The following is a 119,775-nucleotide window of genomic DNA, read 5'->3' as shown; positions in this document are numbered from 1 at the left end:
TGCTAACACCTTCGTCAGTATTCCCGCAGACCCACAAAACCAAGACCAGATTGCCTTCAGCTGGAACAGAGAACACTGGATGTTTCAGGTGTTACCACCAGGCTACCTGCATAACCCCACTATCTGCCATGGTTTAGTAGCAAAAGAAGTATCTGTGTGGAAAAGTGAGGTAGGGGTAGCCTTGCATCGTTATATTGATAGTATTATGCTAACTGGTAATTACCTAGCTACTTTACACAAGGTAGCAGAGAGTCTTCTGGAGCACCTAGAAGGAACAGGATGGGCTGTAAACCACAAAAAGAGCCTGGGCCCTTTGTCAAATTCTTAAGAATTGTCTGGTCTGGAAAGACAAAAGTCATTCCAGTTGCTGTGTTGGATAAAATTCAAAATTATCCTCTGCCAGAATCGGTTAAACATTCTTGGGTTTGCTTGGATATTGGAGGCCTTTCATTCCCCATCTAGTGCAGTTGTTACAGCCCTTGTACAGATTAGTGAAAAAAAGGAGCCATTTGGAATTGGAGACAAGAGCATACTGATGCATGTACCAGTGCAAAGATGGCAGAAAAACAAACTCAAGGATTGGGGGTGGAGGATGCAACCAATACCGTGAATTAGATGTTTTGGTCTATCTGGAGGGCTTTGGGTGGGGCTTATGGCAAAGACAGGATGGGAGAAAGGTGTCCCTAGGTTTGTGGTCCCATTATGGAAGGTAGCTACAGAGGTATAGCCCTATGGAGAAACAACTTTTGACAGCATACCTTAGTTCACAGCATGTAGAGAATCACAAAAGCCCAGCCAGTGACATTAAAGACACAATACCCCATTACTGGATGGATCCAGGAGTTGACCAAACCCCAATTGGGAGTGGCCCAGTCTACTACCCTGCACAAGTGGTATTCTTACCTGCAGCAATGATGCGCTCTGTCAACTAGTCCACTCAGTGCTGAGCTGCATGACATTCTGGACCATTCACATATGTTAGTGAAATGCCTGAAGACACGGATGTGGACTTATGGACACAGATGTCATTAGAATCATGTTAAGGAAAGTCAAGTACCAATCCCCATGATTGCATAGTACACCAATGGGTCTGTTAAGGGCAATTGGTCCCATTGGACCGCAGTGCCAATACAGCCAAGTACTAATACTATATGGCTGGGTGGAGGAGGCCAGCAAAGCGGTCAATGGGCTGAGCTGTGAGCACTTTGGATGGTATGGATGCATGAACCAAGCCCTATTGCTCTGGTGACTGACAGTTGGGCTGTCTACAAAGGCCTCACCTTGTGGATGGAACAAAGGAAAAAAGACAACTGGGAAATTCAGCACTTTAGCACTTCAGAATGAGATCTGGGAAAGGACAAGAGGCTTGGAGGTCACAGTGTACCATGTACCGGCCCACAGTGTTATGTGCCCTCTGGGGAATCAGGAAGCGTATCAGTTGGCCCAGGTATGACACATAGAAGAAAGCAATGACCCTCAAAGTGTGGCCCACTGGCTACACAGAAAGAATGGGCACAAGTGGGTGCATACCCTTTGGGAAATTGCCAAACAAATGGGCATGAACCTCGCCCATGCGCGTATTAAAGAGGCATGCCAGGAGTATTCCCCTTGTTTACCTGAATGCAAGAGATAGTTACCATGGCACCTCAGACAGAGAGCAGGGGCAGAAGCACCTCCGTGAGATGGCAGGTGGGTTACATTGGGCCCTTACCGCTGTCTCAGAACTTACATACTCTTTGATGTGCGTTGACATGGCCACTGCTCTGTTACAAGCATTCCCTAGCTAGAAAGCAATGCAGGCTACCATACAGGGACTTAGGCATTGTGTGCTATGTACAGACAACGCGTGGACATCAACAGTGACCAAGGGACTCATTTCACCGGTCAGCAGGTGCAGGAGTGGGCCAAAAACAACAATATAATCCTATAATCCTAAAACCACTGGATTGATTGAGAGAATGAATGGACTTTTGAAACCGGCTCTGCAGAGAGAAACCCATTCTTTATAGGAATGGACCCATATAGGTTGCCAGAAGCTCTGATGGAACTCAACAGCTACAGTGGACAAGCATTAGCTACTCATACTGCCCAAGCCTTTAATAGTTGTAAGTATGCCACAGCTCTTTTAGAGCAAGAAACTAGGCAAATGAGAAGAAAAGTCGTGTTACCAGACCTCATGACTTTAGGTACACTTGCAGATGCTCAGGGAGGAACTTGTGCCCTTATACATGCTGATTGTTGTGTGTATGTTCCTGATGATCATCGTAATAAATCCCTTGCTCCGACACAAATGATTTATCAAATCTCGAGTATTCAGCAGGTAGGAATTGATCTTGTGTCCACTTGGTTTCAGTCTTTGTCTCTACCTTGGAAGGGGGCTCTACTGGGCATTACTGTTACCTGTTTGTCAAATTGTACTGGGAATCTGTGGACATACTGTTGCTGTGCCCTCAGACTCCAAACCATTATCGTGAAAAGTCCAAGGGATTTGGAGAAAATTAACACACAGAATGGAAGCACCCATATCACATCTGTGGTAGAATGCCGGGGAACTCATTTTAGAAATGCAATATGGCTCCAGCATCAGAGGCACCTGGGAGATGTTGAACTCTCTGTAACCTCACCCGTGGCTGACTACCCCAAAAACCAGAATATCGGCCCAAAGATGAACATCATGCCCCCAGAAAGGAGGTAAATGAATGTATAGAGTGTAGTAACTGCCAATGTTATCTTTTAACTTTTCTTTTGATGCAGTGATTCGTCATTCTCTTGGGAGGTCTTTCTGCCAACTGATTTTCCTATTAACCCCTGCTATTAATCCCTCTTAAAAAGAAATTCTGTCCTGAGAGGAGTGTGGATTTTTCCTGGCCCACCACCACTGGAAGCAGCTGCTTTGCACATGTATTCAATATGCAAGTTTCTTCTATTAAAGCTCTTATGAATTTGAATAAGGCTATGTGTCAGTTCTTCAGAATCAATCCTGAATTTAGACTTTTGGGGCTTTCCCCAACATATATACATATACACACACACACATACATACATACAATCCCATGGTGGTGTCGATGGAAATTAGGCTCTTCCACAAGATCACAAGCAAAGCACACCAAGACCCACACGTGGGAGACCGTGGTGTGGTGTGGTTTATTTGTGTGGAAATAGAAGCTGTGCCGTGGGTTTCCAGTGTCCCATCTTCCTCTGTTCTACGGTACAAAAAGTCCAACTGTGTCCTCAGCAAGGCCAAGACAGAAGCCAGTGTCCAGAGTTTTTTTTTCATATTAAATCTTAGTCCTTTGGAGCCTGTGTTGGCTGCTAAGCAGTCTCAGTCCCTGTCCAGGCAGCTTAGCTTGTTCCCTGCTGCTCAGGTGGCAGAGGTCACCTGGCTGCTGGCCATGAGGCTGCTATGGCCACATGGCTACAGAGAGACAGCACATGATCATATGGGGTGAGCACATTACCAGGTGGGTGAGTAAGAGAGAGGGTTTCTTTGTTTCCCTGGGATTGTATCAGTTTGGGCGTGGGGTGGACCAAGTACTTCTTCGAAATGACCAGTCAATTTCCCAAACTTTCATAGGCTTTGGATGGATTTATATCCCCTCGTTAGACTGACAGGCCTCTATGGTCCAGTACCTCCCCCTACGCCCCTCAACAATCTGGTACTGGAGGCAGGGGAAGGGTAGAGTATTAATCCCCTTGGTGGAGCATAATGCTGTTGTCTCCTGGAGTGTGAAAAGCTGTAGCTTTCTGGCTAGCAAGCAGGCTTATGTTCCCCATTGTATTTTTTTTTTTAAAGATTTTACTTATTTATTTTTAGACAGAGGGGAGGGGAGAGAAAAAGAGAGGGAGAGAAACATTAATGTGAGATTGTCTCTCACACACCCACCACTGTGGACCTGGCCCGCAACCCAGGCGTGTACCCTGACTGGGAATAGAACCAGTGACCCTGTGGTTCACAAGCTGGTGCTCAATCCCCTGAGCCACACCAGCCAGGTTGTGTTCCCCATTTTATTAAGCTCAAGGTCTGGTTGCTTTTGTACCCTCTTCTAGCTCATTATCAATGGTAACAATGGGAAACAAAGTTATTTGTTAGTTTGATTTTGCAAGATTTGTAGATTTTACAAAAATGAATAATGTTCTGAAACTTGGTTTTTTTTTTCCATTTAACATTATGTCTTAGGAACGGTTCCATATTAACATTATTTGTTTTAGTAATTAGATAGTATTTTGTGGTATGAGTCTACCACAGTTTATTTCTCTACCTTCATTGGCTTGTGTCTCATTTTTGCATTTACAAAAAATGCTGAAGCGAACATCTTTGTACATGCCTTTGTGTGCACCTCTATTGCTATTTCTTTGTGGTAAATATGGAGAAGTAGAATTGCTGAGTTGCAGAGTGTGTATGTTTTAAAATTTTAACACCTTACTGCCAAATCACCCTCCAAAATGATTGCAATTTAAACTACTAGCAATGAGACAATTTCTTTTTTCTAACCTTTAACCACCCATGATATTTTCAAATTCTTTCAATTTTGCAAATCTCTACAAAGAAAATGCTATCTCACTTATAATTTGCATTTTTATGTTTCCTAGTTAAATTCAGTGTCTTCTCACACCTTTATGGCTATTTATATTTCTTTTGTGAGTTGTCTGTTTACATCTTTTACACCTTTTCTATATGGGTGGTCTTTTTCTCACCACTAATGTCTTTGATGAAAAGAGTTTTCAATGTTGATAAAGTCAACTTAGGACTTTATCTTTTTTTAATTGGGGTAAAATTCACATAAAACATTACCCTTTTAGACATTTTAAAGTATGTGAATATTCCAATGATTTTAATGTAGTCACAATGTTATGCAGCCCTCACCACTACATAATTCTAGAACTTTGAGGGGGACCAGAGTTTGCCACCCCAAAATATGCTTTTTGGGATATTGAATTTAAGCTGTCAAATAAAAGCCTCAGGAAGAACCTTTGATGCTCCACCTTAACTACCTAAAGAAATTCAGCAAGAAAAACCTGTTTATTTAGAAAAACCCGATGCAAGGAAGGGAGCATCACCTTAGAATCATAAAAGAAGCTAAGTGTGGCTGTCAGGAAGAAATCTAGCCATGCCTGTTTGTTGGACTCCCTTCTGTGCCCCATTGTTTCAAGGTGGCTGGGCGGGAATTGCTTTACCACCTGTTTGCTCTTTCTCATCCACCTGTGAATGGCCTACTTTCCCTTCTCTACCCAAGATCCCTGTCTCCCTCTCCGTAGTTCAAAATGGCATATGAGCCTCAATATCTCAATGTGTTCTTGGGTTTCATATTCTTATGTAACTCCCATATGTACATGTGGAATAAAACTTGGATGTTTTTGCTTATCAATCTTTCTCACATTAATTTTATTATTAGTCTAGCCAGAAGAATTAGAAAGTTGGGAGGAAAATTATGTTTGGTGCCCCACAAAATCATCCTCTAAGAGATTAGGTATCGATTAGGTATCCACCCTACATCCCCCTCCCCAACCAAGCCCCTGGACAAACAAACACTAATCAGCTTATATCTCTGTGGACTTGCCTATACTGAACATTTCATACAAATGGAATCATAATCTGTGGTTTTTTGTGTGTCTGGCTTCTTTCACTTAGCATAATGTTTTCAAGGATCATTCATGTTGTATCAGTACTTTATTCATTTTTATTACCAAACAATATTCCATTATGTGGTTATGTTACATTTTACTTACTCATTCATCAGTCATGGGCATTTTGGGTTGTTTTCAATTTTTGGCTATTCTGGATAATGCTGCTATGAACAGTCCTGTGCAAGTTTTTGTCTGATCAACTGTTTTCAATCTCTTGTGTATATACCCAGGAGTAGAATCACTGAGTCTAGTAGGAAATCTATGTTTAATATTTTGAAAAACTGCTAAATTATTTTCCAAAACAGCTACACCATTTTACATTCCTACTAGCAACTTATGAGAGTTCCAAATCACTCCATATCCTTGCCAACACTTACTATTTTCTTATTTCTAAACTATAATCACCCTAGTGGTTGTGAACTGATATGCCATTTTGGTTTTGTATTGCATTTCCCTAAATATCAATGTTATGAACATCTTTTCATATGCTTATTGGACATTCATATACCTTTTAAAAAGAGATATTTCAATTTAAATTCTTTCCTCATTTTTAAATTAGAGTTTTGTTGAGTTGTAATGGTTTTTTTAACTCTATATCCTGGATACTAGATCCATATCAGATATGAGTTGTAAATATTTACTCTCATTCTATGGGTTGTCTTTCAACTTTCTTGATAGTGTTCTTTAATGTACATGAGTTTTTAATTTTAATCAAGTCCGACATCCATTTTTCTTTTCTATTTTGTATATATATACAACTATATACATAGTTGTATATATATGTATATATGTATATTGTATATGTATATATACAACATATATATATACACCAATGTGTATATACAAATATATACAAATATAAATATAAGTATATATATATTTGCTTATGTTTTTGATATCATATCTATGAATCCATTGCCAAATTCAAGAAATGGAAATTTGTTCCTATATTTTCCTGTAAGAATTTTACCTCTTTAGCTTTTATATTTTGATTTTGATCCATTTTTTAGTTAATTTTTGTATACGATGTAAGGTAATGTCATTATTTCTACATATGGATATTCAGTTGTCCCAGCAACATTGGTTGAAAAGACTATTCTTGTCCCATTGAATGGTGTTGGCACTCTTGTTGAAAATCAATTGACCATGCAAAGGTTTCTTTCTAGACCCTCAATTCTATTCCATTGATCTGTATGTCTTTATGCCAATACCACCATGTTTTTATTACTGTGACTTTGCAGTAAGTTGTGAAGTTTAGAATGGTGAGTCCTCCAACTTTGTTATTTTTCAAGATTATTTTAGTTATTCTGGGTCCCTTGTTATTCCATCTGAATTTTAGGGTCAGAAGGAATGTTAGCCCTTCTGATACCTTGATTTTAGACTTCCGACCTCCAGAACTGTAAAAGGATAAATTTATGTTGTTTTAAGCCACTGGCCTTGTGGTAATTTTTTAAGTAGCAATAGAAAAATAATACAGATTTCTTAATTCAATTTTTTGCCAAAGGAATATCAAATTATACCCAATGACAAGTACTGAAAATGTATCCTTTTCTCTCTGATTGGAAATTCAGGGATGGAGTGTTAGGTGAGAGAGTTGTGCAAGAGTAATATGTTTTTAAAAGATCATTATGACTGTTGTCTCAACAATAGGCTATGTGGGAAGGTGGAAGTATAAGTGAAGGAAGATAAGTGAGAAGTTTTAACTAATCCAGTTGAAAGCCATGGTGGCTGGGACCAGAGTAATCGAAGTTGTGATAAGAAGTGGTCAAATTATAGTGTATTTTATTTTTTAAATCAGACTTTTTAAATAAAGATTTTATTTATTTATTTTTAGAGAGAGGGGAAGGGAAGGAGAAAGAGAGGGAGAGAAACATCAATGTGTGGTTGCCTCTCGCATGCCCCCTACTGGGGACCTGGCCGACAACCCAGGCATGTGTCCTGACTGGGAATCGAACCAGCAACCCTTTGGTTCAAAGGCCCATGATCCATCCACTGGACTACACCAGCCAGTGCTCAAGTTATATTTTAAAGATAGAAAATATAAGATATCCAGAGGTTTTAGATGTGAGATAGGAGAATAAGAGGAATCCAGGATGACATTTTGGTCTGAGCAACTGATAGAATGGAGATGTCATTTATTAAAATAAGATAAACTGCCATGACTGGGTAGCTCAGTTGGTTAGAGCATTGTTACAATAAACCAAGGTTGTAGATTCCATCCCTGGTCAGGGCACATACAAGAAGCAACCAATGAACACGTAAATAAGTGGAGCAACAAAGCAATGTTTCTCTTTCTCTCTCTCTCTCTCTCCCCGCTTCTTCTCTCTCCAAAATCAATAAATACAAATTTAAATATATATAGATGTTAAGAAAAACTATGTGAGGCATAGGTTTAGGGGAAGAAAAACATTATTGAACACTCTCCAAATGGAGTTACCAAGTAGGGACTAGAGAAAATTACTGACTTGGGACTGGGTTGAGAGGTCAGGGCTAAAGATAAGAATTTTGTGAGTCATCAGCAAATAGATGCCATGAGACTGGATGAAATAATCTGAAGGAAAGGTAGATAGAACAGAGGGCTGAGCATTAATCTTTGATGGACTCCAATAGATATTGAGGAAGAGGAATCAACAATGGAACCTCGGAAGGAGTGGTGTATGAGGTAGAAGGAAAATCATATGGATACGATGTTCTGGAAGCTAAGTGAAGAACTTTTTTAAGAAAAAGGAAGTGGTCAGCTCTGTCAACACTGCTAAGAGGTTAACAATATGAAACTGAGAAATAACCATTGGATTTGGAAACATGAAGTTTGATACCTTTGCCAAAGTTGTTGGTTCAAAGCCTGATTGATGTGGATTTAAGAGGAGAATAGGAAATAGAATAGACAACGCTTTTGTGGAGTCTTGCTGTAAAGTGGAATTGAGAAATAAAGCAGCATCTACAAGGGGAAGTGAGGGTCATGAAGCATTTTTTAAAAAAGATGGAACATACTAAATTATACAGCTCTGAGCACCCTCTAGTTATCTGACCCAGTAATCTTCCCTAATTCACTCTGCCCTTTGGAAGTGTTGGTCTTAAGCCAAATGTCCTACTCCCTCCACCTGTCCTCTGAACCTTCTCCCCTTTACATGGATGAGCCTCATGTACATCAGGCTGGGCTGGGAGTAGAGCAGGCCAAATCCCAACCACAGGTATTCCCTGTTCCTTCTCCTTAATGGGAATTTACTACTAGACATATTCTGATTTTGCTGATGCCCTTCCAAAGGATTCTCAAATTAGAATCATTTTGCTAATGATGCAAATACCTTGGTTTTATTCAAGACCTAGAAATCAGAATGTCTTTAAGCACACCCAAGTTTGAAAACTACTACTACTTCCTATTTGCTGAATCTTCTCACTTTTTTTTATCCTCACCCATGGACATGACTTTAGAGAAAGGGGAAGGAAGGTGCCAGGGCTCTTCTCACTTCTGTAGCTCTGCACTTAGGCTCTTAATATCTGCCTCTGACATTCCTGACTAAATAAGACCCGTTTTATATGTAACATCCTATCCCAATCTCAGATACGAATTTATTATACACCATTTTGCCCTAAGATCTTAGACAGCAAATAAAAGATACTCTGTTTTTAGCCTCACAGCCTCACAGTTCAAGGAATCAGACAGCAGCCCCAACTCGATTGGAAGAGAGTCAGATAAAAAACTTTGTGATATTCAAAGGTGTGATAATGCTAAAGAAATTGAGTTAAACCTGCCATTTAAACTTTGAATATGTAAGAAGTGTTACAGTGGTGTCATCCAAGGAAGTCATTTATTAAGGAAAGAAAGACACAAATATTTGTAAAATGGCAGAATTACAAAGGAACTTTAAGATAGAATTGGAGTTCATCAAATATTTAACAAAATAGTTTATGAATGTAAGTGTAATAAGTTGTTTTCATAAGCAATATATAAGCATTATGTAGTCATGATCTGAAGTGACGCAAGAGAAAAATAGTGTTAAGACTAAACAGGTCAGAATTAGATTTTTATCTCTGCCTCCTAGCCATTGGGTGGACCTCAGGCAGCAGGTTACTCAACTGAGAATTGCATTTTTATCTCAATTGAAAAGTAGAAGTAATGGCACTTCCTACGGTGATCTGTTGTGTGGGTTGAATATAAAGTATTAGGTATAATGCCTAGAACACAATGTATATTCGATAAACGGTAGGTTTTCTCATTCCATTCTCCCATGGGAATCTAAAGCTTAAATATGGGCAACTTGATCAAATTTGATTTGGGGGACTTGTTTTAAACTTATGTTTTCAGCAGAAGTGTCAAGCTTACCAAGTTCTCCACTAAGTGCTGGATTTCATTTTTATCTCACCTGAAAAGGGCCCAGCACTCAGGCCCCTGTACGATGGTGACTAAGAAGTAAAGCAATTTGGTGATTTGGAAAGGAGACCCCTCAGATTCAGTCAAACAACAGTCCTCACGAACTTTGTCTATAGCACTGCAAGGCCCCTTCTCCCTGCCCCAGAGGTAAAATTAGCAAATTTCTAAAGCTGTTTTTAAAATATATTTTATTGATTGTGCTATTACATTACTACTACAATGTATGTAACAAAGGTGCCAAGTACAGTGGGGCGGAGGGGTGAAGGGTGCTCATGTATGTTCATCCTGCACTTGGTCAATCAGCCCTGTCATGGTCAGCATCACAGTCTTGATGAGATTGAGTCCACAGTTAGCACAGTGTGGATCCTTGTCAGCTGCAGGAGGCTGGCTTGGGGATGTTACCTAGAAGCTGGGAAACCGAGGCTTACGTTTTCTGTTCAGGAGGACTTGCCCTTGGAAGCCCTCCAGGCCCCCCTCAAGGCCAGCCTGTCAGCCGGGGTGGTCATAGACCCAAAGGTAACTACTGCTGGGGGACCAACCCCAGAGTCAGACCCTAGTGCTTCCTCAGGGACCTTGGCCACCCTTGGACACCATGTGGCATTCGGCACAAGAAACCAAAGCAAGCGAGTGTGTGTGTGAGAACATGTTCTAGCCATGCCAGAGCTTCTGGGGAGACTGGCAGCCCAGTAGAGCATGGTGTGACAGGGATGGGTCCCTGGCCCTGCCTCAAGAGATGGGCAGTCAGGAGCTGAGGGGTAACATTACCGGTAGCCTGGCAAATGGGCTGAGAGGCCATCAGGACAGCTCTTCAGCCAGTCCATTCACAAGGTGTTGTGGTAATGCTCACAGGACATCTGGTTCCTCCACCTCAGAAAGAGCTAGAAAGATCAGGGGGAGAAAGAAGCGATGGTGTTCAGATTCCTCAATAAGGCACAGAGATTTGTCACATCTTGTTTCCTCCTAAAAGGCTGTTCTCCTAAGAAATGACACCTACTTCTGCATATCCAGAAAATGGCAGTACAGATCATGGCCTAATTAGTGGCTGGCCCAGCACTCAGGCCTCAGTACGATGGTGACCTCAAGGCTATATGCACTCTGTGAGATGCACCTGTTTTCCTGTTTCCTGTATCTCTACCTGGGTGAGAAATCAATACCTTCCCTCAGAGGATTCTGTTCCAGATTTCAGATCTAGATGGACATCCTGCCAAGGTTCTTGGCTTGAGTACAACCAGCCCAGAGGTAGGATCTGCAGGAGAAATTGGTACTCTTCTTATGCAGCTGAAATGTGTCCAGCCTAGGAATCAGTGAGGGTAAAGGTGTTGGCCCAGCTGCTGTCAGACCTCAACCAGGCAAGGCAGCAGAGCAGTGACATCAACTCCTTGTGCCCAGTACTGACCTGTGAGTGCGATGAGAACATGGCTTCTGCTTCACTTTCTCCTTCCCAATCTCACACAATTGTCTCCCGTGACCTGGCTAACCCAGAACTATGCAGGGAAGGGACTTCTGGACACAGTTCCAGCTAAACTGAACTGATGCAATGTCCATTCACCACACGGTTGCAAAAGGACAAAATATACAATGATAAGAGCAAAATGAAGTATTAAGAGAATTATCTACCACAGCTAAATCAGGTTTACTCCAGGGATGCGAGGATAGTTTCATGTCAGAAAAATCTATTAATGCAAAGACATCAGTTCAACTACCTCAGTAAGGAAAACTGTATGATAATCTCAATAGGTGACAAAAAATATTCAGATAAATTCAATATTTTTGTCTGACTTAAAAGTATTTTTTCATAGAAATATAGGAATAGGAAGATACTCCCTGTAACATATAACATCTTATACTGACAGCCTGTATCATCCTTAACGTCAAAATACGAGAAATGTTCCCATTAAATCAGGAAGAGGCAGAGATGTTAGCTGTCTTCATTACTATGTAGCACTCTTCTGGAAATTCTATCTGATGCAGTAAGATACCGGACAGGAACAAAAGGTAAAATTATTGAAAAGGAAGAGTCAACATTACTGTTAAGTGCAAACAATATAATTACATATCTTTAAAAAACTGCAAAAGGATCAGCTGAAAGCTCTTAACATTAATTCACAATAAGTAAAATGGGGGCATACAGAAAAGTGTACAAAACCCAGTAGCTTCCTCTAAGCCACCCATGCCACACAGATAACAGCATAATGGCGTATTGGTGAGTGGAAGCCAATCCAATAGAAACCAGGGAACATTAAAAGCCCCATGACATTGACATTTTTGAAGAATACTGATCATTTATTTTGTCAAATGTTTCTCAGTTTGGGTTTATCTGATGTTTCCCGTGATTAGATTTAAGTTACGCATTTTTGGCAGGAATATCTCAGAGGTGATATTGTATCCTTGATGCATCCTATTATGAGGAACATGATGTCAATTTGTCCCATTATTAATGATTCTCATTTTGATCTATATCAATGTGGTATCTATACTTTCTCTCCTATGAAGTTGTTATTTTTCTCTTTGCAGTTATTGTGTACCTTGTGGGAATTTATTATGAGACCATGTAAATAATCCTATTTCTCATCAAACTTTCACCCATTTTATATGATAACCTTAAAAAAGTTTACGAAGATATGAAAAATTTAATATATTTCATTGATTATGCTATTACAGTTGTCCTGATTTTTCCCCTTTGCCCCCCTCCACCTGGTACCCCCCTTCCCTCCAGTAATGTGACCCCCATGGTTCATGTCCATGGGTCATGCATTAAGTTCTTTGGCTTCTCCATTTCCTATACTGTTCTTAACATCCCCCTTCTATTCTGTACCTACCAATTTGTACTTCTTAATCCATGCACCTTTTATCCCATTCTCTCCCTTCCTACTCCCAACTGATAACCCTCCAAGTGATCTCCATATCTATGATTCTGTTTCTGTTCTGCTTGTTTTCTTAGTTTGTTACTTTGATTCAATTGTTGATAGTTGAGATTTTTTTTGCCATTTTAACGTTCATAGTTTTGATATTCTTCTTTTTCTTAAATAAGTCCCTTTAACATTGCATATAATAATGACTTGGTGATGATGAACTCCTTTAGCTTTACCTTGTCTGGGAAGCACTTTATCTGCCCTGCCATTCTAAATGATAGTTTTGCTGGATAGAATAATCTAGGATGTAGATCTCTGCTTTTCATGACTTTGAATATTTCTTGCCAGTCCCTTCTAGCTTGCAAAGTTTCTTTTGAGAAATCAGCTGACAATCTTATGGGAACTACTTTGTAGATAAGTGTCTGCTTTTCTCTTGCTGCTTTTAAGAGCCTCTCTTTATCTTTAACATTTGGCATTTTAATTATGATGTGTCTTGGTGTTGTCCTCTTTGTGTCCATTTTGTTTGGGACTCTCTGTGCTTCCTGGACATGCGTGTTTATTTCCTTCACAAATTAGGGAAGGGTTCTTTCATTATTTTTACAAATAAATCTTCAATTTCTTGTTCTTTCTCTTCTCCTTCTGGCACCCCTATGATTCATATGTTGGTATGTTTGAAATTGTCCCAGAGGCTTCTTATCCTACATTCATTTTGGGGGGGTCAGGGGGGGTTCTTTTTACTTCTTGCTGTTCTGATTGAATTTTTTCTTCCTTGGGTTCCAAATCATTGATTTAATTCTCAACTTCATCCTCTCCAGTGCTGGTTCTCTGTAAATTTTTCTTTATTTTACTTAGTGTATCCTTCATTTCTGCCTGGATCTTTTTTATCCTGTACCCAATGAGTTCCTTAAGCATACTAATAACCAGTGTTTTAAACACTGCATCTGATAGATTGCTTATTTCCATTTTGTTTAGTCCTTTTTCTGGAGTTTTGTCCCATTCTTTCATTTGGGTCATATTTCTTTGTCTCCTCATTTTGGCAGCCTCCCTGTATTTGTTCCTGTGTATTAGGTAGAGATGTTTTGGCTCCCTGTCTCATTAGCATGGCCTTATGTAGAAAAGCACACCCATAAACTGGATGGGGTGAAGCCCTGGGTAATAGTTTGGGTGGGCAACCCATATGAAGCAGGTTGATGGAGTCTCAGATATGTAGCTCTGTGTGAAGGAGGACCCAGAAAAGGAACAATGGCCACTGCCTGGCCTCTAGAGTTTTGTTCAGGATGAAGCTGTTCCCTGGCAGTCGCACTGATGCCAGGTACTTCAGTTTCTCCTCATATGCTGTAGATGCACTTCAAGCTGCTGCCCTGGTGCTGGAGCCCAGAGGGAGTGAGTCTGCATAAGTCCTTAGTCCTAAGTCCTAAGTCCATTGTACAGTGTCTTCCGCCATCCCAACTCCCACTGGTTTTTGTAGCCAGAAGTTATGGGGACTTATCTTCCTGGCACTGGAACTCTGGGCTGAGTGATCTGGTGTGGGGGGCTGGGATCCCTCACTCCTGAGATGTCCCTCCCAATTTTTATCCACCACATGTTGGTGTGGGACCACCCATTTCGTGTCTTATGTCTCCAACCCCTTCTTCCCATCTGAATGAATGTGATTTCTTTAATTCTTTGGTTGTTAGACTTCCATACAGCTCAATTTTCTGGTGATTCTGGGTGGTAGTTGTTTCACAGTTTAGTTGCAATTTTTGTCATGATTGGGCGAGGAGGCTAGCTGTGTTTATGTATGCCTCTATCTTGACCAGAAGTCTAAACCTCTTTTAAAAAGTGAGAATTCTTCTCAAAAGTGGAGGTGGTGTCAGATAAATAAGGCAGTATTTCAAGAAAGGTACTTCAGACATATAATAATAATTAGACAAAGATTTTTTTTTAATGAAACAAAATAAGTAAAACCTCCATAAAACCAAAAATGCTCCTGAAGATGGAGGTAAAAGGAAAGGAACTTCAAAATCTTTTCAATCTTTCGACATTTGTCTATTAACTTGTTATCTGTTCAAGCTTAAAAACAAACCAAACAAAAAAAAAATAAAATAAAATAAAACTAAAGTAAAAGCAAAATAACATCCTGCTGAATGTGGTTCTAAGCCAGAGGTTTCCAGATAGGAATTTGTCTTACTTGCTTCTTTCTTCTTTACCTGCACAAAGGAAATTCAAAGGACTAAATAAAGGGGTACATTTCTACTGCTATACAATCATTCACCACACTCCTACCAACTGACCAACCACCTCTATTTAGTGGGCTTCCTCTCTTACCTGTTCTGGTCTGGTCTTTGGACACTTGCTCTTCCTCCAGTGCAGCCTGTGATGAATACACTGGGCAACCTGTCTATTCAGGTTGCCGAACACCAACCAGTGGAAGCAGGAATACTAATAAGGAACTTGGTTGCTTTTTGCACCACTGTTTGTGGAAGACTGGGTGGGGTTTTATGGAAGAACAACCAGCTCTGTGTTCTCTGTGTTTTTTCCACCACGCTCCTTGTTGTGGTTGGAACTTACTTGTAATGATGTTGGAAGACATTTGCCATGTCCCCAGCACTATTCATGGTCCATGCCGACCTAGTAACCCTGTTTTCTATCATGTGACCACCTCATACCATAGTCAATTGTCATAGCTAACAGAGTGAACTGACTAAAGAACAACCAAAACATAGGCTGGCCTATATACTGTACAGTGGGATGGCATAAAGTCTTTTCCTTTTATTTTTTTTGAAGATTTATTTATTTATTTTTAGAGAGAGGGGAAGGGAGGGAGAAAGAGAAGGAGACAAACATCAATGTGTGGTTTCCTGTTACATGCCCCCTACTGGGGACCTGGCCTGCAACCAAGGCATGTGCCCTGATTGGGAGTTGAAACAGCAATCGTTTGGTTTGCAGGCTGGCACTCAATCCACTGAGCCACACCAGCCAGGGCTAAAGTCTTTTCCTTAACTGAGGTAGGGGTTTGCTCACTGAAGACTGAACCTAGGACTTCTGGTCAAAATGGCAGTGTAGGTAGATGTGGCTCAGCACTTCACACAATCATATCAAAATTACAACTAAAACATAGAAAAACATTACTCAGAACAGTCAGAAATTGAGTTGAATGGAAGTCTGACAACTGTGTAATTAAAGAAACCACATTCATCGAGACTGGTAGGAGGGGCAGAGATGCAGAATGGGCTGGTCCCTCACCCACATATGGTGGATAAAAATTCAGGAGGGGTATTTTGAGAGCAAGAAGTTCCAACCCTACTATAGGCCTCACAGCCCAGGGTTCCAGTGCCAGGAAGATAAATCCCCAGAACTTCTGGCTGCAAAAACCAGTGGGGATTGAGAGGGTAGAAGAAAGTGCTGGAGCCCCGAGCAGTTTCCCTTAAAGAACCCACACATGGACTCATCTACTCAGGCTCGCTCCATCTGACTTCCAGCACTAGGGTAGCAGCTTGAAAGGTGCCAGTGTTTCTCCCTTCCTATACAGGGAGAAACTGAAGTGTCTCACATCAAGGCCAGCAGAAGCCATTGTCCCTTTTCTAAACCCTTCGCCGACAGAGCTGGCAAGCTGGCTAACATTGTTTGACTGACCTTGGAGATCCCCAGAGACTCTGCCCCACCAACTTACAGGCCCACCCAAGCCACTTTTCCGTACGAATGGCTGGTATTGGCTCAACTTCACAACTTTGTAAATCATAGCAAATAAGCAACAGCTGGCCTCAGTCAGCCCCAGGCCCAGCACTAGCAGCAGCCAACCTAGATGTACAGCTTGTCTTGCCTGAGAATCTCCAAGCTCAGCACAAGTAGCAGCCATTTCAGATTGCTTTACACCTCACGTAGCTTGGCCCCAGGCAAAACACAGGTAAGGGATGACCTTGGCTTACACCACCATGGAAACCCCAGAGCCTGTGCTCCTAGTGGACAGCTACAGACCACATTGGAGTTCCACCACACCACCTTGCCCCTGCACAGCTGATCCTCCATGGAGGGTAGAGGTTTTTGGTCAGTGGTCACAGCCAGACCTCTAAGCTGACTGGCATGTATAAATTCCTCCCATTGGTCTGCCAATAGCAACCAAGTCTCAACTACAAGAGGAGGGTGTACTCAGCCCACATAAAGGGCACACTTTGAGTACCAGCTTCGGTGATAAAGGAGGCTGTGCCCCTGGACCCTACAGGACACCATAGGCCACACTACCAAAGCCACTACATTAGGCCACACTACCAATATGCAGAGTAAAAGCATCTCAACTTAGTACATAAAAACAAACACAAGGAGGCTGCCAAAACAAGGAGACAAAAAAACATAGCCCTAATGAAAGAACAGATTAAAACTCCAGAAAAAGGGCTAAACGAAATGGAGATGAGCAATCTATCAGATGCAGATAGTTATAAGGATGTTCAAGGAACTTAGTGAGGACCTCAACAGCATAAGAAAGATCCAACCAGATATGAAGGATACCAATTGATATAAAGAACAATTTACACAGGAACAACAGTAGAGTGGATGAAGCTGAGAATTAAATCAATGATTTGGAACATATAAAAGCAAAAACAATCAATCAGAACAAGAAGAAAAAAGAACCCACATAAAATGAGGATAATATAAGCAGCCTCTGGGACAACTTCAAACATCCCAACCATCACATGATAGGTGTGCCAGAAGGAGAAGAGGAAGAGCAAGAAATTGAAAATCTATTTGAAAAAATAATGAAAGAACCCTTCCCTAATTTGGTGAAGGAAATAGACATGCAAGTCCAGGAAGCAGAGTCCCAAACAAGATGGATACAAAGAGGTCCACTTCAAGACACATCATAATTAAAATGCCAAAGGTTAAAGACAAAGAGAGAATATTAAAAACAGCAATAGAAAAGCAGACAGTTACCTACAGAGAAGGTCCCATAAGACTGTCAGCTGTTTTCTCAAAAGAAACTTTGCAGGCTTTTGGCAAGAAATATTCGAAGTCATGAAAAGCAGGGACCTACAAGCAAGATTGCTGTACCCATCAAACCTATCATTTATAATCAAAGGGCAGATAAAGAGCTTCCTGACAAGAAAAAACTAAAGGAGTTCATCATTACCAAAGCATTATTATATGAAATATGAAGAAAAAGAAGGTCAAAACAGTAAAATGGTAAAAAATATATAAATCTATCAACAGTTGAGTCTAAAAAACAAACTAGGCAAACAAGAGGAACAGAGACAGAATCATGGATACAGAGAGCATTTTGATGGTAACCAGATGGGAGGGAGGTATAGGGGAGTGGGTGAAGAGGTGAGGGATTAAGAAGTACAAATAGACAGTTACAGAATAGCCATGGGGTTATAAAGTACAGTATAGGAAATGGAGCAGCCAAAGAACTTATATGCATGACCCATGGACATGAGCAACATTAGGTGGATTACTTCAGGGTGTTGGGGGTACTGTGTGCAGGAGGGACAAAGAGGAAAAATCAGGACACCTATAATAGCATAATCAATAAAATATAATTTAAAAAACAGACTGAACCTTACAAAAATGTAGAGGTATAAAGATTTTCAATTTATATTGGGTTGCCAAAAAGTTCATTTAGTTTTTCCATACAATGGTCCTAGTAGTGCTTAGTTGTCTTTAAGTTAATTTGAAACAATTTTATTAGATTGTAATGTGACAGCAAAAACAAATTGTGCAGTGTATGGAGAAAGTTCTGTGGCTGATCAAATGTGTCAATAGTAATTGATGAAGTTTCTTGGTACTATTGACATTTTGGCCAAATAATTATTTGCTGTCATGCTGTCTTATGCATTGGAAGATGTTTAGCTCCGGCCTCTACCCACTGGAATCCAATAGTAAGAGATAGCTGACATACTCAAAATATCCAAATCAATGAAGTTATTGGTGAAAAGGAAAAATGTGTCCTTTATTTTATGGAAAAAACCAAAATGGATATTTGACCAACCCAACATATTATAAGCACTTTCTGCCACCCAAGATGGAAAAACAGCTTGTTTTGGGGAGCAGATGCTCCCTCTGTTCCGAGAAGTATTATTTTTGCATGACTTTTTAGTTATATGGATATAAATTAAGTGTCTATGTAAACTTTTCTTCGGCAATTCAATGAAGATGCCCATATATAGAATATGTATGTTGAAAATTTGTGTCCTATCTAGAAAAGTAAACTGGAATACCTTTCAGCAGAACCACATCCTTGACGATGATATTAAAGACATTTCCCCTAATCTGGTATTAGAATAGCCTATACCTAAAAATTGCTGTTTTGGAGAAATAAGTGTGATTTTGTCCAAGTAAGTAAAAATAGGAAATGAGAACCAAAGACAAACCACAATTATCCAAAACAAACTTTACTGTTTGGTTGTAAGCCTAGTTGGGATGTTATTAAAAACTGAACTATTCATATTTTGGAAAAGGTACTGCTCATTATTTTCGGAGGCACGCTTTGGTGAGAGCCTACACTACAGAAAGGTTGGGGGATGAAGAGAAGAATGTGTGCTTCTGCCTTTACTCTTTCATTATCCTGGGAAGAGGAAATCCTGGAGCATAAAATGAGGATTCTGTGGGAAGATAAACAACTTCCCCACTCTGAGCCTTGGAAATTTGAGAAATGGACTTTACAGAGGAGCAATTTGCTCAAGGGTGCTCTAGCAAGAGTTAGGCCCTCACATGAAAATAGGAGAAGGCATAGTTTCAAAACGCTGCGCTGCGGCGGTTCCGGCTAGCACTAGGGTGAGGCAAGAAGATGCCCTCACCCCAGTGCAACATTTCAAGAAGTACTTTCTTTCAGGGTTGTGCAAGTGCCGGGTGGGCATTGCAAGCAAGAAAAGTACCTTATGAAATTTTATGCCCTGAGCATCTTGCTTGCTTTAGCCTACTTCTGGCCCTGTGTGGCAATCTGCTGTATTGGAGAATGAGCTGTGGCAAACAGATTCTCGCTCATAGTTTAACTGCTGAATTCAGTAAGTAAAGATGAGAGCAGCGGGTCAGAAGTGAGATCCCTGAGGGGACTGGGACCTGCCAGCCCCCAAATGAAATGCTGTGGCATATTTATTTGAGCTGACAGTTCTGGAGAAACATGCAGGAAGGGCTCTCTGACCTCCCTCTTTCTGCCTAAGAACAGATCACAAAATTTCCTATGAGAAAGTTGCCCTACTTGTATAGGAAGAGAAGAACATTCTTTTTTTTTTTTTTTTTTTTAAGATTTTTAAATTTACTTATTTATTTTTTAGAGAAGGGGAAAGGAGGGAGAGAGGGAGAAAAACAGTGATTGGTTGCTTCTCTCATGCCCCCAACTGGGGACTTGGCCTGCAACCCAGGCATGTGCCCTGACCGAGAATTGAACCGGCAACATTTTGGTGTGCAGGCCGGCACTCAATCTGCTGAGCCATACCAGCCAGGGTGAGAAGAACATTCTTATCATCAGAGGGGAGTGAATGCCAAAATACATCTGTACAAACAAAACTATGAGAACAACCATTATTTTCTGTTAGTTTACTCCATATATTTCCTAGTCCCTTCCTCACAATTTATGGCTTTTTAAACTCTTAAACTCTTAAGTAGCTTAAACTCTTTGCCTTGTCACTTTGCCACAAATTTATCATTCTTTGCATTAAAAACAGTAGATAAGCTCTTAGTCATAATTGCTTCTTCAGGTCTTCAGTTTTGCTATGAATATGTCTCATGTCAGTTTAATTCTTAAGCCTGGTCTCAGACTCTAAGTAGGTAGGAAATTCATCTTTCCTCTTCTACAGGGGCTACGAGCATGTGGAAGGGAATAACTGAAAGTTTGAGTACACAGCCACTGTGAGCCGGACAAAAGACAAAGATGAGGAAGTCAATTGGTTGCAGGGAGAAAAGCAGATGCCAGAGAGTAAAAGATAGGCAGAGAGTCGTTGATCATGTCACACTCAAGAGTTCCTTTTTTTAAACTTCTAAACAATGTATTTTATTTATTTTTAAAATTATTTTATTGTTGTTCAATTACAGTTGTCTGCATTTCCCCCCCACCACTCCCCCCCACCCCAATCAAACCCACCTCCCTCCCTTGCTTCCACCCTCCCCCCTTAGTTTATCCATGTGTCCTTTATAGTAGTTCCTGAAAACCCTTTCCCCCATTGTCCCCTCCCCCCTCCCCTCTGGCTATTGTTAGATTGTTTAAAAATTTTTTTTTTAGAAAAAGGGAAGAGGGGAAGAAAAGGAGGGAGAGAAACACCTATGTGTAAGAGAAACATCAGTTTGTTTATGTGAGAGAAACATCAGTCAGTTGCCTCTTGCCCACCCCCAGCTGGAAACCTGGCCCTGCAATCCAGGCATGTGCCTCGACCAGGAGTCAAAATGACCAGGAATCAAACTGGTGACCTTCAGTTTGCAGGGCCAAAGCTCAATGCATCAAGCCACAACAGCCAGGGTGAGAGATTGTTTTTGCATTTCTGCTGCTAAGGGCTCTGGGAAGACTAAGAAAGTTTCTGTCTACTCTTAGTTCACTGAATGTTTTTATCAGAAATATTGCGATGATGACATGGCTTTTAACTTTATCCGGTTAATGTAGTGTACTCTACTGATTGACTTTGTATGTTGAACCAACCTTGCGTTCTTGGGGTAAGTCCCACTTGTTCATAGTGTGTGATGCTTTCTATGTGCTGCTGTATTTGGTTTGCAAATGCACAAATATGCAGCTATTATTTTGCCGAAGTTTTTGTGACTATATGCACAAGGAGTAGTGGTCTGTAATTTTGTTTTTTTCTTCGTGATGTCTGTCTGGTTTTGGTATTAGGGTAATACTGACTTCATAGAATGAGTTAGGAAGTGTTCCCTCCTCTTCTATTTTTTTCCAAAGAACTTAGAAAGGCCTTAGTAATGCTCTAAAGCCAAGAAAATTAAAGACTACTTTGTGCTGAATAATTCTACGCATCTGGGTTATAAGAATATAAAGTATTAGAAAGGTAGACTTATGAACAAGTTACTTAATATTTAAAAAATAAAAATCAAGCTAAATTTTTTCCCAGATAAAGTTTATCTTCTCTAAACTTTCCAGAGATAATTTACTTAAGCTGTACCATGAATTTATATTTAGACTGATTATGTTTGTTAATATAAAAATATAGCATATTCTTTGTAAAAGGTGAGTTATATGATCTGAAGAGAAACCAGAGTATATATTCTTTGAAAAACATTCAAATAACACAGAAGCATATTAATAAGAAAGTTAAAAAATACTTAAAGTTGTATCACCCACAAAAAATCATCACAAATATTTAGTGAACACCACTTTAGACCACGCTATATATCACAGCTATTTAATTCCATATTTAATGTATTCATTGTTTACCACTAATATTTTTATTTTATCTTCTCTTTTCTTAAATCCCATGGGTGTATACATTTTATTAAAAAGTGTTTTTGTGCCCCAGCTGGTGTGGCTCAGTGGATTGAGTGCTGGCCTGCAAACCAAAGGGTCACCCACCGGTTCGATTTCTGGTTAGGGCACATTTCTGGGTGTAGGGTGGGTCTCCAGTTGGGGGCGTGCAGGAGGAAACCACACATCAGTGTTTCTCTCCCTCTTTCTCCCTCCCTTCCCCTCTCTCTAAAAATTTATTTTTATTTTATTTATTTATTTTATTTTATTTTATCTTTATTTTATTTTATTCATTTTTTAAATATATTTTATTGATTATGCTATTACAGGTTTCCCAATTTTCCCCCTTTTATCCCCCCTCCACTCTGCACCCCCGAACCCTCCAGCATTTCCCTGCCCTTAGTTCACATCCATTGGCTGTACATACAAGTTGTTTGAGTTCTCTGTTTCCTATACCATTTTTGACCTCTCCCCATCTATTTTATACCTACCAGTTATGCTTCTTCTTCCCTGTAGCTTTCCCCCCCATTCCTCCCTTCCCCCTCCCCACTGAAAACCCTCCATGTGATTTCCATTTCTCCGATTCTGTTCCTATTCTAGTTGTTTGCTTAGTTTTTGTTTTTGTTGTGTTCTTTCTTTTACTTTTTTAGGTTCATTTGTTGGTAGTTGTGAGTTTGTTATCATTTTACTGTCCATATGTTTTATCTTCCTTTTCTTAGATAAGTCCCTTTAACATTTCATATAATAAGGGCTTGGTGATGATGAACTCCTTTAACTTGACCTTATCTGGGAAGCACTTTATCTGCCCTTCCATTCTAAATGATAGCTTTGCTGGATAGAGTAATCTTGGATGTAGGTCCTTGCCTTTCATGACTTCAAATACTTCTTTCCAGCCCCTTCTTGCCTGTAAGGTTTCTTTTGAGAAATTGGCTGATAGTCTTACAGGAACTCCTTTGTAGGTAAATCTTTCCTTTCCTCTTGCAGCTTTTAAGATTCTCGCTTTGTCTTTAATCTTGGGTAATGTAATGATGATGTGCCTTGGTGTGTTCCTCTTTGGGTCCAACTTCTTTGGGACTCTCTGGGCTCCTGGACTTCCTGGAAGTCCATTTCCTTTGCCAGATTGGGGAAGTTTTCCTTCATTATTTGTTCACATAAGTTTTCAATTTCTTGCTGTTGTTCTTCTCCTTCTGGCACCCCCTATAATTTGGATATTGGAATGTTTCAAGTTGTCAAAAAAGTTCAAAAGTCTCTTCATTTTTGCGAATTCTTGTTTCTTCATTCTGTTCCAGTTGGATGTTTATTTCTTCCTTTTCTTCCAAATAGTTAATTTGAGTCCTAGTTTCCTTCCTGTCACTGTTGGTTCCCTGAATATTTTGCTTGATTTCATTTTGGGTATCTTTCATTTGTTCTTTCATTTTTCAGCCAAGCTCAATCAGTTCTGTGAGCATTTTGATTACCAGGGCTTTAAATTCTCCACCAGCTAGGTTGGCTATCTCCTCATTGCTTAGCTCTCTTTTTGAAGATTTGCTCTGTCCTTTCGTTTTGGCCCTATTTCTTTGTTTGGGGCCCCTGTTAAGTTATAAGGGGGAGGGGCCTTAGGTATTCGCCTGGCAAGAGCAACCCTCATTGCTGTGCTGCAGTGCTGCTTGTGGGGGAGGGGCTGGAGAGGGAGGAACAATGCAGCTCCCCCTGCTCATCTCTAGCCCACTATTCACTGAACTCTCATGTGAGACTGGGAGTTTCTCCCACTGCAGCAACTGTAGTCCACAAGCCAGCTCTGAGTCTCAGTTTCGCCTCCAGCCAGCCCTGCCCACACGATCTGCTGCCTTACCGGTCTGGATGTTCTGGTTGATTTTTTCTTTAATTCCTTGGTTGTCAGAGATCCATGCAGTTTGATCTTCTGGCACTTATGGTTGTTTATTGATTTTAGATTGGTTGTTACTCTCCTTTTGGTTGTTCAAGGAAGTGAAGGGTTTCTACCTACGCCTCCATCTTGGCTAGAACTCTAAAACCTTTTTTTTTTTTAAGTAGTTTTTTTCTAGTATTCCTGGATAATGTGATTCCTGAGTTTCTTTATACTTAGGAATGTAAACATGCTTCCTTAAATGCAAACAACTGAACTATTAATAGTCTTGTCCCACATTTTAATTTTCTAGATATTGCCGTGCTGTCTTTTGGCATTGAATATTGCTGTGGAAGAGTCACTATAATTTGATGTTCCCCTCTTATAGACGACTTTTCTTTTGTGTATAAAGAACATTCTTTAGTCCTTGAAATTCAACTGAATTTGGCATTTTCCATCTCAGGTTGATAATTTTTTTTAAATTTATTTTTCAATTGCAATTGACACACAATATTATATTAGTTTTAGGAGTGCAGTATAGTGATTAGATATTTATATACCTGACAATGTGGTCATCCAGGTAAGTCTAGTAACTCATCTGACATCAGATCAATCACTTCATATCACTTTTTTCTAGAACAAGATGGGGTTTTTTCATTTGTAGATTCGCTTTCCTTTAATACTTTTTTTTAATGCTGCAGTTTTTAAGCTTACTCTTTTAGGAAAAATTAATCTTATGTTAGATAATGTTTGTCCTCTGCAATGATTACCTTCCCTCTAACTGCTTTAACCTTTGTTTTCTTCTCCTCTACCATTATAGTGATTAACCAGGCTTTCTTATGTGAAATCTCATTTCAGTGGTTTCCATTTTGTTTCTTGCTGTTTCATATTAATCTGTTAGCTAACAGCTGGTGTTATTTGGCCCTTGGATTTTCTTTTTAATTCTGTAATTTCCCTTTCCATCTCCTGTTATTGCTTTATCTGGTATTCAAACTCTTTATTGAATTAATGGTTTTATTAATTTTTTTAGGTGTAAAGCACTCATGAATATTTTTATTCTGTTTCTTTGAATATGCATAGTATTTAAATAGTTACATATGTTTCTTCTTAAACATCTCACACACCTTTAAACTTTCACCATTTGGGTATTTGCAGGGACAGGGAGAATGTTTCATGTGACTTCCTATTTCTATTATATTTTAATCCTAAAAGTTAGGATGCTTTGGGTTGCAAATAATAGAATCTTTAGCAATGTTTAAGCAATAAAGACATTCTATTACCTCGTATAACTACTCTTTAGAAGTAGTCAGTCCCAATGTTGGTTCCATAGTTTTTTTAAATCAATCAGTTGCCTCCCACATGCCCCCAACTGGGACCCAGCCAGCAACCTTGGCATGTGCCCTGACCCAGAATCGAAGCTGTGACCTTTTGGTTTGTAGGCCAGTGCTCAATCCACCAAGCCACACCAGGTTTGGTTCCACAGTTTAACTATGTCATCAAGGATCTAGTTTCTTCCCATCTTTCTGCTCTGCCATACCTCAAAATGACAAGATGGCTGCCATAATCCCAAGATTCAAGTCCATACACACCAGGATCCCAGGTAGCAAATATGGAGAAGGAACTAAAAGGGCCTTATCATTTTTTAGTTTTCTCTTTTTTTTCATAACAGAAAATCTTACTCAGAACCTCTCTTCCTTGCACCCCCAAACCCTAAAGAGACTTTTCGTTCCATTTTGTCAGAACTGGATCATATGCCCTTCCCAAAATAAATCCCTGATAAAGGAGAACTGGATTGTCATGATTGGCCTAAGAGAGCGATCCTCAAAAATCCCTGCAGGGGACTTTTGGCAATATCTAGAAAGATTTTTGGTTGTCAGAACTTCAAACCAAAATCAGGGTTCTATTGGCAAGAATGATGGGGAGAATGGCAGTTGAGTATATATACTACCTATCTATATACTATTGTATAAAGGGAGGAAACCCATTTTCAGCTAGCATATGAGTCAATAATTTATTTTTCTTACCAAAAGGATTGTTAACTGTCCTTTCTTTGACATGCAAAGATCAAAATAGAACTCAGAGAGAATGTAGATTTCTCATATACAGAGAGGGAAATGCTTCAGAATCATGCAATCAGAAAAAAAGAAAAGGAATTGGTGTTTAACGAGTGAAAAATACTTTTGCAGAGTACTAAAGGAATAAACCTATGAAAAATAAACTAATCAATATAGTCCTTCAAATGATCTTTGCTAATAAGTTTGTAAATAAAAGGATTAAGTAAAACAGAGAATAATTATTATAGAAAAAAGGACATCTGTGATAGCAAGAATAATGAGTCTTCAAAGATACTACGTTCCAATCCCTGAAATCTGTGAATGTTACTTTACATAAAAAAGGGTTTTTTTAAAGATGTGATTACGTTTCCATGAGATTATTTTTGGACTATCCTGGTAGGCCCAATGTAATCACAAAAGTTATTATAAAAGGGTGGTGGGAAGATAAGAATCAGAATCAGAAATTTGACAATGAAAGTAGAAGTTGAAATGACAAAAGAAGGGCCATTAGCCAAGGAGTTCAGATGACTTCTGCAAACTAAGAAGGACAGGGGAAGAGATTCTTCTCCAAAACCCCGGAAGGAATGTAGCCCTGCTGACACCCATTTTTAGTCAATTTCCAGTACTGTAAGAGAACAAATTTGTGTTGTTTTAAGCAATTAAGTTTGTGTTAATTTGTTACAGCAGCAGCACCACATCCAAATGCAGACTGACATAAAATAAGAACAGCATGAGTCATAGCAATGACAATCAGCTGCACTTGAATGAAGCAAAGATAAGAGGAATCAAAACTGAACCAAACAGAGGCAATACCTGGCTAAATACTAAGTAAGAGTTTTCATCATTTTTCATAGTGAGAAGGAAACTGGACATTTCTATGGAAATTTACTGTGCATTTGTTACAGTTTGATAAATGTCTTAGTCAAGGTTTTCCACAGAAACAGAAACAATAAGAGATTGTGTGTCTATTTTAAAGAGATTGTCTCATGCAATGGGGGCGGGGGCAGGGCTGGCAAGTCTGAAATCTGTAGGGCAGGCAGGCAGTTCAAGTAAGAACTGATGTTGCAGTCTTGAGAATTCTTTCTACCTCAGGAAACCTCTGTCTTTCCTCATAAGCCTTTCAACTGGTTGAATGAGGCTTACTCATATTATGGAGGGTAATATGCTCTACTCAAAGTCTACTGATTTCAATGTTAATCACTTACAAAAAATATCCTTACAGAACATCTAGAATGATGCTTTGACCAAACAACTGGATATCATATCCTAGCCAAGTTGACACATAAAATTACCCATTGTAATACACATATGTGCATTTAACTCTATAGTAAAATACACTCATTAATTATCAACAAGTCCTTAGTTGTGTTTCATCCACCTGCCTTAGTGTTTAGATCAAGATTCTTCATGTGGGATTTATTGACCTCTAGAGGACCTCCCATCTTCTGGAGAGGTGGCACACAGAGGGTTCAGGAACCTTTCCAATTATATATAGTATTTTGAGTGGATGTATGTTCATACATTTTTCTGGGCAAAAGGGCTATAGCTTTTTACCATATTCTCAAAAGAGTCTAGAAGGATCTGAAAGTGGCCAAGAAAGGTTAAGGAGTCACTATAGACAGATATCCTATAGTGAACCATTTTTGACATTTCAAGGCGGGGTTCTGATGTCTGAACAAACAGGACCCTTACAGGATGCTCTGGGAGTTACTCATTACACAAATACCTAGGCTTCAGTAACTGTAAATAATACATTAAACATACATCTTTGCTTTCCAGCAAAGTTTTTTTTTAATTTTATCTATTTATTTTTTAGAGAGAGAGTAAGGGAGAGAGAAAGAGAGGGAGGGAAACATCGATGTGTGGTTGCCTCTCATGCGCCTCCAAATGGGGACCTGGCCCACAACACAGGCATGTGCCCTGATTGGGAATCAAACCTGCGACCTCTTGGTTTGCAGGCCAGTGTTCAATCCACTGAGCCACACCAGTCAGGACCCAGAAAAGTTTTTCATGTCTTACTCTGACAGGATATGATGAAGGAGATGGAACAGTCCCATAATGCTGTCCTCAATGAATCTTTCAGACACACGTTTTTGGTCATTATACTTTTGTGGGCAAGCTATTTAGTTACTATGTGGCAATGAAGTGAGCAGCAGTGAAGAGCCTTCCAAAACCTTAGAAATGAGAAAGAATGCTGCCCTCTGAAGCTAAACTTAACAGCTCAGCACATATGAGAAGCCAGCAAAATGTCTCCTAAAGACCTAGGTCCTAGAACAGCTATAGTTAAAGTGAATGAATCAATTTTTAGGGGGGAACTAGTATTTTAAAGGAGTTCAGACTATAAAGGGGCTGGACAGAGTAATTGCTAGAGTGATAAAAATATTCTGTGTGAGGCTTGTTAAAACTCAGATTTATGCATCACAAATAATGAACTTTTCTGCATGCAAATTTAAAAAATAACAACCAAGATGTTCCCAGGATGGAATGCAGACAGTGACAGATGAATTTAATTATATTACAAATGTATGATATAAATTCACTAAAGGAAGTGGGGAAAACAGGAGTTAACCTAAGTAACTGTGGAAAACCATATTTGGACTGGATACTTTAAGGTTAAAGACAAAAAACAACATATATATACTTTATACTCTACTTGGTATGAGTGAGAATTTTTGAAACTGCTTCACTGTCAGAGAATAAAGTTAAAAACTAATCAAGGAGAGAAGGCTAGAAGAAATCCTAATAAGGGACAAAGGAGTTAACCTGAAAGAGGCCTCAAAGCTGGAAAAATTTGACCAAAGCTGAAGTAATTTGAAAAACAAATATTATAACCCAAAGAATAAAATAAATATCCATGAGCCCATACTGATATAAACAATTGAATAAATAAGTAGACAGATGTGCCATTAAGGGGCACATATGAGATCGTGGCCACTTAATTTGGAGGTTCAGATTTGCAAACAATAAAAACCCCAAGTCAAAGGTGAATAGTAAAGCACTTTATTAAGCAAGAGCAAAGAGAAAGCAAGAATTAAGACCATACATCACCAGATAGAAAATCACCAACACCCGAACACGGACCCTGGGGAATCCCAGAGGCAGCCAGATCCAGGGTTCGTCTGGGAACAGTTCCGAGTGAAGCGTCCTTCCCTCGGGTGGGATTCCAAAGTCCCACTTTGGGGTTCTGCTTAAATATGTTTTAGACAAAAGTGGCTACACGCCAAGGGCCTTTTGTGACTCGATTGATTAACCATTCCTTCTGGGAGACAGCACACCTATATTTCATTCTTACAATAAAAGGTCACAGCTCGGGCATAAACAGGGAAGATTCTCAACATTTCTTTAACCTGTCAGCAGATAATTGCTGGGAAAGAACAAATTTTTCCTATGGAATAATTCAGAACAAGATTTATAGATACTTCCCACTCCAGGAGGTAGAGCTTAATTCCCCTCTCCTTGAGTGCGGGCTGTATTTAGTAACTTGCTTCCAAAGAACAGCGTATGGGAAAGAAAAATAGGGGAGAACTGGCAGGCGCTCCCTTAGCCAAATGGCTAAGGTTGACATCACCAGTGATAAGTCGTGTTGGTATCATATACCCTCTGATAATATGTGAGGAAAAGGCAATTCGCCTTTGCAGCGAGTGCCCCCCAAACCAGTCACTTTGGTGTAACCCTGAGAACAACCCAAACAGAAGGACAATCTAAACAATATCTGACCGGCACTCAAAAATATCTGACCATTCCTCAAAACTGTCAAAGTCGTGAAAAACAAGGAGGGACTAAGAAATTGTCGAAGGCTGGACAGGAGTAAGGAACCCTGATGACTAAATGCAATACGGTGCCCTAGGTTGGATCCTTGAATAGAAAAGGACATTAGTGGAAAAGTTGGTATTAATATGAATACCGGTTTCAAAAGTGATACTCCTTCAGCCCCCTTGATGTTTTTATTTAGTAAAAGTTGTGGCCGTGTTCTGGAAAAATAGGGCACAATACCAATAAACAAAGACTCCAGAATCCAGCTTCTACCAGGTTTTTACTGTGTTGACAGAAAAGAACTTGATTCTCTCCTTCCTGCTACACTAATTTTTCTTTAACCTTTGTGTACATTCCTTATCATTCAATGCTTGAAGCCTGTGTAACCTGAATTGCCACTTTTCTTTTTAGAGAGAGAAAAGAAATAGAGAGAGAAATATTTGTGTCATTTGCATTTTAAGTCTTGGGTCCTTCCCCTTTCTCACTTTTTATAGTTTCTAACACTTTGGTTTGAACTTCAAGTTCTTCCGGCCAACATGACTCTAACCTGGTTGTCAATAATTCTTAGTAACTTTTGTAACTGACAGCCTTCCTTTACCACTCCAAGTTCACCAAACCGTATATTGAAAACGACAATGGCTTAGTGAGTCAAGCATAATGCATGCGGAGCATGTTCTTCTAAGCCAGAAAGAAAACTAAGGTTGCTGAATATTTGTTCCCTCTTCATTGTTCAAACATTACTAACATAATTTTAATTTTTGGTGGTTGCTATAGTAAATAAACACTTGACTTAAAAGAAATTTTGACTTAAAATTTTTGTCTTACTGCTACAGAGAAGTCTGGACTTAGTGCTTGCTTTACAGGGCGCTGTTCGGGGGTACACAATGAAAATGCACATTTTCAATGTTGCTACAAACTGCCAAATTGCTTTTCAAAATGTAATGTACTAATTTACAAGCAATTTACGAAGCAGTTCATGTTTCTTCACACCCTTTCCTAAACTTGACAGCAGCAGACTTTGTATCTCTCTGTTTGTGGGCTGACCTCTCCCCTAGGGATCAGATTCCTGCTCTAACTGGCTATCTTATTAGATGAGGAACCACCACTCACCTTGGCACAAGAGTTTTGACCTTTGAAGTCCCCTGAGAATAAGATACAATTCCACAGAAGTAAAATAAAAGTTTTATTAGTGGGCCTATAATTAAATATAGATTTATTCACTTATTCGTTTCTAATCCCTAGTAAATGTTTTAAACATAATCATATAATGTTAAGACATTGTTGCCAGAAGTCCATTAAGCACTACTATCTACTACCTGGCACATAAGTAGGCCTCCAATAAATATTTGTTTAACAGAAAGACATGTCACTATTAGACATATACAAATACATCTGGGTGCGTTTCTTAATCACTCTCTTTGCTTGCCCAACATAAGTTGCCAGGTTTAATCAGTTCTGCTGTACTGAGATATCTTTTGCGGCCCTTGCCTCTTCTGAATTCACACTACCATTGACCAAATTATGGCCATCGAAATCTCCTGTCTTGGTTTCCTATTTTCCCATCCCAAGTCTTTTTCCTACTTCCAGTCCAACCTCCATATGGCCACTAGAGTTACCTATCTAAAGCTCAAATAAAATAACAGTCCTCTTTATCAAAAATTTCAATAGTACATGGCTTGCAAAGCTTTTCATAATCTTTCTTCAATGTGTTTTCCGACTTTATCTCTTACTACTTCTCATCACGTACCCTGGCCCTCTTTGACTTGAGAAGAGTCAAACTATCACATTTCAACTTGTTGGTTAGTTTTTCATGTTTAGTGACACATTCTACATGCTCATCGTCTGGCTGGAAAATACTCACCTGACAATGTTCTTACTCATTTTTGAGGATTCAAATATTTCCTCCTCTGTGAAGCCTTTTTGGACTCCCATATGAGTTTGTCCTCTGTGCTCCCATGAAATGTTCTATTGACTTTTCTCATAGCACTTATATTCTATTGCATTCATCTTTTTGCCATCTTGACCAATACTGTCCAACAGAAATACAAGCTACATGTAATTTTGACTTTTGGTAGCCACATTTAATAAAGTAACATGAAACAGATAAAAAGAGTTTTAATACTTTTATTTAACACAATATATCCCAAATATTGTCATTTCAACATGTAACTAATATAACATTTATTTTTTGTAAGTTTTCAAAATCCTATGTATTTTTTTATACTTACAGTACATTCCAATATGCCACATATCAAGGACTCAACTGCCACATGTGGTGAGTGGCTTTCATATTGGACAGCTCGTGTAAGCTTCAGAAGGGCTCGTATCTTGTTCATTTTTGTATTCCCAGGTGCCAAACTTGTAAACAATGCCCAGTAAATGAATGTTAAGTGAAGGAGTTAATAAATGAACAATGATAAAAATAGCTAGGATTGGTTACTGATCATGTGAAAGGCACTGTGATAAGCAATATACATAACTGTTGATTTCTTTCCCTACCCTCAAATGGTTGGTTGGCATTCAGTAGCAACTGAACAGTCATTGAGCAGTTATGTAGTCTTCAGAAAGTCACTTAACTTCTAATGATCTCAGTTTACCTATTTGTGAAAGGACAGAGGGGTTGGCAAAGTGACATTTTTTTCCAGCCAGAAGCTTTATTCTTTTTCTATCTTTTATCCTTATTTCATTTTTTACTTACTTTTATTTAAGTATAGTTGGTATATAATTTTATATTGGTTATAGTAATTTCAGGTATACGATATAGTGATTCAACATTTTTATATCTTACAATGTGATCACTGCACTAATTATAGTAATCATCTGTCACTGTGTATACTTATCACTATATTACCATATTTTGCTGTGTAGAATGCACACTTTTTAGCCCAAATTTCTGAGGGAAAAATAAGGATGCATATTATACATGGGTATAGTGATTACATGCCATGGGTGTAACAATGGGCATAGTAATCCCGTGTCTAATGCACACAAAACATGGGCATGCATTATACATGGCAAAATACAGTATTGACTACATTTCTCTTTTGTTTTTCACCCATCCCTGCCCCTGCCTTCTGGTAACTATTTCTTCCATCTCTGTTTCTATGAGTCTGCTTTTGTTTTATTTTTGTTAAATTAAAAAAAATATTTAACTACAGCTGACTATAAATATTATATCCATTTCAGCTATACAGCATAGTGGTTATATTACAGAATAGCCAGTGCTGTTTCAGAACAGTTAGTGGGGTTCTTCTGCTCGCTGCCTAATAGACAAAGTCTGGACACAGAAGTTTGGTGGAAAAGGAAAGGGGTTGTTTATTTAAAGGCTACACAGTTTTAGAATAATGGCAAGTTTCTGCCTCAGAGCCATGCTTCCCTTAAAACACCCAACAGCAGATAACCCTGCCACCCTCAGCCAGACCAGATCAGTCCAAGGAAGCACCCGGAATCCTTTCTCTCAATTAAAAGTACCATCCTCCAAGAAACACAGATGTTTGCAGTATGATCATTCAGGTGGCTCAGGTGGGTCCCAGTCAAGGTCTGGTCTCAGGTATCTTTCACACGTCTGCGTGTACCTGGCCAAGCTGGGCCATGCAGCACAGCCAGCACTGCCATGCTTTCTGTGAGGGAGGGGCTCCAGGAATGCTCCCAGACCATGTGGCCTCCAGGGCCCACTGGCCCATGAACTTGGGCTCTGAGGCTGACCAGCTAGCGAGGGGAGTGGAAAGAGCACATTTTCCCGTGCATTTTGTCTTTAAAAGCTCAACCCAGAAACTCATGCATGACAGAGAGTCTGGTTTTTCGACCAATGTGGGCTAATGTCTGCCACGTTTGTCAGCCACACAGTTTTGCCCGTGCTCCAGCTGTCATTTTCCAGAAGTGGGCAGGAGTTTCCCAGCCACACACAGGGGCACAAGCCTCTCAGCCCAAGGTGAGGCATCTGCCCCCACAGCCTGCACAGGCTCTGTGCAGCCTGTGTCAAGAGCTACTCAGCCATGTTGGCTTTGTTTACAGTTGCCTGGGTGCATGGCAGACTATTACACCCCAGCTCCAGTGTCTATCCCTGCCTTCGGTGATTCCTGCAGTGCCCTCCCTTCTGGGGGTCAGGTGCTGATTCTTGTGCCACTTCTGGGGTCCCTCTCCTCTGCTCCCCAGTGATCTGGCCAAACCCACCCTGTTACAGTTAGATATCTATATAACTTTTAAAAAAGATTTTATTTATTATTTTTAGAGAGAGGGGAGTAGAAGGGAAGGAGAAAGAGAGGGAGAGAAACATCAATGTGTGGCTGCCCCTTGCACGCCCCCCAGTGGGGACCTGGCCTACAACCCAGGCACATGCCGTGAATGGGAATTGAACCAGTAACCCTTCCACTGAGGGTGACCCTTCAACCGGTGGCACTCAATCCACTGAACCACACTAGCCAGGGTGATATCTACATAACTTATGAAGTGATTCCTCCCCCATAAGTCTAGTACCCATAATAGTTATTATATCATACATAGTTATTACAATATTTTTGACTATATTCCTTATGTTTTACATCGCCACGACTACTTTGTAACTTCCAATTTGTACTTTTTAATCCATTCAGCATTTTCACTTAGCCTCCATCCACCCTTCCATCTGGCAACTTTGAACAGTTTGCATCTGCATCTATGAGTTTCTGTTTTGTTCATTTAGATTCCGCGTGTAAATGAAATCATTTGGTATTTGTCTTTGTCTGACTTATTTCATTTAGCATCATACCCTCTAGGTCTGTCCATGAACACACTGTCCTTGCACAGCAGCACTGAGAGGAACAGATACTACATGTGATCTTAGCCCAAAGGCCAAGAAGTGATGCCAAATGATTCTTAAGTCCTGTTGTAAAGTAGTGTGGATATAAACATAGAAAATCAATAAGAAGATTTAGGAAATAACGTTGCACGGTAGAAGTGCATGTTTTGGAATTAGACACACTGGGTTAGAATTCCCAACTCCATTACTCAGTCATGTGTTCTTAGGCAATTTAATTAAATTCAACATCTTTCACTTCCTCATCTGTAAAATGGAGACATTAATATCCATCTTGTTGTCAGGTTTGGAAATAATTTCTATAAAGTGTTTGGCATATTAGTATATCTTCAAAATTAGAAGGTAGGTATTATTATTGGTTCTGGGAAGTCTTTAACTTTATTATTATTTTTCCTTAAGATTTAACAACCTTAGAGGTTAGCCTTTAAGATAGGGACTACCATGGGCCAGAAATTATGCTAAGTGCTTTAAAGTATTAACTCTTTAAGGTTCACTGCACCTTTGTGAGGTAGGTGGTATTATGGACATTTCCATTTTAACCCTGGGAAACTGAGGCACAAGGATAAATAACTTGCCCTAGGTCACAGAGACAATAGTGGTAGTTCTTAAATTTGTGGACAGAAAGGGGCCACATACTAAATCTGACAAGTTCAGGGGAGGCCTGTACGGCAGCCTTATAAACTTAGAGACCTACAGTAACCACATACGATGGGCTGAAATTAAAAACTTTCTCACTAAGAGCAGGTCATGGTGGGCAGTCTTGTCCTAGGTTGGAATCTTCCCTGACAACAGTCAATCTTTACCTTAACTGAGCATGTTTATTGTCTTTTTGCATCTATGGTAACATATATTTGTACCAAATTTCCTTTTTCCTGACCTCTCAAAGCGCACAAATCTCCTCGTTGTTATTGTTATCATGTTAATTGTTGACCATTAACTATCCTTTATCCACCTGTGTAAAAGTAGTATGTGTCTATCATTTTATTTTTTATCCCATCTCAGAGGTTTCTATGCTTTGCCGTCTCCCACCTCCCTGATGTATCACTGATGGCTTTCACGGAACCCACTTATGCCTCCTCTTTTGATTGTAATGTATAATACATGGTGAAAAGCTGCCATTTTCCAGAGCATTTTCCCAATCCTTTGAGGTTTTGCTTCCTGGCAATCGTTGTCAGTTTGACTCACACAAACCCATAAAAATTCTTACAGGTTTGGATGTTTCTCACATTGACAGATTCTACACCCTGTTCAGCTTTAGAGTCAGAACTTTTAGTCACTATACTCTTTTTCTCAGGCCAAACATTGCCTAATTCATTTTTAAAAAACCTCCTACAATTAGTAAATATTGTTACAGTAATTAAATGGCTTTGTTTATGGAGAAACTCTAATTTGTGTCCTGTTCTCTGCTCTAGAAAATAAGAGATTAGGGACTGAGTCAAGTATAAGTTTCACTTCCTTAAAGAATCATACTTTTGCATATGCTGACAATTTTATACATACGGTGTGGTTTGCTGCCTGAAGTTCTCTCCCTTCAGGGCCTTTGTTTGCAAATATTTCCAGGATGCAGCCTTTCCCTCAAAGTTCAAAGGCGTGATGACACTGATCTTAGAGACTTTAGGCACAGTTCTCAAACAACACCACCCAAAGAGCAGGAAGTCGGTGGGTCAGTGTCTGTGGCTTACACCTTCAACATGCTGTGATATTGAATACAGGTGACACACTAGCAATTCCTGCTTCTGGGCATCTGCATCAATCCTGTTCTCACTCCTGTACAAAGAGAGTAAATTCCTAAAAAGAAAGAAAAAGGAAAGGAGACAAGAAAAAGAAAAGAATAACCTCTAGCTCTCAGGGTTCTGTTGAGTTACTATTGCCTAACAATGATGTGTAAACAATAACAATACCATTCAAAAAAGACAGGCGAAATGACCGTCTAATCAGACGTGGGAAGAAATTGGCCAGCAAGATGGTTTCTTCTTTTCACAATGTTGCTTGGGAAATAAACAACAGATGGTATTTAAAGAAATGTTACAAATGCTGTTCATCTTCCTCTTGACACCTGTGAGCTACGTAACACCAGGACACTTTTATCTATAAACAGGTTCTAAAGGAGACAGTCGAGAATGTAGGGGAGGCAAAATTTTACCTCTATCTTCTTAGGCTTTTCGAGCTGGGCCTGAAAATTAAACTGATATAAGACAGGAGAGGAGTATACAAATTACATGTTTTACACGACACAAGAGCTCTCATAAGAAAATGAAGCCCTAAAAATAGCAAAATCTACAGGCTTTTACATTAGATTGAACAAAGAGAGGCAACTGGGGAAAAGTCATTAAACTTTATGAGGACACTAAAGGAAAAGAAGAATTACCTTAACAAGGTCTATTTAATACAAGATTCTGTTGGCTTTGATACCCCACTGAAGAGTGTGTTAAACAAAAGCCTTTGAAACCAAAAGTTTTCCTGAAAGAAAGGATGTATTGAGCCATATGCTAGCCAGAAAAAGGACCAGGTCCGGGGATACGCAGTCTAAACTGCCCAGGGCGGAGCTGGGTGGAGGAGACAAACATGTCTGACACCCTGAGGTCGATGGGGCTCTTTTATGCAATGAGTTTGGGGAAGAAAGATGTAAGTTCTTTTGAAAGAATGTACATTGTCTACAGATAGAGGGGGCATGAAAAAGCAAAGCAGAACTAGTTCTGGGATAGGTGTACAGTCTGTAAGGAAGTATTTGACCTTTCAGAATTGGTTGTGGACAACAGTCTGGAAAGTTCATGCCTTGGTTCGTCTATCTGAAGAACCTTTGAAACAGCCACCTGGAAATTAATTCAAAATTTCAACATACATTTAGGAAAATAAGCAGTCTTGTTGCTTTCTCCTTGAGGTTTTTAACCTTTCTAGTCTCTTCCTCCTACCCTCTGGCCTGCCATAATTTAATTCAGGACATCTCAGAATTTTTTTCTTGTCAAATGTTTCTCCTAGTATAAGGAGGGCATCTTTACATGGGAGTTTTTATCTCCTCTTTTCAGGAAGAAAAATGGGGATTAGAATACCCTTTTTGCACTTGCTGTTTTTTAAGTGTTTTTAGCGCTAAATAATCCTTGTGCCAAATTGGCATATTTTGAGGTGGCATATTCTGCCACCCTTCAAGAACCAGAAAGACAATGGCTAGGACACAAGGAATGATTTAGATCAGCCAAGAAAACCATATCAGCTCCATTTTTGTGCCACATAGATTAAAGCTATTGAATAACTGAGGGTCAGATTCTTCACTTTCAGGTGAAAATCAAACTTGTTTCACAAATCTCTGAAGCGCTCAGATCAGATACTGGGCATTAAGTTTCCCCTTCCTTTTAGAGATGAGGAAATTAAGCCACAGGGGCCTGTGAGTGCTTGCTCAGACTGTCAACTCTTCTATCAGTAGAAATGTTAGAAACTTGGCAGAATTTTGTTTTCTAATAACAAGCTTTAAAAATATGTTTAAAGCAGACCAGTTCTGGATGTCATAATTGAGTACAGGGCAAGATAGAGATCACCAAATGAATTGCAGAATGTAACTGCCCTTACTAGAAATTTGGCTCTCTTGAGTTGCCTGAAACTCTTTTTTTGAATTGAATTTATTGGGGTAACACTGGTTAATAAAATTATATAGGTTTCATGTGTACAGTTCTGCACTACATCCTCTGTATATTGTATTGTGCATTCACCACCCTAAGTCTCCTTCCATCACCATTTATCCCTTCTACCCCCTCTTTTGAAACTCTGTATATGCTATGAAAGTGAGCATCTTTGATGCATTCTCCAGAGCTCTGATGGGTTCTCTACTACCACTTCAAAGAAAGTTGTGTTCCCTTTAGTTTTGTCAAAACAAACATTTTTAATGCAAAATGGTCACTTTTTATAGTTTACACTCTCCACTGTCATGAAAACAGTAAATATAAAGAAAAGTATGTTGAAAATAATTAATTCTGTGAGTTCCCTGACACATAGGTGAGATTTGTTGTCGGGAATCCAAAGATGTAAAAGGACCAGTCAAAATGACTTGATCTTGTTCTAGAGCAGGGAGATGTGCCATAGGAGAAAGATTATGGAGTTTGCCATCAAAGAGAACTAGGTTTCAATTATACTTCTGCCATCTAACAGTTGTGTGACTTTGGGCAGGTTTTCTCTTCTATGAAATTCAGATACATAGATAAATACTTGCATTGTGTTGTTGTTGTGAAGATAGATCTGTTAAAAAATTCAACTTAGTAAATTTAAAATCTAATTAGCATTATCCAATGATACAGGCAACATCCCATCTAGCAAAGCTCCAAGAAGGAGCTCCAAGAACCTATACCAAATGAAAGGCTTTTTATAGGGAGAAAGGGGCAGGAAAATGAAGTTTCTAGCAAAGAGTGCATCATTTCAGGCAAGGCACTTTCCTTTGGGGTGTCTCAGACGGATTACCTCACTAGTGCTGACAAGGAAATTACAGTTTTACTGGTCAAAATAACATTCCTGGGAAAGCTGAGATTACATTTAGGTTAGGTATTAAATATTAGTTGGGTGATGAGGGCTTAGCAAAAGTGACTCCATCATGGGCCTGTTTTCTCTTTTTTAACAGAGTGAAGAACCTCATCAGGACTGTGTTTAATAAGACATTAATAGAAAAATATGAGTTAGAAAATGATACATGTTACAAGAAAAGTGTTTTCTCAGACCTGGAAGAGGTAGTATTTCTGTTTTTTAAAGATGTTATAAAATTCTGAGGGATTCAGGAACTTTCCAGAACACTCGGTGAGAGGCTGAGGAGTGGGGCCTCTCAAGCTACACACAGCGACGATCTCTTTGCCGCTCCTCCATACCTGCCTCTGCCCACTCACTGGCTGTCAAAAATGGTGAAAGAAAACACTTACTATGATGTTTTGGGGGTCAAACCCAATGCCACCCAAGAAGAATTGAATAAAAGGCTTATAGGAAGCTGGTCTTGAAGCATCGCCCTGATAAGTATCCAAATGAAGGAAAGAAGTTTAAACAGATTTCTCAGGAAGTGCTCTCTGATGCAAAGAAAAGGGAATTAGATGACAAAGAGGAGAACAGGCAATTAAAGAAAGCGGAGCAGGTGGTGGTTTTGGCTCCCCCATGGACATCTTTGATATGCTTTTTGGAGGAGGAGGAAGGGTATAGAGAGAAAGGGGAGGTAAAAATATTGTTCATCAGCTCTCAGTAACCTTAGAAGATTCGTATGTATAATGGTGCAACAAGAAAACTAACTCTGCAAAAGAATGTGATTTGTGACAAATGTGAAGGCTGAGGTGGTAAGAAAGGAGCAGTAGAGTGCAGTCCCAGTTGCCAAGGTACTGGGATGCAAATAAGAATTCATCAGATAGGACCTGGAATAGTTCAGCAAATTCAGTCTGTGTGCATGGAGTACCAGGGCCACGGGGAGTGGATCAGTCCTAAAGATAGATGCAAAAGTTGCAATGGAAGGAAGATGGTTTGAGAGAAGAAGATTGTAGAAGTTCATTTGACAAAGGCATGAAAGATGGCCAGAAGATAACATTCCATATTAAAAGGAGACCAAGAACCAGGACTGGGACAGGAGATATTATCATTGTTTTAGATCAGAAGGACCATACTGTTTATACTACTTACACTTGATGAGAAGACCTTTTCATGTGTATGGATACACAGCTGGTTGAAGCACTGTGTGGCTTCCAAAGGCCAATAGCTACGTTTGACAACCAAACCATCGTAATCACCTATCATCCAGGTCAGATTGTCAAACATGGAGATATCAAGTGTGTGCTAAATGAAGGCATGCCAATTTATAGTAGACCGTATGAAAAGGCTCGCCTAATCATCGAATTTAAGGCAAACTTTCCTGAGGATAGCTTTCTCTCTCCTGATAAACTTTCTTTGCTGGAAAAACTACCTGAGAGAAAGGAAGTACTGTAGCAGAGACTGGTGAAATGGAGCAGGTACAACCGGTGGACTTTGATCCAAATCAGGACAGACAGTGCCATTACAATGGAGAGGCATATAAGGATGATGAACATCATCCCGTTCAGGGTCAGATCTCTTAATGGTGTCAGTGAATAACACTTACTGCTGGCATTTCATATACAGTACTGAATGAGTGAAGGAGGATAATCATAATATGCTCACTACTTGCTATTGTTTTTGTTTTAATATTCAACTAGTGTTTTAAAAGTTAAATGAAGAATAAACTCAAAATCTAAAAAAATTCTGAGGGATTCATATATAGTTACAACTACATTATATGTAGTATATATGTTTTGGTGCTTATTCCTATGCATTTTCTCAGTAATATATATCTCTCCTTAGGGAGTAAACTGTAATAGCACATTTTTGGTTCAGTGTAATTTACCTTTACTTATAGAACTGTGTTTCCATAGCAAAGATCAAAATCATATACAAGTGCTTTAGAGTTGAATAAAATTACAATGAAATTGAATCCCATATATGGCTGCCCAATTTTTAGGGCTCTTATTTAAGAAAAATGGGAAAAGTATTCGAATGAATGATTACTTTTTTGGTATTACTAACATTTTATAGGTTAGACTCTGGGCAAAATTCTTCATTGCCTTTTGTAAAGACTTCATTATTCATGTTTTGTAGATATATGAATGCTTTGAATTCAGGTAAGAATGATGGTGCATTATGAGGGACATTGGCCATACCACCTGCCCTCCCCAAGAGACTGGACCATCATCAGGAATGAACCATTAAGTCCTCCTCTAGACAGTGTGCCCGATGGACTAGAAGCTGTCCATCTGTGAGGGTCTCTGCTGGGGGCCCATGCTACATACACAATGATGAATCAAATGAGATGACTTTATGCTCTCAACTCTGAAGTTTTTTTTTAAAATCACAATGTATTTACTACACAATTATTTAACTTAATGTGGTGTCTTCAGAACTATTCATTTGTTTTTGTATTTATAGCCATTGAAAAAATCAAGATATCTGCACAAAAAATTAAAAAATTGTAATGAAAGTATTCTCCAAAAATAGTGCCTAGTTACACATTATGCTGATTAACCTTATAAGTATATTCTAAGAAGATGCCCTAACATTCCCTAAGCTGGACTAAATACTTTTTGTATGTAGTGCCTCATCCTGCATTGTGTTGGAATTATCTGTCTCCCTATTACACCCTTTGCTTTATGGAAAATACTGTTCTAATTTTATGTGCCTAGTTCAGGGACAAGTACTTTAAACAAAGGTATTTATCTGAATTGAACAATTTAATGACAAAATTACTAAATACGAATCCCATCGTCTTGAACTTTTGTTGCTGGTGTCCTATTAGAATTTGGTTCAGAGTTCTTATGTCTGTTTTGGGAAGAATATTACTTAGAATCTATTTCTAAGAGTGTTTCACCTGACCCTGGCTATTTCAGAATAGCTACTGGACTGGTTTCCAGGCACACACATCTTGCCTAACTAAGTGGTGCTTTGTTTCTGTGCTCTCCTCCTGGAATAACTATACTTGGTACTGGACTGTGAGTTCCGGCAGGGCAGCCATGGTATTAGAATGAAAGTTTCTGGTGTTCAGACTTACGTAGCCACAAACTAGGGAGCTCAGTAAACTTTATGTAGTTTCCAATTAGGCGCAACACTCTGGATGCTTCTGTGATGCTAACAGAGCCACAACTAAAACTACAAAAAATCACTTTGAATCATCTTAGCTCATCCTTAAAGTACCAACCTGTGTGTGTTATTCAACGTGCCAAGAGCCTTCACTCATTTTAAATTCTCACAATTCTTTCTTCCTCGTTTGTCGTTTTGGAATGATACCTAAATCCTAGAGGGATTGTTTATACCATGGGAGTGCCATGGAGGCTAAGGTTATGGTAATGTTATTTTCACAATCCCTTTATTATTTAAAAAATTGAGATATACACAAAGTGCGTTGCGTGCACTAATATTAAGTGTAAGGCTCGACGAATTTTTACGTATGTATACACCTCTGTAACTACCGCTGAGACCAAGACAGCTTTTTAAGCTCTCATCAGTTTCCCTTGTGCCCCTTTCAAACCTCCCTCCCCGAGGTAATCATTATTCTAAATTCTTACACCACACACAACTTTTGTACGAAATTATTCTGGAGGAAGTGGAAAGTGGAATGATTTGGCCCACAGTTCCAAAGGGGTGGACGAGACGCACGTTCGACTCCCTCCCTGAAGGGCATCCTGCGGAGGTTCGAAGGGATCCACCGTGCGACGGCTCCGCTCTCGCGGACCGGAACCAGCCCCACCAGAAGGCGCTTCGGGACCCATGTTAAGTAAGGTCGGAGCACGCCACAATAGCCTCCCTCGTCTCCCAAGCCTGCCTCTCCGCAGGTTCTCCACCATTCCAGTGGGCGCCCCTCCCGTGCGCCAGGGAGCCGGGTGTGGCCCTGGGCGCGACCCGCCGGAACACGAGTGGCCTGGGGAGGCGCTCCGGAGCCGGTGATGTGGAAGCTCGCCCATTGGTTGAACTCTCCCCGCGGGCACGCGGGCCGCAGCGCCAACCCCCGCCCCCAGGCCCTCTTTCGGCGCTCCCATTGGCTGTTGGAGTTCTACACGCGCCTGCTCCGTCCCCCTCCCTGCAGGATAAAAGAGGGGTTGGGGGTGGGAGGCCGGAGCTGTGAGGCGGATGAGCGGTCTCCTCGGTAAGGGGGCGCGGGACGGCCAATCAGGACCAGACGTGGAAAAGAGGCGCCGCGCTAGCCAGTCAGACCTGCGGTCCGGGTAGGGGCCGGCTGACGCTAGCGCGGATCGCAGCCAATGGGCGTGGCGCTACCCGTCCGCTCCTCGGCAGCCGGTCGGGGGCGGTGGAGGAGCCCGTGAGGGGAGCGCGACGGCGGCGGAGCCATCGCTGGACGGCCCCGGGGAAAGCGAGGCCCGAGCCTTTGCGTCTAGGTGAGAGGCTGGACGCTGGGTGGGAGAGGCCCGCTGCAGGCCCTTACTTGCCTGGTCTGGCCCGCAGCTGCGGGCACCGGGACGGCGGGCCGAGCCGAGGCGGGTGTTACACCCGCCATCCCGCCCACGCCCTCGGCCCCGGACTCCTAGAGCTCCGGGCGCCTGGTCTGTTCGTAGGGGCTGGGGTCGCGTTGGCCGCGCCGTCGCCCTCCGGAGGGCGGGGACCGCTAGCAGGGATGTAGGGAGGGGCCCGGGTGGCTGCTGCGGAGCCTGGGATGGGGAGGCCGCGAAGAGGTGGCGAAGGCGGTGTGGGTTAGTTACCGGAGGAGCTGGTGTGCTTGAGAGTAGCGGTGAAAGGAGGCCTGTGATTGAAGGCTTCCCGGTCTGCGGAGGAGGAAAGTGATGGGAAAAGGGTGATGCTCAGAAAAAGGTGCCCGAGGAGACGGTGGAGTGTTGGCCTTTGGAAGTAGGCATCGATAGAGGGTGGGGAAAATTAGCTGGCGCTGAGGGGAGGGCAGGCTTGGGCTTTGAAGGTTAACAGATCTGAACAAATGGGGACACGTGGGTCTGGAGTAAGAAGCACCTAGTGAAACCGGAAGGTGACTGAGAGGAGAAGGTTTTCTGTGAGATGTGGATGGAGGCTGTTTAACTAGAAGGCGTCAGGTGACCAGTTAAGGGGAAAGTGTACGGGGAGCGAGCAAGATAGATTTATGGCTGGTAGCTGAAGGGTGTGGATCTTTTATGAGTGAGTAATAATAACTGTCGGTTTGGGCAGAGGCAAGAGAACCAGACACATCAGGAAGGAGTCAGACAGGTTCACAGGTTCGTTCACTGTGTGCGTCGAGGGCTTAAATATTGAGACTTCGCAACTCTCGCTGCTGAGGCTGATCGACCTTCCTTCCCCCGAAGAGTTCATCTCTCAGAAGTAATGGCACCAGTGTTGTTTGCTTGTGATTGGATGGCAGTGAAGAATCGCTGAATTCTTCATATTAAAAAGAAGTATGAAGGCAGTGTCAATAGATATACTCTTAGAAAATCTGCCCTGTAGGGGAATTTCTCAACTCTCTTGTTACGCGTGTGTCATACAGCATAAAAATTATCTAAGATCTCTTACAGTACCACAAGTGAACGTTAGCATATGAGTACACTCCTGTTATTGTATCGGATCAACTATTTTGTTGTAGAATTTGGTTGTGTATCATGCTTGCTGGGAAAACTTTCAGCCTTGGGAAATTTTATAACTCAAGTTAAAATTTCTTTTCGTGTGGAGGAAAGACAGATACGGTATGTGGGTATCCCTGTTGCTACCTTTCTGTTTCAAGCTTTTGGAATTTTCATTGGTGGGGCGGAGACAGAGCTTGGGGGCAGAGAAGAGGTAGTAGAAAAGAAAGTGGCCCACTACCAAATTTGTGGTGGGTTTAAATGGGATGAGGTGATAGGTACTGAAGTATAATTTCTGCTTGAGGATAAGACAGAAAGATTGTGAAGTGTTCATCACTTTTGACAAATATAAAATAGTATAGGGTCAAGGACAGAAACCAAAGAGGACATTTATTGTATAGAATGCTTCCTTATTAACTAGATCAACAAGGCGTTATAGCCAATGAACTATTCTTTAAGTTGTAGAAATAATTTTGTAGAAATAATTTCTTGGTAATGCTACTCACTGATCACATTTTACTCTTAGTATAACACCTGAGGTGCTGAGGCGACTCAGGACAGAGAAGTAATTCAAGTGGTGTGGAGTTAATCAGGGAAGGTTTCTGGGAAGAGGTGAGTTATGAGTCATTTTTTGAATTGGGAGTTGGGATATGGACTGTTGGAAGACATGAGGATTATAAGGAGTGACAGATTAAAAAGTGGCTTTAAAGGAGGACTGAAGGTTTGAATGAAGGTTTACGGGTGTGGCCATCAACTAAGTCAGTTGCAGCTTAGTTGATAAATGATGATTCTGTATGGTGACTATGAGAGATTTAGAGTAGTTTATGATGAATTGGAGATAGGTAGTAAGGGAAAGAGCACAAAAAATATTTTTGATAGTTACAAGGGAATATGGTGAAGTAAGTTGGGTTGTTGAGAGGTAGATTTGGTGTTCAAACATTTTGTGTCCTGTGCGAGATATTGATAATAGTAGTATAATTTACTGGATGCTGCTTTGTGCTAGACACTGTTTTGAGCTTATCTCTAAGCATCATCTTTTGATTATCCCTATTTTATAGATGAGGGAACTGAGATTTAGAGAGATTTCGTTTGCTCAAGGTCACACGGCTAATAAGGTCAGGATTGGCAAAGTCAGTCAGTAAACATTAATTGAGTATCTGTTGCATGCCAGGCACTGTGTTAAGTGCTGGAGATTCAAAGTTGAGAGCAAATCAGTAGATGAAGTCTGAGCCTTTTTTTTAGAGATTGTCACAAGTTAACAGAAGAGTGCCAGTGAAGAAAGAGAAAAATATTAGTTGGAAGGATTTTTGTAGACACTGAGGAATATAAAACTAAGAATAGAAAGACTAAGGAAAGAGGAAGTGGTCAGCAGCAAAATATATAGCTGAGAGACTCAGAAGAATAAAGTTTGAGAAGAAACCATTATGTTAAGTAAGGAAAAAAGTTAATGGGAAATTAGTCTCAAGAAAGCCAGAATGAAGATATTAAAATACAGGACAATAGTTAATCATGTTTAGTGGCAAGTGCTCTATACAAATTAAAAATTTGGTATGATCACAGTTATGGTTAAATTCATAGAAAAAGATGTTGGCATGTCCCTCTGTAATATTTTAGTCTGTGACTGGTAAGATCATGGGTGGTTTTAAAAGTACTTGTACTTTTTATATTTTTTTAAATTAAAAAAAGCAAGCTTTGTTACTATTTTTTAAAATATTTTATTTATTTATTTTTAGGGGGGACAGCAGGGAGAAAGAGAGGGAGAGAAACATCAATGTGTGATTGCCTCTCGTGCTCCCCGCACGGGGGGCCTGGTGGGCAACCCAGGCATATGTCCTGACTGGGGATTGAACCAGCGACCCTTTGCTTCGCATCCAGCACTCAATCCACTGAGCCACACCAGCTAGGGCCAAGCCTTATTACTTTTATAATTAGTGAGGAAAAAAGTCATTCAACTGAAATGAGCTAACAGGAAATAGGTGAGTAGATTAATGCTAATCTGAGGTATGTTTGGGATCAGAGAAAGGATGGTCTTGCTACCGTGCCTGCTGTGTATGAGCCACTTTGGTAGGTACACGTTCTCATCTTGGAATGCCTGGGTTGTTATGGGTAGAAACATCGTGAAACTACATGTTAAAAGATGACATATGCTAAATCTGAGGGATCAGGTTACTAAAGCACCCTGAGTCATGAAAATACAGTCTTGGCTATTCTGAACACTGTTTTCTTTTCATTTAATAAATGAATTTAAGGTTAAAAAGAAGCCAAGCCACCCATACAGTTGAGTCATTTTAACTTTGTCTTTTGGTCTTATACTCTTCCCTCTTCCCACACATTGGTTTTATGGTTCCTCTCTTCATTGAGTTGTTAATGGACTTAGAGTCTCACAGTTTAGTAAGGTGATATGAAAGTGCTGATTTTACATAAAACTAACAGAAACACTTAGAATTTGTCATTGTTTTCTGTTCCCAATTTGAAGAAGAAAAGAGACAAATTTCAAGAAAGTAAGCTTTTCTTACCAAAATTTTCCAAAGGAGACTAGTAGGATTTGCCCTTAGGATATAGTATGGATTTATTCCAATCTCTGAAGGAGAGGAAGAGGAATCTTACAAATCAAGAGTAGGTTCTAGTTTTTAGGTTAATTTCATTTGGCTTGTAGGAATTATGAGAAAATATTTCATGTTGGTACTGTACTTTTTTCCTTAAATTATCACATTTAAGTTTCATACTGTTCTCTAAAGTGGCTCTCCATTTTATAGATGAAGAGAATGAGCCTCAGAGTAGTAACTTTGCAAAAAGGTTGAAGAGCTAAGGAACAGAGCTGAGATTCAAACCTTGTTTTGTCAAATTTCAAAACTCATGCATATAAGACAAATGGCAAGAAGAACTTGTTTATATGAATGCCCACAATTGAAAGAAATGCTACATAGCCTTAGGTATTTAGTAACTTTGTTACCTTAGAGCAGGGGTGTCACACTCATTCTCACCGGGGCCACATCAGCCTAGTGGTTGCCTTCAAAGGGCTGAATGTAATTTAAGGCTGTATAAATGTATCCTTAACAGTTAAGCGAGAGATCTGCGCTGCCCTGCGCTGCCTGGTAGAAGCAAGGAACAATGTGCCTGCTGGATAAAACAAGGTGGAGGGCTGGAACCGGCCATTGGGCCTTCTGTTTGCCACCTGTGCCTTAGAAGATGGGATTCTTGCCTTGCGTTTTTGTGCCTTGTGATACTGGCTCTTAAATGATAGTGATTTTTGTGTCTCCCATAGTGCATTATATTAATGGGTTGGCCAAAAAGTCCATTTTTTTCCCGTAAAATAAAGGACACATTTTTCATTTTCACCAATAACTTTATTGATTTGGATATTTTGAGTATGTCAGCTGTCTCCCACTATTGGCTTCCAAGTGTGTAGAGGCCAGGCTACTACTAAGTGTGTAGAGGCTAAACATCTTCCAATGCATACGACAGCCCCACAGCAAACAATTATTTGCCCAAAATGTCAATAGTACCAAGAAACTTCACAAACCACTTTTGACATGTTCCATTAGCCACAGCACTTTCTTCATACACTGCACAAATCTTTTTTTTGCATTTTAGTTGCGTTTTTACCTTTCTTGAAATAAAAAAGCATAATACACTGAAAATGTTTACCTTCTTTCATCTTTAACATTAAAATAGCTGCACAAAAATTCACCAATTTTGCTAAGTTTTTTTTAAATGCGTGCTGATGTGACAGCTGTCATAATACAATCTAACAAAATTGTTTCGAATGAAGTTAAAGACAGCTAAGCATTACTAGAGCCATCATGCAAAAAAAAAACCCTAAATGAACTTTCTGGACAACCCAGTACATTTAAAGATGTGTTTACATATTTTAGTGTTTTTTGAAATGAAAATGTATCTACAGTGCTATATTTATTTTAAAATGTTTATGAAATGGATACGATATCTTAAAGTTTAATGTGTCTCAGAATTGAGGTAGTGTGGTTTAGGCATATAGTTTTGTATAACTGCCCAAGCAATTTGTTGTGTGCATTTCCCGGCCCCCTCCCCCGCCTCTGCCTTTACTTAGCTAAATACTTTTTTAGCATGGTATAATAGAGAACTGAAGTATATATTAATAATAAAAGGGTTATTTTCTTTAGCTACTGAATATTATAGTGTAGAAGAAAATACTTTAATGTAGAAAATTCACATTACACTGTGAATCAGCAGATCTGAGTTTTAATGTTGGTTTTGCTAGCAACTTGATGTGTGACTTGAGGCAAGTCACTTCCCGTCTCAGAACTTTAGTTTCCTCATCTGTAAAATGGAGTGGGGAGGGGAAACTTTTAGACCTGTCTAGCTTGAACAAATTGTATGCCCTCTTTCTAATGAAAAAATGTGCCTGCCATAGATCACTTTCTTAAAAATTGTATTTATTGCTTTTTAGTATGTTTTTTCTTTCTCTTCATCTCCCTGTCTTCCCTCCTTGCCCCTTTTATCCATGGATCCTTGAGGGTACTATTAGATTTTTAATTTATTAGAATGGTGAATTATTTTTGATATCCTACATTTATTAGGACAGGATACCTGAGAAAGTAGGTACCTAATAAATAGTTAATGAATGAATAAATATGTTTTATCTGAATTAACAAAAGAATCTACAAATAGAGTACCATCCAAAAAGCAGTGAACTTTCATTGAAAGGTAATTCTGCCTGAACAATGAAATGTGTTTTGTAAAGTAAATTTATCTGCTCTCTACAGGTGTACACAGAAGAAAACTACTGGGCCTGTCTATAAGTTCTTTGTTCTGGTAGAAGAGGCAAATTTCCTTAAACTTTGTATTATGGGAAAATACCAACATAAAAATATAATATACATAATATTAATATCACCAACTTTATTTATTTTAAAGATTTTATTTATTTATTTTTACAGAGAGGAGAAGGGAGGGAGAAAGAGAGAAACAGACATGAGAGAAACATTGATTGGTTGCCTCTCATATGCGCCCTGACTGGGGACTGAACCTGCAACCCAGGCATGTGCGCTGACTGGGAATCCAACCTGCGACCCTTTACTTTGCAGGACGACACCCAACCAACTGAGCCACACCACTCAGGGCTATATCATCAACTTTAACAGCTACTAACCTGTGGTCAGTTTGGTTTCATCTGTACCTCCACCTACTTCCCCATTATTTTATTTTGAAGCAAAGCCCTAGACATTTTTGCCAATTATTACCAGATAGCTTGGTAAATGTGACAATAGACATGCTAATCTAAGTGAAGTGGAAATTTTTAAATAAAATATATATTAAACAATATGGGTTATACTCTGCTGGGCAAGAGAAATTAGATATCATAATCTGTAGGGTGGGATAATGTAGTTGGAGAGACTGAATGTATATATATATAAAATAGAATGTAGTGAGATCATATGCCAGAATTGGTTATAGAGATTCCAGGTGGAAATGACATTATTTTTGAATGAAAGTAGGATTTAGACAGGGAAAAAGAACATTTAAGGGGAGAGGTGAGGGTGAGCACATGGAGAAAGCAAGTAGAAAAATCTAATTTTAGTTTTATAGAATAAGTTATATCTAAATCTGTATTTCTCTGTATCTTTTAGACCCTTGCAAGATGTTATTGACATACTGTAGATCTTACATCAATACTTGAAAGGAGCCAGTTGCTGTGAAAGAAGTCAATTGTTGTATTACAAATTAGGACACACTATTTTGTGACTGTATGTGTCACTGTCCATGGTGAATTATCTGACATACACCATTAAAAAGCCTTCTAAATATCTTAGTACCACATGTATTAATGGATTCGTTTTGTCTAGAATGCTTGTGTGTGTGTGTCATCAGCTTTCAGTATGTCATTTTGAGATTTTTAAATGGTGATGTGTGTATTTAATTTAAATGTTAACCATTTGACAGTTTTAGAATTACTTTGAAATATCTAGTTTATATTATTATCTTTTATGGAAATCTTGCTAGTCACGTGAACCATCCTTCTTGAATTTAAGGAATTCTTACTATTATATCTTATTATTTTGGAGTATTGACTTAAATACTTTGAAATATTAACTGGACATAAAATCTTAAAGTATATGCATAATGCAGAGATTCTTAGTCAGAGGTCATGAACCTGTTTTGAGTATCTCCTCAAAGCTTTGTGCTATCTCCTCAGAATACACTTAGTTTTTCATTTCATTTCAGGGGATTAATAAGACTCTTAGAACCTACTCAAATATCTTTGAGGGCGTATGGATTCTGGTTTAATAAGCCATTCTTTAATGTATAGACAGAAAGCCTACTGCTAAAATTCAACTCAAATTTATTTCTGAGTGTATTGCTCACCTTTTACAGATTTTTTTTATTATTGAGCCATAAAATTCTAAAACTCATTTATGCAAATGCTTAATTAAAAAAACATACCACTTTTTTTAAAAAGAAGATTTTATTTATTTTTAAAGAGAGGGGAAGGGAGGGAGAAAGGGAGAGAAACATCAGTGTGTGGTTGCCTCTCACACACTCCCTACTGGGCACCTGGCCTGTGACCCAGGCATGTGTCCTGACTGCGAATTGAACCAGTGACTCTTTGGTTTGCAGACCAGCACTCAATCCACTGAGCCACACCAGCCAGGGCAAAAAATAGACCACTTCTTAATTGGATTCTTACGGAAAACACACTCTAGCCAGTTTAATAAGTATGTTGGAATGATTTTACCAAAGATTTTGGAGTTAGTGAATGGTACTTTATATATTGGCTGCCATTTATTGTGAATTAACAGAAAGTAGAATACGTGACATAAGAATGAATAAATACATAAATACCATTTGTTCAAAGGTAAAGGGAAAAACTTCTTGACCTGTCTTGCCCTTACATAGTTAAGATCTGTGGAGGAAAGGATCTGTTAAAATATTTTGAGGTTCACATTTGCATTAAAATAACCCCTGGGTGTGATACAGGGGTTTAGAAACATGTATTGGGGGCCAACAAAGGATTGTTTCTCAGTGGAGCCCAGAGAGCTTGAGTGTTTAACATCCTTCTAGTTTCAAGGATGGTCCCAAATAAGTTTCCTGGAAATATGTTGTTTTAAAAACTTGTGGATTATACCTAAAATGTAAGCAAAATAATGGTTATTAGCATATGCAGAATCCTCAGGAGATAGGAACAAGTGAATTAGCTGCTATTGGGGCATTTGACTCTGCAGAGCGGTGCTATTTGAAGATCAGTGAATATTAGATGTATTACTTTAAAGTGATAACCCTTGTGACCTATTAGAGTTAATAATTCTCTGAGTAGTGTACTATTAGGAACAAACTTATTATATCTAATAAGTAATAGATATATAGACTTTAAGAGCTAGAAGAGGACAGACATAACCATGAGTGATTTGTTCTCCCTTTGAATGAATTTTACAAATGATCAGAGCAGTTAATGGACTTGTCCAAGGTCAGGTGATTGGTGGCATTCCCAATAGTGTAGTTAATTCATTACCCTACCTGATTTTTTCAAGTCTGTTGTGGTTATATATTTTGGCTGTCTTTTCATTTTGGATCTCAGTTTCTGGACAACTAAGTATCTTAACTCTAGGGTTTTTAGCATGGTGACTTTGATTCTCAATTGCTAAATTGACAAAGAATTTCCTGAATGTTTATACTGTAATGTTTTTACTTTGTTATGCATGTTCTCATCCCACGGTTAGCACAATAACCCATGATTACAAGACTTACTGGGGTAGGCTTCTTAGGGAGCCTAAGTAAGTTTTACAGCTGGAAACGGATACTAAGAAAGCAAAAAGTCATCAAACACTTTCCTTACATTTTCTATACTTTTCTGGGCTGATGATCCCTGCCTGGCAGCATTTTGTTGAAAGCTGTATCTATGAACCTGGCAAAGTTTTAAAGATAAGCCAGGAAATGATTTTTGACGAGAGGGTTTATTATAAGATTTAGTCATTTAAAGACATTTCTGGAAGCTTTTCACTCAGAACTAGAGACTGGAGGGCTTGTTACAAGTGTAGAGAAGTTAGTACTTCTATGAAAGGCCCTGATTCCAAGTCCTTATGTCACATTTAGTTGGTATAGTCCTGGTGGTCAGGGGGAATACCTGCCCCTACAATAATGACCCCATAGCCAGGGTAAGGACCCTTAAAACACTGACTCTCAAGGTGTTTTAACCTGGTCCTTTTTCTGGGTCATTCTTTAGCTCAATAATTCCAACTTTCTAGTGGAATATTAACAACTAATTGTCAAGGTACAAGTATTTTGGGGGGAGAGGGATTTTCTTCAGCAGTTAGGGATATGGATGGCTCCGAATTGAATCACATGAAAAATATACTACCTCTCTTAAAGTCTAGACTAGTTAGAAAACTAGGCCTAAAATCCTAGTGATATAATTGTGTCATTCTGCAGTTTGAATAAAACAACTAAAATGTTCAAGTAATGGTAATTTTTAAATAAAAAGTAAGAGTAATGGTAATTGAAAATCATGACCTGCTAAAGACAATACAACTGGCAGTGAGTGTCCCTTTTGAAAATTAAAGAATTCAAGCTTTTAAGGGTACATATGAGGGGTAGGAGCATTGTGGGTTGCAGCAGCTCGTTAATTGTATATAAATTAAAGTCTTTGGTATATCTGATAACATGTTCATTTTTGTAACCTGACTTAAGTTTATTCATAGGAGCTTTATGGATCAAAGGAAGGTCATGCTTTCTACAATAAATAATTTGTAGTCCATGTGTGGTCTGCTCCATTTTTGGATCATTACCTTAGGAGGTAATCCAATGTATTTTGGAATATTATATTTCAGTGTTCTGAGTCTGAAAGTATTAGGATAAAAATTTCATGTCTTATCATGAAAACATTTTTATTACATTTTTATTTGTAAACATTTTTATAGTATAATAGTTTGTCTAAAAAAGGATGATGTGTGACTTATGGAAATTACTTGTAAAAAATTGTTTTCTTTTAAAGTGGCATTGTATGTGTTTTGCAAGCAGTGGAACAGGTTATTACCTAACTGTGTTAACAAGAGCACAGCCCTTCTGTAGGCTTTAAAGTAGAGAAGCTACCTTACTGGTACAGGCCTTGAGGACAGAAACAAAGAAAAATGGATGTTTCTGAAAAATTTGTTTTCTTGTCAGCAGATAATTTTAATGCTGCAGAATCGACATTTTCCTCTTTGATGGAGAACTTGACTTCTTAAAATGTCTTTGTGCTTGATTTTTGTATCACTCACAGGAATTCTGAGTGTCTAATATTTTCCAGAATAATGAGACCATAGAGGTATTTTTAACTCGTGCCGAAGTGCCATTTTTATGGAGCAATATCAATGTACAAAATACTTGTATAGTGCCCAAAGAACTAATGAACCTATTGATAATTCCTTCTTATCAAGAAGGTCCTCGACATTGAGGAAAATAGGATACAGAGAGTTAAATACTGGCATCAGGGTCTGTGTAGGCAAACAGAGTGGCCATTATATGTACTTCAATGAGTGCTCACAACAGGGTTGACACTAGCATCTTTTATTGAGAAAGAAATGTTAACTAAGATTCTACAGCTATTCTTTTGTGGAAAAATGCTTTATAAGCCTTAACTTTTGAAAAAGGAACAGTTCTATTCTTATTAGACTGACAGCAGTAGTTAGTTTGTACATTTTGTGTTTGCATTTTGGCCCTTTATTTGCTGCTTACAACTTACTTGCAGAGGATGTTTTCTTTTATGTTAAGTCATAATCAAAATACTAAAGCTTCCAGAGTTATTAGAAACACTGGACCAGTGGTTCCCAATATGCCTCCAGATGGGAGTCTATCAAAAATCTTAAAAAGAAAATATATATAGCCCTGGCTGGTGTGGCTCAGTGGATTGAGCATGGGCCTGTGAACCAAAGGGTCACCGATTCAATTCCCAGTCAGGGCACATGCCTGGGTTGCAGGCCAGGTCCCCAGTGGGGGTTTGCAAGATGCAATCACACATTGTTTCTCTCCGTCTCTTTCTCCCTCCCTTCCCCTCTCTCAAAATAAATACATAAAATCTTAAAAAAAAAAAAAGTATATACTTACCTACAAAGTGAGAACTCTTCATAGTCTAAAATGAGTTGGTTTTCTTTTGTCTAGAAGTGTGTCAATTCCAAGTGGTAACTTACTGGTTAGAAGCTCATAATTAAGTGAACATGAGAAAATTACATTTTTATTTAGTAAATGAGGTTATTTGGTAGGCAAAATATTTCCAGGTGTGAGACCCATGGGTCCTTATTTTTGAAAGACGTTTTTGGTGACTAAAAATATGTGGTCAGGAAGAACTCATTCCCTAGACCCATGGATTAAATAGTTGACAGTTTCAAGACTAATACTTCACCATGCCTTTAGTGGCAGCTAAAGATGGCTGTAACAATATCTCCCATCTCACATGTTCTTTCAGGGTGCCCTTGACTCTCCTCTCACCCTGAGATGAGGGTTATGTCCCCTTTCCTTGAATTTGGGTGGTCTTTTGAATCATTTGTAACCAATAGAATGAGGCAGAAGTTATACTGTGTGACTTTCAAAGTGGGGTCAGAAAAGAAAAGACTTTCATAGCGACTACATAGCTCACTGGAATACTGGTCTTGAAACTTAGCAGCTTGTAAGCAGTGTAGCTTGAGATCATCATTCTCTAGGGAAACCCAAAAAACGACCTCATGTGGATCTAGGATCAGGAGCTAGAAACTTCAGCTACAACTGCTTAGTCAAGTCCTTCCCAAATTCTAATTTACAGATATTGTGAGAGAGAATAAAATGATTACTGTTGTTTTAAGACACTGAATTTTAGAGTGATTTTTGGTACATGGCAATAGATAATCAGAACCCCCTGCCTTTTCTCCTGAATCTGTAACTATTGAGATTTGACAATATACAGATACACAGTCAGGAATACACCCCAATGATCTGTTCTGGGATCTGAACATTAACCTTATTTTGATCTTCTACCTTTATATATCAACTTTTTTTCCACCATTTTTTTCTTGCATTCATTGGAAAAGCCATTCCATCTTAGATATTTAGTAAGAGGGCCTTTTGGTAACTGAAACTGTGTCATGTGTATTGGAAAGTGTCCGAGATACATTTGCTATGGCACAAGAGCATATGCATCATATTTAGAAGGCCTTTTGCTCAGTGCCTTACTTTTAGTTACTGTGCTATTTGGCCCTCTATTAGTTCCTTAGGGCTGCTGTAGCAAAGCACCACAAAATGGATAGCTAAAAACAACAGAAATACATTGTTTCACAGTTCTGGAGGCTAGAAGTAAAAAACCCATGCTCCCTCTGAAACCTGTAAGGGAATCCTTCCTTGTTTTTTCCTACCTTTTTTTGTAGGCAAACTTGGCATTCCTTGGCCTCTAGCTGCATAACTCCAATATCTGCTTCCAATGTGTGCTTTTGTTGTGACATGGAGTTCTCCTTGTGTATCTCTGTGTCTTCATGTGGCCCTCTTATAAGGACACCTACTCTACTGTGACATCATTTACCTTAACTAATTACATCTTCAAAAACCTCACATTCTGAGGTGCAGGGGGTTAGGATTTCAATATATCTTTTTAAGGGGACAACAGTTCAATCCATAACAGGCCTCAAGGGAAATGGGTATACTTAAGTTTTAACCATTTACACATTTTTACTCCAGATTAGATGCGAATGGGGTTTTTAATTAGTGCCCATGATGCGCTGTTCTCTTCTTGTTGTCCCCCCTTCCCTCCAGCATACACACACAATAAAAATTTAATAGTAGTTTTAAAGTGTTTAGGCTCATTGACACCTTTGAGAATCTGATAAAAGCAGTGAATTCTTTCTGTAGAATAAGGGTGAAATGCAAGTATGGGTAGGACTCTGGTACATACAGATTATAAATATTTACATGGAAACTCTCTCAATAATTTTTTGAGTGGATCTTTAACATGTTCTTAAGACACACCCCACCTGTTCATGAACTTCTAGATTAGACAGTTATTACTTGCCATGGGTTTGAGATACCTAATCCCCATTTGCCTTGCAGTGGAAAAACATACAAAAGAGGGGGGAGTAAGGAGGAAGGAGAGGTATATATATGAGGTCAGTCTGGAAAAGGTCCAGCCATTATTCAACATCGATGTAACCTGGCAACCAAGGAGAGCGGACTGGAATGGACATGCATAAACAATGATGACTTCACTGTACTAGTCAGCGGGGGTGGTAGATGCCATTGAGTGACATGTGTACTGTGTGCCTGTCACATTCAAAATGACAGAGCGAGGAGAGTGAGTCTGCATCAAATTTTGCATTAAGCTTGGATATTCCTCTGTGGAAACTATTCAGGTGATTCAGAAGGCCATAGCTATAGGCAACTGGTGATTGGCCATTTCACCACGACAACACGCCCACTTTTGCATCATGTCTTGTGCACAGTTTTTCGGCCAAACATCAAATCACCCAGGTGACTCAGCCCCCCAGATTTGGCACCCTGCAACTTCTGGCTTTTCCCAAAACTAAAATCACCTTTGAAAGGGAAGAGATTTCAGACTGTACATGAGATTGAGGAAAATTTGAAGGGGCAGTTTATGGCAGTTGGGAGAACTGTGTGAGGTCCCAAGGTGCCTACTTTGAAGGGAACTGAGGCGTCATTGTCCTATGCCCAGTGTTGTATCTTTTACCTTCTTCCATAAATGTCTCTGTTTTTCATATTACATAGCTGGATACCTTCTGGACAGACCTTATACATAGAATTCCTTCATGGTCGCTATAATTCAATTCAGTTTTCTTGGGGATTTTCATATTTATGTGATATTTACTGTGTGCTTATCTCTATTCCCACTCTATGTGCTTATCTCTATTTCCCCATTCCTCATATATACTCTTTGTAAATATAAATTTATAATTTGCAAAATTGTAAATAACATACTTTTCAGTAGAGAAGAATAGTGTAGTAGGTTCTTTTAGACCTGTATGCAGTATATAAACAGACCTTTATAAATTGACCTCTTTAAATTCTGTTCTTTTTTGATTATTGTATCAAGATTTTTTTTGGACGGGGTGAGTGGTCCAGGGTTTCTGAGTCTGTGAGAGGGTTATATTCTGTGCTCTTCCTCACGTGTAGCCTTTTCTCCAGAATATTTTCCAAGCCTTACTCCTGAACATCTTAATGGGCTTTTCTTTGAAAACACAATTTTTTTACACACCTTGAAAAGGCTGTGTATCTAGTCTGTGGTATATCTATATTTCTGAAGCCTGGAATTCATTTGTTGGCTTGTTTTTAAAGCTTTTCATTCAAATAAGTATTTACTGTCCATTTTATAATGGTATGCACAGTGACTCTAGTAATACTGAAATCATAGGCAACGAAATTTTAGGTCATACTGGTTTCCCATTGATGCCTTTCTCATTTGTAGTTCATTTTCTGAATGACAATATTAGGAATAATTATTTAGAAAAGGGAGGCAAATTATGTCCTGCAAATTATCTTACTATTATGAATAAAGTTTTGTTGAAACAGAACCATTCCCATTCAGTTACTTACTATCTATGGCTGATTGTGTGCCTCAAATAGGCAGAACAGAATGTGGCCCATAAAGTTTAAAGTATTTAACTACCTGACCCTTTACAGAAATTTTTTGCCAAATTTTGGTTTAGAAGATGTTGAAATTCTTCCCTTTTAATAATATTTGAAGTTTTTAAAGATCTTTTCAGACATAGAATCTAAGGAATATAAAAGACCATTTATCTCAACTTGAGTTTGGGTTTGTTTACACACTGAAAGCACAGAGGAACCTGTTATTAATAGGAAGACAATTAAATGAACCTGTAGCTGTAGGTGGTAGAAATTTTGTAGCAACTAAAACAAGGAACTAAGATTCCTTAGAAACGCCATTAGTTCGGTTTTACTGTTTGTGTTCAATGTATACTGGCACAGAAGGAAACACAGGTAGAGCAAGTCTAGACTTCACTACAGAATGTATTTGATAATTCTGTGTACTTGACTGCTTGGTGAACATAGCTGACCTCTCAGGAAGGAAGGGCGTCTGTCTGATCTCAAGAGCAACATTATCTTGAGGGGAGGCGGGGATGAATTTCTCACATTCCATTGAGGAAATCCAGCCCTTAGCATCCTGTTCATCAACAATTTCATAGTTAAGTAATCATCTGGTTTTTAATCAAATAGATTTTCCATCTAATAAAGAAATGGAATGAAAATTTGCATAATAAAGATTAGCATCCTTAACACAATGCTAGTCTTATTTTCACTTTAAAAAAGATATCTTTTTTCCTTTCCCTAATAACAGATGAAAATGAGTTTGTAAATTGTTAGAAGACAAAAGATAATGGAGACTGGCTAATGGAGGGGAACATTTGTCCTTTTAAATAATCTTTTGGTACCTCTGATTTTTGTATTTTACAAACATAGTGATTTAAAAAAATGTATAAAACATGCATATACTATATAATTTAAAAATGTACAAAAGGATGTATAATGAAGAATACATGCCCCTTCATCTTTGTTCCTTCGTTATTCATTTCTCCCTTCTAGAGGCAACCACATTACCAAATTTTTGGCTTTTTTTTTGGCCAGAAATAATCAATGTATTTATAAGCATACTTATTTTTCTTACGTCTTCTTTATTACTTTTCCATAAAAGGGGGTATTATCAGATATTATATCTTGCTTTTAAAAATTTATCATGAATGTGTGCTGGTGTGGCTTAGTGGATTGAGCGCAGGCCTGTGAACCAATGGGTCACTAGTTCGATTCCCAGTCAGGGCACATGCCTGGGTTGCAGGCCAGGTCCCCAGTAGGGGGGTGCACGAGAGGCAGCCACACATTGATGTTTTTCTCCTTCTCTTTCTCCCTCTCTTCCCTTCTGTCTAAAAAGAAAATAATTAAATCTTTAAAAAAATCTTACCATGAATGCTATTCCATAACAATATATGTTAAACCACCTCATTCTTCTTTTTTTTAAGAAGCAGAGTTTGTTTGCCCTGTCTCCTGTTGGTGGACATTTAGGTTTTCAGTGTTTTTTTTTATCAGTGTCACAATGAACACATCATTTTGCACATGTGAAAGGTTATCTTCAGGATAAATTTTTAGAAATAGAATTGCATGGTCAAATGTAATGGGCATTTAAAATTTGATAGCTGTTGCCAGATCCTTTCTACCCCATCCCCGTAGATGTTGTACTGATTTATAGCCCTACCAGCAATATGAGTCTTTATTCCCTATGTATATTTATCAATTGTTTTTTAGTCTTTGTCTCATAAGTGAAGAAAAGGAATCTTGGGAATTTAATTTGCATTTTTTTGCACAAGGCAGGTTGATCATCTTTACCAATGATTAAGAGCTATTTGTAATTTTTCTGTTTAATTTCCATTTATATCTTTTGCCCTTCTAATTAATTGTTGGTCTTTTTTAAAAAATTAGATTGCAGATACTATTTATATATTAATAGGAGTTGGCCCTTTCCCTTTGATATGATATAGTTTAATTTCTGGTCAATTGTAGTATTTTAGAACATTGCATTTTATGTTAGGAAGCATTCAAAGGCTTGTCAACCCTTCTTTCAGCTAGTTAGTAGGTATCGCTCATCAGTTGTTTTGTCAAGCACTCAGAAGTTTGGTTTAAGCCTGCTGCTACTAAAATCATTAATTTACCCCCCAAATTAAAAAATGAGTATATATCCATGTAAACATAGCAATATATCCTGAGATAAAATAGTTATTAGTCTTTGGTAATACATTTTTTTTTCTGGTCTAAAAATTATAAATAAATTATTCTAGATGAAAAAAGGACAATTACAGATTTTTAGATTGAAATATTACAAACTAGACTGACTGCCTAGGGATCATACCGATAATCACTGTCAAAGATGTAAGAGGAAGAAGAATAAGGAAATGTAATTGTGTGCCCATTCTTGTGTGTGTTATTACATTTAGTCCTCACACAAATGCTATTAAAGCGTGGGGAGCAGGTGGGTATGCTACTCATCTGTTACAGATGAGGAAACCACAGAACCCAATAGGTAAGTAAGCTCAACCCAAGATAGATGTTTTTTGTCAACAGTGCTACTATAAGTATTACGTACATATACTTATTTGAGTACCTGTTTGCAGTTCTTTTGGGGTATGAACCTAGGTGTAGAATTGCAGGGTCATATGATAATTGTGTTTAACTTTTTAAGAAACCACCAAACTCCCACAGCAGCTGAACCATTTTATATTCACTTCCACCAGCAATGTCCATGGGTTCCAATTTTCCTACATCCTTATCAATACTTGCTATTTTTCATAATTTCTTGATGTTTTGGATAGGTGGTATATTGTTTTTGGGGCTTTTTTACTTTGTTTTCTGTGTGTTGCTGGAGTACAGAAATACGTTTTCTTCCTATGTAAAGCTTGTATCTAGTGACTTCAGATTCACTTGACAATTCTAATAATTTGTGTATTTATTGAATTTTCTATGTAAATCTGAATTTCTGATTTCCAAGTGCTTACTATTTTTTTTTCTTTTTCATAGTAGTTGGTTATTTTATGAATACAATATTCTTGTGAATGGGTTGGAAATTATTTATTAGAATTTAAATTCTCTTTAAATTTTTTATTACCTTAGTTTCCTTTTTGGTTGATTCTATTGCTTTTCGCTTTGGTCCCTCTTATTTGGTAAGTATTTCTTAGATATCTGGTGATCTTTGGTTATCTATTCATGTTTACAAAGAACTAAGATGGTGTGGTTTTGGTAGCTGACTTTGGCTTCCTCTCAGTGTTTTGAGGTCTGTTTTTCCAAAGAACTTTCCTCCAAATGGGATTACTGATTGAGAGCTCTGCATGAGTTTAAGGGTCAGTAGCAGCCAGTTAGGCTGGGAACCTAAAACTTACTCTGGGGCTCCAGTGCTGTGAAGACTTTGTTCTTTTAGTTATTTTTGTTTCCTTTCTCCTGACCCCTCACTTCTGGTACCTCCATTTGTTTATGTTTGGAACATCCTCAGGCTCAGCCCTACTTCTCTTTTATACCTAGCACACCCCCATGCTGAATGCTCTTCTCCGCAGATCTGGATACTAAGCGTGGGGAACCAAAGTTTATACAGGAAGTAAGACTGTCGTTGGTGGCTCTCCTCTTCTGTAAGCAGTCCTTTAATTACCTTGTTTTCCCTTAGTTTACCTTATTTTCCTGGGTTTGGTGTTTTCTATTTAGGAGGTTGGGACAGCTCTTGCCTCCTTATAGTCCTTGCCTATGCTTGTTTTGATTGGATTGTTACTTCTTCTGCTGTGGCTTTTTTATCCAATTAGTCTCATCTGTGTCTTTTAGAAATTCTTCCCTCTCCTCCCCTCCCTACTTGATGATGGGCTATTTCTTATTTTTCAATTGTCATGAATTTATTAAATTTGGACATAAAACACATGTATCTACTCCACAGCTTAAATAAAACAAATATAATTGAAGCTCCTTATTCCTTTCTCTGATTGTATTGCACTCCCTTTTATGCATCTATTGATAATTGTGTATATTTCTAAACAATAGAGAGCATTGTTTTGAACGTGTTGGAGCTTTGCATAGTGACATACTGCATGAATCTTTCTGCATCTTGTTTTTTTCCACTTGTGGTTCGTTTGTTTGTTCATTCTCTTAGCATACTATCTTTTCTGTTATTGCAGTGGAATTTGGGTAAGGAGGAGAAGTCAGCCCATGTATTTATAGTATGGCTTTTTTAAAAGGGAGATTGAAGCACCTTTTGGATATGTCACTATTAACATGTAGGAGAAGGGACGTGGTGTTACCTCTTCTTGTTTCAACTGATGATGATAGGTGAATATGACACCTTGCCGTGTCATACAAGCTAGGCAATTGAGTCTTGCTGCTGACCTCTATTTGGTGTTAATAAATCCTTTTGGAGACAGAAAGACACCATTCATTCGTTTTAGGGTTTAACTGAGGTTTAAATGAGGATTTGAGTTCTTATTCCTGGGAGGGCTGTTTATGGGCCATTTAGTACAAACTGTACTGGAGAAACCCAGGCCCAGAGAAGGTGAGTGACTTGTCTGAGGTGATCCAGGGGAAAACACACGGATTGGAAGCTGTTGTTACAGTTCCTTATTTTCCACTCTACTGCAGCAAACCAAAGGTTAAAGTCTTCTTTTTTGTTAACATTGAACTTTGATTTTTGCCTGTTCTTTAAAATATTTATTTGAATACCAAGAGATTTTATACATAAGAATGAGTGTAAATCTTTGAATTGATGTTTACTTGTTGTGTTTTCCTTAGGATCAGAATGGTTTCAATCCCAGAATACTATGAAGGCAAGAATGTTCTCCTTACTGGAGCTACCGGTTTCCTAGGGAAAGTACTTCTGGAAAAGTTGCTGAGGTCGTGTCCGAAGGTGAATTTAGTGTATGTTTTGGTGAGGCAGAAAGCTGGACAGACATCCCAAGAGCGAGTAGAAGAAGTCATTAGTGGCAAGGTAAGTGTGGAAAATAATCATTTGGAGGAGAGAAAAAGTGTGGCGTTTGTGTGTATATTTCTTCAGTATCCTGAAAAAAAATTAATAAAAGGTACCCTATAGAATGTCAGTGATCTGGATATGACTTATGATCAATAAGAGAAAAAAACTTTTCTCTGTGATGGGCAAAATTTTATAACAAGTTCCAAATTGCTTTTATGTTGGATATGTACTATGTTTTTAGAAAATTTGGGGCAAGTTATTTGTGATTACTAAGTATTTCAAGTAGACTTCAGAATATAATAATTAAGAGGTAGTTTCTAGTGACCTCCTGTGCTGTGAGACATTGCTTTCATAACACTTAAAAATTTGTAAGCAATGATTGCTCCCTAGAACAGTATTAGAGGGTAGCAAAGTCACCTATTCCCATTTAACAAATAAGAACACTATGACAGAGGGGTCAAATATGATACAAGAATATGTCATACATTTTGAAACTTGAGAAAATACAGGGGTGGGCAAAAGTAGGTTTACATTAGCGAGTATGTGAAACAGTTTATTCTTGCACTATTAATTTATTTATTGTATTATTTTCCATACAAATAACTGCAAACCTACTTTTGTTTATCCCTATAGTGCTAAGAAAAAATGGAAGTGAGCTGTTGTAAAGTTATTTTACAATCATAAGCTTTTGAATTCTCTCAAAATGAATTAATTTATCTGACATTGATTCATAGTAAGTTTAGTGTAGTTATGTAATTTTTTAGTTATTGGGTAGATATGTGGTACCTTTTAACATTCAATGACTTATGTTTAAAAAACAAACAATATCAAAGACATCTGAATCAATGAAAGATTACTGAAAAGTGTCAAAGATATGATAATTAATTATAGATTAACTCTATAGTTAATAAATAATTTAGTAGACAAGATTTGTTTTTCAGTATGTTTTGATCTTTTAGTAGGAAGCTGTAAAGTAGTTAATAGTGACTAACTATTGAATACTTGTGTCAGGACCTGTGTGCAAAGCACCTCATATGTATTTAAGTATCACAATTAACTCTAAGGTGAGTCTGGTGTTATTCCCATTTATAAGGTCATACATATAGTTAGTGTTTGAGCCAATGTCTGAAGTCTGGCAGATGTTGATAGATCCCATTTTACAAATATGGACAATGAGTCTCAGAGGTTATAATTTTATTTGAAGTTACGTAGCTTATAGATGTTAGAGATAACACAGATTACTTGGTAACAAATCCCTATTACTTTTCCATTTTATAACATTACTTCCCCAAAAGATAAAGTAAGGGAAAGCTGATGGAAGGCTTTGTGGTACAATGGGAGAAGTAGTCTTTAGAGTTGCATAGCTTACTAGTTGCAAGAGTAGTTGGTACACTGAGTGTTAATTGCTTCATTTCCCGAAGTTAATGGCAGTTGATGTCCAAGTTGACAAAAATTAGAAGAAGAGAAGATGACAAATGAAGAAAAGAGTGTGAAGGGCAGAGGATAACAGAGGTATAACACACAGCAGGAAGAAGAGTCAAGTTTGGGTTAGGGCATTAATGGGAAGCATATCTCCTAAGAGTGATAAAGTATGATAATGGGAGAACAGTTATGAGAAAAAAGGAAGAAAAAAAATCAGACCTGTATAGAAGTTTAGGGGTGTTTAAATACAACTTTTTAATCTTAATATCACAGCATTATAATAAAATATAAAAAATACTAACATGGTGACTTGGAATGAATTAAAAGACTAAACTATATTTAGAATGTTTACTGAGGTGTTTATTGTTTGGGAATCATTTCCATTCAAATATAACTTTGGTTCAGACAGGTAAACTTCACTTATGTTTAGAGCATCTGTTTTTCTTGCTTATATTTTTCCCCTCATAAAGAGGTAATCTTAGACCCACATGGTTTTAACAGTGAAGTATAAAAATAAATTATTTGATACTATTAATATGGAATTAACAAATAAAAAATTTACCTTTGTCTCCACTCTTTATTAATTCAGTTTGTCCCCACATGAAAACTTTAAATCTTACTTCTGGAAAAACGAATTTTCTCTGGATTATTTTTTTTTAAATGATCTACTTTTTTGAGAGTTACTCACTCAAATAGCTACTAGCACATTTGTAATATTCTTCCCCATTGCCCTACACTCTCATGCACTTGTGTTCCTCCCTCCTGCCACAAAGATATGTGGAGTCCTGCTATGTACCAGGGGCTGTTCAGGTTACCAGAGCTATAGCAGTGAACGAAATAAAGTCCCAGGATTCGGGGAATTTACATCCTAGTTTGGGAGACAGGTGAACAAATACATAACATGTCGAATATAGTGATATGTACTATGCAGAAAAGGAAAGCAGATAAAGGGGATAGAAAGTGATAGAGGTGCTACTTTAGATTTGATGACCAGAAAAGTTCTCTGAAGTGACATTTGAGCCGAGACCTGAATGAAGTGAGGAAGAATCCTTGTGGGAATATGGAGGAAGATTGTTTAAGGCAGAGGAAATGGCAGGGGCAAAGGCTCTGAGATGGGAACTGCTTGATAGGTGGGAAGAGCATCAGGACAAACACTGATTTTTATTTTACTGGGAGTGTATAAATCATGTAAAGTAACTATTAAGTACTAAGGTATTCCCTACCAACACTCCTCTCCAGGTGAGCTTTCTGCCTCCTGAAATACAATAAAATCGCTAGTTTATTATTATTTTAAAATTTTTGCTTGTTTGACTTGAGAAAGAGAGCTTCAGACAAATCTTTATACTTACACATGAGAAAAGTGTAGCTGATATTAACTTTAAACTCAAAGAATTATCACATGAAGTTTTTAGGTACTTATTTTTAAAAGTCAGATGGGAGTTAATATTTCAGTGTTTACCAACATAAACAAAATAACTGTGTTTGAAGAATTTGCCATCTTAAAGTATGGTAAGTGCAGAGTTCATTTTCAGTTTTTTTTCCAAGTGAGAAGATGGACTGTTCTCTGTTCCCTATGATTTCAAAATGAAAACTATTTGGTAAAGTAGTGTAAGGACATGTTTTAAAAACATGATATAATTTCTAGCTTATTTTCCAGGGACTTTTAATTATAACTCTTGAGAAAATTATTTGAATTGGTAGATTGACCACAGCTTAATGCAGATTGATATCATTACCTTATGGCTACTTTTTTATATTGGCCAAATAGGTTAAAAGGTTCTGTTTGTTTATTGAAGGCAGTGTGATTCTCAAACCTTAGGTTTCTGGACCCCTTAGCACTCTTAAAAAAATTATTGGGGACTTCAAAGAGGTTTTGTTTTGTGAAGTTTTGCTTCAGATATCTTATTGATACTTATCATAGTAGAAATTAAAACAAAATTTTAAGGAATATACAAGCACACATTCCATTAGCCATCAGAGTGAGGCTGTCATGCCACATGTAGCCTTTGGAAAATTACTGTCTGCACTTGCGAGAGAATGAAAGTGAAAACAATGCTGATAATGCCTTAGTGTTAGTGTGAAAATAGTTTTGACCTTATGAATTACCTAAAGTAGTCCTAGGGACTCTTAGGATCCTTAGACCACACTTGAGAACTGCTATTGAGTAAGAGTGTACAGTGGTGTTTAGACCATTTGGGGACTGCCTGATGGTACATTTTTATGGATATACCTCATAGGCTCAAATGTTCATATTTTCAGGAGAGAGTTGACTTCTACGGACATCCAAAATTAATTTGAACCAGAGCTTGGCAGTAAAGATTCAGAGAATGAAGTTGGGGTTAGAAACAAAACTTACTAGAATGCTTTAAGCTCAAATTTGGTACATGTAAGGTATCTTACTCTGAAGGCATATCCCCAAAAAGAATTTTGATTATAGTACTTATTTTTACTCATTTTTTATTTTTCAGAAAACATTTATTGTGTCTACTTAGTTCTAGGCACTTGATGCAGGGGTTTGGCTTTGGGGAAAAATAAGATAGAGTCCCTACTTTAATGGAGCCTATAGTCTAGAGAGTTTTTAAGAGGGTAAGTACAGGTGTCAAGTGTGATTGGATGGGAGCAGTTATTGAAGCTGATGTCTTGGTTGAAATTGAGGGCCTGAGTATAATCTGAAATATTTAGGCCTCCACTCTCGGTTCTCCACGGCAGTGCTTCTAAAACTTTGTCTCCACAGTGATTTGTAAAGAAGATAAGTATCTTCTACTTAAAGCTTGAAATTTCTTGGAACTTTTTTAGTTTAGCCTAAACATATGGCCATTATATTCAATATAAAAATACATTGTCCCAAAATATTTGTCTAAATAAATATTTCACTAGAATAGTCCATAAATTATATTATTTTTCTTATGTGTTTAATTCCTGTCTACCACATCCTGCCATTTAATCCTAGGGCCACTCATTCTCCATTATGTATTGTATTGCTGGTGAATCATTAAAATGTGTCCTTTTTATGTCAAGTAGCAAGGAATATACACTTAAAGTTAGTAAGAAACTTCTAGGGAAGCCTGCAATGACTTTGACCCAGGAATAAAGAGCGTAGGCAAAGAGTATATACCATAGTGGGACATTGTCTTATGGTAGAGTTTCTCAATTTCAGCACTAGTGACATTTTGAGCCAGATAATTCTTTGTTATGGGAAGCTGTCCTATGCTTTGTAGGGTGACAACAGTGTTCCTGGCATCTACCCACTACATGCCAGCTCTTCCTTCCCTAACCCTCCCAGTTGTGACCACCAAAAATGTCTCCAGACATCACCAAATGTTCCCTGGAAGCAAAAATTACACCAAGTTGAGAGCTACTGATTCATAGGAATGTCTCTGGGAAAAGAAACTACATTGGATAGTGAGGATTAAATTAAAATAGTTGACAAATAAATTCTGGAAGGGGAATACAGTGTATAAATGAGGGCATCAGTGAACTTTATAAAGTAGGGACTAATTGGGGTACCAGTGGGGGAAAATGGTATTGAATAAAGAGAGGCTGGCTAGGAAAGGGAAGAGTATCAAGTTTGTGATGTAACTTGTGAAGCAGCATGATTATGTCTTGGTGGAGATACCTGATAGGAAGGGGAATTTAAGGTCATTGACAGTCTGGGAGAATGAAAAAAATGAAATAAAGTGTGTATTCAAGGTGTGAAAAGTACTTTTCTGGTCATTTCTCAGGTTCTTTTTTCTCTGCTTGCCCCTTAAATATTGATATTCTTCAAAGTTTGGTTCTAGGCCTTGATTTCTTCAGCGTATGTCGAGTTCAGTGATTACTGAGCACTGTTTTATGTTAGATGAATGGTTGTGTTTTAAATTAGATTTGGAAAAAGCTTTATATAGTCTGGACCTTAGGTACCTATCACTGCTACTCCCATAGCTACCCATGTGTGGTTAGTAAAATCTGTATCAGTCTGACTCTCTCCTACCTGAACTCCAGACTGACAGAGCCAGTTACCTGTACTAGACCTGTCTTCCAGGGTGTCATATAGCCATTTCACATTCAACATTCACAAAACGGTTTTTGAAAAACCTTTGAAAACTTGAATCTTTGTAAGTACTTCGTTTACTTCCAGTGTTTTCCACCTAGTGAATTTATTTCCTTAACAAATATCTGTGTCTTGCCAAGCACTATGATATTTAGGGCCTGCTTGCTAAGCAAGTAGATACTGTCCCAGTCCTCATGGAGTTTGCATTCCTTATCCTTCATACCCAGTCATTGGCCAGGCCTACTGAATGGTTTTTAATTTCTCAAATATATCAATCCTTTCTCACTTCTAAGTGGTTGTACATGGTACTTTCTCTGCCAGGAACACTAATCTTCTACTTCATAATCTCAGGTCTTGACCAAGTTGGGTTAGTGCTGTCTCCTAGGCAGTCCCATAGCACTGTAATATTTACCCCTATTTTACTATTTATAAATTGTATTTAATTGTTCATATACTTGTTTAGCTTTACCTTGTAAAGTCTGGATTTTAGAAATCTGAATGAGCATTTCTAACAGGGCATTTCTGACAGTACAAACACTGTTCTGATGTTTGTACTGCTTAAGTCTGTTCCGAGGGATAATATAATCACAAAGGTATGGACAGTTCAAATTTATCTTTGCAAACTACCAGCTCTGTGTCTTGAGCAAGTTACTTAACCTCTCTGATGCCTCAGATCCCTCATCTATGAAATGAGGGTAATAACATGGGCCTCATAGGATGTTTTCAATACAGAATGATAACAGTTAAAAATAGGAACCTTAGGGTTTGCATAATTGAAGTTTTAAAACTAGTGATACTCAGTGGGGAGAAGGAAGATGATAATGGGTTTTAGAAGGTTCAAAAATGCTGCCCTAAACTGTTTTTTCCCCTTTGATAGCTCTTTGACAGATTGAGAGATGAAAATCCAGATTTCAGGGAGAAAATTGTAGCAATCAACAGTGAACTTACGCAACCTAAACTGGCTCTTAGTGAAGAAGATAAAGAGGTCATCATAGAGTCTACTAATATTATATTCCACTGTGCAGCTACAGTAAGGTTTAATGAAAATTTAAGGTAAGTAAAGGTATTTCTCTGATATTTGAACCTCAGCATGGTTAAAAGATTTAATTTGAATTCTATTTTTCAGTCAAGTTGTTTTGATAATGATTTGAAACTGTCACTTGTAACTTGCAGTGTCCTGCATGGTGTGAAAAGAATTTCCTTTCTCTTGTTATCAGTTTAAAAATATTGGATAGCTAGTGTATATTTATTAGAAGTTATGCATATAATTATGGGACAGGGGAAAGGCAAGAAATGGGACTTATGGAGTAGAAGAAAGAAAAGTTCCACTTGGATAGGAATGTTAGTCTTAACGGCTAATAGTGTTTGTTTCCTCTTCCCTCCATTCTTTCAACAGCTTTATTTTTCCACTCCATGTATGTCCATCTGAAAATTTTTAAAACTTAGGCTCAGGTTTGCAGAGTAAGATAAGACAGCTTATAAATTTAACTCATACCTTGTTTTTGTTTTAAAACTCTGTCAGCAGTGTTAGGTACAAGGTAAATTGAACGTAATTTAAAAAATAATTTGGACTTCCTTCGAGATATCTGTTTCAAGAAAAAAACATCTAAATGTTTACATTTTTGAAAACATTTAACAAATATGCATTTCAAATAGTGGTGTTTAATTCAGAGCATTCTTTTTGATGCTGTGTTCAAAAATACAGTGTTATAATGTTAATCTAATTGTATGATCTTACACCAGTTAAATTAGTGCAGACTTCTTTAGGGTTCACAATTACTTCAAGGCCTTTTTATTAAAATGCTTTTCAATTAAATTCTGATTAGTTAAATTGAGATTATCCTCTACATTGTCTTTAATATAGAAGTATAAACCTTAATTGACATTATATAATGTGACAGTTTTGCCTATATTCCATGTGAGGGTACTGTAAAATAGTCCCTTACATTTCTGTAATAGTGCTTTATAATTTTTAGGGTATTTGGTATTTTCTCATCCATCATTTTATTACATGCTAATGTTACCAGCTTTAATAGTATAGGCAAATCTATATTATGCTTAAGGAAGCTGAAGCAGCATTGTATAATGGAAAGGTGGTGAGCTTTGAAATCACATACCTTAATTCTGATCTTGACTTTATTATTTAGTAATCTTTGTTATTTATTTTTTAGTTCTTTTTATGCAGCTATTATATATTCATGATTGAAAAGTGACAAAAGAATCTTATAAGAACAATTGTGTAATCACATTTTCATAAAGAGAGTGTGCGTGTATATATGTGTATTTATAGACATGTCTTTCTATATTTGCCAATTATCTTTGGATAGTGTAATTCCAGGTAGGTTTTTAGTATGAAATAGTCAATCTAACAGACGTTTTTCCCCCACAGTTCTAGCTATTATGATTTTTAATTTTTTTTATAACCAAAAGAAACAGTTCACACAGCCTTTAGAAACTGTTTCAAGAAAAAAAGTATATAGATACTAGAAAGTTGTGGAATGTATAGTCTTCATTGGAATAGACAACATTAATTAGTGTGAAACTCATCAAACTAGCCTTTATGAGGAGGACCAAAGTACAGTACTTTCAGGGTACCTTCTTTCTCTCTTTCTGTTCCCCTGGGGTAAGCAAGACTACAATTAATGAAAGGGAAATCTTTTCATGATTATTCTATCTTCTTTTACTAGAGATACCATAGAAGATGGGGTATACAAGTAAACAAGAAAATTTATTATTCTTTCTTGTCAAGGCATGTATGTTTGCTGACCAAAGCCTCATCATTGAAATTACTGTTTTCTATGAAGCAATTTTAATGGTGATACTACAGCATTAGAGTTGGGCTAGACACTCTAAAATACTGTAGATTGGCATGTAATAACTACTTATAAAACAGTTACTCTTTATAATCACTTTTTTGTTAACCCATGAATAAAAAATGGCCCATTATACCCAATATTTTGGGAAAAATCAAGATAAAATGCCCACAGATTCTATTTGCAATTCCATACAGTCTAATAGAGGAAATATAATATGTTTAAATAACCATAATATAGAATAGAAAATAAGGAATTACTGAAAAGTAACTTTTTTAGCAAGAGCTTTGAGAATGGCTTAAATTACAGGTGTGTGAGTCCCCTATCCTAAGATTAATTGGTCCCTACGCATCTGTGTTTGTACCTTTGTTAAGTTTTTAAAAATCAGCAATTATTGATGAAGTCTCATGTAGATCTCTGAGGTAGGGAAGAGGGGAAGGAGAGATCAGAATGGCCTGGGGAACTTAACTGAAGATGCAGTTTCACAGGCTTCACCTCAGACTTTAAAAAGTGTCTGAGGATGAGGTCCAACAGTCTGCATTTTTAATAAACTCTCAGGTGTGTGTTGTGCGAAGCATGAGATCTCTGATTTAAAAGTCTTAGAAGTATTATCAACATAGATTTCGAACAACCCAGCATGTCTGTAGAAGACAGGTGAACAAGAAAAGTTACTGGCAGTTCAAGTTTTCCTTCCTTTCCCTTCTTCCCTCCCCTCCCCTCCCCTCCCCTCTCCTCCTTTCCCTTCCCCCTTCTCTTTCTTTCTAAAAGTAGTTTCTATGTTAATGATGGACCATAATTACAAAAATTTGTTCATTTATCCCCACCCCTACCCCAGAGCCACTGTTGTTTAGTATGCATTTATGATTCCAGGTTACCAAACATAATGAAAATATTATTTTTGTTTAGTACTAAGTGCTTTCTGGTCTGACTTGTCAGGGTGTTAGCCTAAATTTCAGTAGAGTTAGAAATTGGATGGTGGTAAAATAGAGTGAGGTGACTAGCCTGGCAGTGATACTAAGAGTTACTTATGTTGGCACAAAATGCCTTAAGGTTTGGGCTCTCAGGTACAAATGGAGGGGGAAAGCGGGGAGTGGAGGGGTAGAAAGACTCCAAGTGTTTCCTCTCTCAAGTTATTCCTTATTTTCAGTGACCCAGAAACTCTGTCACCATCCTCAGGAACAGAATATCCTTTGTGTTCTGCTCCTAAAACATTACTGTCCTTACCCCTATTGTTTTGCAAGTGAAAAAGAAAATAACACATTGCCTTGCAGTCTAGTGGATAGTATCCTCTCTGTCAAATGTCTTTTCAGATTTCCATTTGAACAGATTTCCCTCCTCAGTTGAGATAAGAAAGAAAAAAGATACACTCATGATTGTAAGACCCTAACCCAATTACTTTATTTTTAAAAAAATTTCCTTCTGGTATGTTTTCATAGGCTCTTGGATACTGTTAAATTAAGAGAAAAATAAGACACAGGAACTTTTCCTTTTGTGAATTATTTCATTTTCCTCGTGACCCAGAACTTCTTGTCCTGTCCTTAGGAACCTGTAACAGAATATTCTCTGTATACCTCTTCCAAAACATTGTTTTGCAAATGCAGTAGACTTCAAAGCACTGCTTTATAGTCAAGTGGACCAGATTCTATCTGTGACATATCCTGGCCACTTAAAAGAATGGCTGGATGTTTTTGTTAAGTAAATATAAGAATTTTAGAAAGTACTAAAAACTTTTTATTTTTAAAAAAAGTTTTTCTTGTGAGATCTTTGAACATACATGGTTTTACATAAAATGTAAACATAGAATTTCAGCTTTTACATATAGAAACAATCTCCCTGTTTCAATTTTCTCCATAGTTACATTTTCATAACGTGATGATAACCATCATGTTGATACAGCGTAATTCATGTAATGTTCACTTAGTACAGCAGATTTAGGTAATTTTAATTTCTGTTTGAAAAATTGGGGTTAGAACAAATTTTTCTTCTGAGTTAATTTTAGTATGTTAACTAGATTAAAAACTATCATTTCTGTAATATGTAGTACTTTGTCCTAGTCTCTTTTGGATTAGTTATATCAGGTATAGTGTCAGTAACAGTATAGTACTGTGCCAGTTTTATCACAGTGTTACTGGTATTGCGTATTTCAACTTTTTTCTCTTTCAAATATCAAGCTATAAACAAAAGTTTAATAGAACAAAAAGTACCCACCATTTCATTACCTTATATAATATCTATAGAATGCCTGTTTCGGGACTCTTAGGAATAATGCTAAATACATGCAAATTATTTATTTCATTTAATTTTATACAAATCCTATTAGATAGATTCAATTATTATTCCCATTTAAGGATGGGGAGATTGAGGCCTTGGTGCTTGAATGAATTTACCAGGTTACCTGATCCTAGCTGATAGGTAGGCCAAGCTAGAATTTGAAACCAGGTCTTATTCCAGAGTCTTGTTCTTAATCTTGCTTCACTTAATAATGTTTGTGTTTTTAAAATATTCATGGAGGTTTTCCATGTTTTATAGTTGTCATAAGTATTTTAATGGCTATATCCTTTCATTGTGATAAATGCCAACTGTATTAAATCATTTTATTCATAGTGAGTATTTGGGCTCTCTTAGGCTATTGCTATTACTAGATGATGCTTCATTGATATTTTTCCTGCATGTTTATTTTTGTATTTGTCGAAGTATTTCTAATAAATTTCAAGAAGGGAATGTATAGATCACTTTGGGTTCTTGCATGTAACTCTTTTAACATGTGACCTGTTTTATTATAACACCTCTTTTTAACTAGTGTTAAAAAGATGTTTGGATTAATTGCTACAAAGAAGGAAATAAACATGCTCTTATTTGGTTATATGTTATTATAATTTAATGCTTCTGAGTTTCCTTTGTTTTGCTTATTGGTGACTCTGCATTAGCATTTTAAAATTACTTACCCATTCTAATACATCCATATCATGAAATCAAGATGCAAAAGAAGTCTAACATGACTTCAAAATGGATACAGAAAAGTCAAAGATGCAGAAATGATCTGTTTATTTCTGGGTAATTAAAAAAAACTTAATGTGTACTTTTATTTTAAAAATTCTAATGAGATTTATTTTATAATCACAATTTTTTTAACATTTCTGATACAATGGTGTACATCATGTTGAAATAAAATACACAAAATTGGAGCGAAGGGATAGTTATAAAGAAACAGTCTCTGTCTCTTGTCTCTATCTCTAATGGAAATAAGATTTGTTTTTAAGCAGGTGAAATAAATAACATAGCTTCCCAATTTTTTGTTGTCACTTTTTTTTTTTTTTTACAGAGATGCTGTTCAGTTAAATGTGATTGCTACACAACAGCTTATTCTCCTTGCACAACAAATGAAGAATCTGGAAGTGTTCATGCATGTGTCAACAGCATATGCCTACTGCAATCGAAAGCATATTGATGAAGTAGTCTATCCACCTCCTGTGGATCCCAAGAAACTGATTGATTCTTTAGAGTATGTTTGTTTGAAATTTATATACATTTGCTTTGATCTTAAAACTTTGGATTTAAGTTTATATAGATATGTATCTGTTGGTTAATTTCAGTTTCTCCTTCTTTACCCATTTCCACCCCTATACACACATGTGTATATCTCTATATATGTGTGTGTGTGTATACACACACACACACACACACACATACATTTATCTTGTTTATTCAACAAAATTATTATATATCTAAGGTTTTGGTTTTTTTTTTTTTTTGTATAGGTTTATATCTAAATAATTGTTGGTGTCATTTAGTGTGGAGCTTTCCCTTTTGACCAGGTGTGATAGTTGGAAGAAGGCCTTTGAACAAACTTATTCATGATATTAGGGACTCTGTTTTCCAGGCAATCAATCCTAGTGACTAAGTACTTGATACTCATGGGACCTAATGACTACCTATTGATTAGAAAGGTTGTAATTTATTAAAAGATTATCCTTTTTATTTTGCCCAATGGAATATATCTGTAGAGGTACCTTTGATTATTAGAGAATCAGAGGAGTCATGATCCTTTGATTGATAGGTTGAGTGTTACTTGTTTGTCATCTTTCGGAGGTTTTGGATCCTATGAACAATTAATCGCACGAGACATATTTGGATATGGAGTGAGTGAAGTATGCTTATACCATGGCCAAGATTTCATTTGCTTCATTCAGCCTGTGCTTTCTTGTCAAGTGAAACAACAAAAAATCAGAGCAAAAACAACCTTTCTACTTTTGTAGACTGCAATTATAAAAACCTTTCAGTATCCATCATATCTTCATATTTGTTAATCCTCATATAATATTCCTATAGTCTTTTTACCCCTTTATTCTTATCTGTTTCCCCTCAGGTCTTCCTTCTTCCCAGAGATTCTATCCACTTTAATCTCCTTAGTTATCATTCTCTGCTTTCTCAGTCCAATTTTTTTCTTCCTAAGGGTGCTACACAGTGTTCTTAGCTCCTTCTTCAAGTTTTCTCCTAAAATAAACATATAGGTCCTTTTCTTTATGATTTTCCTGTGAATCATGAGGAAGCAGACAGATTATAATAAAATTAGTAAGTATATGAGTTTACTAAGATAATTCTTAGGATAATTTCCTGGTTTTCTGACTCCATTTCTTAGATTGTCCTGAATACCTCATTTTCCTCACAGGTCAGTAGGCAGAAGTTTTTAATGTCTTTAGAAAAAATTGAGTAGAAGTTAATGAAGGTTTTAATTTTTTCTCTTAATTGATGGTTGGTTATCCAAATATTTAAGTTGCTGAGAGAGCATGTAACCTTATAATTTTACTTCTTCTTTCCTTGCTTTCAAAGAAATCTAGCTAACAGATAATTTTAGGATAACTCGTAGATTGGGTCTGTATACATACTTTAGTGATGAGGCTTACTGGCTAAAGTCTTCCCTCCATTTAGCTAGTTGGTTGTTTTTTTTAATGTAGCAACATCTCTTCCATTTCTCCAAGTGATCTCCATTATGGAGTTTTTTCCTAAATTGATTAGCAACTGCTCTTCAGTTTTATAAATACTCTCTTCCTTTCGCACACAAAAAGTACTTGCACATAAAGAAGAAATTTATCTTGATAATCTCTATTTTATGCTTCTCATTAGTTAGTATGGCTGTCATTAGAGCGACAATACACTGAGTGTACAATTTTGTGTACACAGCCTTAGAGCCAGTAAGGGAAAATATCTGAAAACAAGTACATAATATATTGGAATCAGATATTCAGACTGGGAAAGACCATAGATGTCACCTGGTATATAAGCTTCCCTTTACAGATTATCAGTGTAGACCTTTCTTAAGAGGCACTGAGGAAATTGGAGGTTACTAATTGAATTTTTTCACTGCTCAAATACCTTTATTATTTTTTAAAAAATTATTTGGATATTGATAGCTCTGCAAAATACTTCTCCTATCCCAAACCCTGAGACCCTTTTCATATGTCCTCCCTAAGGAAACAAAATATTCATACTTTGTGCCCATTCACATCTAATTTTTAAAACATGTAAGATTCAAAATGAAATATTTTTTTCTTTCATTGGTAATTTTAAACTGCAATGCAATATACTTAATGGCATTTCTTTTTAAAAATTAGCATATCAAACTATTTTATGGGGGGGAAATCAATTCAAGGACTTAAAATAGAAATTCCCTGTTTCTAAAAGCAAATGATACTGAAAAGCCCCTTTTCTCCTTTGTAATTTCCACATTACCAACAGAACCAGCTCACAGGTGGACTTTCTACTTGATATTAGGTATTGCTCAGGAACTTTTGGACTGCTGCTTTGAAATGTAAAGGGAGGGGTGAGTGGGACAGGATAATTCCAGCACAAAAGAGTGACAAGGCTGGGACCACAGAATGGAACCTTTCTGAGCAGTGGAATAAAAACAGCCAAATCCCTTAGACCCCACTTCTTGGCAGGGGTAGAGGAAGGTGACTACAAGTGTCAACCAAAATATTGCACATAATACCACAGGCATGTAAAGTACTGAGAAGGTTCCAGAGGAATAACTGCAGATACAGATGATCCTCTAATTGAATTTTTATAGCATGGTGCAATTTATTTTCATTGTTTACCCTAGTTTTTGGTGGTCTTGCCAGTGAGAGCATAGAGTTTCCAGTGCTTCATCTTAGATATTGAGGTCTCTAGACCTTTTCTATTAATTGTATGTATGTGCATTGCAAAGGTATATAATTAATGTTATGGTGTTCAGTGGGTATATATAAAACTATATTTCCTAATCTGAAACCCATGGGGCCAGATGTATTTTTGGAATTTTTTGGACTTTAGGAAAGAATAGAATCTATGTACTGTATAATATAAAATAAGTGTAATTAGGTCTGGGGTAGCAACCCTGGTCAAGAACCCATGATGTATAGGAATATTCACACAAGATGGTATTAAAAATTTTTCATAAATCAGTTCAGATCAGCTTTGCTCCCTACCATATGATTTATGAAAGAACGGTAGGTTTTCATACCTTTTTGGATGTAGAGATTTGAGTATAAGAGATGTGGACTTATAGTTAATGTATAATAAAAGGAAGACTAACTTCCATATTTTTAGTAAAAGTTGTTAAATCATTTGAGTCAGAGCAATACATATGTTTGACTATGCAAAGTAAGTGGGGTTTTTTTAATAGTAAAAAGCTGAAAATTTTTTGCATGTAATTTCTTTGTTTACCAGGTGGATGGATGATGGCCTAGTAAATGATATCACGCCCAAATTAATAGGTGACAGACCTAATACATACATATACACAAAAGCATTGGCAGAATATATTGTACAACAAGAAGGAGCAAAGCTAAATGTGGCGATTGTAAGGCCATCAATTGTTGGTGCCAGTTGGAAAGAACCTTTTCCAGTAAGTTGTTAGAAATCTTTTAAATAATTGGAATTGAAAATTTTAAGTCATAACTCCGTATTTAAAGAGTTGGCAGTTGTTTAAGAGCAGATGCTATTAACTGAATATGGTATAAGATGGCAAAGCTGTTTCCATTCATAGACTGAGACACTTTCATTGGTACTTTTATTTCTAATTTAATGCTCTCTGTTTAAGAATGCAGATCAACATTTAAAAAATCTTAATTGAAAGTTGAAGACTATGATGTTGTCTTGATCAATATCATAGTTATGATGTAAATGATATTTTTCATTGTGATTGCCAAGCTTAGTCTTTTCACATTACACCATTTGTTGACTTTTAAAATTATTTGCTGATTAGCTTCCCTTGCAGAAGTGAAGGGAATAGAGATGAGAATATTCAGGATCTTATTTCATTGGCTTTTTACTACCAAAAAGAGGCAAGTCTTCCAAGTTGTAGACTTTCCTGTATAGGTTACAAGCTAAGAAAGGTAGGAGATTTCTATGAGAATTTGCTATAGAAAAGGAAGGCATTGTGGTATTTGTGGATCCCTGGAGTAAGAGGAAACATAGGTATAAACTAACAGATAAATTGATTTAGGAAAAATCTAGGTTTCTATAATGGTAGTAAGTGATAGCATGCCTTGTGTAGCTTTGACAATTCTGTTTCCCTCTGTTTTATTCAGTAATTTGAGGGTAATTTACCATTTCCCCCAATCAGGATACTGCATCAGTAAATCACATAAAAGCAAACCTGAACAGGCTTCATATAGCAAAAATTTCTGACAGGTATAAACTCCTTTTTATAAAATTCTCCTTGTGGAGAGTTAATGGAAGTTTCAAGTAGGTAACCCCTGAAAGTGATTTTATATAGCCACTTGCAATCCCAGGGAAGGAGTGCTTCTATTTGGGATGAGGAGAAATAGTCTGGCTGGAATCTAGTCTAATTCTTAGTTTTTATAAGAAAATTACCAAGTATATATGGGAAATTGTAGATGTCACATAATAAATCTCTAGTTTCATAATATTTATGAACTTTTTTTATTTTTGGTATTAGGGATGGATTGATAACTTCAATGGACCAAGTGGTCTTTTTATTGCGGTAAGTAAACCTTTTGATTTATTTAATATTTTATATATTTTTTCTGTTTTCTGTATATCTTTATGTTATATATGTACTCTGGCTTATATATCTTAAGGTGTTGTTTTTAATTTTAATAAAGGCAGGGAAAGGAATTCTTCGAACAATGCGTGCCTCCAACAATGCCCTTGCAGATCTTGTTCCTGTAGATGTAGTTGTCAACACAAGTCTTGCGGCAGCCTGGTATTCCGGAGTTAATAGGTATATGAGGTGACAATGTCGCTCGTTGAATATATAGTAACTGAGAAGGGAAAATAGACCTATTGACTAATGTTAATCCCTCAGTCCTGTTCCCATGTTAATATGTATAGGCATTATCACTTCCAACTGTAAGAGTTGGCTTATTACAGGCAATAATATCAAGTGGTGCCATCATCAGCAGTAATTAAGAGTTAATATTTATTCTCATGCACTATCTACAGGATAGACAAGTTCATTAGGCAGTGAAAATGAACCCCTACCCCCGATGATTTTTTTAACCCAAACTAAAGTTTGGTATGAACTTGGCATAAAGAGCTAAAAATTTACAGAGAATGACTTACATATATCAAATGTCACACTAGAGCAACTTCAATCAACTCAAGGGCCTCCTTTTAAAAGGGGATAGTAGCATTTACAGGTAACAACCTAAACTTTAAGCTTCTTAGTAACTTTTGTTTTCTAATTAAGAAACTGCCCTTATTTTTGACGTCAGTATTTTTTATATTTTAAAAAAGGAGGAGTATGATTATATGACTATGGTTTCTGTTAAAAGGGAATTTAGTCCATAATATTTTCAGTGGAGCCTCTGAATCTGGGAAGGAGACAAGAAGAGCTGAGAGAATTTGTTGTATTTCTTACATTTAAAAACTGACACTTCTACTCATACAAAAAGAAAAATATGAAAAGAAAAAAGTGTATTTTTTAAATAAGTAATAGTGTTGTTAGGAGAGGGGGAAAGGGTGTAAATTATTTAGATGGCAAAAATTAATCTTTTAAGGATAATTTTAAAAATAATGTAGCAAAGGTACCCATCCTCATTTTTTCCTACTTGAATATCATATATGATTTAGATTGGACAAGTTTGGCCTCTTTTTATGTTTCATCGCTTTGATCTTTTTTTTTTTTTTCCAGACCAAGGAACATCATGGTGTATAATTGCACAACAGGCAGCACTAATCCTTTCCACTGGGGTGAAGTTGGTATGATTTTACCTGTGTTTTTGAATGTTAGAATAAATCTTAAAGAACTTAAAATATTCTCCAAGTTTTTATGTCAGAAGAATCCATGAGACATTAAGACCACTGAGTTACCAATTTATTCTTACTTTAATTGCTATCTTAAGAATGTCTATGGCCCTGGCTGGGTAGCTTAGCTGGTTAGAGCATTGTCCCAATAGGAGTATCTACCCCTACCTACTGCCTTACTCGTGGTACTGTTTTACAAATTTAAAAATATCCTGCTGTACTTGTCTGACCCTTACTATTTTTCTGCTGCCATTTGTAGCAGTCCTTGTAATACCTGTGGCATGGAAGCAGTGCTTTTTCTGTCGTGGGCACTTTCACTGCTGTTGTTGCCTATCTATAGGCAATAGCACTTCCAACTACAAGCGTTGGTATATCACAGGAAATAGCTCGTGGTCCAAAGAGTAATAAATGAAGCAGTTGGCCTGTAGGATACATTTTGCTAGAATATTTTCTATTAATTAATCAATTTAAATTTAAAATTCTTATCAGGTAGTGTGTATGCTGTGTTACTTGCTATAAAATAGGAATAGTATAATTTAAAGCCTACTGAAATTCTTTTTTAAGTTGTTGGTTTATGTTTTCAAATTTAAAGTAAAATATATTATGGCATTGATTTAGCAATAGGTCTTATTTTACCTCTACTTGAACAATTTTTGTTACCATTGTAGATCAACTTTGATGTTAAAGTAAATCTTTTATGTCCTTTATTCTAAGGTTTTTCTGGGATATTTTTATTTCAATTTAAGGATTGACCTTTAGAGTATATAAGGGAAAAAATCTAGGGAGATTTTACTTTTATGATAATAAAAATCTTTTAATAATCTTAAAACACTTTAAATGACAGGGGTTTTTTGTAATCTTTCATTGTGATGTAAATTTCAGCAAAAATTAAGTTGAACATTATTTTTAGTGAATATCTCAAAATATATTTCCATTCAATTATTAATAGATGATTATAGATTTGATTGTGTTGACATTGCATAACCTAAATAAATTACAGCAGAAGTTAATTTGGGTTGTTTTAAGTTGTTGATGTATGTTTATTTGAGCTTCCATAATTTGAGCTTCATAATTAAGTTATGTGTAACTTAATTATTCATAAGCAAAGGATGATGATTTTCCTTTTCTTTTTTAAGTAAGTACAATAATAAGAATCTGGAAAGAGGAACAGAAAGAAAGAAGCTATCATGGGAGGTGAAGTAGAAAGTGACATTGTAAACTGACATAGGTAAAACATTAAAAGGATTTTAAGAGTGAATTTTAGCAAAAATTCATCTAAATAAAATTCGTAAATAGTGGCAGTTCTAAAACCACTTGAGTTCAGCAGTCTAATACCCATATTCTCTTAGCTGCTATAGAGAGTAGAAGAGTTTTTTTTAAATGAGCAAACTCTGACATATTTGGTAAAATATTTTGCTTTGTAAAAACATGATTTTTTTCAAAACTTTATTACATGGTTATTATCAAAGCTGTTGCACAACTTTTCTTCCTCAGAATACCATGTAATTTCCACTTTCAAGAGGAATCCTCTCGAACAGGCCTTCAGACGGCCCAATGTAAATCTAACCTCCAATCACCTTTTATATCATTACTGGATTGCTGTAAGCCATAAGGCCCCAGCATTCCTGTATGATACCTACCTCAGGATGACTGGAAGAAGCCCAAGGTAATGGTGACTAGCTCTGTCTTATCTGTTCCTCTGACTGTTAAACAATCCATGCTTACACTAAAATGCGTATTAACTCTCTATTTGTTTATGCTTATGACAAGGCTTAATGGCCTTTTATGAATGAGAAGACTCTTGAATTTAAGACTTTGTCAGAAAAGCAAAGGTAGTGTTGTGATTCACTCTTAATTTATTCTAAATTTTGGGTGATAAATTACTGTCATGTGCTGAATTCTAGGTCTAACTTTAGGTATTTTTTGAATGACAAATAACAAATAACATTCGATATACTTTGATGCTTATTTTTCCTACAGGATGTTATATAACTCATTTCTTCAAGATGAATCCTTTAAACCAAGTATACAGGCGCCCCAAAATTAACTTTTATTCCAACAACTTATTGCTTCATTATTGGAAGGGTGTCAGACACATAGTACCTGCATTATTGCACGATCTTGCACTCAGGTTGACAGGTCAGGAACCGTGGTAAGAAGAATAGAAATAAATACACTATGTATTGGTAAGGTGGTGGAAGCTTGCTAGAGAGACAGAAATTCGCTAGCATGAGCTTTACCTTTAGAATTACTAACCTCATTAATCACAATCAGGATGCTAGGACATTTCTTAGAAATTGGGGATATTTGAGGATACTAACTGTGGATCTCAGTTTATTGATCCTCCAAAATCCCATGTTAGAAATGTCCAACATCAAGGTTGTCATTGTTATTATAAGCTGAAATTGAGCCCTTATCCTCTGCCCCTTAAAAATATAGGGGTAGTTTTACAGGGGATTATGGGTAAAATGTTTTGCTTTAAGTAGACTGTGTAGTTTTATATGAAAAACATAGGATGCTACTACAAAATTAATTGCTTGAATTATCCCAGTTGCCCATTCAGCTTATAATATGTTACAGTTTTTGACTAATTTCCAAGTTGAAAATACCATATATTTTTTTAAAGTTAACAAATGAAAAACTTTCTATTTTCTTATAGTTGTTACAGCCTTTCTTTTTGCTTTCTTTTATTTTTTACTGAAACTCCATAAACTTAACATAAAGGCCTCCTGTTTTTACCACAGTACAATGAAATGTCTCATAAAATAGTTAGTTTTTAACTACATTGGCATTACAGTGGGCTCTTTAATTGGAGAGTTTGGGATTTGAATATTTATGTATAAAGAAGATGCTGATTCCAGAACTTCCATCAACTGCTCAAAAAATAAAAGTCAGATATCTACCAGTTAATAGTGTATCAGGACCTGAGTTACTTGTAGGGATTTTCTGTTGATTCAGTTGTGCATTATGTTTCTTAACTCTGTATGTGTAATATTGAATGTGAAGGGTGTTAAAGATCTTTAGGTAAAGAAATGCTTAATGTTAAAAAAGATTGCCAATATATGCAGGTTATTTTCAGGTTTTCTAGAATGATGTGAAAAGTACAATATTTGTCCCTAGCAGCATTCTTTGTGGCTAAAAGCAGATGTAAATTTATGAGTGATGGCAGTGCATGTTTTCTTGATATTAATAAAGTTGTTGTAACTTGGAACAGAAAAGTCAAAACTAGATGAAAAAAGGAAAACAGGTTAAATATATCCCAGTGCCTTACAGAAAAAAAGGGAGGGATGCTTAGTAAACTTAAAAAAGGAGTGAGTAACCAAACTTTATTAAATAATTTATATTAGATGTTGCCTCATAACAAATCATTTCAAATTCAGTGGATTAAAACGGCAGCAGTGATTTTATTAGTTCTTTCAATGTATATCCTCTCAACCTGTGTTGGTAACTAAGTAGCCTTCTTAACCTAATTCCTACCCAGAAAAGGCTGGAGTCCCCAGGGCGCAGGGATCAGCTTCTGTAAAGGGCTGTATGGTTTCTGTTGCAACTACTTTGCTCTTAATTGTAGACCTCACCTTGGAGTTACTCAGCTTGACATCCATAGAAAATGTGTGATTGAATCAGCATGACTGTGTTCCAATAAAACTTTATTTACACAAGCAGGTGGATTTGGCCCTAAGGCTCTGGTTTGTTAATCCTTGATCTAGAGGCCTCTCTTCATTTTGTATTGTCCCTGTCCCTTTAAGTGTAAACCTATATGATTCCTTTTAGGAGGCCAGTGCCTTACCCATTAGGCCACTGGGGCTTCTTGATATGATTCCTTTTAAAACTGTGGGTTCCCAGGTATTCATTTTAAAACAGTTTCCATTAGACCAAAGCCATACCCATATAGCTCTTTGAGACATGTCCAGATAAGGGCAGATTACTATGGGATAACACCCTTAGATCTTAGATTGTCTCTTAGATCCTTACACTAGACTGTCAGATTCTGCTTCTTAAATAGCAGGATTTCTGTGAGACATTTCTTTAGGATCTGGAATAAGTCTTTTGTTTGAAAGGTTCAATGAGGTTCTATTTGAAAGAATTCAGAGTCTGGAGACTTTGGCTAGAAATAATTGATAAAGACTCATTAAAGGGTTTTAGGGTTTGCAAACTGGAAACAACTAGGCAATACTGAAAATATTCCAGAGAAGAAAGAAAACTTAAGAGATTTTATAGTAAAAAGTACATTCTTGAGAAGAATTGGTCCTGCAGTCTTAGCCCTAGGATTGGATCAGGGCAGTTCCTTGTCAGATGTTGGTTGGTCTGGAATCTGGAGGATTAGTGTCAGGAGGTCTGGTTATATCTGGTCATATGGATAATGGATGTCAGGTGGATGTCATGGGGTCTGGATATATGAGAGTCCTTTAGGGGGTAATCAGAGGGTTGTCTAGAGGTCTGGTATATATCCATGTATTTACACACAATAAATTGATGGATATCCAGGCATTGACACAGGACTGAAAAAAGTTCCCAGACTAGTTAAAACAGTTAGAATAGTTAGAATAGTGTTGTTTCCTCATGCCTCAACATAGTTGATTTTAGTAATTTAGCAGGTTGACTATAGTGATTCCATTTTATTTTTTCTTTGTTTTCCTCAGGTACTACCTTAGATCTTTTTGAGGTCTTAACCAAAAATCTTACATCTGCATTCTGGATTTGACCTATGCACAGAAGACACTTTTTAAAAGAATTCCCAGCTGGCGTTTTACATTGTTTCTAAATTCCACTTAGAAAAATAGTTCAATTTTTGAAGATCATCTTCATCCTCTTTGAGGAAATCTTGGCTAGATCATCGAGTTAGTGCAGTTTCTATTTTTCATGTTACCACAGGTGACAGTTTTGTTCTTCCAACTCCCTACAATATTTGTGTCAATTTTCTTTAAGGCCTTACCAATAGGTTTATTAAAGCCCTTTAAGACTTCCCCTAAAATTCTTTTCTTGGTCCTTCTAGGTTTCACCAGTAGTCTCCTCAAGAACCTTTTAGATTCTGTCTACCACCTGATCCTAAAGCCAATACTACGTTTTAGATTTTTATTATAGCATCCCCACACTACCAGTACTGAGATCTCTTCCTCTTTATCTGTGCTGCATGGCAAATCACCTCAAACTTAGTATCTTAAAACAACAATCATTTTCTTTATCTCTTATGATTTCTGTGGGTTAGGAATTCTAGAAGGATTTGGCTGTGCGGTCTGTCCCAGAGTCTTTCAAGTGTTTGTATTCAGGTAGGAACTGGAGAAGGTACACTAGAGGGAGGGGAAGAGGAGAAGAAGGGAGCAGCTGGGGTGGCCCAGTGTCTTTTTCTCCTCATGTAGTCTCAGAGCCTCTCCATGTGCTCTCTCCACATGGGCTAGTTTGGGCTTCCTCACGTTACAGCCTCTAGGGGAGCTGGACAGCATACAGGGCTACTGAAGGCTTCAAGGGTGAGTGTTACAGCACGCACGTAAGGCAGAAAGCTCTTTCACTTTTTCTTAACCCTACCCCTGAAAATCACACTGTATCGTTTCTACCTCATTCTATTGGGTATCAGTTACCTTCACTTCGTGGGAAGATAGTCAAACTGATATTATAGGTGAGCATGTAGAATGGGAGATAATATTGCAGCCACCTTTGAAATTAAAATATGCTCCAAATAGGAAGCATCAAATAAACAATCTTATCTGAGGTTTGCCCTGTGTGAGGTTTTCAAGTCAGGAATCATCTTTGACTTCTGGGAGTTTATAGTCTAAAACCAAAAAGAGACATCAAGTTTTTTTATTTAGTCAATTTTATAAATGTTAAATTAAATAACGAAGTTGTATCATTTATATTATTTAATTTGTTCAGATATTTACTGAGCAAGGTACTAGGCTTTATACCTTATATTGGGGCCTTAGTATAATGCCTACTTCTACATTAAACTAATGTCAATCATTCATGGTGTCCATTTTTCTTATTTACTTTATTCTGAGTGTCAGCTGGATAAAAATCTGACTTGCTTTATACCTTGATATAGTTGTAAATTTGTAAGTACAACTCATATGCATCATACGGATTCCTGGGTAATACTCTTTAGGGATGCCGATGCATGATATTACATGTAGAAACAGTATAAATTATTCATTCTAGCAAATAAAGCCTTTTGAGGCCCAATAATTCTTTTCATATTTAATGGAGGTTTTGTTTTGTATTTGCTTTCTTGTATAAACTACAGTTGTTGTTTTTTTAACATAGTCTATATTGCCTCATTTTTCTCAATATTCTGGATTCAGGGTATCTTTCTAAATGTACTGAATGTGTCAAAAGAATTGCTTAGCTAACCATGTTACTATTTTGATTTCCCCCCCCTCATCTCTAATGTTCTGATTGTTCTCCATCTCTGAAGTTCTTGATTTTGGAACTCTGTAAATTATATATAATGCTAATCCATATTGGGGGACTATAAATTGAGGGTTTTAGGTGGAGTATTTCTTCACAAATTATTTTTCTGTTTATCAGAGGCTAGGAATTTCTGGTGTGTGTTTCGTTATCCAAAAATTCCTCCTCTTTACCTACTTATATAGGTAACAATTGTTTGGATGTTACTGCTCAGATTAGCATTATGGTGTCAGTGACTTTACAGTGAGCAATGATATATAAAATGACAAATTGAAAGGTTAAGGCCCTTTGCCCTTTCAAAAAGAAACAAAATAGTATCAGGTGCCTTTATTTCTATAAGGATGAATATTGGGGATTTGGAAAAATGAGTAAATATCTATTTCAGAAAATTTTCAGCATGAGTCATTGATTTCATGACACAACCAGAGTATCAAGAGTCGTATTTGTCAGTGTTAAAGAGAAAGTTACTTAATATATATATATAGATAGAAAGAATGAATATTTCTGTATAATGTAATAATACAATGTTATAAATTCACAGGAAATTTTAGTATAATGTGGTTTAAGAAAATTGATCTTAAAACATTGTATTTCCTTTGAAAATTAATTTCATATATATCAGAAGACCTTTATTGAGGTGGTATTAAATTCATTTACCATTGCTTAAAATTTTTTCTTCTAAATTTTTTTATGAAATATTCTCCCAATTACAGAAATATTCTCATTACCTGTTAGTTTGGTACATTTGTTGAGTTATGTATTATGATTTTACTGTTAATGTTCAGTTTAAAAACTGATCCATGGGTGGTGATGAAGATTATTTTCTAATCTATGCAAAATATGAATCTCATTTTCTTACAATACAGGATGATGAAAACAATAACTCGTCTTCACAGAGCTATGGTGTTTCTCGAATATTTCACAAGTAATTCTTGGGTTTGGAATACTGACAATGTCATTATGTTAATGAATCAACTAAATCCTGAAGATAAAAAGGCAAGTATTTTCTGCTTTATGTTAGTAAATAAGTGGCTTACCAATTAGACAGTCATCCGCAAGCTGAGAAGTAATTGCGTATTTTTCACAACCATTATGCAACAAGAAAGTCATTGATCTTTTTATAGTCTCTCATTAAAAGCTTCAGTCATAATTGGTGGTGAGAAATAAAATTGCTTTACCTTAGAATTTATAAGGTGTAAGTATTTGGCTGTGGCAGAGCTGTTTTTAAAGTATGATTGAAATGTTCATTTTTTCTTATTTATTTTAATGTCAGGTTGAAAGAGAATGTTAGCTTCTTTAGCATTTTCCCCCAAATACTTTGTTTTCTTTGAGTTTTGAGAAAAACCTCTTCTCAGAAATTATTTTTTGTGTACTCTTTTACTTTTTAGCGTTCCACATTTCTCCTGTTAATTTGAAACTTTAACTTTGTGTGTGTTTTCTTTTTGAGGTTACCTTAGATATTTTAATGTGCATACCTAACAAAGTCTAAATTAAGCAATTTCTGTAGCCTCTTCCTCAGTGATATTCAGGACCTTAAAATGTTTTAGCTGTGATTACAGCCTCCATCAGGCTATGTGGTTATACATTAGTTTTCTATTAAATGATTATTTTTGTTCAGTTTTATTTAGATTTAAATATATGGTTACTAATGTCTTAACTGTCAGATGTTCTCTTTCGGATCATTTTCTTTCTGCCTTAAGAATATACCCAGAGTAGCACTGGCTGGTGTAGCTCAGTGGATTGAGCACAGGCCTGCAAACCAAAGGGTGGCCGGTTCATTTCGCAGTCAGGGCACATGCCTAGGTTGTGGACCAGGTCTCCAGTGGGGGGCACCTGAGAAGCAACCACACAATGATCTTTCTCCCTCTCTCTTTCCCTTCCCCTCTCTGTAAAAATAAAAAAATAAAATCTTAAAAAAAGAAAAAATATACCCAGAGTAACAGAATATGATTTAGCAGGGTGTCTGTTAATAGTGAACTCTAGGTTTTTGATTGTATGACATGTTTATTTTACCCTTGTTTTTGTAACATGATTTAAGCATTAAAGGCAGTTTTCTTTTCATATTCTGTCTTATGTTGTTGCTATTGAAAAGTTAGTCTAAATTGCTGCCGCCTTTCTGGTGATCTGTCAAACCTAGTTCTTTCTGAAAAGATTTTCTCCGTGCTTAATGTTCTGCAGTTTTACTATGAATGTGGGTATAATTTTTAAAAATTTATCTTATTTTGCAACCATAAAAGACACATGGACAAAATCAAGGGGGGGTGGAATCAGGAGGGAGGTGGGGATGGCAGCGGTGGGGGGAAATGCAGGCAACTGCACTTGAACAACACTAAAATAAAAACAAAATAAAAAGACTGTTAAAAATTTTTTATCTTGTTTTGGTTGGTCTTCCTAGATCTGAAGTTTGATGTTTTTTAGCAATTCAGGAAAATACTTAACTATTGTTTCTTATCTTATGAAATTTTAGGGTATGTTAGATCATTCCTCTGGGTCTTATAACTTTAATTTCATGTTTTGTATCTTTTTGTTTCTGGCCTGAAATCTAGATTATTTATTAAAGTTCCGTGCCAGTCTGTCAGCTGTGTGTAAACCACCCAATTGAATTTTTAGTTTCAGTTACTTTTATTTTTAGAAGTTCAGTTTATATTTTAAATCTTAGATATTTCTTAAATATCTTTAGAACTTTTTCCTTGAAACATCTTAAACATTGTTTTAAATTGGATTTCAGATCATTCAAACTTCCACATGCAGTACAGTCTCTTATCTGCTCTCTGTTTAAGCCTGGTCTTACTCATGGCACCTTATTTCTTTGTTTTTTTTATTGGTGTTTGACTGTAAACTCATATTCCTTAGAGATTTTTATGGGAATTTTTTGAGGCCTACATTGAAATTGCAGTTTTCCAATAAGGATTTACCTTTGCTTCCACCAATAGCCTAGTGACTAATAGCATTAACAAGCTAGGTAGTATTAACAAGCCAAGATGATTTTAAAATATCTATTAGATTTTTAGCATAACTCAGGTAAATACAGGCCTTAAATAGACTCTAGGGCTGGCTTATGATTACAGTTTTTCAAAGGAGATTTTTAAAAAAATCTTTTCAATACCAGTTGCCTTTCTCTTCCCACTTAAAATTTTTAAAAATAATGTCTTATTTAACTCAGTATATCCATAACATATATAATTTGAGCAGAAATTTAAAAGTTACTTAAAATTTTAAAAATTATTTAAAGGATATTTGACTTTGTAGTTTTCACACTGAACCTTCGAAAGTCAGTGTGCATTTTACACTTCACAGCAATGTCAGTTCGGGGCTAGCCACATTTCAAGTGTCCACGAGGTGATGTGGCTTCTTGTGGCTAATGTATTGGATAGTGCAGATAACCATTCTACTGGTTACTGGTTCTGCATAGCAGAAGTCCTCAAGTGTACTGTTCCTCTGCCCACTTCTGTGTGTGGTGGGTTTATTTCCTTTTTACCTTGCTCTGAGCATATAACTTTCTGGATTCTTACCTTTTTGCATGAATGTTCAATATGACTCCTTAACTTATGGGGCCGTAGGCTTTATAACCAGTCTTCTTCCCTACCTGCAGCCTTCAAAGCAGAAGGTCTAAGTTAACAGGGTCCTGCAGATCATTTCAGGTTGGAAGATTTATGGCTTCTGCTGATTCCATACTTTCCTCCACCACCCCTTTGCCCTCCCATCCTGCATTTTAGTGCATAATATATACTGCTCCAATGGATGATTAGAAAATTAATACCTAAAGGTGAAGGAATAGACATTACCTGCAGAAAAGATTCTCCTCATAACCCCTCCAGTCATCACCTCGTCTCTCCTAATCTGTCTTGAATTCTAATACTGTTTAACCTATTTTTGACTTTACACAAACGATATACAGTATTTTTAAAAAGTCTTTTGTTGATAGACATTTGAGTTATTTTCAGTTTTTGGTTATTGTGGGTAATTCTTCTGTGAACTATATGCACGCATTTGTGTAGGATATATATCTAGGAATGGAATAGATGAATCAAAGGGTATTTGTATATTCAATTTAGTAGATAACACCAGTTTTCAAAAGCGGTTGTGTTAGTTTACCTTCCAAGTGGCAGTATACGAGACTTCCTGTTAATCTACATCCTCCCCAACATTTGGCACTTTAATTTTTAATTTTAGCCACTTTAGTGGTCTGTCATGGTATCTCAGTGCATTTCATTGAGATATAATGCATTTCATTATATGAAAAGGTTGTATAGAAATGGCCAAAATGTCACTAATCCTATTGAAAAAGGGGTAGAGAAATGAACAGTTTACAGAAAAATAATTTGTAAATGATTCTTAACCATGTGAAAAGATATCAACATCTCTCGTAAAAAGGGAAATACAGATTAAAACTAGATGAGATATTTACTACTTAGCAGATTTGCAAAAAATGCAAACTGTCAGCATACTCTGGAGGGGTCTTGGGCAAATGGGCATTTGCATACAGTGCTGTTAAAAATGTATATCTTTCCCCATTTTTTTATTTGCAACTTTTCTGCATTCTTATCTTTCAATTATTCCTCTTATAAATAGCATATGGATTTTTTCATTCTCACAATTTTTGACCCTTAATTGGAGGATTTAATCCATAATATAATTCCTGATAATTTGGGGTTTAAAATCTGACTCAGTGCTTTCTATTGATCCCTCCTGTTTTAAGTTCTCTTTTGCTTTCTTTGGTTATTTTTACAGTTTCATATTTTCCCATCTGTATTAGTTATATAGAAATATATTCTTTTTCTGTTTTAGTAGCTTATTCTAGAGATTACACCATCTCTTCTTAATTTATCGGCATCAAGTATAATATTGATAATTCCACCTTGTCCCGGAAAATACAAGGACTAACAACTATCTGCTATTGTTTTTACATATTTAATTCTGTATGTGTTATATGCCTCAGAACCATTATTCTCATTGCAGTCTATGCAATAAGTATTCATATAGACTTACCTGCATAATTGTCATTTTATTCTTTTTTGCCCTCTCCATCTCAGACTTCAATCTGGAGTCATTTTCATTATGCCTAAAGAATGCCCTTTAGCATAATTTCTCTAGTGTGGGTCTTCCACTGATGTCAGATCGTCTCAGTTTTTATTCTTCTGGAAACATCATTACTCTTCAAAGATACTTGTGCTGGTGTAGAATTCTATGTCAGCAGGTTTCTTGGAGTACTTGGAAGACATCTTGTAGTCTTTGGCTTCCCATTGCTTTTTTTGAGCAGTCAACTGTTAGTTGTTCCTCTGGAGGTAATTTATATGGTATTTTTCTGATGACTTTCAAACTTTAAAAAATATATATATTTTATTGATTATGCTATTACAGTTGTCCCATTTTTTTCTCCCCTTTATTCCCCTTCGTGCTGCACACCCCCTTCCACCATCATTCCCCCAACTTACTTCATGTTCATGGGTCATACATGTAAGTTTTTTGGCTTCTCCATTTCCCATACTATTCTTAGAAACCCCCTGTCTATTTGGTACCTACCATTTATGCTTCTATTCCCTCTACCTTTTCCCCCATTCTCTCCTCTCTCCCTTTCTGCTGATAACCCTCCATGCGATCTCCATTCCTGTGACTCTGTTCCTATTCTAGTTGTTTGCTTAGTTTGTTTTAGTTTTTGTTTTTTTAGGTTTGGTTGTTGATAGTTGTGAGTTTGTTGACATTTTACTATTCATATTTTTGATCTTCTTTTTCTTAGATAAGTCCCTTTAACATTTCATATAATAAGGGCTTGGTGATGATGAACTCCTTTAGCTTTACCTTGTCTGGGAAGCACTTTATCTGCCTTTCCATTCTAAATGATAGCTTTGCTGGATACATGGTAAAGGGCAGAGCCTTAGATATTCTCCAAGGCAGGGCAACCCTTGTCACTGTGTTGTGGCACTGTATGTGGGGGAGGGGTCTGAGAGGGAACAATGCTCAGCTGTCAGTGGGCTTTCCGTCACTTCCTCTGCTACCCACAAGCAAATTGGGCCCTTCTGGTGTTGATCCCCGGGTGGGTGGGTTTGTGTACATTCTAGGACCCTGTGGGTCTCTCTAATGAACTCTCCTATGAAGCTGGGAGTTTCTCCAGCTGCCCAACCCACACAGATTTTTTGGTCAGAGGTTTTGAGGCTTTATTTCCTCATGCTGGAACCCCGGGTTGCATGCTCTGTCTGGCTCCTCAGTTGTTCCTTCAGTTTTATCCATACCCAAATGTGGGACTGCCCAGTCCTCAAGCCGCAGCCTTGCCTGGTCCTCTGGCTGCCACCTTGCCTCGAGTCCTCTCCACCCCTGCTGCCTGTCTCTGTCCCTCCTACCAGTCTGGATGAAGTTTCTTCTTCAACTCTTTGGTTGTCAGACTTCCATACAGTTTGATTTTTTGGCAGTTCTGGTTATTTTTTGTTTTGGTTGTGTGAGGAGGCAAAGTGTATCTACCTATGCCTCCATCTTGGCTGGAAGTCCTCTAAAATTTTTCTCTGACTTTCAACAGTTTTACTCTGATATGCCTAGGTGTGTGCGTATGTGTGTGTGCATATAGTATATGTGAGTTTTGAATCTGTGCCTTGATGTCTCATTATTTTTGGAAAATTTCCAGCCAGTCTTCTCAGATACTGCTTTTGTTGCATTCTTTTTCACTCTTCTGTGGGGATCCAGTCATACATATGTATGTCCTCCTCCTATGTTCTATCTTAAGTCTCCATTTTAAGGTGAGATACTACTTTAATGATTGATTTATGGCAGCTTTTTGGTGGGGGGTTGTCTAGAACTTACTGTGTTTAAGTGAGTGATGGTATATAGTGAGTAATCTTTATCCAAATGTATGAAGGAACACTGAGTAGTGCATGACCCTCTTATTTTGTCACGAAATAGCATTTTTTAAGGCTTTTTATTTATAGATATTTCTCTCCTTTTCAGCAGATGGCCTAATTACTGTTGTCTAAACTTCTAAACCAGCTTTGTAACATTCTTTCTCTTGATGTCAGTACTATTCTCTAGGAAAATTAATCTATCAGGTACACACGATGTTCAAGAAGAGAGGAGATACTGCAGACAAATCAGAAATAAGTGCATTAATACATGTATAAAGTAATCAGGAACACAGATCTATTTGGATAATGGGACTTTATCTTTTGTATTTTGTTTTTTCTTGGATGGTGCAGGCTTCTTTTCCCTCACACTTCATGTACTCTTTAAGTGCTAACATGAGTTTTCAGATTATCTTCTCAGATGTTTCTGTGTTTAATGGAAGGTGTGGAATAGGAGTAACTTTTTTGTGAATAGCGGTAAGATTTTAAAAGTTAATATGGTAAACATTTTGTAATCATGTCCTTTGGAATTAGCCTTTAGTAAAAACATGAATTTTTGACTAGTGTTAAAAATTTAAGAAAGTAACCAATAATTTTTTTGTTTATGTAGACCTTTAATATTGATGTACGGCAGTTACATTGGGCAGAGTACATAGAGAACTACTGCATGGGAACTAAGAAATATGTTTTGAATGAAGAAATGTCTGGCCTCCCTGCAGCTAGAAAACATCTGAACAAGTAAGTTTTACATGGATTTGATTTCCTCTTTTCTTCCCTATGAAATAGTAGAGTTTTTTTGTAAGCTGCTCTAGTGAATGAAAGATACTGCTAATAATCTATTGCATTTGGGAAAAGTGCTTCCCTTTGGACTAGAACTTTGGTAGTATTGATTTAGCGTAATATTGTTGTAACTTGATATCTTCATCAACTTACTCTTCTTAGCACAATGTGCAGGTATAATTCAGTTTTAAAAATCACCATTATCTTCTGTTATATTGCTCCTGAAGAAGTAAACACATTAGGAGAAAATAAAAATATTTTTTAAACTAAAAGTAGTTCATTTATTTAAAGTCTTTTTTACCCTATCCAATATATCTTTGAAAGGAAAAGAGATATAATAATACATCATTCGATACAGAGTTTTTCTTTGTTTATAAGAGTTATAATTATTCCTCTTAGTATCTTATAAAAGTAAAACATGTAAATTGTTTTTAAAAAACCCACACAGAAAATAGAAGAGGCAAAATCACTGTTAATCCATCATTCAGAAATGCCGTTAAAATTTTAATGCTAATCTATTTTATTTGTAGTTTAGTTAATACAGTTTTTATGGCAGTTTTCAAGACTTTCACATTAATCTTCTTGTGCCTCCAACTCTATGAGGTTTTGTAGGACAGTTAGGTATATAGGTGAGGAGGAACTGAGGTTTAGGGAAGTTGTGTTTGCCTAGGTCATATTGTATTAAGTGGCATAACAAACCAGAACAGTGACCTTTGACATGTAATTCAAAACTCTTTTGTCTGTACCAATTGTTCATATATTGTAGTCCTATCTTACAGTGCCTATTGAAGTTAATGGACTGTGTGTAACATTACTGCATATCTGAAGGTTTGCATTCTTTTCTAACACTTTAAAAATCATAAAGTGTTTTGAAACACGAGTGAGATAAATAAAGCACATGTTACTTAGAGAATGGAGATGTTGTCCTATATAGAGCTAGTGCCATGCTTCATTCATGAATGTGTTCTTGTCCAGTTGGTCTTTGATCATGTAACTATCAGCTATAATAGGAGGAGTAAGTTCACTTGTTTGACAGTTTGTACGCAGCTAAAGATGTCACAGAAAATGTTTATTTTGTCTGTAGGATGATGTACATAATGAACAAACCTTTTTAGGAAGGAAAAAACTCCAAATATGTAAGGGACATTTGTGTTTTACCTACAGTGTGCTCTCTGCCTAGCACAGTACTGGGCACATGAATGGATGTTCAGTACCTGCTGAATGAACAAATTTGCATCTCAAATATACTGTTATAAAAAAGGTCTGTGTGAGCCCTGGCCAACTAGCTCAGTTGGTTAGAGCATTGTCCTGTTGCCTCAAGTTTGCAGGTTCGATCCCTGGTCAGGGCACATACAAGAATCAACCAATAAATGCATAAACAAGTGGGGCAGTAAGTCGATGTTTCTTTAAAAAAAAAAAAAAAAAAAAGCTCTGTGTAATTCATTGTTAATAGGGGAAATACATTGTTTAATGGACTGCAGTCCAGAGTATGAGCAGTCAGGTATGACTTTTGCTAACTTTATAACTTAAAGATTTATAGTTTTAAAATAAATTTCAAATTAATTTGGATTTGAACTTTATGTTACAAGTGGAGCATTAATTATGTGCCATTTAACAATATTTTATTCTAGGAAACATTGCCTAATACATCTCTCGATTTGCTTTCAGGTTGAGGAACATACGTTATGGTTTCAATACTATCCTTGTGATCCTAATCTGGCGCATTTTTATTGCAAGATCACAGATGGCAAGAAACATCTGGTACTTTGTGGTTAGTCTGTGTTACAAGTTTCTGTCGTACTTCCGAGCATCCAGCACTATGAGATACTGAAGAAAAGAATTTAGCATTAGAACATCTATGCATATATGGTGGTCTAAATGCACAAAATGTAAAATGTACTCAAGTCATCTCACCTTTTGTCAAGACATTAAACCATCTTAGAATGTGGAGTAAATTATAGTACATTTTATGTAACATTTTAATGTTTATGCTCATAAAAATCTAGTGAACACACTGTGGTATGCCAGCTCAGATCTGCAATAGCCACCAAAAACCATGACCTAATATTTTGATCCCTTGGGAAAAGGGGTGGGGTGAGGGTAGGAGTGGGGATGTGGGAACACTGACCAGTATAACTGTGCAATTCTGGAACACATTAATTAAAATATGCCTTAACATATAGTGAATTTCTAATTTTAATAATTAGTGCAATGGAAAGCATTTATTTGGAGAGGAATACTAGCTAAGTTGGTAGGTATTTGATTCTTCAGTGTTTAATTTTTTTTTTCATCAGTTGAAATTTTGTTAAAATTATAGCCAAGTTATTTTCACATCATCCTGTAAGTTACTGAGTGGTCTCAGACATGAAAGACATGTTATCATTTTTCTTTCTGTGATTAAAGGTCTGATGCATATCATTTTTCTATAAGCAATCAGTTGCTTTCATAATCAGAAGGCTATATATTATTCTAAAGATCCTGCTGGATCTAAATGGGTTTGAAAATCCGTAACAAGATATGCTATGTGGTTTTTGAAGGAAAATGAAAATGAATTAAATAAGACTATTAGCATCCAAAAGTAAGAATACATTTTTCTTGTCAACGTTTTAACCAAATAGAAATCAGTCCTGTGTGAGATGCCATTCGTGTTTTGAAGCTGGAGGATTTCTTGAGTGTTGGGGAGGGATTCACCATACTTGTACTCTCCTCCCTTTATAAATTTTATTAATTAATAAGACTTTAAAAAGGCTTATGCTGTCTTTCCAATGAAAACTGAAAGTGCATTATTACGGAAGACTATATTTGCAGATAGATATAGCATTAAGAAAATGTTCTCACGTGTGTAAACACATACTAACTTTTGACCTGGAGAGCTGAATTCATTCAAGAAAAATAAAATGCATAAAATAATATGTATAAAATTAAATAAAGGATTTTATTTACATACCACATAAAGTAGCAAGCTGTTGAATTAGTTTGAAGATAATCATTTATTTTTTCTGCATGTGGTTTTAGCTTTAAAAGAGATGCATTATAGAAACAAGTAATAGCAAGAAAATTAATGTATATTTTAATGATACATTATGATTCCCTTTAAACCTTAATAGTAGTTAACTCTCCTTACTATCTTAACATATAGTTGGTTTAACAGATTGATCAGTATAACATGTTTTAATTTAGCTGATCAAGTTCTATATTTAAATCATCAACAGTATATCTTGAATGTGTTTAATGAGGTCAGCTCACAATACAAAAAGTTATATAGAACTTTACATCTTAATTTTCTTTGTCAATTTAAATGCAGCATATAAGAAATTTATTTTGTTATTGTGAAAAAACTAAGCGTAAAGGAAATCACCTTCTTCCATGCAAGTGTATATTCTTAAAAAATGCTTCCATGTTGAAGCCAGCTTTTCTGTAGTAAAACTTCTAAGCATTATTTTAAAAGAAGTATGTATATATGTGTACACACACACACATACAAATTCTTTGGAATGGCACTGAAGTCTCTGGTCTAGGACCATACTTTGTATAAGGTGTGAGAGACCGTGACAGTGTCTAAAGACAGAATAAATGATGATGCCTTTGATTTAAAGTGGCCCACATATGGATGCTCTGTACATTGAGTGCTCCCTCTCCCCAAATACGTTTCCATAATGTGTTGAATACATGCTCACAGTTGTATGATTTTTATAATCCTGCCAAATATACTGAGAATCAGATGAATTGTCTTTATATCTTGAAAAAAATCAGGTGCAACTTCGACAGGCATGTGAAATAATACATTTGGGGTGTATGTCTTTTGAACTGTATCCTGGTTCTTGCAATCTAACTTAAATGCTATCTGGGAGGGTGCTGAGGCCACTGCATTAATTTTGTGTGTGTGTTTAATAGAATTAGTTTCCAAAGAAAGCTAATGAATAATTAACGTGCCATTCCAGAAGTTGAAGTTCTAAAATTAGTATAAAGCACACATAGATTGTTAATCCCCACTAACTAGACTTTAAGCTTAACTCAAATTTTAAAAGATTTTGGGAATCATTTATGATTGTCATTTGCCAGAAATGGTTTTTAGTTCAATTTGATTATAATTTCTACACATACTCAATTTTTAACAAGAGAGCCTATTAAATTACATAAATTCAACATTTCATATAACTTATTTGATAAAGCTGTGTTGTAAAACATTTGTTTTTTTCCCCCATTCACTTTGAGTCTTATAATTCTGTCACATGCATTTGTCAGTTGTGACTGTATTTAAATTTGACTTGGCAACATTAATATGTCCTTAAACTCAGCACAAAGAAGCATGGCAATGCATTCTTTGACTTAAGGATGGCTTAAATGAACACTTTCTGAATCTGTATAATAAAGCTTGGAAGCATGGAGGGAAAAATCTTATTTCTCCTCCCTCCCCCACTCCTTTTTTTGTGTTTGTCTATAGGAACTAGTTCAGGGCATTTTTTGCTTTTTGTTTTAAATGTAAATTGATTCTATAAGAAGTAAATAGTAGCATTATTGGGTGCCTTTGTTTGTAAACCAAAAGTAATAAATGAATCCCTATATTTTCATTATAGTACTTGTTGTATTTTTACAATAACTATCCTGAAAATTACCAATGAGATAATGTGGTTAGGATTATAGGAAGCAGTCCTCACTTACAGTTTTTACCTCTTTTCAGGTGCACTCATTACTTCTTGTATCCTAATTTCATTTAATCCTAAATTTCTTACATAGAATTTTAGGGGAAACAGACAGTATGAATACTTTTTGTTAAAGTATTATTTTTATGTATTTGCTGAGATGAGATTGCCAGGGTGTCATTAGGCTCCAGCTACTCTCCTCCACATTGAATATCACTTTAATTTTTAGATACACTTAATAGCATTTTATTTACTGAGTAAGTATAAGGATCATTCATTAGGAATAGAGATTGACTATATAAAAGGAGAAGACATCAGGCTGAGGTTCAGGTGAGTGTAAATGGCCAGCTTGCTCTTCTGGGCTGACTCCAAGCCCTGACTTAAAACCAGTAGCACTGACTTGCTCTATTTTGAGAAAAACTCTTAACTTTTTTCATGGGAGACTAGAGACAGAAATGTGTGCTGCATAATTTGATATAGAAATGGGTTGATTAAATTAATAGTCTGATAAAAGAAATATGAAATATTTTCTTATTGAATTAATATTTTTATCTTCAAGTATTTTCTAGTCTTAGAATGAATTTGTCTTTTTAAAAAAAAATACATCTCTGCTATCCTTAAGATTCTTAAACAAATCATCTTTGTCAATTGAGCATAGTTGTGCAAAATTGTTAACTAATTTCTTTGGTTTTTCTTAATTAAAGAAAAATTTGAGTAACATTAGTTAAGTTTGACGTGCTCCTTTGCAAGTTGATGGCTCTCAAATAAATTATTTAGAAAAACATAAAGTGGTAAGTATGAGTTTAGTATGTTTACTGTAGGCTTGAACTCAAATGAATAAATCTATAAGTGTTTTCTCCTCTTTTTTGTCATAGATCACAGACAATACCTGTAATTTTATAGAAGAGAAGAGAGGGATGGAGATTCCCCTCCCCCTCCCTTCCCTCCCCTTCCCTTCCCTCTCCTCCCTTCCCCTCCTCCCCCTTTCTTCTCATAAATCTTTGGAGAGCTTACCTTCAGTTTTTGTGAGCAAGGTGTGATTAGAAAATGTTAGGTTTGAATTAAATAAAAATGCTAGTATTTGATAGTCTTTGACCTATACAGATAATTCCATATAACTCAACCTAGTATTAAAGTTGCTTTTTTTGTTTTTTATTTTTTGTCCTCATGTGAGGACATTTTTTTCATTGCTTTTAGAGGGGAAGTGGGGAGGGAGAGAAACTTCGATGTGAGTGAGAAACATCAATTGGGTGCCTTCTCCTATGGGCCCTGATAGGGATCAAAACCACAAGCTTGGTATGTGCCCTGACTGGGAATCGAACCTACGACCTTTCGGGTCATGCTCCAACCAACTGAGCCACACCAGCTAGGGCTAGAGCAGCTTTTTTAGCTTTATTTTTGAACAACACATGAACTTAAACATGCAGATGAATGTACTTTTATTTAAAATAGTTGTCCCAGGAGATTGTGTATTTATTTCATCAATATTTAATTGTTTGACATTTAATACCTAATTTTCTGCTGTATGTTACATCTTTCACAGATTTCTGCTACTTCTCCCCACATGGTTGTGGGTTTCTTGCGAGGAAAACCAGTCTTGTACTTTGTACACTGTAGAAATAACATTAACAAACGTTTTGTTTAGCACTTACATGCCAGGCACCACCTAAGCATTTTATGTGCATTCACTCATTCAGGCCTTACAGCAGTCCTTTGAGGAGGGCACTTCTATTACCCAAGTTTAATAGGTTGGTAACTGGCAAATGATATAACTTACCCCATGTTACAGTGGCAGAATCAAGATTCGAACTCAGCCTAGCTCCAAAGCTACGCTTGTCCACCACACTGTACTGCTTTTCACTTAGGAACACAGTTGTTTCTGGACTATTCAAAGTAGTTCTCTGAAATGTGCTAAAATGTCTTTATTTGGCTCTTTCATTTCTAAAATCCAGCATTCATCCATTCAGCAAATAGCACCTGTTATGGGTCAGGCACTATGTTTTATACTGCAGTGATCTGTTTGTTTGTATCACTCACCACACTAAGCTTCTCAGTGGTCCAGAACTGAATATGAAACTGGCTACCTGCTAGGATTTTATGACTTAATGTAGGTAAGGAAATACAATTTTAATAAAACATTTTTAAAAACCGAAATACCAAAAGCAGAGAGGACTGATTTACTGGTTAGTGTTTCAGGGAAGAGCTCATACCAACATGACACTTGAGTTGTGGTTTTGTCTGATTGGGAGAAGTGATGGGATAGGGAAGTGTTCCAGCCACAGAGGACGTGTGAAGGCTGAGAAGTGTGAGGAGCAGCGAGGAAGGAAAGTTGTTGGTGCTAAAAGCTGAAATGACTAAGGAATGAGGTTTGGGGGGCAGTTGGGCCTTTGCATGCTCATAATGCACTATAGGCTGTGGAATGACTTGTCAAAAATTAAAAGTGCCTCCAATTCCTATTAAGTTTGAGTAGATTTTGAACTTGAAATGACCTGATCTCTTACATTTTTTTCCTAAATGAACTGAATTTAAGGGAAAAATGTCATACAGTAATGTGTATAGGAAATACTTTCTAATATCTCAGTTGGCTTTCCTTTTATATATAGCCAGGTAATTCAGCAAGTAAAAGTTGCTACCAGAGAAAGAATATTGGGGGGTGGGGTGGGGCAGAGCCTTACCTGAAATATAAATAATTAATGTTAAAAAGTAATCAGGAAGAAATTGTCAAACATGCTTATTTAAATTAGATGAGTTCTCGGGGGAGCTCACATTCTTTGGAGTCTTGCTAGAGTTTTCAAAGAATCAGGTCATAAATCAATTAAGTCCTGTTTCTCCCTGGATGATGCGTATCCCTGGGCAAAGCAACCTGCAGAGTTCATTTCTGCTAACCTCCAAACTAGAGCCTTCCATGTCTGGCCTATGATCAAAATTAACTAGGTAACTTTGAACACAGAGGTTCCCAGGACCCAACCCCAGAGTCTCCGATGAGTTAAGATTTAAGGAGAAGACTGGGGATCAGAATTTTGAAAATTCTCTCCCCAGTGATTCTAATTATGATCGAGGTTTTCTTTTCCTTCCCCTAAGCCAGCAGTATGCAGCGGGGTCATCTGAGGAGCTCTATACACACAGGCCTGGGCCCCACCCAATGGCCTTTTAATAGCAGAGGTCTGGGGTGCGGACCAGGCACATGTGTTTATAAACAAGGCCTATGGGTGATCTGACAAACTCAGGGCACCTCTCGGAAGAAAACATCCCAGAATTTTTACCCAGTAAGACAAAAGTAGATGATAGAAGTGTGCAAAATTGCAATTCTTTAGCAATTTTCAGCAAATACCACTGACATTTCAGTACAAGCATATTCTGGTTGTTTTTGTCAATGAGTACTCCATATCTGCATGTCTGACATCCTATTCCATGGTAACTGTAGAGCCCAAGGACCCGGTCACTTCTAAAATGAAAAAATATTATTTTAACAAAACTCTTCCATAAGGACAGAGAAGCAGAACACTAGTTTTTCTATGAGACGATGTATGACCTGACTGCCACTTAACCAGCTGTGGGACCATGAATAAGTCAGTTAACCTCTCAGCCTCAGATTCCACATCTGTGGGAGATGCCTACCTGTGAGGGTGGTTGTAAGGATTAAATGATCAAATGAATACAAAGTGGCACACAGCAAATGTTAAGTAACTAGGCCCTCAAAATCAATAAAAAGTCCCAAACCGTGCAGTGAATTATGTTAGAATTATATTAATGCGACCCAACTTATATTCTCTGATTTTACACTATGATTTTCTCATTTCTAATATTTCTTTCACATTTCTATCATTAATAAATACATATTCTGGGTATTTTGAATAAAACAAATCAGTTCTCTCCCCTTGCAATGCTAATATTACTTTAATTGTGCATCGTCTCCACTGTGGCTTTTCTGCAACCCACAGCTCTTACTCACTGGGATGGAATGAGGATTCTTCAAATCTTCCCCACCCAAGAACAAAATTCCCACTTTCTCACTTCACCCATGGGCAGAAGAATTCTTTAAAGATGGTCAGTTTCCAAATCATCCATCCTAACAGACTTTCTTGTTAGCCACACCTTGAGACAACTCACCCTCTTTGTTTACCCCCAGGAACAAACTCCCACTTCACTGAACTGGAAGGGAAACCATTTCACTCTCATATGTAATATATTTTAAGTCTTCCTATTTGAACGAGGCTCCAACGATCAAAAATCTTCAGAAGAGTCTCACAACTAGAAACTGCAGAGTACTAACATGTGTTTGGAAATTGTTAAAACACAGGTTCTTGGCTCAAGATTTGGGTCTTTGCTGCTCCAAGCATTCCACACAGCTTTGTCCTTATTTTCAAAGAACATACAATGTTTCCACACCCAGTTGCCAGTGCCCCCACCCCCAGGCTTGTTATTTTTTTCCATTGCAGTTTAAGCCAATACATTCACAAAATATTTTTTAAAAAATTGTCCTTGGCTAGAACTTTCTAGTGTCATTTAAATTGAGTTTCTAATTCTGACTCATAGCCTGCCCTTTGGAGGTGCCCCCCCATTCCACCTAAGAGGGAGGTTCCTGCGCTGAATACACATCTTTTGCCCCTGCAGACCAACTCCCCTCTCTTTACACCGCTCTCTGCCACAGCAAGCTGACCTTTGTGGATGACACATTTGGGTCCAATGCTCTCTGGCCTCCAGGTGGGTTCAGCCAATGAGTGGCACTGACAGGTGCCAAGGACCGGAGAAGAAAGGATGGGGCTGGAGCATTTATTTCTCAGTCAGTCCTGGGCTCCGGTTCGGCGGTGGTGGTGTCCATCTACCACATGGCACAGCTTCTGTAGGTGATCTTGCTCTTGACAGCTCCACGTTTCTTCCAGCCCCCGCGTCTGCCTCCTCCCCTCGCCTGCAGCTCTCTACTGTTGCTTGTGCCTGGGCTTCCCTGTCCCTTGTTGGCTGCCGCAGCCCTGCTCATGCTTTTGCAGTCCCTTCCTGAAACTGTCTGGACTTGGATACAGCTCCGTGTCTAGAGCTTGGCAGGCTGCTACCTTCCACAGGTGGAGTTCAGGATCCCAACTGTGGTGTGGAATAAAGCCTACTGACTGGTCCTGGAAAAATGTGCATGCCTTCCTTTCTTTCAAGGTGGCTGCTACTTGCACCGGTACCTGGTGTGGGCACACCGTTATTCCACAGGAATCATCCCTGCCTTTTCATGTGTATCACTGTGGAGCAGGTGGTTCAATTCATGGGTTTGATCAGCTCATCAACATCCAGAAGGCAAATTCTTTGCCTCCCAGAACTCATGCATGGTTCCGTTGTATGTCAGACAGTGGAATGAAGTTGTACTTCCATATAATGCATCCATTCCCTAAGACCAGCTCAGTTCTGGAAGAGTGTTCAACACTATCCAAAATTGAAATTATCTCATACCTGCACCTCCTTTTCTCACCCCCCCCCAAATTTTCTTCCTGTATCCCATCAGTAATGGGATATATTAAATTCCATCCTCGTTGGCTCCCACTGTGGGCTGGAGACCAACTCTTTGCTGGATTTTGGTGAAATCTAATTTATTCCCATGCTTCAGTCTGGTTAATCTCCAAAGCATGCTCTTTTCAGTAGCCAGAGTGACCTTCCTAAATCACACCTGCTTGTGTGAGCCCCTGCACTTCAAACCCCTTAGTGACTTCGCACTTGTACACTGCCTCCAGGATCCAGTCTGTACTGTGTAACACAATTTCTAAGGCTTGGGGGGGAGGTCTGGACAACGACTTCCCATCCCTCACATTTCTCCTCCCCATGCCCCAACCACTCACTGTTCTACTGTCATTCTAATCTCTCTATCACGCTGTCTCTCTACCTGCAAAACTCTGCCTGCTCTCACCCATCGTGCACATTTCAGTTCAGGCATGAGGTCTGTATCAGTAATGCTTTCAACTTGCAAATACCCAAAACCCAGCTGGCAGCTAATTTTTCTTATGTAAGAAGTCAGGGTCACTCGCTGGCAGTGACCCATCCACAAGCCTGAGTTCACCTATGATGACCCCAAATCCCTATCCTCAATTCAGACACCTAAGCTTCAAATTCATATTTCAAGAGTATATCTGTTACCCCTCAAGGATTTGCATAAATACCTTCCTAAGCTCCTAGTTAGAACTTCTAGAGCCAAACGGGACTTCTCTTTTGAAATAACTGGGAGTAGTGAGGCCCAGATGGTGATGGAGCCTCACTGGAGTCAAGCCAGGCAGGGGTCACCTGGAGGACCCCAGTGGGCAGGAAGGGCATTGACCCATATATCTGTCCATCTAACCCTCTCCTTGCGTGTACCCCCATATTGGCCAGGCTCTTGTGCCAGGCTCTTGGTCAGGTGCTAGGAAAGTAACTATGGCTCCAATACTGTATCAAGGACCTTAAGAGTCAGTGGGAGTGATGTCGCGAGGGGTACAGCAGCCCTCAGTGTGACTCAAGCAGGTGATTGGACCCACAGCAGCAGGGCCTCTGCTAGTAGCCCAGTCATTCCCACTGCTTTTGGGACCAGAGCCAATGTCGGGCAAGTGGGAGGCATTGAGAAGTCAGCCCCTGGAGGAAGCACCAGCCATAAGGCCATGAGCAAAGCTGGGGCTGGCGGTAGCTGCCAAAGGAAGAGTCCGGGCCTGGGCCTGGGGTGTGGGATGGGCAGAGGAGAGTGAGGCTGGGGGCTTTATGGGAGTTCTGTTGGTCCAAAGCCCTGAGATGTCTGGGTACAGGCTCCAGCGGAACTTTGGGAGACTGGAGAAAATGCAGTGAATTTGGAAATGGTGGTGGTGTGAGGGTGTCTGACAGGTCAAGAGGGGCACAGATTCAGACAGTGGAGAGGGAAGATCAACTTCCTCCTGGGGTGCGAGGGCACTTTTTCTTTTTTCTCAGGTGAACTTGCTTCATGGTTCCTTATTCTCTTGTGCTCCTATGGTCCTCCTCCCTGCTTCCCCCCAGCCCAGGAGGAGGCTGCATTAAAGGGTTGACTTGGGGGCTTGCCCATCAGTATCTTCAAAGAGAGAAAATCACACTGAATGAGAAAGGAAGATCAGAGAGAAACGGGGCATCTGCCCTGGAGACTCTTCACGTGAACAACTCTGACCCAGGTGGTCTGGCCAACAGAGGGGAGGCTGGCAGAGCCAATGACCGACTGTCTTCCCAGTGAAGGGAGGTGCCCCAGACCTTCCAAGCGGCTGCAGCTATGGTTTTCCAGGCCTCTGCTGTTTGGGGAGCTTGAGACAAGCCCCAAACTCTTCTACAGAGCTCTTCAACTTGGGAATCACTTTCTCTGCTTGTTGCAGAACACAGTTCCCATCTCTGAAACATATCTGCTTATGCCACCTCCTCACGCAAGCAGATCTGGTGATGCCGTGAGGAAAGACGGTCATCGGAAAGCCTGGTGTCTCCAGCCAACATTCCAACAGCCATTGCCTGACTGGGGCCTATGGAGGTGGAGCAGAAGGCGGCCTTTCAGCACGCCTTTTGGAAGCCTCAGCAGTAATATTATTTCTGGCTAATTTCAGGTTTTCCATTAAAGTCCTGGCACTTGCTGAATATGAAAAAGGCAGCTTAAGGTTCATCAAGATACTTGCCTTTTGGACAAAAGTGAAAGGAAAAAGAAAGTGGAGGGCTTAGTACAATTGCTCAGGCTGTTGTATTTCTGCCGGAGCAAACTGTCTTGTACTTAGGCTGCAGGGAGAAATAAAACAACAAAGCACAAGTCGGCTGAGCATCCCTGGTGAACTGCTCTGCCCACTCCTGCTGTGGTTACCTGGTGCCTTCTCCTCTCTCCACTTGTCCTACGTCGGTCCGGATTCCTTTCCCCCAAATAACAGGGTGCCTCAGGCAGGATGCCCTTCACTTACGGATTCCCCCTCAGTGCTGCCCCCCTTCCCTGAGTCTCAGAAGCTACGTTTCCACCCCCTCACACCCCCATGCAAGGATCTCTCCTTGCCAACCCCCTTCTCCCCTTGACTGTTCCAGGTTGCCTATTTATCAATGATTCTCTCTCATCTCTTGCTGTGTCTGCCTCCTTCCTTTTCCCCTAGTCACCTGCTCAAGTGTACCCCATCCAGGGAGGGGAACTCCCTTCGCCCGCTCCTCTCACACTAATGCCTTCTTGTTTCTCTCCTGTCACCTCCAATCTTGAAAGAGGAGTCCTTGTCTCTCTCAGCGACTCCCTTGTTACCCACACATCAGCATGTGACACAGCCAATGGATTCTTGTCAGCAAGTCCTTATCTCACTTAACCACTCTGCACCGGTTGGCACTGTTGACTGCTCATTCTCCTCCACCCTCTTCCCCTTCCTTGGCTTTCCCCAACACAATCCCACCCTGGGTTTTCCCGATCTCCTTTATGGTCAGTGCTTGCTTTTCCTTCTGTTTACATAAGCTCTGTTTCAGCACTCCTTGCCTTCAGGTGCTCTCTGGCAGCAACCCATTCACAGGCATGGGTTCCCCTCCGCTGATTCCAAATCTACATCCTCAGCTCAGACACCCCTCCTGAGCTTCAGATCCCAATCTGCAGGTCTGCCTGTCAACCTTCAAAGATGTACCTAGTTCAAAAAAGGAACCGGTCATTTTCCCAACTTCGAATTTTTCCTTCTCCTGGCTTAGCTAATGACCTCAACACGTGAGGTTGCCCAAGTCAAATCTGGAGGGCATCTTTGCTCCTCTACTTGTGAAGTTGCTTCAGTCCTCCTCCTCCTCAGTTCCCTGGCCCCTCTGCCTCTCTCCGCTTCCTCCTCCTCCTCCACTGCTCAACTCTGGTCCCTCTCACCTCTTAGCCTGATCACCCCAACATTCGCTCGAGTAGATTAACTCCCTCCTTCCTGGGACTCCTCAAGTTCATTCTACGTAACCGGAACAATCTTTCCAAAGCACCCAGCCTATCATCTCACTCCTCAGCTAGACACCTTCAATGGCTCCCCATTGCCTTAAAATAAAGTACAATCTCCTCAGCATAGTCTGTAAAACCACCTTTGATCTGCTTCCTGCTGACTCCTCTGGGTCCCCCTCTCCCTCCCTGCCTTGCATTTCCTGCTCCAGCAGCATGAAGCTGACACTTCGGAAACCTGGCTCATGCAGTTTCTTCTGTCTGGAATGTCATCCCTATACTTTAATTTTTCCCTACTCACTCTTTGAGGCTCAATTCTGCTGTTCCTTCTCCAAGACACACTTGTCTGGTTTACATGTCCCTCCTCTGTGCTTGCAAGTATGATAGCGTTTTCACCGCTGCACAGTAGTTACTCATGCAAGAGAGTATTCTAGCTGAGCCTAGAGTGGGAGTCAGAATTGGTGGACTGGGCACCCTCTTCGATTCTGTTCATAGGAGGCATCTGTTCATTCTCTGCCAAGCCCCTTAAAATGCTGTGAGTCACAGACCTTGTGAGACTCTGGGCTGAAGCAGCACTAGCTCAGGGTCCCCGGGTGACAAAAGTCCAATGCACACATGAGGAGAGGCCTTTCTGTCCTCCTGGGCTTGGAACCCAGTGTCACTCTGGCACCCTGAGGCCTAGAGGTTTGGGGGGCATCTTTGGCACTGGCCCTACCATGTTTGGTTGCACAGATTGTGACCTGCACATGGGAACCAGGACAAAGGGCTGGGAGTGGGGCTCAAGTCCACCCAAAGCAAGGGAGAGTTTTCTCTGCTTTGCACAGAAGGTGTATGGTCTTGTGGCAGCCCTGGTTTGGGAGCCATGGCTTTTTCGGAAAGGGCACCATCCTTGCTTGGCATGTGGAGGCTCCCTCACTCAGTTACGAGAACAGAACACCTGACGAGGGACAACTCGGGTGGGCCGTAGGGCAGGGGTCATGGGTGGTTAGACTGATGGATTGGTTCATGACTGTATGTCAAGTACTCCTTGGGAACTTGAAGAAATACTTGAGGGACACTGCAGGCCCTCAGTGCAGGGAATACAATGTGCTGAGTAAGTTAATTGAATTAATGGGTCCCCATTTATATTCACAAGCTGCTGAGGACTGAGGACATGGTTTATATTTCCAGTCTCCCCATAACTGAACCCCAAAATCTCAGAATCAAGACTATTGTTATTCCTTTTTTTTCTCTCTGGGGTTAAGCACAGTGCCTGGACATAGCAGATGATAAATGGATGGATGGGTGGGTGGGTGGATGCATGAAAAGACTGGTGGATTCCTTGGCCCGAGTTCAGGGGATTTGGCGGGGCCACACAGCAGACCTGCACAGGCCAGTCCCAATAGCAGTTGAACTCTCCTGTTTCTTCATGCAGGGTAATAGCTCTCTGACAGTGAAAGACTTAACCCTCACCCAGACACACACACACACACACACACAGAGTGGTGGATCTGGCTTGTTCAATAGCTCTTGACGGCTGTGAGCTATGGGCCTCTCTGGTACCCCAGGAGAGAGGAGTAACTCTCTGAGGTGCTTCCTCCCTCCACAGGTGCAAACTCCTCTTCCCCATGGAAAGGTCACTAAATCAATACACTCTTGTGCAGACAAGGTACCAGCCCAAAGCTAGGAATGGCCAGAGGCAGCCTTGGGCAGCCCTGGAGGATAATACCTTGCCCAAGCTCTCTTCCCCTTCCTGCCTCTGTTCCACAGCTCTTCTGGGCCCCATCTGAACTGAGGCCTGGAGACCAGTGAGCAGGAGCCACCACACCATCTGTAGGGAACCCACTGCAGCCCTCTGCAGACCACAGCCTGCCTAGGTTGCTGAGAGAAGGTGCCTGTCTTTATTGCTCGGGGGTTACCTGGCCTTGGGTCCCTTTCCAGAGACAACCATGTCCTCATGACTGAGAGGAACAGGCTGGTGTAGGGGAAAAAGTGAAGGCCTTTACGGTCAGACAGATCAGGGTTGAAAGCCTGGCTCTGCCACTTGGGCACATTAGGCAACTCATTTACCCTCCCTGAGATTCAGTTTTCTCACCTGTAAAATGAGCTACTGTGAAGATGAAGTGTAATCATGGATGTAAAGTATCCAGGACAATGCCGGACTCAAAGTAGCTTGCTTAATAAATGCCAGCTCTTATAATCGTTCACAGGCAAGCCTTCGGTCCCCTCCTGGGACGAAGACCCTCATCCACACTCAGAGCACAGACTCTGACAATGCAGTAGTGCCACTTTTACTTAACATACAGGAGCACCACAGAATGAGGGTTGGCCCTCAGGGAGCGGAGGCACCAGGTCTTGGAAGCGAAAACAATTTGGCACATGTTTTGGAAGTGCCTGCTTATGTCCAAACCTAATCTGCAGCTTCTCAAGGAGGATGGCTGGGGCCAGGGCCAGGGCAGCTGCGATCTGAGCCCCTGGCCGGTGGGGAGGAGGGGTGAGCCTCAAGAGCACACCTGGGCACTGTGTGAGCACATCCACTCAGCTTCTCCCTCCAGAGTCTGGCAGGGTTGCCTGCTGGGCTTCAGCAACAGTGCGAGCTCTTTCCCTGCAGATGAGAAGACATTCAGTGGCTCTGAGTCTTCTGCAGGAGGATCCTAGGCCCATAGTCTAGCCATGAGGGCTTTCTCAGCTTGCTCTCCTTTATATTTCCCCTCACATCTCACATCCACGCTTGCCCTGACCCACCCAGACTGTCAGTCCTCAGTGGGACTGCTTCCGCCATGTCAGGACAGGACAATTCGTCACACACGACCACTCTGTCCTGCACATTGGACATCTGACCTCACTGATCTCCACTCTCTAAATGCCTGTAGCAGGCACCCCCTTACCATTCATTTCCAAACGCATCAGGTGCTCTTTGCACTTGCTGGGTCCTCTGCATGGAATGCCCCTCTCCACTCCCACTCCTCCATATGAAGTCCTCCATCAAGAAAACCCAACTCAAACATCACTTCTCTGGCCCAGTTGGGCAGCCATCCCTCCCTCCGACAAGCAGGGATCTCCACCAATAGGTTGTTTGGGGGTCGATTTCCTTCCTTAAGTTGCAGGGCCTGAAGGGCTGGACCATGCCGAAGAAGCTTTGTTGTGTGCATCCCAGTGCCTAACATCAAGCTTGAGATGCAAAAGGAACTTCGCCCGGGCTCCTGGTGGAAGCAAAGCGTTTGCTTGGTGGGGCGGGGCTGCGCTTCAGGGCGACCGGTGGAGACCGCAGATTGGCTTCCACTGCCACCTGGCGGCGACCCAGCGCTCGGCTTTGATACCCGGGCTCCTGAGGCTGGTTTTGGCGGCACTCCTGGAAGGAGCCAAGGATATTACCGCAGCCACCATGGTAATTGCCACCGTGACAACCGCTGTTTATGCAGCTCTCTACCGTTTAAAGAGCTTTTAAATTACACACACTAATGCACTCAAACTGCATTGCGACTTGTGACGTCAGCAGAGCTGCAGTTATTATTCTTATTGTGCAGATGGGTAAAGGGAGGTAAATCGGATCAGTAACACCAGCCACTACCAAAAGAACGCCTCTTTTTCTTCCACCTCCAGTCTCCCGCTTAACCCTTAAGGGCTTAACACGTTCCAGGTGGAGGCCCAGGGGATTTACAAACATTACATAACACTCTTGACTGGACTTTTCCTGTCGCAGAGTTTGGGCCAGGCCCTCAGGCCGCGGGCCCACACAGTTTCGTGCAGCGCTGTCCGCCAGAAATGGAATGAGTCACATGTGCAATTTAAATTTTCTAGTAGTCACATTTTAAAACAAGGTAAAAGGGGCAAAATCAGTGTTGCTGAGATATTCTACATTCTTTTACTCATGCTAAGACGTTGACATCTCAGCTTAGACCAACCGTGCTTCGTGTGCTCCAGAGCCATGTGTGGCCAGTGGCCGCCCCATCGGGTGCTGAGGTTCTACAGAAAGCAATTTGGCCACGTAGGTGGGTCTTGCTAACTGGGGGTCTTCACCCGCTATCAACATCTAGAGCATTTTTAGGAGGAGGTAGGGTTTGGAGGAGAACTGGGGGTGAGAGTTTCTTGGAAAAGAGTTATTGAAGTGCTGTGTGATTCTTTCCCTACCTATGGAGAAGGGGAGGGTAGTCTCCTTCCTCCAATTTGGACCAATGTAAGGGCAACTTGTGATGCTGGACTAGCGCCCAGAGAAGCCAAGGACTGAGCCTGGTGTCAGACAGAGCAAGGAGCAAAGGCTACAGTGTGAATGAGGTGGGTTGTACTTAGGGCAGGGCAAGGGACATGTTCTCCAGGGACATTTGTCACCCTGAAGGAGCCAGCTCAGAGGACCTTGTGCCAGTACAGAGAGGTTGCATGAAACGTACCAAAGGAGCAGGGGCCGAGGGGTCGAGGGTACAGTCTGCCAGAGCAGAGGGTGTGCAGTGGGAGAGACCCCCTAAAGGGTTTTCTTTTGAGAAACCCACAAAAGTGCTCCATGAGAGGAAGAACCAGTACTTTGGTCCCTGCCACCCAGAGGGTCCTAAGGCTGTATTAAAACATTATCTATGGAAAGCCTTGCCCTTTCCCTCATATCCGTAGCCCCTCCCTGCATGTGACCTGGGGGAAAGCCCAAAACTGCAGCTTGAGGGAGCAGGAGGCAACGGAGCAAGGCAAAGGGAAGACACAGATGTGGCCTTTGTGTTCCTCCTGTCCTTTCTCCTGTTGTGGCAGATGTGATGCGGGGGCTGGGGCAGGCAGGAACTGAAATTGCTACAGAAGGACACAGGACTATGCAGCCTCAGCTCGGCCCTGCCCTGACTTTGACAAGGCTCTCATTTACTTTGGTGACAATCATTCATTTCATGGACATTTACTGAGCACTCAACAATAGTAGTTGATATTATCACTATACTAGCCTTTATTAATCAGATTGAAATGTATTACAATAAGTAACTCTTGGTAACACTATGAGGTTAATGTTGGAAGCTCAATGATACAGGTAGATTAATCAGAGGTCTCTGTTGAAAGCAAAAGAAACCTAGCTCTAACTAGCAAATGTGAAAAAGCTAGTGGAGTAAGTGGATCATGTAAGTGAGAAATTTAGAGGTGATTGACCTCAGGAACAGTTTATTCCAGAAACTCAAAGTATTATCCAGTTTTTCTTCATCTTTTAGATTTCTCTTTTTTTGTGCTCCCCTTTGTACGAGCAACACAAACACTCTTACAATAAATAGCTTCTTCTGATGGGCTAGGCGAGGTGGCTGCCCATTGCCCCAAACTTAAATCTTTTCAGCACTTTAAACCGAAGGCAAAATAGCACCTTTTCACTAGTTTCAGTAACACTGTTCCCAGGGCTCCAGTCTGACTAACTCAGGTGCCCACCCTTCGGAGTTGGGAATTAGGGGAAGACAAGGTGTGGAAATTGACCACATCCCCAACACGAGGATGGGGCACATTCCTTGTAGAATGTGAAGGTGCTGTAGCCAGACGAGAGGTGGAAAAACATGCTGAGAAAATTACATTGACCACCGCCCACTCCAGGGCACCCACTCCAGGCGCTGTGGGAGCACAGGAGTGGGCGTGACCTATATTGCTTCCTTAAGAAATTCTGAACAATCTTTGTCAAATACCCCACCCAAGTCCAGGTATATCATGCATATTTAATTTCCCTTATAATCCTCAGCTGGATATTTTTTTTTCCAAGCTCCCTTAATACAAGATTACTTCAGACCAGCCAGTCCCTCCATCGAAGAGGGTGTGGTTTGCATACAGCCACTCCACCTCCAGGTTTGCATTCTCGCCCCTTTGAACTTAGGGGTGGTGACATCCCCACTCCTCTAGCCCAGGCACTGTACAATTCCCTGTGGTTTTGCCATGCATAGTCTTTGTGCATAGTCCCTCTATAAAGCTCTCTTGGAAAGACATCATAATTTGAGTACACTGCTACCTGCCAACACCCTGACTGATATAAAACCTGCCTGCAAAGCAACTGAAAGTGAGTTGGTTGCGATTGTCATTGAACCACACCGACTCCTATGGTCTCTCCTTTCTTTTCTAAGTGTTCACAGACCACTCTCTTCAGCTATTCCTTTTAGACTCTTGCAGAGTCAATGTCAAGCTTGGCAGCCCATAGTTTGGGGAATACCATTTTTTAAAAAAACACCACTGCATTTGTTAGTCTCAGTTCTTTAATATCCTCCCCCCATGCGCTAAAGTGCTCTAGAGGTTAGGCCGTTTCATCCTTTTAGTGTTTCAGTGAGAATGGCCCCGATTATGCTCTGGTAAGAAGCAACGTCCAACGCTCAGTGGCTTAAAATAAAAAACAGGTTTATTTCTCATTCCTGCTACGTGTCCATGATGGGTTGGCCAGGGGGCTCTGCTCATGGTGAATGCTCAGGGGCCCAACATGGTGGACCTGCCACAGCTCAGAAGTGCTGGTCATTGTGCAAGAGGGAAAGAGGGTTCTGGAAGGTCTTGTGTGGACAATTAAGTGGTTGGCCTGAGAGTGACACCAAACTTATCACAGGGCCCCATCTCTCCACAAGGGGGCCAGAAAGGTAGTCCTACTGAGTGCCTGGGAGGGGTCTGACTCTTTTGGGGAAATGTAATTGTTTCAGGTATGTCTCTCGCCTTCCCGACTGGGGTAAAGCTCTCTTGGGACAGAGTTATTTTCACACCACTTCATCCCAGCATTGTGTCTGAGCCTAGATCATGCTCCTCAGTTACCCACTTGAGGGACAGCTTGTCCAACCATGATTTGAAGAGCAAATGACATTTGAAAGTAGGAAAGCATGCTAGAAAGCATGCTATTATGTTGTTTAGCCAGCAGTGGCTAAGGTTTGGGGTGGGGAGTGTGCTTGGGTGTCAGTGGTAAATATTAGTTATTCCAACAGTAAAATCTCATATGAAAGGTAAAATGTATGATACAGAAGGAAAAATGCCAGTTCTACTATTAGGTTTATTTTGAAATAAATATACCATTTGATTTGGAACCAACACAATACCTGGCACATATTCCACAAACATTTGCTGAATGAATGAATGCACATCATCATCTCTACTCACTCACTCACTCAGCCTCATATATCATCTTTTGCTCGTGTTGCCAGGCAACAGAGAACATATGTGCACATTATGCATAGTGTAACTCGGAGGAGCTATAGGCAAGATAATGTCAATTGGCAAAATAATGAGGGCTCTTATTGAAGCGCAAAGACTGTAGAATCTGGGCTAGAGGGGCTTTTATTGTAAAAAGGACAAAGGAATGAGTGGGGGAACCACAGAGGCCATACCTGCCATTTGCTGGCCACTCAAATCTCCTGGCTGTGCCAGCCTGAGAGTGTAAAATATGACTGAATTAACATTGAACCTCACACCTGATTGCTGTGAGTCCCATCTGTTCACCAAGGAGTTCCAGATGGTCTCAAAGTCACCCCAGGTACTCCTGCTCACCTGTGCTCAGGATGAGTCCATTCATGATTTTCTCATCCCTGATGCAGTGTGGTGCCTGCAAACCCTCCTGTCCCTGCTAATGGTGCCCTGGGCTTAATACACAGCTCTGTCAGGTGCAGCTGTCTGTCCTCTGTGGGTGGTGCCCTACACCCTCAGTGGGGGTTCAGGTGTGGTGTGAATGTCCCCCTGCCCCAGCGCTGAGTCACATTGGGTCACCTGGCTCCTGAAGCAGCACACAGGTCTTAAAGGACAGAGTGTCCTCGGCTTCTTATCCTGCCCTTTCCCTCTCCCCACCCTCACCCCACTTCTCACCCAAGGTGACTCTATTGCCCCTTCCCCACTCCACCACTTCCTACCCTCTACCCCCACCCCTGGCTGGGGATGACTCAAAACTTGTCCCTCAAACTGACCAGGAACCTTCCAGCATTTTCTTCTCACACCTTTTCCCTCATGTTCCCTGTCCTCTCTCCCCACCCCCAGGGGCCTCTGTACTCCCCTCCCCCCCCACACACTCTCTCATCCTCTCACGATTATTGATTTCAGCAGACAAATACTGGGGTAGAGTGTCAGCTGATTTCACTTGCTAAGTCCTGGCTGTGGACCCAGCCAAGCAATCCAGTTCACTTTCTTTATTTCATTTAACCCTGCAAAGTAAGCAGGTGTTATACCAAGGGGTCACTCACTTTGCCCAAGGTCAACAAGTAGCAGGTGTTACAGCCAGGATCGAAATTCTTGCCTGCCTTTGCACTTTCCTCTAACAGCACACACTGTGACCATGAGCAGATGGAAATCAAATACCGAAATCAGCTGCTTCAAGTCAACACTCTTTTGTTCCCTTCTCACCCAGACTTGTTCTTCTCTGTGCATCCCTTATCTCAGCCAATGGCGTGGCTCCCCACTCGGCGTGCTCACCATGGAAATCAGGGGATCAATCTCCAACCTGCTGCTTGCAAAACGTAGCCCAGATCCATCCAACCAGCACTCCTGGCCTCTCATCAATGACCTAACTGGTCTCCTCTCTTCCAGGCTTAGCCCACTTAATCCCGCTTAACTCTCCATAAACGAGTCTCCCATTCCTGGGTCTCCTACACCATGCTGGCTTCCCTCATGTTTGTTTCTAAATGCTCCCAAGCGTGCTTCTCCCCACCCCACTCTGTGCTCACTGACTTCCTCCACTGGACCCTGTGGGCCTCTTCCCCATCGGGTCTGAAGCGCTATATAGAAGCCCCCACTGTGGAGCTGGGGACGAAGCCTGCAGATATTCAACGGTAAGCAAAGAAAAAAATGTTGCTGGTCTAAGCACAAGACGGAATATTCCAGTGCAAACTTGCAGAGTGAGTGTTTTCTTCCTTTCCAAGAGATTCATTTAAAAGAGGTTTTTGCTGTTTGACACAGCAGTGTCAGACACAAGTAGGTGCTGGATACATACCTGTTGAGTGAGTGAACAAATTATATGTATATGTACATATGCATGTGGGTGTGTATGTACAGACAGACATGCAACCTATTTGTGGAATGCACAAGGTTGAGGCTTTAGTTGATCGGTGGCCACCCTCACTTGTCCAATGTGACACTGGCCAGTAGAGTTTTACTGAAGGACATAAAGGGCTTAAAAAAGTGTTAAACCCATGGAACCTCTGTGTGCACTGACGTGAAGTCTGTGCTTTTCCCCTCTTGGCTAGGGGACGCTTTGAAACAGTGCAAGGGCTAGGCATGTGCTCCCAGCCCACTGGCTCAGAATCTTTCTGGAGAGAGCGTGATATAAAAGTATCCTTTCTTTGGTTTAATTTTTGTCAAAATATTTGTTTTTTTTTTCTTTTTAAGATTTTGTTTATTTTTAGAGAGGGGAAAAGAGGGAGAAAGAGGGAGAGAAACATCAATGTGTGATTGCCTCTCGCACACCCCCTACTGGGGATCTGGCCTGCAACTCAGGCACTTGTCCTGACTGGGAATCTGACGGGAGACCCTTTGGTTTGCAGGCTGGCACTCTATCCACTGAGCCACACCAGCCAGGGCAAAATATTTGGTTTAAAATTTCAAACCAACTTAGAATAAGAGGACATGGGATTTGAGGGTTTAGCAAAAAAGAAAAGTTTAAAAAATACTGTTCTTAAGTGCCACATGTAGAGCTTGTCATATATATTTATTATCATATTAAAATTCTCTGATTGGAGATAGTGTTGGTTGGGGGGCCAACATAAATGAACATAATATGAACATAATTCTTTCTAACCTAAATGAAGAGGCTTTTGGAAGGGATGTAACTATCTCCTCTGACTCTGTAGGTTAGGATTAGATTGTAAATCAGCCAGGACTGCATGGGGTATGAGCTTTAATGCCGGCAGAACAAAGACAGATGTGGCCAGTGAAATGTAGTGCCTGGTGATGAAGGAGCTCTGGGGAGAGTTGACGTAGAGCAGATGAAAGAAGTCAGAGGAGATCGTAATGGAATACAGTTGTGGGTGTTAAGAAACTGCAGGAAGGAGACAGTAGATAAGAGGCAAAAAGTCTGTATGATGAAATGAATCGACTGTGGTTATTTGGGTGTTACAAACATCACTTTCCCAAACAAGGAGATTTGGCTTAGTTCTTTATCTGCAAACATTAATAAGAAAAGCAAAGACTATCATTGTGGGTACCCGTGTGTTGCACACGTGTGTGCATGTGTAGATGCCTGCACGCACCCCTTTCCTGCCTACTGACTGCACAAGACGTCCCCAGAGAAGGCTCTTTGCAAGTGGATGCAGCTGTTGGCAGGCCTTGTCCACGTTCTGTGGGATCCATTCAGAAGCAGTGGCCCCGGGCATGTTATAACAAGCTCAGACAGAGAGACCTTTGCCAAGATTCCTAAGCCCTGGTTCCTGGTGCCCAGTGTCCTTGGAGTCTCAAATAGGTTTCGGCTACTCAGCATCTGTCCCCTCTTCTTCTGGTTATAGTGCCTGATTCTCCCAGTTTCAGAGAAGCACGTGACTGGCTAAGTAGAGTTCTGTGTCTCAGGGCTGTAGTGACTGGCCCAGTCAGTAACTCACATACAGGGCGGGGCAAGGGTACGTTTACAGTTGCGAGTACGTGAAATGTAGAATTTATTTTTGTATTACTTACTTATTAGTTATTGTTTTATATTCCATACGAACAACTGTAAACCTACTTTTGCCCCGCCCTGTGTATTCTCTCGTGAAGCTATGACGGTGTTTTGTTGTTGTCCGAGACAGCGGCTGGGGGGAGAGTACATGGCTCCTGACAATGAAATCAACAGAGAGAGGGACATGAAATGTGGAAAATGGATCGAAATAGTCCCCAGGATATACTTTAGGTCCCTGGATCAAACCATACCTGAAATTAGTAACTAACCAATAAATCACCCAACTTCCTTCATCTTTTTTTTACCATCTTAAGCCTGTTAGGCTGTGTCTTCTGTCCTTCGCAGTAGAAGGAATCCTAGCAGATACTGAAATCTGCTCTTCTCTGGGGGACTTTAGGTGAGGTGAAGGTCAAGGTCATTTATGAATCCAGCTTCTCTCCTTTATCCTTGAGTCTCAACAAATGTAATTATTTTCTGGTTTGGGCATTGACCCTCTTGGCAGCCCTTAGAATACTTTCTGGAACAATCCAGCTCTAGGTTCTATGTGACTAGACCCTTGAAAACAAAAGCCTGTTAATTCTCCTACAAGCGAAGGTCACTTAGATCTCTTGGACACAAAAGCTTGGCTGTTCTTCCAGGAATAGGGGAGAGAAAAATTCACTTTTTCATTTGCCTACAGCTGGGGGAATATCTAGAATAACTATCTCCATCAATTACCTGCTAGTTAACTTCCTGACCATCGACTCACTTTCAAGCATGTGAGAAGCTTCGTAATGATAGGACAGCACAGCGGGACAGGAGGCACCTCACCCAGCTCCTGCTGACCAGGGAACACTTGCCAAGTGCCATTGCAGAGCCTGGGTGGCCAGAGCTAAACTCACATGGCAGACTGCAAATTCAGATGGCTCCAGGGGCCAGGTGGGGGACAAAAGACTAAACTGGGGGTGGATGGAAAAGCGCAGGGAACAGTGAGGCCAGCTGGAAACAGGAGAGGACCGTTCAGTAAAGGGGAAGCCGCTATTCAGCTCAGCCTATTGTCGCCATGTGGGATATGGACACAGTGTGGCTCCAGTTTCAG

At 38.9% G+C, this 119,775-nt stretch overlaps 1 protein-coding gene and 1 pseudogene across 3 annotated transcripts; both read left to right on the top strand.

Annotated features, from left to right (window-relative positions):
• The first annotated feature begins 39,515 nt into the window (after nucleotides 1–39,515).
• LOC112303210 (dnaJ homolog subfamily A member 1-like) lies at nucleotides 39,516–43,305 on the top strand (annotated as a pseudogene).
• Nucleotides 43,217–99,702, top strand: FAR1 (fatty acyl-CoA reductase 1). Of its 3 annotated transcripts, none has more exons than XM_045194214.3 (12): nucleotides 43,217–43,326; nucleotides 62,990–63,185; nucleotides 69,497–69,672; nucleotides 74,755–74,934; nucleotides 78,138–78,315; nucleotides 79,372–79,416; nucleotides 79,538–79,656; nucleotides 80,569–80,636; nucleotides 82,176–82,347; nucleotides 87,947–88,076; nucleotides 94,518–94,645; nucleotides 96,356–99,702. In XM_045194214.3, the coding sequence occupies exons 2-12, from the start codon at nucleotides 62,997–62,999 to the stop codon at nucleotides 96,516–96,518; spliced, it is 1,548 nt and encodes a 515-aa protein (XP_045050149.1). In that variant the 5' UTR covers nucleotides 43,217–43,326; nucleotides 62,990–62,996; the 3' UTR covers nucleotides 96,519–99,702. The 3 variants fall into 3 exon arrangements, with proteins under 3 accessions (XP_045050149.1, XP_045050148.1, XP_024414713.1); XM_045194213.3 differs by lacking the exons at nucleotides 43,217–43,326; nucleotides 82,176–82,347 and adding exons at nucleotides 43,334–43,576; nucleotides 82,662–82,833; XM_024558945.4 differs by lacking the exon at nucleotides 43,217–43,326 and adding an exon at nucleotides 43,334–43,576.
• The last annotated feature ends 20,073 nt before the right edge of the window (nucleotides 99,703–119,775 follow it).

Source organism: Desmodus rotundus, chromosome 5, assembly GCF_022682495.2.
Source record: "Desmodus rotundus isolate HL8 chromosome 5, HLdesRot8A.1, whole genome shotgun sequence".
Lineage (NCBI taxonomy): Eukaryota > Metazoa > Chordata > Mammalia > Chiroptera > Phyllostomidae > Desmodus > Desmodus rotundus.
This window is presented reverse-complemented; position numbering and strand designations above follow the sequence as displayed.

Bases quoted from the DNA above. Each gene is read 5' to 3' on its own strand.
- FAR1 (XM_045194214.3), top strand. From the start codon at position 62,997: ATGGTTTCAATCCCAGAATACTATGAAGGCAAGAATGTTCTCCTTACT. The intron at 78,316-79,371 runs GTAAGTTGTTAG...TTTTGGTATTAG, and splicing joins GTTGGAAAGAACCTTTTCCA to GGATGGATTGATAACTTCAA. The intron at 82,348-87,946 runs GTAATGGTGACT...CTTACAATACAG, and splicing joins ATGACTGGAAGAAGCCCAAG to GATGATGAAAACAATAACTC.